Consider the following 122,568-nt stretch of genomic DNA (forward strand, 5'->3'; position numbering starts at 1 on the left):
GTGAGTTATGGTTTAGCATTTAGCCCTATTTCCGAATAAGTTTTCCCAAATCATTCAGATGAGTGTGCTTTCCTTTTTCTCAGAATACTGGCATAAAGTTTATTAAGTCTAATTAAGTAGCTTAACTTTTTTAGTAAAGTAGCAAACCTTTTCTAGTGAAGCTCTTACCAACAGTCATATTGTATTTTGAATGTCAAACTGTATTGCACATGCAAATTCATCGCCAATTGAGCTCTTTCTCAAATGTAGTACTAGAAAGCCTGATTTGTTCTACTGAATCATTTCATCCTAAACAATTTTCACTCATATGTAGCGCTGGAAGGTCTGGTTCACTGTAGTAAAATGGTTCGTCCAGAAGTATGATTCATTTTAGTGAAACAGTTAATCTTGAAGTGATTTATTCAGGCCAGAATCAATTGCAGCTTATTAAGAGAATCAAAAAAGATTCACTAATTCAAATTCTTTCATGTCGTTCCAAGCTTCTTTATTGCAGCTTATTAAGTTTCTTACTTATTTCTTATTAAGTCAAATTTTATGTTATCACCCTATTTATCCATTCATTCAAACTTTTATTGTTTTTGTGTGAGAAAAGTACAGCTCTAATTAAATTATAATCATTTAATTTTATATTGTATAGTTATATATATATATAAAAAAAGATGTCCTTCATTGTAGTAAGTAGTTTTGCTAACTACTATTACAAAAGATTAGCTTGAATGTAGTTTAATTACTACAGATTATTTTAGTAGTAGCTTAACACTTTTTGAAAAGCCAATAGAAAGCACAGTCATTTCTCTTAAGGGATTTGTAGCAGATTACTATGTTTACAGTCTTTCTAATGCTTAAGCCTCAGACGCCCATTTCTGTCTTTTCGCTTTCTGTATGAGTTTCTTTCATTACAGGATGACCTTCAACTAGTGTGTATCTGTATGCTGCATCTGTTTTAGATGATTTACAAATTTACAAATCGTGAATAGGCTCAATAAGTGTAGTCACAATAGATATTTGTAACTTAATATCAACAAGAAAAACCATATGTATTTCTTACAGGTCAAAGGACTCTGCACCACAAAAGTGATGTTCTTGAAACGGTTGTATTGGTGAACCCATCAGAAGATACCGTTATCTCTGAGGTAAGTAATTTATAAAAAAAACTCTGGACAAGATGCTGTATGTAAAGTATTCTAATAAAGATGAATAATAGGTTTGATGTTAGACTGAATAACCTTGTTGAAATATAACCTTGTTGTAAACAGACTGACTCTAATAGACTAATGTGTTTTAAGTGCCCTTTTTGTCTCTTATTACATCCTAGATCCATTATCTTGTATCTGACCCAGCTGTGCACAAGCTACTGGTCCTGAGTGGGCAGAGTTCTGACCAAGGTGACCTGGTTCTCCAGTCTGGAGTGTTCAGTCATCAAACCTTCTCACGTGTGTTTGCTGATCCTGGAGTAAGTTTAGATAATATAACTGTATTCAGATTGTGTATATACAAACCCGATTCCAGAAAAGTACAGAAAAGACACTGTACAATTTGTGAATAAAAACAGAATGCAATGATGTGGAAGTTTCAAATTTCAATATTTTATTCAGAATACAACATAGATGACATATCAAATGTTTAAACTGAGAAAATGTATCATTTTAAGGGAAAAATAATTTGATTTCAAATTTCATGGCATCAACACATCTCAAAAAAGTTGGGACAATGCCATGTTTACCACTGTGTGGCATCCCCTCTTCTTTTTATAACAGTCTGCAAACGTCTGGGGACTGAGGAGACAAGTTGCTCAAGTTTAGGAATAGGAATGTTGTCCCATTCTTGTCTAACACAGGCTTCTAGTTGCTCAACTGTCTTAGGTCTTCTTTTTCTCATCTTCCTCTTTATGATGCGTCAAATGTTTTCTACGGGTGAAAGATCTGGACTGCAGGCTGGCCATTTCAGTACCCAGATCCTTCTTCTACGCAGGCATGATGTTGTAATTGATGCAGTATGTGGTCTGGCATTGTCATGTTAGAAAATGCAAGGTCTTCCCTGAAAGAGACGACGTCTGGATGGGAGCATATGTTGTTCTAGAACTTGGATATACCTTTCAGCATTGATGGTGCCTTTCCAGATGTGTAAGCTGCCCATGCCACATGCACTCATGCAACCCCATACCATCAGAGATGCAGGCTTCTGAACTGAGCGCTGATAACAACTTGGGTTGTCCTTGTCCTCTTTAATCCAGGTGACATGGCGTCCCAGTTTTCCAAAAAGAACTTCAAATTCTGATTCGTCTGACCACAGAACAGTTTTCCACTTTGCCACAGTCCATTTTAAATGAGCCTTGGCCCAGAGAAAACGCCTGCGCTTCTGGATCATGTTTAGATATGGCTTCTTTTTTGACGTATAGAGTTTTAGCCGGCAAAGGTGAATGGCACGGTGGATTGTGTTCACCGACAATGTTTTCTGGAAGTATTCCTGAGCCCATGTTGTGATTTCCATTACAGTAGCATTCCTGTATGTGATGCAGTGATGTCTAAGGGCCCGAAGATTGACCTAATAAGTTCCAAATTGGTCGTCCAGCTGTTCCTTATATGTACATTTAACTTTTTCGGCCTCTTATTGCTACCTGTCCCAACTTTTTGGAATGTGTAGCTCTCATGAAATCCAAAATGAGCCAATATTTGGCATGACATTTCAAAATGTCTCACTTTCAACATTTGATATGTTATCTATATTCTATTGTGAATAAAATATTAGTTTATGAGATTTGTAAATTATTCCATTCCTTTTTTTACTCACAATTTGAACAGTGTCCCAACTTTTTTGGAATCGGGTTTGTATATATATATATATATATATATATACAAATATATATGTTTATATATATTATTGTGTGTTTGTATATATATATATATATATACAAATGTGATGTTTTTTGTGTGTATGTATATCTTGACTAATTTTGGACTTGTTTTCATCATGTAGGTCAGTAATTTGCTGGTTAAAGCCAGCTCTGGACAGTGGGCATCACTGACTGTGTCTTGCCGTGGTGAGGCAGGCTGGAGCTCTCTGGGGCAACAGCAACGCATTAGGGAGTTGCTGAATTATAGGCTGAATCCAGAGCCCGTACTCCCTAAGATGGAGGGGGTCACTGAGTTTACCGAATACATATCTGAGACTGTGGATGTACCATCCCCATTTGACCTTCTTGAGCCTCCAACCTCTGGAGGATTCCTAAAGCTGTCAAAGCCTTGCTGCTACATCTTTCCTGGTGGACGAGGAGATTCTGCGCTTTTTGCTGTCAATGGTTTTAACATTCTGATTGATGGTGGCTCTGAAAGAAGGTCATGCTTCTGGAAGCTTGTCAGACATTTAGATCGTATTGATTCTATCCTTCTTACCCATATTGGTGCTGATAATCTTCCTGGAATCAATGGACTCTTTCAAAGGAAGGTTGCAGAACAGGAGGAAGAACACTCTCAAGGCTCAACCACCTACAGTGATTGGATGAAGAACCTGATATCGCCCGAGCTCGGAGTTGTGTTCTTCAATGTACCTGAGAAGCTTCGTGCATCAGAATCGAATTTGAAAGTAAAGCGAAGCATTGAGGAAGCCTCTCTTACATTGCAATACCTCAGCAAGCTAGGAATTAAGCCTGAGCCTCTTTTTCGAGTGGTTAGTAATACCATCGAGCCCATCACTCTTTTTCATAAGATGGGTGTGGGCAGGTTAGACATGTTTGTCCTGAACCCTGTGAAGGACAGTAAGGAAATGCAGTTCCTCATGCAGAAGTGGGCAGGTAACAGCAAGGCCAAGACAGGGATAGTGCTTGCAAATGGAAAAGAGGGAGAAATATCTGTCCCATATTTGACATCTATTACTGCACTCGTTGTATGGCTCCCTGCCAACCATACAGAAAAAATCATCAGAGTTTTGTTCCCTGGAAATGCACCGCAGAACAAAATCCTTGAAGGGCTTGAAAAGTTGAAGCACCTTGATTTCTTGCGGTATCCGGTAGCCACCCAAAAAGACATTAATTCTGGCATTTCACCTTCAGCTGTAAAACAAACAAAGCTAAAGCAAAGAACTGACAGCAAAGAAAGCCTCAAATCATCTCCCAAGACTCAAGCACCAGCTAAGCCTTTAAAGAAAGAAACCGACGAGCATGAGGATGTATCCGTTGTCGAAATGAAGAGTGACTCTGTCAACGAGAACAAAATGAGAAAAAAGAAGCAAAGAAGCACACCAAGCCATTGAAACCAAAAACAGAAGTGACAGAAAAGAAAAAATTATTGAAGGAGAAATCACAAACACCCCAAGGAAAGGGTGTCCAAAATGGATGAAAAGAAAGACAAAGAAAAGAGGGAAGTTAAGAAAGAAAAACGTGAAATTAAAAAAGATGATGCTGTGAAAAAAGATGAGAAAAAGGTTAAAACCAAGGACACTTTAAAACCTGAACTGAGAAAAATAACTAAACCTGACCTGAAACCTTTTACACCAGAGGTGAGGAAGACCCTCCACAAGGCCAAAACCCAAGGGAAACCCAAAACAATAAAGAGCAAACCTACAACTGCCAAGTTAGAGAGTGCAGAGATTGTGGCAGAACCAGTGGCTGAGAAGATTGAACCTGAGGAACCAGAGAATGGGACAGGAAAATTAATATCTGCTCCATCTATTCCAGAAGATTTAACAAAAGACTTTGATGAAATGAGACCCACTGAAACGACAGATCATTCTGAAGCCCCTAAAAGTGCCCTTACTGTCTCTGGATTGCCAGCTGAAAGAGATGATGATGTAGCAGAGGAGCAAGAACAAGATCATGTTTCAGAAACCGATATCATGGAACAAAAAGCTACAGAGAAAGAAGCAGCGCCATCAGCAGAAATCCAAGAAGTGCCATCAGCAGAAGTGAAAGAACAACAGGATGAGCCCCAAACATCAGAACTAGAGAAATTTGAGGATGAGGGTGCTGCAATTGAAGATGAAGATGAGGAGGAGGTTGAGACACAGCCTGTTAGAAAGAAGACAGAGGAGGAAGAGGAGGAGGAAGACATGGGAATAGGAGATGAAGAAGACGAAGGGGCAATAAAGGAAACCAAAGACTTAGAGGAAGTGGACAGAAAACATGAAGTTGAGGAAATGGAGAAGCAAAAACAAGTGGAGGAAAGAAAGACTGAAGCTGAAGAGGAGCAGTTTGAAGAAGAGGATGTGATTGAAAAAGCTGAGCTAGAGGAGGCAGAGGATTTGGATGCCATTGCAGATGAAGAAATAAAAGATATCTCTGCTGAGAAAGTCAAGGAAGAAGAGAATGCATACTTGTCAAATGTTGGAGGTGTTACAGCTGGCATTACCTCTACAGCCCAAGGAGCTGCAGCAGCAGAAAACTTGTCATATATTCAGGATGAAACCATCCCAGGTTACTCTGAGACTGAACAGACCATCTCAGATGAGGAGATCCATGAAGAAGCAGAGGACAGGATACCACACCTTCAATATGAGGTTGGTAGCTATGATGTCTCGGTCCCAGACCAACCAGGCTCCTTTGATGCCATCCATGGAATGAGAGAAATGCAAGCCGCTGTAATGGGCAATGGAACAGGCAAAGTATTGATTGGGCAACAGGAGCCACCTATTTCCATCTACACCAGTATACTTGCAGCGCCATTAGCTGAAGAGGAACATGTTTCTTCAGCAACGTCTATAACGGAGTATGACAAACTGTCTTCTTTACCCACTTCCATTGCTGAAGATCAGTCAGTGGCATCCGTCACAGCACCTCAGACCGAAGACACTGGAAAAAGTTCCCTAGTCTTGGACACAGTTCAACCGGTTACCCAGACTGAGGCCACCCAAGGAAAAGACTACCTACATTCAGCTGGAACCGTCTCACCAACATCCTCCTTGGAGGAAGACAAGTGTTTCAAATCATCTCCATCTGAGGAATTACCACCACTTCCCTTAGAAGGCAAAACTGAGGGAATTGAGATGGCCGCCCAATACGGTGATGAAGAGGAGGATGAATATGAGGATAAAACACCAAATGTTGACATTCCACTTGGAAAGTTACAAGAAGCATATGCCTCACTTGATAAACTTGAACACAAGGAGAAAGAAATGGACAAACCCAAAAGTCCCGTGCCTTTAGTTCCTGATACTTCATCCTTTGAAAGATCCTCACCACCTGAGATGGAGAAGGTATCAGTATCACCTTCTAGGGAAGACTCATCTTTTGAAGCACAAACAATACTCTCCTCCCCATCGTACAGTGTTTCTAAGCTTCCTGTTACTGAAGCTAGTGTTTTTCCAGATGTGGAAGACCGATGCATAAGCCCTGATGACAGCACTGTAAAAATGGCTTCTCCTACACATTCTGGACCACCTAGTGCATCTCACTCTCCCCTCAGAATGTCACCTGTGGAAGGGAAGGATAAAATTCTCCTTAAAGAGACTCATCAAGAACCAGGAGTGCCACTTAGCCCCACTGAAATTAAATCTGAAAAGGAGAGTGCAAAACAAAAACTTGGTATTTTAGATGAGAAAGAAATACCTCAAGCAGAGGAAGAAGAAAAGAAGAGAATTCAGGAAGCAACCTCTGTACCATCTCCACTTGTTGATGACCTGTCAGCTAAAAAAGAAAGTCTACCAGTTCTACCATTAAAAGAAATAAGAGATACAAAGGTAATGCCTGATCCAGGTGTTGAGAAGAAGGGCAAAGTTGAAGAGAGCAGCAAGGCTGTAATTCTTGAGGATAAAGATAGCAAGTTATCTGATGATCATGATGTTAAAGAAACTTGTGATTTAAAATTGTCCACAGATGAAGAGAAGAAAGAGAAAGAAAAGGAGGGTGAAAGAGATAATGCTGAAGGGAAGCATAAGGAGAAAGACCAATTATTAAAGTATGCAGAGGTTACAGATAAAGGTGATATAATATCAGAACCAGAAAAAGCAGCATTGCCATCTAAAGAGGATTTTGATAAGAAAATTGCAAATGAAGAAGAGTTGCAAGATAAGAGTTTTCCAGCAGTTCTGGAACGTTCCGAGATAGAAAAACAGGAGAAACAAGAAGAAGAAATTCAGACAGAGAAAGCCAAGATATTGTCTAAATTAGACAAGGAATCCAAAGAGAAAGATCTGACTGATATATCTTGTCAGTCCATTGAAAGCCCAGACATCAAAGCAGAAACATCAACATCTCATGAATTAGCCAAAAAATATATGGAGACACAAGACACTGTAGAGACAGATGTGACAACTAAACCGGAAAAGATCTCTGAGCAGAAATCTGAATCAACTGATATTACACATGAACAGGTGGCTTTGGAGGAAACTGATTCATCCGTCTGTATAAGCCCATTTAAGGAAGACACAGATGGCCTCAAATCTCAAGTACAACAGTTAAGTAAAAAAACAGATGTAATCTTGAAAGATGAAGAAAAGTTAGAAAGTAAAAGTGAGGCTGGACTGACATATGAGAAAATGATTCCAGCTGCCAAAGAACATGAAGACTCTAGAGATATAAATGTAGAGAAAGTAAAATCTGTGATGCAAGAGCAAATTTCCCTCTCAAAACCAGATGTTCAGTCTACAGAGATGCACGTAGAAGTGTCCATTATGGAGAAGGATATGTCTGCTAAAGATGATCAAGAATCTAAAGGGATGTCAGCGCAAGAGATGAAATCTCATATATTAGAAGCAACTCCAGGTGAGACTGAAATTACTAGTAAACAAGATGAAGACTTGAAGGAGAAGCTATTGGAAGAAACTCAAACAAAACAACATTTAGAAAAAGCAGATGTATCATACAAAGAAGAGCCTCAAATAACACATTCCTTAATTTCACAATACACAGATGAAACTAGCCAAGATATGGAAACTGTAGAGGAGACTATATCCAAAACACAAATATCCATTTCAGACAAAATGGATTCCTCACCAATATTCGAGCAGGAACCTAAAGATGAACCACCAGAATTGAGCCAAGTTCAAGCTTTGCTGTCTGAATCTGAGAAATCAGATTTGTCTTCTAAAGATGATCAGGACCAGAAAAACAAAGAGTTAGCGAAGCTAACTATCAAACTAGATGAAGAGTCTATAGAATGTCAAACTTATGAAAAAACAGATAAGCTTACTATCTCTAAATCTGTGTTTGATTCTGAAGTGAAGAGCGAACCCCAGACACTAACACCAGAAAAAAAAGATATGCAAGCTAAAGAGGATGAAATAAACAAAGGCACATTTGTCAAATCTGAACAACCAGTTGAGTTTGAAGACATTTCCGCAAAACCATATGAATCTAAAGAGAAGTGTGTGGAGGATACTCAACTTCAGATATCTACAGATCAATCAGTATTTGAGAGTGCCGGTGCTAAAAGCGACCAACAGTATGAAGAAAAACACACTGAAGAGATTGTAACGAAAGTACCTCAGCCAAGTATGGCAACAGATGTGCCATCTGACACAAAACAAGAACCTAAAGCAGTATCTGTGGAAGAAAGGTCAGAACAGATTCCAACAGAATCAAAAACTGTGGATTCGAAATCAGAACACGATACTGTAGAAACACTGAAGAAAAGAGATCCCATCGCAGAAGAAAAAACAACTGATTCAAAAGTAATCAAAGAGCCTGAGGAGAAATCAATGATAGAAGATGCATCAAAATTGGTGTCAGTTGACACCAAAATGGACTTGGGAGGCAAATCTTTGGTAGAATCTTCAGAACAAATGTTTGAGACCTCAGATCTGAGCTGTAAAGAAAATGTGGTATTGAAAGATGAACCTAAAGGAGATATCAAACAAGACATATTACATGAAACAGATACTTGCCCATTGTCAGACATTGGTTTCAAATTAAATTTAGATTATAAAGAAAAATTTATTGAAGAAGCCTCCTCAACTGTGGACAAAACAAAAGACACCAAGTCGATCTTTGAAACTACATTTCCAACCAAATTTTCAGATGAAGATGAAAGCACTGAGGAGGATGAAGGAGATGCTGTTTGTATGGGAGGGGCTGGTTCAAGACCATTATCAGTGGAAACTTGGAAGTCTGAAGAATCAATGGCAAGCAGTTCTGCACAACCACCAGAGACAAGTATGAAAAAAGAGGAAATTGTGGCCCATTTAGAAGAAAAAGAGTTGACTAGAGATTCCAGTGGAATATCACCTGAACCAGAGAAGGAGTGTAAGGTGGATACCACATCACTTACAACCTCTACTACAGATACAAGTACTAAAGCTGTCTCAGAGACTCTAATTGAGAGTAAACCAACGAGTATCACACTGCCCAGCTCTGACAGTCAGGCAAGTAAGGATGACCAACATGAAACATTGCTCCCTTCAAAGGAAGCAGCAAAACCTGAGAAGGAGGCTGAGAGGGAAAGAGAGGGAGAACGAGAGGTTGCCTCTCCAGGGCTAGAGTTACATTCTGATTTTCAAAAGACTGGCAGTGCAGATGAGAAATGTCCTGAAAAGACTGATAGAGAGAGAATGAAATCTGGTGACAAGATGACTTATGAAGTGGAAAAAGAAATATATGAAGCCTCTAAATATGAGCCTTATGAAAAGCCCATTTCAAAAGACACTGAAAGAGAAAGAGAGGAAGAGGACCAGTATCCTAGTCTGGATAGAGATTTAGATGACAATAGAAAAACAAGTCAAGACAGTTTGCTTGGAGCTGCTTGTTCAGTAGAGGAACAAAGTGATGATGAGCTAGTGTCTTTCAGCAAGGTTGATTACCAGACTTCACCAAGTATTCCCAGCAGCCACAGTGCCTACTCAGAGCAAGACAATAAGGAACGATACCAAGAGGAAGAACTGGTTAGAGAAGAGAGACCAGATCTTTTTGTTGACTATAGTTCTACATATGACAGAAAAGCCACTTCGGCAACAGGTTCAAGCTTGTTTGCCTCTAGTGATTTGCAAGACAAATCAGAGAAATTGGAGAGAGAAGAGAAGGAGAAGGAGAAAGAGGACACACATTCTCCTCTTCAAGGCAAAGATGATGGAAGTCATGTTAAATTGTCAGATAAAGAGCCATGTACATCTGCTTCCAGCCTTTCAAAACCTGATACACAAGAGAAAGACCATAAAACAGAAGAAACATTGGCAATGCCTCATTCAGAGGACCTGGACATGACTAAAACCCATGTGACTGAAGCTTCCCCTCCACAAGGGATCCTTACATCATCACAGGATAAAAATCTTCAGAGTCTAACAACTCCATCAACATCTGCTTCCGATGAGAACAAAATGGAGAGTCCAATCTCAAGTGATAGTAACAAAGATAAAAACAAACTGGATTCAGCTGAGAGCCAAAGTGACCTGTTTTCTTCTGGTCGATACTCACCACCTGAAAAGGACATGCTTGCTGCCAGGTTATCACCTGATGATCCCAGTGCTGCCACTCCTGGTTCTTCTGGGCAGTCCATGAAAGTCGATGACAATGTTCTTGCACTTGAGTGCCCTGGCAAAACTGATTCTCTTTGCAGCAAGTCAATGATTGTGAGTGCAGAGACTGAGGAATGCTTGGTCAGAAGCCAAAAAATATTTGCAGAAGAAGAGGAGGACTATGAGGATGAGGAAGAGGAAGATGCAAGTGACTTGGATATTGAAAAGGGTGCCAGAGAGATGTCTGAGAAAGAGTCCAAGGTAGCATTTGATACCATAACTGCATCTACACCACTCGAAACAAAACAAGAAGATACTACTGGTCCCTTAGCATCTGGAGCAACTGCAGAAGATCTACAGACAGAAACAACTGGTGATTCATCCGCAAAAAAGTCCCCCACAACAGAGCCTTTAACAGTACCTGGAGAGCACAAGGATGTAATCAGCAAGGAAGATGAACAGTCCAAGAAACAAGATGCTAGTTCAGTCCAATATGACACATCCAAACCCAGCGATGACAAACATGAAACACAGAAAACATCTGATAAAAAGTCTGAAGGGACTGAATCCCTAGCTGTTGCTCAAGCAGCAATGTCTGATGCAACTTACTCATCATCTTCATCCTTTAGTTACTCTTCTTCAACGTCCGCCTCATATTCAACGGGTCAACACCTTGGAGAAAGCATAGAAACACTGATTAATATTCCTAGTGTCCAACTAAGATCAGATGGAGACAGTATATCATATGAGTACTCATCGTTAAAAGAGGAAGAGTCACCCATTACAGATTTACCATGTTTAAAAAAAGACGAATACATGGAAGTCTCAGAACGAATGACACCTGCTACAACAATAGCTGAATCAATATCTAGTCTTGCCAGGTTTTCTCCTCTCAGTCCCTTGGAAGAATCCAAATCGTTACTTCAAGATCAAACATCATCAGCAGAGGAAAAGTCAGAGGAGGATATGTCAAGCATTAAATCTGACAGGGATCATGTCTCTCATCCTGAACATGTAGCAGAGCCACATTCCTCAAAATCACCAGAATCAGCAACTTCTGAGCATGCAACTCATCCAATTGTGGTGGCATCTGTGACATCCCTCAAGTTTGACATTGCACCTTTGGAGAAGGCTGACTCTGCAGACAAACAGTCACAGGAAAAATCCTCTGATGATGAGCCTGAGGACAACAAAAGCATTTTTGAGGAGGGAACCTTACCATGCAGAATTGAATGTGAAAAATCTTCAGCTACTGAAAAATTAAGCACAGCATCTTTACCAGAGCAACATGCTGATGTAAAACCCTCAACAACAATATCAGATCCATCTCATCTGCAAACCATAGATGGACCAACAGAAATGACAAGTTCTCAGAAGGTGCCAGTCACAACATGCGGGACTCTTAGTACTAACACACAAAGTGAACAAAGTATGAAGCAAGAAGAGGCAGAGACGTCTAAGGAAATTAAAGACTTGCCTGAAAAAGTACAGGAGAGGGTTGAAATGAAAGAAGCAAAAGTGAGCAAGATGGAATATGAAGAGAAGCATGAGACAGATAAGAAAGAGGGAGTAAAACTTAAAACAAGTGAGGAAGAACAGATACAACCTGAAAAGATGGTCGAAGTGAGGTCAGAAAAGATGGGAGAGAGCCTAGATAATGGCAAGAAGTCAGAGCAGCAGAGCGACAGTGAAAGGAAAACCGAGCAGTCAGAAACAAAGAAAGACGTGGAACAAATTGAAACAATTGTAGAAAAGGAATCTAAAGAAAAAATGGTAGAGAAGAAAGAGCAAACAGAAGAAAAGATGATGGAAGAAGACAGCAAAAAAACAGATACAGTTGAGTCTAGCCAGCATAGTACCCTTGCATCCACTATGCAGCATGAGGATTTTGTATGTCTGGAGGCTCCACCTGGCTATGGGGAAGATGTTTATGAGGGTATAAAGCAAGAAAAGGGGGGTGAAAAGGAGGAAGAGAAGTATGATTCAATAGAACGTCCACCCAGTCCACTATCAGGAGCACAGGCTTGTTACCCTGAGGTCTCCAAGACGTCAGATGAGGGATTAACTCGACCCTCTGATCTCGGTATGGAGGCCATCTCCTCACAATCACCTTCGCTCTTCAAACACCGCAAAGGAGATATCTCTCCATCCTTTATAAATCCAAGCCCACAGGAACTATATGAGGACGGAGAGGAAGATTCCAGAAGCGATCATTCAAAGGATGATGATGGGGATGAGCGTGAGCAGCATTCTGTCAAAAGGAGATCTCACAAGCAGCAGCATCATCATCCCCACAGTCACCATGAAGTTGGTAAGGAGGGATCGCACAGCATTCCGAGTGGTACAGCGACTGGGCACGGCATTATGCTAGCAGGGGAGGAAACTCCTCCTACATCTTTGAGCGAGTCACTCCCATCTCAGTCTGACTCAGATGTTCCTCCGGGGACTGAGGAATGTCCTTCAATTACAGCAGAAGGGAACCTTGATTCTGATGAAGATGCAGAGCATCTACCGGTGGACAAAATGTCTGCAGCTGGCGGCAACGGAGGAAGTCATCATTCCTCCTCCCCGAGGAGTCACGATCCCCCTCCCAACCCAATGAAAGACCCCCTTCCTCACCCACCACAACCTGATGTGTGCATGGTGGACCCAGAGGCCCTTCTTAATGGCCAGACCCACACAGAACGACCAATGAAGAAGGACCTTAAAACAAATAGAGGCTTGAGGAAGACACTAGGGAAGTCTGCATCGCCGGCACGTAAGGGAGATGCAAAAAGCAGGAGATCTACTACCCCTGTGAAGCAGACATCCAAAGACTCCTCACCTCATGATCTTAAAAGAAAAGATTCAGAGAAGACTTTTCATTTGTCCAAAATGTCTGAGACACAGGGATCCAGGGGAGACATCTACAACCCAGGAAGAGGATTGGTCAATGGCGTCAAGAGTAATGCAGGTGCAAACATCAAGGATGCATGACACATTAGTACCATATTGGTTTCTGAGTGATATTACAGATTTTAATAATTTATTAGCCAATATTGGATATTTAATTGCGCATGCTAATTTACCTTTACTTACTTTTAAATTATCTTCACTGTAATGTAACACTCACTTCAATTAATTCTTCAAACACACAATTGAATACTGTTAAAAGTAATTTTTGCTGTTAAAAGTAAAATAAACATCCTTTTTCATACTGTACATTATAATGTTGTGATACCTAAATTCACTTTTAGCATTTAAAATAACAGATTTTTGTTTTTAGTGCTTTGTTTTTAATTTATTTAGACAAACTAGTACAGATTTTTAAATGTTGTCTGTTTACTGGCAATCAATCATTACATGGAAGAATTATCAGTGTAAGCCAGACAAATATCTCAACTGCACAGCAATGGTTCTTCATTAAACCACACATGCAAATAACCAATGGTATATACTTTTAGGCTCCAACTTGAAATCCAGCGCTGGGACTCCACCTGGACCACCCATCTATGTCGATCTAGCTTACATTCCCAACCACTGCAGTGCTAAAAATGTCGACCAAGAGTTCTTCAAGCGAGTGCGAGCAGCATACTATGTCATCAGTGGAAATGACCCAGGCAGTGGTGAACCCAGCCGTGCAGTTCTAGATGCACTTCTAGAAGGGAAAGCACAATGGGGCAATAATCTCCAGGTATGATTTGACTTTACAGTAAAATGAAATATATGGATGAGTCTGTATGTTTGTTGTTGTAATCCCCTAGAACAGGGGTTTTCAAACAGGGGTCTAGGGACACAAGGGGGGTACTAGGTAATATTAAAAAAAATTATATATATTGCACTCAATATATTAATTCAATCCATGTTTAATGTAATAATTGAAACCCCTGTCCTAAGGTCTTATTTGCAAGTAGAACACTGCATTTCATCTGACCATCTTCTTCTCATTTAGGTCACTTTAATCCCAACACATGACACAGAGGTAACCCGGGACTGGTATCAGCAGACCCATGAGAAACAGCAGGACCTGAATATAATGGTCTTGGCCAGCAGCAGCACAGTGGTCATGCAGGATGAATCTTTTCCAGCCTGCAAAATAGAATTTTGAATTGGTTTTCTATTTAGCGCTTTTCGTTCGTTCCTCATTCATTTCTAATTTTTTTGGTTTAGATGAGTTGCTCCACCCACAACCTTCCATCTGCTGCCATTTATAGTTTGTATTCTAATCCTCAAAAATGCAACAAAATCCTAGTGCTGTCAAAGGACTTTATTATAAGCTTTGGTCCTGAATCTATTGTACATTTTTGATTGCATCTGCAAGGCTTTGGCAGAAAACTGAATGTTCACTAGCTAGCTGTTATGAAATAATAATGTAATGTTCAAGTAGGCTAAAGTTGCATTGCAAATTGAGTTTTCTCATATTCTTTAACATAACTTAGAGACCAAGATTTTATCCTGCCTGTAATTTGAATTCAAAGCACAAAAAAGCCCTCTGTGAATTGGTTAATTCATTATCTGATTCATGTTCTGCATCCATAATCATCAATTTTAGCACATGTACCACATATAGACAAAGTTGTCCAGCAGAACATACTCTAAACATAAGGTCACAAGGCCTTGAAGAAACAACCTATGAGAACAAACATAAAAACATAAAAAGTTCAGAGTAGCTGCCTTGTGAGCTACGGTCAAAGTGAGGCTCATAGATAACATACTAGCAGATAGAGTGAAGAAAGAAAAAACTGTACTCTAAATTGCTAATCCAACGCAGATTTGTGCCAAATCTCAATTCTTTCAAATGCTGATTTACAAAATCAAACATAATCCAAGATTTGTGTCGCTTAGGTGACAAAAGATGGATAATTCTCTATTCAAACATCTAAGCAATCCTGCAGTTTTATCTCAATAATGTGATAGTAGGGAAGACTGTACATGTATATATACATGCTTTTAAGAATAAAGCAAAGTAGATGACATCTTGACAAACCACTAACCCACTGATATGACATATTTTGGTTGACTAAGCTCTAATTCGATCATGTGATCAAGGTTATAGAATGCAAAAGGTTATAGAAAGAATAACAGTTTAGTGTTTTCTCAGTATTGCAATTACTGTACTAAAGCATGATGCTCTCTAGCTTGGAGTAAACTTTGTAGGTATATTAATCTAGTGATCTGTTGTGGGGATCTGTTGGGGTCCAGATCTCTTTTGCAAAGCAGACTAATAACGAGCAGTTTAAATACAGTCTGCTCATAAATCGAGTAGACCACTGTTAGAGTCAAATGGAAATGGTATTTTTTTTGCCAATTACATGATGTTCTGTTGCTTTAGTGAAAATATAAATGTTGCCACTTTAAAACCAACAATGCCAATAATGCTTCAAATAATCTGTCATATATTTTGGAGTAGAGGATTCAGACTTGTGACATGCTGAATGTTTTGTTTGTGCGTTGCTGATATGCTTGACCTGATTTTTTCCCCCAACCTAAGATTCTCTGACCCACAAGCACTTTAGGTTTAACTTGTTTGAAAGGAAACTGGTGGTGGAAATTACACTATATATTAAAATGTAGCAGTAGAGACATTTGTTACAGAGCGACTAATCAATAGAATTGAATATTTGTTTCATGGTTGCTGTGAGAGCAGACAGTGAGGGTTACCCTCGTGCCTTTTGCGTGTTGTTTGACAAAGAAAATGTTAAGTCATCACACACACACACACACACACACACACACACACATACAAAAATATGTGTACTAACAGATTTATTTTGGATTAGCGAAAATTCAAAATTCTTTATAGCCTTACTTCTTTAGATTTACGCTAATAAAGTTTTAATTGACTAAGAAGTTTGAGTATTATATAAAAAAGCAGGCATTAATAATGATTACATTACATGTACAATTGCACTTTTCTAAAATGAAGTCAGTTTGGTAGGTACAGTAGGCATCATGTAAATAAGTAACATTTTAATTTATTTGAAAAAAAAAATCTATTAAAATGACTGATCAACATTTGTTTTTTGGTCTGATGAAGTGATCAAGAACATCTTTAACTAGTTATTATCTAAATCAAATTCTATGGAGGTCAGTTATTGAGAACAAATGCACTTAAAGTTCTAGAACAGGAACAGTTTAAGATTTGACTTTTGTTGCCAGAATCAGTATGCATTAATGGGCATTTTTATGGCTTATATCTTTACAAATAGTAAAAATATGAATTCAACCTAAACTGAAGTATCATTTACAAACAAGCTAACAATTAGTGTTTCTGTTTGCACTGGAGGCAAGAAAAACATTAGCAATCTGTCATTGGCTTTAGAATGCCTTTGGAACTAAAATAGTCTTGATTTGACAGTAGCTCTACATCTTCAGTTACATTGTGAACAGTATCTTCAATAGCAAAAAATCAAGGCCTCACTGGTAAATGCACAATTGTTTTGTCCTTAAAAGAACCTTTGTTTTCAAGGCAGCAGTGCCATCATTCACACTATTCCAAAATAAGCTCTGAAACACTGCATCCTTAACCCTAATCCAGTATATTCACAGTGAGTGGTTTGTTTTTAGTCTGTCTTGGTTTTATTTATTTTTTTATTTTGTTTTGTAAAAGTCAGTATTATGCATTGCAACATACTTAATTTTGTGTCATTTGAATATAGATTTAAGTTCTCTTAGAAAAGTTGTCTTTGAGATGGTCAGAGTGACAGGGTCTTTGTGTACTTTTACTAGCTGAGAACTCACAGTTTAGCAGTGGTGGTCAAAACCTAAGAACTAGGCCTAGGGCCTCAAAAAAAAAAAAAAAAAAAAAAACAAGGTGACGTTAAAGATTATACTAGTTTATTAGTTAGATACAGAATTATTCGCAAAGTCATGCCCAATTCCAATGATGTACGCAAACCCACACTGAGACCAAATTCTTTTATTTTTTTGCTAGAAGGATTGTTAAAATGGGCTGAATCTGTACTGTAGCCTACCTTATATGGTTTGGATATATTTTCATATTTTAAAACATGAGAGTTTTATTTCAAACACCTGGCCTTAGTAACAAGTACTATATGGTCTTATTGAATAGCTGTGATTTCTTTACACAAAATTAGTTTTGTGATAAAGATGAATGCACTAAATTTAGCTGATAATTTTGAATGTAAAAGTTGCTTCGCTGGATGCTGCTTGAACAAAACAAAGAACTAGCAAAATATGCACATGGAACAGTAAACCTCAGAAAATGGGTCACCGAAAGAACTGGCTAAGATCATGAGTGACTCATGACAAAAATATTACATGTTCAGCTGTTGCTGATTTTAGTACAGATACATAAATCTCTTGAAAATAAGATTTAGAAACTTTGGTTTGCAGATGGCTGTTTCACAACTACTACACTGAAAATGGAATACACTATAGCATTGAGGTTTCCTCCTTTACAATGAAAAAAAGCCAAAATAGAAATCAAAACATATGGCATAACCTGTACATAAATCAAAATAGCTGACGTGCTCATTTATGTGAAATGCTTTCTTTTAAGAAAGTTCTATGGTCATTGTAATTCTACTTTCCTAAAGATAAAAAGACTGCTTAAAGTACCTCTATGAATCTCTATTTCATTCTACATCAAATGCATCATGATGTGATGGATTCATTTAGCCATGTCATGTATACGTATCCATCTTTGCATGTGACCTTATTAGTTATACTCCTGAATGTAATTGTTTAATAATCAGAATTAAAACTATTTTAAGAAGATATATTTGAAGCTAATTGTCTTTATGGTACTGAAATATGCATATATTATTGGGCTTGGCTTCTGTTTGCCCTAAGATGTTGTCGAGAAGATGCTGTGATATTTCCTCGTTCTTTGGCGCTGTATGAATCTTAGTTCTCTTCTTTAGTGCAATATTCAACATTCTGTCTCTAAAAGCTCAATGCAAAAGTAGATTTCTGCTGATTTACTGTAAAGGGAACCATCCTGGTGATCATCAATAAAAAACATCAACATTTGGAAAACTCTTTCTGTGTGGACCTCTTCATTATTATTATTTTTTATTATTTCATACACCTGTCAGACAGACTGTCGACCAAAATACAATATTTAAACTAAATGGTCGATCTCAAAACAATAAATAAGCCTGATTAAAAAAATACTTGATTCTGATTGGTTAGCAACAAAAGTGGTTATAAGTCTTCCTTAAAATATTATAAGCCATGAATCAAACCAACCAGCTATGAGGTGAATCACAACATTACAAGCTTTTATTTGTAGCCAAAAAAGTAATTATATTTTAATATAAGTTGTTAATGAAAGTTGCTGCTTCATGGGAGAGGCTGAGCTCTTTTGGCACAATTTGCTGCCTGTGACTCTGATTGGTGGAAGTTTCTGCATGATTTTTCATCAAATTCCACTGTTAAACTTGATTATTTATAAAAAAAAAAAAAAAAAAAAAATGAAATAACGCGAACAGATGGCTTCAACAAAAGCATATACCATTGATTAACAACATGAGAGAGCTCACAACAGGTCTGTATTTATAGGTTTATAAGTTATAGTTAAAAATCAATTTCCCTGTAAAGAAAATAAATGGTAACGCTAAGGTGACCATATGTCCTGTTTTTTCCAGAAATGTATTCAGACCTAAAAAAAAAAAAATGCGTCCAGCCAGGATTTCTAAATCGCCCAAAATGTCCGGGATTTGGCTTTTGCTTTCTACAGTCGCCATTAGGGATGGGTGATACCATTTACGATACTGATACTTTTAAAGGCTAGGATCATCGATATCGATTCATATAATTATGAAATTTATTAAATTACTAAGAGTAAAATAGGTAATGATATCCACTAAACTTTATATTTACGCATTTTAACATTCAATATGCCTTAACTGCAACTTATTAGGTTTATATTTTTGTTTACACATGGTTAAAATATGTTTACTGTGGTGGTAACCATGGAAATCTACAAATGCTATAGTTGAACTGGTCACTTTAGTAAAACTATGGCTCATTTTCCTAAGGGACTTCCAGTGACAGGCTGTTGCATGCATACAATGCAATGTTTTTATTCTGACAGTGCTTGATTTATACTAAGATTACAGAAGAGAACATGATCAATATGAACTTTTAACATTCAATTTAAATAAATGTACAATGCACAAAAAACTATGTAGGCTACAATTTCAGTTTATTTATTGTGAAATAACCCAAACATGTTTTTTTTAATGTTCTCTGACACAACCACCCTAAAATGATAAAGATCCACCCAGTGTTTTTTTTAATCTACTAAAATCTACACCACATCCTCAAATCGAGCCGATCTCAGATGCCTGTCTTTGTGACGTCACACATACAGGCCCCTCCCACGATAGTTTGATTGACAGCAGCAATGTTTCAGCAAAGACTGGACTGGTGTCTTACCTTAGACCTCGCCCTGAGTGAGCTGTCATCAGTCCTTCGTGGTTTCCACGCTGGAGCAGATGTAGACAAGAATGACTCCTAAGCGATTGAGGTGCTCTGTTGTTGGATGTAATAATGAACATAGCAGTCATCATTTACTCCCGATATCTGAGCCACTGAAGACGCAGTGGATTACCTTTGTTTTTGAAGGGAATACGCCCTGATCTACCTAAATGTGTCTGTTTGCACAAATCATTCATGGTCCAGTTTCACCAACAGAAAAAATTTGCATACGTTTTTTTTAATGAATCTTTGGAAATCGCCTTTCCTAATAATATGCTAATTAGCAAGTTTCACAATGACTGCACTAAAGTAAACAGTCTCTCTGAGAGCGGCTCAGAAGAGAGGGGCGGGGTCAGCAGAGCTCATTAACATTTAAAGGAAAATGCTACAAAACGGCTTGCTCTGAAAAGAGCTGTTTTTGATGGGGTAAAATAAAAATTAGTTTTTTACACTACCACTGAGAAATTTTAACCTAACTATGTTACAGACTTTTCATTAAGACCTTAAAGAAGCATATCAACTTGTAGAAAATTGGCATCCGATGACCCCTTTAAACAAAATCACTGGTAAATAAAATACTTTAGTATCAATATTTTTTATTTAAGTATTGATACTTTCGATACTCGCATCAGTATGTTTTTTTTACAGCCTATAATCATTATCGATATATCAATACTTCAGGATCGATACGCCTACCCCAGTCACCATGCATTGTGCGTGTTTTTGTTTAAGAGCCCTTTTTTTCTGAGGAAATCTGTGGTGTTACTGTTGATAGATGTTTGAAACTAGAACAGTCATTTGAACAGTTTCTCCTACTTTCCTTTAACACTGACCTTAACTTACCTCATGCTAACTGAGCGTCCACAGCAACACACACATTTTCCGAAATCTTTTGACAGGAGCTGAAGTGGTTGTTAGCCTCTCTGAGCACCGGCCGATGACACACTTCTTAATTCGCCAGCTCACCGTCACGGATAACAGGCCTCTTGGTTGCTATGACGATTTTATATTACCAGCAGGCGAGATTTTAGGGCAGAGAGGTGGAAGCAATTTAAGATATTTCAATTTGATTAATGTTCTCGGTAACCTGTCAGAATTTATATGGCACATCAATTGTGAAATGAATGAATTACGCAGCTACTATGCAATTCAAACTAGGCTAAGAGAATATGCACAATATCATTCACTTCAAAACCTGTCCTTGTGGGAAAATAGCCGCTGGACATTTGGCATATTTGTCCTCACATGAATGAAAACAAGCTAACAGCACAGTATGACTTCATTTTTAGGACGCAGGCTGCCTGGGATGACTCGCTGTCTTCACACACCAGGCACTCATTCAGTTGAAGTCAATAAGGATGAAAATCCGTCACTATAGCAACACAGCAGCACAGCTGAGGGCAAAGCATGAGTCATCATTATTGTTTTGCATCACTCTTTTGAGACTCATTCACACCACAGATTGAATTTCAAAACCTCAATTAGGTCGGAGAGAATAACAAATGGCACCAGGTATAACTCACAGTGATTTGGTATACTTTGAAGCTGAAAGGTTTAGAAAAAAATATCACAAAGACACTTGTAAAGCAATTTTATTAAGTAATCTAAGTCTCTAATATTAAATATACTTTAAATTTTACAGAGTAAACACAACAGCAGATTGCAAACAGCTGAACATTCTTGAAAGGTCTACTGCAGCTCGTTTTAAGCGACAGGTCTCCCAAAAAATTAAAATACTGTCATTATTCACTCACCTTAAAGTTGCTCCAAACCTGTATGAGTTTCTTCCGTTGAGCACAAAAGAAGATATTTTGAAGAATGTTAACAACCAAATATTTGACATAGCCATTCACTTTAATAGTTTAGGGGAAAAAATACTATGTAAGTCAATGGCTACCGTCAACTGTTTGGTTATCCACATTCTTCAAAATATCTTCTTTTGTGTTCAAAAGAAGAAATAGATTCATACAGGTTTGGAACGACATGAGGGTGAATAAATGACGGAATTTTCATGTTTAGGTGAACTATCCCTTTAATCATTCTCAAACAATACCTTTTGCATTTCATACAATAAAAATACAGCAATTTTCATTTAAATTTCATTCAAAAACAAATCATGTGATCAAAAAAAGAATCTAAAAAAATATAAAATAATTCTAATATACACAAACTGAAAAAAAAGTGGTAAAATTAAAAATTACGCAATCTTGATCTGAATGATTAAACATTTTTTGTGGACTCATTGGTCTGTGTGCTCCTTTGAGAATTTATTTGAGTTGCATTACTCTGTAGGGTGACAAAAAAAGTTGCACAGACAATTACTATTGTCGGTAATGTCTCTGTCTCTCCACCGGAGCTCATAAGTACAGCAGAAGAGCTAATTACTGGTTTCAGAGCTGTATTAGCTGACAGATCAAACTATCAGCTGAATCTCAGCCAAAGAGGCTCGGTATTGTTTAGGCAGAAGTGCAGATAGTACAATATTAGCAGCTTTGTAGATAACTAGGACAGTATCAATCTTAACCTCGATCCTTTAAAGAGATACTGCAAAAGTGATGCAAGAGCAAAAACTGTTTCCAAGATCTACTTGCTGTTGAATCTGATGTTGGATGAGGGCTCTGCTACAGATGGAGACGAGGACCCGGCACTGGATACGGTACTGGGAGGGCTGCTGGTGTCTGCACACATAAACACACACAGTTAATGTCCTTGTCTTTTAGAATTTTTTTATTTCTACTTTTTGTCTTAACAAAAAATATCCTTTAAATGTAGCAATGTCATATTCATTGATTTAATCAAATTTACTATGAATAAAATGGCGTGTAATCTTAATTGAAAAAAATATTTTCATTAAAAAGAAACATTTTTTTTTTTAAATTAAGTCATTTTTACCAAATGCACTACTTTTCAAATGTTTGGGGTCGGTAAAATGTTATTGCTTTTATGGTCACCAAGGCTGCATTTATTTGGTCAAAAATACAGTAAAATACAGTACACTATATTTATAAATATAATTTGTTGTTGTAATTTCAAAGCTGAAAATTACTCCAGCCTTCTGTCACGTCACATGATCCTTCAGAAAAATTTTAATATGCTCACTTTGTGCTCAAGAAACATTTTTTATTATCAAAATTAATCTTTAAAACACATAATAAATACAGCCAAACCAGAACCTGTTCTTAGTATTTATTTCATATATCATCATTTTAGTGACCGCATTTATAAACAGATATCCTGCTGTTTTGTTCTACATAAAGAACCTCATAGAATAGAACAATTACACTATTAATCTGAAGATACGTTTGTCTTCCAGCATGTCCCTGGCCCCACTTTCACAAACAATATTATAGTAAATGGGTTACAAAGTGGCAGACAACGCAGTGACAAACGCAACCTAGATTTTAACTGAAAGCTTTTCCTAAAGCCACAGACTGAATATAAATCACTAAACTCCCGGGGGACACTGTGCGGCATTAAATGCCAACAGTAATCATCTAAATGGCAGAGCTAAAAACCAGAATAAACCTGACAACTTAACTACTTTTTGCACCAAATATGAGGTTCATGTGCCCTCAAAGTGCCTTATCCTACTGAAAAAGTACTGTGGAGGTATGCATATGTGATGGACATTGGTTATGATAATTTTTGAAGGCATCTTAAGTAATTTGCGCAAAACCCCTATTGTTACTGACCATGTCCATCCCTTTCTGACCATAGCTACTTCCAGCAGACGCGCTGTCACATAGCTCAAAATTGTGTCAAACTAATTTTTTTAACATGACAATGACTTCACTACACTCAAATGGCCTCTACAGTCACCAGATCCCAATCCTACAGAGCACCTCTAGGATGTGATGGAAGATTCGCATCAGGGATGCGCAGCCGACAAATCTAGAGCAACTGTGTGATGCTATCATGTCAATATGGACCAAAATCTTTCTGGAATGTTTCCAGCACCTTGTTGCCATGAAGAATTAAGGCAGTTCTCAAGGCAAAAGAAGGTCCACGCATGGTGTCCCTAATAAAGTGGCCAGTGAGTGTACATGATGATAAAGTGATGTATACTCACACCAGAGAGACTGTGCAGCTGGTTGGTTCTGGACCGGGGTTGACATTGGCGTCTCCTGATTATCAACATCTATGGATGGCTGGGAGTGGCTCTCAAACATGGCAGACAGGGCTAAAGAGAAAAGAAAAGAATATACACTCTTAAAAAGAAAGGTTCTTTTACAGAGATGCCACAGAAGAACCATTTTTGGAAAGGTTTTATGGATGTTAAAGGTTATTTATGGAACTGTTGATCTCAAAAAAAAAAAACCTAAATGCTAAGACCTATTTTAAATGTAAGTGGCAATTCAAGCAGTTTATAACTACTACACGCGTTTGGTGTCCGTTCAGTGTAAATAATTATAGCTTTGATGCAAATGTGATCAACGTCCTCATAAATTAGATTTCATGACAATCAAGTGTAATAATGAATGTGAAAGTATTCGTCCACTTACATTTGAGCCTCTTAAATTGTGTCTCGCTCCCGTTCTTACACAACGTCGTGAGGAACTCGTCCACCTGCTTGAGGGACAGTGAGTTGTGCAGTGTCTCCAGTGGATAGATGGAGGGCACCAAGGAGCAACCTTCAAACCCTGCACCAACACATGGTCCAAAACACAAACTCATCATTACAGATTCCCTATGAACACTTTCTGAGCTCTTGTACATGAAATACACAACAAAAGCATGAAGTCAACCTCATGTGACCTACAAGCACAGTATGGCCATACAAACATCACCCAACACCATTTAGACACTGGGAATCCAGAATTGTTTTAGCAGCCTAAAATCTCAAGAGATGCACCATGATGCAACTGGAATTGCATTGTATCATGTTGGCTTGTGACACATTAGTATCTTCACAATTAATTGGACGAAAATGAACAAGTTCTAGAACGTTGGTCCACTAACAAAGTGTTTTGCATCTCGTTTGCAAGGCATTATCAGTTTAATGCTGAGAGAATTAAGACGGACTGCTGCAGACTAATAAAACAATTAGGAGCTTTACACGTTTAAATAACCAATAAAAAGATTAGAGAAACTTTCATTTGAAAAACAAGTGCCATGCTTGAGAGACACATTTTAATGTCTCTAGTATATTGAAATGGATTTAATTATGTCTTCGTTTGCTAATGCGTTTAGGTTAGCAGTAATGGAACTAGATGATTATAGAGAAAATGTGTAAATGGAAGCAGTGCACTTTCTTAGTTTAATTATGAGGGAAAAAACATGGTTACTCAGAGGTAGTTTAATTCAGCACTTTATATAATAAGATTAGCATATTCTTAAAATAAAACCTTTTTTTTAATCTCTTAAACAAAGTGCACTGTAGTTCTTGTCTGTCCTTTACAATAGCTGGTAATAGATGGTAACTTGAGAACTTTTGCAAGCAGGTCATTCAGTTAGCGAGTTGAATCTGTGAACAAATTAGTCCTGATTTATGAACGAATCCTTATGTGTGAGAGCTATAACAGCATACAGCTTGGATGATGTTATTTGTTTAATTCTACTGAAATAACGTGTGCCAGGCTGCTTTGTCATGCAGTTTGTACACACCATATGGTAAGATCTACATGCAATAAAAACTGTTTTTAATTCCAGACCCACCAGAACACTATGATTCACTCATTAAAATACAAAACCTTAGAATGAATTATGCGCATAAGCAATGTCTGATGCACTTTCATGTTCCTTACACAGGTTACATAACTGTGTTATATGTATATTATATAATATTAAGCAGCATATATATATATATATATAATTTTTGGATACCATGATACATTTTTTTAAGTATTCCCTGAAGAATACAAAGTTCAAAAGAACAGCATTTATTTGAAACAGAAATCCTTTGTAACTGTATAAAAGCCATATAAATGTTTAATTGAACATCAGTAGCATAATCCAGGTTCTACCATTTCATAAAAAGCATATGCCACTGGAGGTCATGCATTACATTGATTTTACCATTGTTAAAGGGATACTCCACCCCAAAAGGAAAATTACCCCCATGTTGTTCCAAACCCGTAAAAGCCAAGTAAATAACAGTGTCAAGGTCCATAAAAGGTATGAAAGTCGTCGTCAGAATAGAGATGGAGTATTCTGAAGATGACTTTCATATCTTTTATGGACCTTGACACTGTTATTTACTTGGCAGTCTATGGGACAGTCACAGGCCTCATTAATAATAAATGTAACTACAGGCCTCATTGTCTACTCTAATAAGTTACTCTAATAAACATGTAAAAAGGTGTAAGATGGCTTCATTCAAGCATTATACTTACTCTATGCAGAAGTTAACATAAGCAAGTGGTCTTCACATTCACCAAGCCATATGTACAGGCATGCGGTAAGAAAAGAGGTTATGAGATGTTACACACCAGAAAGAAAGGCCACTGAGTGAAGAAAAGCAAGAAGTCAGATAAAAGAGCAGAGCAGATAATTCTAACACTTTGGCATACGCTGAAGCATCACAAACTTTGTTGCACGTGTACACCAAAAATAAGGTAAGTGACAAGGGGGCTGACCAGAGAGGCATTCTGGGGGTTTCTGGCCAGCACGGAGCAGGCGGAGGTGGTAGGAGCAGCGGTGTAGGTGGTGGAGAAGAGCCGGGTGAGCAGAGAGCCCAGCTAACAGCTTTACCACCTGATGCCCATCTAAGAGCTCTACGGGAGAGAAAGAATGAAAGGAGGACAAAAAGGACTGAATGGATGCAAGAGGAGAAGGTTAGCAACAGAGAAGCATAACAAATGTCTGAGGAAAGGAATTCTGGGAAGACAGAGGAAAAGTTCTATAAATCTCTCATTTGTAATTTTTTTAAGAATAAATAAAGTTACACTGTAATTTAAAAAAAAAAGTACAGGTACATGCACAGGAATTCTGGGAAAGTAGAGGGGAAGAAATAAGTAAGGAGTGGTGTTAGATTTTAAAATTACTAGTAATTTCTCATTTGTAATAAATACATACTTTTATATTACTACAATTAAAAAATAAACTGTTTTTGTTTGTTAATTGTTTAGTTAACTATTGAGAATAGGGAGTCAGATTCACAAGCAGAAAAAGTCAAATCCACTGAGTATCAGAAGGAAAATACTGAGTAACAGGAGGAAGAGGAGGCAGAGTAGGAGGACAGGAGGGAGAGGGATGAGGTAAGCAAAGATGTGGCAGAGATAGAGGAGGGATAGTGTGGGCCGTAGGGAAGCAAAGGATTCGGGAGGGAACTAAACATTGCAGGTTGAGGGGGAACAAAGGGATGACAGATGGAGGAGGAGGAGGAGGAGGAAGGAGGAAGGAGAGGCCACTGCAGCACACAGCAATGAGGATCCACTGCCTCAACCCCTGCTGAGATGTTTTTGCCACAGTGACTCAGCAACATACAATTAATGAGCTGAAATGAATGTAATTAGTTTTTGTCAGGACCTACAACTATTTTCAGAGGCAACCAAAGTGCAATTAGAGTCAATGTAATAAGCAAACTCTCCGAACAGAGCCTAAAGATTAAACAGAGCTATTTGCATTTCCAACAAACGTTTAATTTATGCTATTTGTATTTGAATGAAACATTTGGATAGATTAGGTTTCACAGTGCATGCAAACACTCCTGAAGTCTCATAACATAGTGAGTATATAGAGTCTAGTGAGAATCAGTGGCGTACGAGACACCCCTGCAGGGGACCCATCGCAGGACATTCTAAAAGGCATTCACAAAAACACAAGGGGAACAGGAATAAAAAAAACTTAAGGTCTCTTTTTTTAACTTTTAAACTTCTTTTGACTAGAGCGCCATGTTTCTGGAATGTCGTGTATTGTTCGAGACACTGCAAAATACGTGAGGCACGCGTACATTTTCATACATGACATCACTGCTGATGGGAGGGGCCCCATCTTGTTCTTTGCAGGGGGCCTCACAGATGTGCAGTACACCACTGATGAGAATATACTGTAGGCTAATTTATTTTAGACTGAAAAAGCAGCCCAAATAAATGTCAATAATAAAAATTATTTAAATAAATAATAATTTGTAATTAAAAATAATGCCTGTTTTTAGCTTGAAAAAGCAGCACAATTAAATGACAATAATAATAATAATTAAATAAATAGTAATTAAATAATATATTACAGCAAAAATTGAAAAAAGACATCAACAGCGCCACATTGATTAAATGACAATTAATAAAAATATAACAGTTAAATATAAATAAACTAATTAAATAAAAATGCTATTGATGTCAAATTACAAAAATTAATAATAATTCTATAAATAATAATGATAAATTACAAAATTAATAAATAAAATAACTGACATCAACAGTGCAAAACCTATTAAAGATTTTGTCAAATAAAAAAAGCAGGCTGCATCTGCTGTAATTACTAACTGAAAAATTTGATAACTTAACAGTATACTACATGACTTAAGATTTGTGGAGGGTTTTTTTCTCACTAGAGGAGTAGAAATTAATAGTAGGTCAAAAGTTCAACTGAATCATCCATTAGAGCAGCAGTTCTGATCACAATTAAAAACCTAACTCACTGGATTTTTTTTAATTCCTGCTGACAGCATATAAATAGAGAATCTTCCTCTGGCTTTACAATATGCTAGGTTGGTAAAAATGTGACAACATGTTAATAGGAAAAACTGTCAAATGAAATAAGCAGAGTTTTATAACATTAAAACTCCCCCCAAATGAAATAAGCAGAGTTTGATCATTTCAACTCTTCCTTAGGCTGTAGTGTGTAGAGAAAAACACTTCAACCTTCATCAAAACCCATCTGAACTCGAATCCCTACAGTGACGCCCACATTCACAAACGCCTTGTGCTAAACATTTGCATCATTTTATAAGGGTTTGGTCCTTCAACAACAGACTTGCTTCATGAGCAAACTTATGAATGTGAATATAATGATCATCTTAAACTACTCGCAAAAGTCTAAAAATGTAAGACAAACACTTGTAAGTCAAACACTTGGTATATACTAATTGAAGCTTTGAAACGTACATTTCAGCTTCTACTTAACAAGATGTGTATAAAAAGAAACAATCAGTAAGATCATGCAAACGTGATGCCATCCATACATAAACAAGTTTGGTAAAATAAAAATAAAAACATCATTCTCATAAATTACATTTCAACCAAGATCAATATAAAACAATAATTAAGCCTCATCCCATTAGCATCTATGACCACCATGCAAAGAGTGAGGTGTAACCATCATACCCACTGGCAAAAGTGGGCTTTAATAAATTACAAACACTGCAAAAAAAAAATTAAAAATACAAATAAATAACTCAGTATTTTTGGTGTTTTCCAGTTAAAATATAGAAATATCCTGAAAACAAAACACATTTACTGAATATAAAAATAATTTAATAATTTGATTAAGAATGATTTTTTTTGCAAGGAAGATGTCTACTTTGATGCGTTTAAAATAATGCATATGCCATGTGATCATTAAAGCTGTAATGGTGGTGGAAGGGTTAACCATTTCTGAATCAAGTGGATCAACATGAAAGATGTTCAGACATTTTTCCACACAAACAGCAATATATCAAGAGAGATATATTCAGTACACAACCCATGCATCTAGCCAATCAGAAGGAAGAAATGAATTAAGATGGGTGTGTCTTGTGAATCTAAATGAAAAGTGAAGAACCGATTTATGAAATTAATTAATTAAAAAAAAATCACAAATGGTGCTAGATTACAAAGACTACGATGAAGCAACAGCAGAAGGCATGCAGGAGAGTCTCAAAAAAAAAAAAAAAAAACACGGACTTGAAAGCTCCAAATGTACCATTAGTCGGATGCCTGGCATACGAGACAGAAAATCTCTTTACTGCCGGCATAGAGAGCAGCTCTGAGGAGATAAAAGAGGCATTCGGCATTACTCGTGTCACTGTGCCCCTCATGAGCTTTCACTTTTACTCAAAACTACCAGCATTTTTAATGCTCCCACCATCATGCAATCGTTTCTGTTCCTCATAAAGCCATCAATAACAAGCAGGTAAAAGTAACAGTGGGGCCAGATGTTGCCCTTGAATGTGGAGACTGAGAAACTCAAAAACAACAGATGGTCAAACTACCCAGCATTCTCTGTGCTACAGCGTCCTTTTGGATGCAGCATGACATGGCAGTATTTTGAGTGCTATTTCAAATGTCTTTCTCACACAAGGTAATCCTCTATATCGCAGAGACACAGCAACACCTTGTGGACAAAACTGTTAATGCCACTATGGAGTGAGAGGAGAAAGTTCTATTATAAACTATTATTATTATTAACAACAAATATTATTATAATCATAAATATCAAATATCAAATATAAATATAAAATAATAATAAATATTATAATACATAATTAATTTCAAAATGTAATTGAAATAGTGTATTTGATACTGAGAGAGAAATGCATGCGCTGCCATTGAATGCTGGAAATTAGAGTGCAATTTCCAATGAATGTTTTGAAAATAATCATAATATCAGAGTTATTCAATGAGTCTTTAGAGACTGCAGTAAAAGCAATAATTTGTGTTGCCATGGATATTATCCATCGCAAACCATCAAAACACATTTTTTAGAACTGTCGCAGGACACTAAAATGTTTCCCTTTTGCATAAAATAGCTTGCTCATTTGTGCAATTTAGCAAATTATGAAACAAATGTTTGTTTACTACATACACATGCAGCATGCAAATAAGCAGTCTGGAGGTAGCAAAGGTGACAAATGATTAGTTATAACATTATTCAGTAACCATGGCAACCTAATTTTCCTAAACGAGACCTTGATAAACAGCTAGGCACAAATGGTTTAGGAACAGCTCCTGTTGTGCGTAATGCCTTTATTTGTAATGACTAAAATTTCAAGAACATTTTAAATGAAGTATGCTGAAAAATACAGCCACTAGGATATAGTAGATAGTATACAAGAAGGGAATATTGAATATTGCTAGTGTGGTTGAGTGTCTATTAAGTAAAATGGGAATATCAGTAAGTTATTCAGAAGAATCGTTTGCTGGAATGTTGTAATGAAGTACGTCATAACCCTGTGTGTGTGTGTGTTTGGGACATACCGGTTTGAAAAGACAGATTCCTGAGTGAGGAGGGCTTTTTGCGGGGAACTCGAGCTAGGTCTTTCAGATTGGGGAAGGAGGCACTGAAGAGGCCTGCACACTGGGGGCCTGCGTGTGGGAGCGGAGGGAGACCGTGGGGTGCAGTGGTTGGGGGGGACGGTTAGTAGTGGTTAGTGAACATGCCGCTTCTCATTTGAAGAAGTTAAAAGGATAGTTCACCCCAAAATTAAATGATCTGTTCTAAAACATTTCTGAATTAAAATTGACATCTTATATTTCTTAGGGCATGAAGTCAAAAATACCAGGATAATACAACTGTCAAAAAAGATGACATGTTTTTAAAAAAAAAAATGTAGTTTAGCGTAATCTTTTATATATATTTTTTTCAGAATATTATTAAAATATTATAAATATTACTATAAATTATTTTTAATTTAATTTTATATTTTTTATAATATTTTTTTTATATTAATAAGTAAATATATTATTACATTAATTATATTATTATATTATAATAAATGTTAAAATATTATAATTATTCGAAAAAACAAATGAAGTCTGCATGCAAATGTAGATATTAACATAACAAGCTCATTTTAAATTAAAATACAACATTTTATTAATTAATAATTCATAATAGTTATAAAATATTTACCCTAAAAAATAACTACTAGGCTAACTTTGGAATGTGTTTGTTATTTCTCGATGGTTTATTTTTTTTCACAATTATTAAATTATTATTAAATAATTTTTTTTAAGTTTTTGTCTTCTTGGACACTATTACTTGTCACTGACCCATTTTTGACATTAATTTTTGGCTGAATTATCCCTATAAGCTCAATTCCAGGCATAGAGAGAAATTTTTTATATAGAAAACCCAGTTAAACTGCTGGGAACATAAATATATTTCCAGTGCAGGAGGGTGAAACACTGAGTGACACTAGAGGGCAGTACTGAAAAAACAGCACTTGTTTAAAAGCTCAAATTAAAGGCATGCCAGATGCAACATGCATGTTGTTAAAAAAAATCAGTGATCTACAAATCATGCTATAAAGCTTTAAGGGGTGGTCACACTGCACTTTTATTTTCATTGACTTCCATTCATACGCATGTGAATGCGCTAGACCGGAAACGCAAGCTCATGTGAAAAATGTAGGATCTTGCTGCGTTCCAAAGTTCAAATTTGGTGAACTCTGACCTGCGAATTCGCATCATGTGAAGATGTGTGACCAGGAGAAGATCGATACGTCACTGCGTGACCTCTCTGTACAGAAATTCAAAAATGTAGGAAGTGCTAATTTTAGCCATAGTGCAGCGTCCTATTTTATATAATACATCTTTAAAAGATTATAAAAATCAAATAAAAAAAACTGCATGGTTCGCAGTGTCAATGGAAACAGGAACAGATAGAGAGAGACAGAGTGGACACATTTTATCATTTATATTTATCTATTATATATATATATATATATATAGAGAGAGAGAGAGAGAGAGAGAGAGAGAGAGAGAGAGAAAAATATAATAAGATGCTTTCGACGCCGTTGCAAAGACACAGAACAAGGACATCGGAATCCATGTTGTGATAACTGAGGGGAAACCTTGGTGCCTGATGTTATATCCTGATCCCGCCCATATTTGCAGCAGTGTCCGAAAAAATTTTGCACGTTCAAATTGTAGTGTGACCACCCCTTTAGAAAACATTAGCCACAATCTCTAAAAATTATGCAACTCCGAGCCTACAAAACAGTGTTCATTGTTACCTCATAAATGTTCTTTGGAGATAGAAACAGTATAGACAAGAATAGCAGAGAAGGTCCTGCCAGCAGCCATATTTAGACCACTACTGGCAGCATGGACACATTTCCGATGCACTGGGTACAGCATGATTTAAATAAACTCGAGAAGGGTCCTTCACCTGTGTCATTGGCACTAAACAGAAACTAGCGCATTTAACGGTCAACAGGGACGGGTCATTTATGAGAGTTTGAGAGGTTTTTCCAATGAGACTGATGACAGGAGAGATCTGCTACATGAAAATAACAAAAATGAAATGTAATTCCCACCTAGCCCGCTGGGTTTGATCTCAGGTGACTGACAAGAAGACGACGGGAAGATCCGATACGCCAGTCCTCGAGAAGATGTGTTACTCTCTGAAAGAGCCTGCAAAGGCATACGGACAAATATATAAAAGGACAGACATATACACAAAACAGCAATGCTAATCGTTTTAGCGCAAACATTCTTTCTTTCTAAGTAAATTCAGCTTGTTATTCAGTTTTTAAATTAGACCAGCTTTTTTTTTATTTTTAGATGCCAAGAACCCCAAAGATGATGACCCCCTGTGATGGACTATAAGTGATATATTTTTATATACACACTACGATTCAAAGGTTCAAACATTCTAATATGTAAAAACAAAAAACTAAAAAGATAAAACTAAGTTATCTTTCACGTCTGATTGTGCCATTACTGTCAAAAACACACAATGTCCAGATATAATCACAGTTGGTTATGTCTAAAGTGAAAGTAAACAGAGAAACACGGATGTGTGCCTGTACACCAGATGCATGCAGGTCTTAAGGTGACAGCAGAATAATAGAACTAAACATGCTGCCGCTTGTCATTAAAGGGAAAGTTCACCCAAAAATTAAAATTTTGTCCTTATTTCCGCACTCCCATGTTGTCCCAAACCTATATTAATTACTTTCTTGTGCTGAACACAAAAGATTTTTTTGAAGAATGTGTGCAACCAAACAGTTGCTGGTCCCCATTGACAGGAGAAAAAATACTACAGAAGTCACTGGAGAACAGCAACTGTTTGGTTATATACATTCTTCAAAATAACTTTTATGTTCAATTGAAGAAAGAAACTCATTCACGTTTAAAACAAATGAGATGATGACAGAATTTTAATTTTTTTTATTGAACTATCCCTTTATTTGTTAATAAAACAACAAAGAACAAACACTCACTGCTCTTGACTGAAGAACTTTAATACAGTTGGTTTAACAAGAATCAATGTATAATTTATACTGTAAAGCAGTGGTTCCCAACCACGTTCCTGGAGGCCCCCCAACACTGCAGGTTTTCCATGTCTCCTTAATCAAACACACTTGATTCAGATCATCAGCTCATTAGTAGAGATTCCAACACCTGAATTGAGTGTGTAAGACAAAGGAGAGATGCAAAATGTTGGGGGGCCTCCAGGAACGAGGTTGGGAACCACTGCTGTAAAGTGTATAAAGAGTTTTTTTTATATATTTGTTCATTCAGTATCTTGAATGCTACTGCTAAATACATGTACTATACCTGAAAAACCAGCACTGTTTGTTTTATTTGTATCTTATGCGTAATTGTGTATCTTTGTTCTTATTTTTCAATTACAAAAGATAAAATAATGACAAAGAGATTTATCTTTGCCCACTTTGGCCTAAATGTCTGCCATGCTTTTTTATTTTATAATTTGTTACCTTGTAAGGCTTTGTTTTTAAAATAGGGAAACTTGCAGAATAGTAAAACCAACATGACTTTCCTGAAAAAAATCGTGATATATATTTTTGCCATATCACCCACCCCAATTACAATTGTCTTTACTGTCATTTTTTATCAATTTAAAGCATCCTTTGCTCGATGAACGTATAAATTTAAAAAAAAAAAAAAAATATATATATATATATATATATATATATATATATATATATATATATATATATATATATCTATATATATATATATATATATATATATATATATATATATATATCTATATATATTTCAGAACTCAAACATTTGAAACTGTTATACTATGTGAGAAAAATATTGTTTTATAATAAATGTTTTTGTAATTAAATATAATACTAATTGTTTCCAAAATTAAATAATTGCATTTTATACTGTCATTAAGGCAAATTGTTAAAATATCAAACATTTCACAGAATGCCACCAGAAACTCTTGGATCAGACTATATAGTCTTCACAAAACTCACTGTTATTTGCCTGCCGCAGTTAACATTGCACTATTACCACCACACTGTTGGCGGTAAAATGAATTTCATTTAAAGTAAATGTTTGAGTCCATTTTTTTTTGTTATGGCAGCGGTTAATGAAATAAAGAAAATTAAGGTCTACCAGAAGAGCCTATAGTACAGTACTGTACCTCCACAGATCCAGCCTTTCGGCTGCGTATGAGTGGCGACTTCCTCTGAATGTTGATAGGCTCAGTCAGTGCAGCTCTGTCAGGCTCGTCTTGGGAAAGGTCTTCAAGACTGCCTGGGTCTGTCTGCTTCTCGTGGTTCTGTTACATATGAAATGGGAATGTTGGGAGTGGTCCACCAATGCAATATTTCTTAGAAAGTTATATGTAAATTCCAAAGCTCAGCAGAGTAATGTGGTCTGAAATAAATATATATTTATAATTCTTGGGGCGAGTGAAACACAGACCTCTGAGGAGGCAGGCCGGAAGCCAAAACCCATTGGTGCATTATCCTCATCCTTGCACCCCTTCACCCCTGGACTAAAGTGCAACTCCACGTGGAAACGTTCCTCTGAGGAGGGGTCCTACAGACACACATATCAGCATATGAAAGAAGCATAGAAATTGAGTACAAAGAGCTGATGCCACATTTCATACCTTGTTATTGTCTTCATACAGCATAATAACAATCTGTGTCATATAGTTGAGTTCGGTTACAGCACTGAGGTAGTCCTTAGCCTGCTTCCACTGTTCATCTTTTTGCTCCTAAACAGACACAGATGAGATAAAAGAAGTAATAACCTGCATTAAACATGATCCAGGGCATAATGTGCATGTTTGATGATTGTTTACTCACATCTAACAGGCCTCCGTAGCGGAAGATGTTAAGAAGGGAGTGAACGTGGCTCTCACTGGTGAAATAGAGCCGGGTCCGAACGTGCCGACCCGGCGACATCACTCCCCGGGAGTACCTGAACCACCAGGAGGGATGAAATACACAACCTGATCACTCACAGGTTCTGAGTCTGCAGAGCTTCTACAACAATAGATGAAGCTGTATACCGCATGGTTGTGATGATAAAGTGGGAACTTTTAATTTTGTTAACAAAAACTGTTCACCATTTTTGTGCAAGTAAAATGGATAACAATTTAAAAAAAGGACAGAGTTAAGCGTAAGGGGTTGTGAGTAAAACAACCACAAAAAAGCATGTGGAATGTACTAATAGTAATTTAACACACTATATAGGATGTACAGTATAGTATGCAAAATGTGATTTAGCCTTAACTCTCTCAAAGAGTTTGGCGTTGCACCCCAGTATAGAGACTCACAGAGGATGCAGCTTGTTGACGGCCTCATCCTCATGTGTTCTCTGAAGATCCAGCTGAATCTTCTTGACCAGAGGCAGGCAGTAGGCACTGGCAATATCCAGCTTCTCCGCTTTAGTGATTCCATACTCCTGAAAGAGAGTGTGCATGCAGATAACAGCAAGATGAATAAGAATAAACAAGCACTATTAGCCGCATTTATCGATTCCACTACCTGTGGGATGATGATGTCCGCAAGTGCTCTGGACAGACGGAAAAGCTCCAGCGTGTCCTCCAGACCGAGAGAAGAATTGTGTTGGGTGTCATATTTGACACAGTCATAGATGTCCGGGATCTTACTGATGTCATAGCGCCCGTTTTTCATGCGGAAGTCACGCTCCAGTTTGGACCAGCGCTGCAGCATGAGCTCCAGAGTCTCGCTGTGGTATAGCTGCAGATCTGTGAAAATAAAAATTATATATATATATATATATAATACACACACACATATACACATTTTACACACACACTATATATATATAAAATGTTATATATTTACTTACTTTTTCATTTTTATTTTCACAGAAAATTTTTATATATTTATATATATATACTATATCTAAATAAAAATATTGCAATTATTTAAATATACAGTAAAATGAATAAACACATATATATCTTTAAACATTTTATAAAATGTATTTAACGTTTAAATATTTGGAGTTAAGCAATAACAATACTGCAAGCACTTAGGAAGCACTTCTAATATTCAGTATACTACTGCAAGTAAGAAGTCAAAGAACCTGCAGATTTGGGGTCTTCCAGCCTTTTACAGATCTGACAAGTAAGGCTTTTAATGAGTAAGAGGGTGTGAACTCCATCACAAGTCCTGACTGGATTGATAATTACCCCCATAGAGTTCACCAGAGATGAGCTGCCTGTTGGAGCCAATTAAAGAGACAGGACACATTTTAGGCTAGTTTAGATAGATTGAGATTATAAGACATTTTTTAAATAAGCAGTTGCAACTTGCTTCACCTTATTGTAATCCTCCTCACTAAATTCTTTGTTCTTCTGCATGATCTCATGTAATCGAGCTTTGACTCTCTGCTGGCAGTCAGTGAGAGAGTCGCTGTCACTGTCCAGCAGTCCGTTCATGTTGGCACTCTTCACCATCTGAACAAGGATTGGAGTCAACTCTCCTTCCAGTGCTAACAGACCCTGAATACAGCCACGGGAAATAAAAAAGAAAAAGAAATCAATACAAACAAATAAAAACAATAAAGAAAATCAACAAGAAAAATAGCACAATTTTGAACTCAGTAAATCTATTGCAGTTTACATCGATCTCATCTAAAAGCATTACGTAATATCAACATACCCCGCAGACAAAACCCAACAAACCTTTGCAAACGCCGCCGCAGTCATCTGCACACGACCCTCATCAGATGCATATTTTTTGAGGTCATGGCGGTAAGTGCTGTGTAAACGGAGAAGGCCACAACCAGGGAAGCCGGCATAGTCGCCTGCAAAAGCACAGAGAATCAGTCTTTGAAATAACAATTGCAAGAACAGAGCTCCTGATTTATGTGTATATCCTGAAGTTATAGGAACATGTATATTACACAACCACTGTTTACAAACCTACATACAATGTGCTGTATGACCATCTGGCTGAAGAATTTCTCCACAAAATTTGAAAAACCATGCGTTTCAATGCATCCACACTTGCATCTGGCAATATGGGTTTAGGTGCTTCTCACATGAGTGTTGCATTGCACTACAGTATATCAATTAGCAAAGAGGACTCTGATTTCAGATTCCAGAATGTCCATTTCAGAGAACAGATGAGTCCCCTAAAACAAACTACCGGTCCGTCCAGTTTTTAATATTTTTTTTCCATGTAAGCAAGTGTCAGATATTTAGCCATTAGGCTTTGAGCATTACTTTTTTAAGACAGTAACTTTGTAACAATTTTGAGATGTGCTTACAGTGTGCTTTATCTAGCTGGTTTTTGAATGCAAGAACATGTCCTGTTGTATATACAGTCTTACTGGAAAGTCCAGAAAAAGCCCAAAAGATAGGTAAATCATAATTTGGTAAACCATAATTAGATACTTCTAGATACATACAGTACATAAAAAAAAAAAAAAACATTAAAAAAGGTCACAATTATGACATTAAAAAGTCAACAGTTTATGCAAGAAAAATTATAACTTATGTAATAATTATGACAAAAAGTTGAAATTGATACAAAAAGTCATATTTATAAGATGAAAAAAAAAAATAAATCAGATTATTACATATTAAATCATATTTATGATTTAAAACTTTTACGTCTTTGTTATAATTTTCATTACCGCAGTAGTAGTAAAGTAACAGACATTGAAAATAATGACACAGTTTGTCAAAGAAAAATGTATGTGTAACACCAAATAAAAGTCACACAGTAAAAAATGTGTAGACTTTACCATTTTTCAAAATATCTATGCTGACAAAAATAAACCTGCTAAACATACTTGCTACTAGGGAATAAACTCATGAACTATGATATTTTATCTCAGTATTTCAAAGATGGACCAATGTCCATATCATGGAATCTTCCACACTATCCATGGCAAAAGCGAAGCATGTGGTGTCTTTCTGATTGGACTAGTTTAATGAGATGGATGTTTAAAGAATTAAAATGATGAATGGGGCAGACGATGCATTATCAACCCAATATCAAGACCACGCACAAATCCAAAATGTCTTCTTACCACAGTCAATAGGGGACTCACAGCCAATGGACCTGCAGCTGTCTAGTTAACAATTCAAGGTACAAGAACACCACATTAACCAGCTTTGCAAGATGCTGCTGATGCTGAAGCTAAGATGCTATGATGAGAGAAAATGGTTTGGTCTTAGTAAGTCTGTGAACTCTTGACATTTAATGAGTTACACTCAATTAGGTGCAAGTGTGCAAAATATGGACTCGAATTTGAGGTACAGGGGGAAGTGATGTAACTACAGAGGAGAGAATCCAAAGCATGACTAAAAAAAAATTTGTGCTGGCATACTGAAAGTTAAAGGTGCTACTTGAGGTCAAGTAAGTATTCATTCCTCCCCAGTCCCTGGACCCTACATGCTTTTGTATGCCAAGCCCACTGAACAAGCAGGTGGAAGGTTTCCTGCACAAAGCTATGAGCTTTGAAAAACTGCATCACTGCCCCACTAACTAAAAACAGACACAATATCTTGTCAAGGCATCCGATTTATGATGATCTCATGGCAAAGGGAGCAAAACAACTGTTCTTGTAAACAACTTAGGCTGGATCCACGAAAATCTTAAGACAAAAATTAAAGATAGAAAGAGCATGCTTTGTTGTGAGCAATAATAACAATAATATATAATTATTAAAATAACTTATTATTCATTATTATTGTAATATTTTATATTATTGTATAAGTTAAAGTACACACACACACATTTTTGGAATTAGATCTGAGGCTATTCTAACTGTAGGAGGATATTTTAATTATAAAATAACTTATTATTCATTATTATTCAGCTTTATTCTTATCAATATATAATTATTAAAATAACTTATTATTCATTATTATTCAGCTTTATTCTTATGGATGCTACATAAAACTGTCCCTGGAATTAATAAAGAAATCTAAGTGTCTGTATTATTTGCCCATTAATAAAACATACAGGAGCCCCAAAAAGTATACAGACACTTTAGCCACATTTAAAAAATGCCTGAATGTCATTGCATGAGATGCAGTTTATCAAAACAAGCTGTTTTCTTACTGTTAAGTGTGACTTCAGTTTCAAACTACTTTTTAGGGCCACTATTTTTATCCAGTTTATTAGGCCAGCTTTCTGGCTGGTGCAAGTGTTGAGTTATACCTTGTCCTCCAGGGTACATGCAGCGAAAGGCTCGTCCAAGCTCCTCAGCCTGAACTCTACCCGCTGGCGTCAGCTCACCACCCCACTTCAGCACGAGCAGCAGAGATGGACCCTCCTTCAGAACATCTGCCATAGACACAGGGAGGTCAAAAGTGACAACAGCAACAGCTAATTTGAGTCAACATACATACTGCACACATACCTTCCTCTTCACTGGATGCTTTGGGCTGCCCATTTGGCAGGTAGGTCAGCTGCACCTTCCTGTTGATCCCTGAGAAATGGCCATACCTGAAAGACAATACACGGGGCAGGGGACAAAAACATACCACCCCCTCTTAATGAGCATTCTCACACTGAACAACACAGATAGCACACATCAGACACAGCACTGGGCTCAAACCACTAGCAGGTGCTCTGTGGCCTCCATGTTTCTGGAAACATGTATCTGAGTGACCTTCCCAAGCTGGCAGGGGTTAACCTGTGCCATACCAGGACTGTCCCTACAGGAACGACAGGCTTTGGGAGGAATAAAGCATGGCATCCGCAACAGTGTCATGTTTATAGGTTACACAACACAGCAGAGACCAGGTCATTCTGGATCGCTGGATACTACAATTTAATGAAAAATGTATTAATGTATAATATCTTTAATATATGTTCAAAATGTGTTCAAAAGTCTAGAGCCGGTAAGACCTTTTTAAAGAAATTAATACTTTTATTTAGAAAGGATGCCTTAAATTGTGATTTAAAATGACAGTAGACATTTGAAAGACACATGAAAGCTATGACATCAGAATAAATAGCATTTTTTAAATACACTGCCCGTTCAAAAATAAAGTCACACACTCTAATATTTCGTTGGACTGCCTTTAGCTTTGATTATGACTCTGGACTCTGTGGTGGCCAATCCATAATGTGAAAATGATGTTGCATGCTCACTGAACCACTCTTTCACAATTTGAGCCAGATGAATCCTGGCATTGTCATCTTGGAATATGCCCGTGCCATCAGGGAAGAAAAAATTAATTGACGAAAAAACCTGGTCATTCAGTATATTCAGGTAGTCTGCTGACCTCATTATTTGGGCACATAACATAATCATCCATGCGGTAATTATCCAATGGGAGGATCTTAACTATTTACTTAGTTAAATCCAGGTGGTGACTTTTTTTTTTTTTTGTTTTTTTTTTTACAGGATGGGCAGTGTATATTAAAATAGAACACAGCTATTTTAAATTGTAACAAAATCTCACATATTACTGTTTTTACTTTATTTTTGATCAAATATATTCAACCTATATTCAACATAAGAGACTTCTTTCCAAAAAAATTTAATAATCTTACCAACCCCAAACTTTCGAAAGGATAGAGTAAATATTTAGGGAACAATAAATAACCAGAAACTGAAGCAAAAAATAATTTTGACATGATTTCTTTTCAGTCCAACCTTTTTTCAAGGTTTTCAGGTGTAGACAAAGGATGCACAATATATCAGTACCATATCGGTTGTCAGTCTAATTTATTGGTATATGTTAATATATAATATACATTATTGATTATTATTATTTTATATTATTATTGTTTAAACAATGTTAAATAATATAATAGTAATATTTATTTAAAAAAAAAAAAACAAATCAAATAAATTAAATAAATCAAAACAAAATATATATAAAAACAAAACACATCTCATTAATATCAGCCAGAATTGTAATATCAGTGTATCCATAGTTTAGAATATTTCTAGTTTGATACAACTTTGTTTAAACCTGGTCTAAAGGTTGTTCTTCATCTCATTGAACCACAGAACTCACAGAAACTGACTCTGGAGTGAACTTGCTCTGCTGCGTTATGTTTAATCATCCCAAAGCAAAGCACTTCCCCCCAGGCACCTGTTTCTTAGTAAATCTATGACCCCGAACAACCGATAATGTGTTGATTAGGTGCCTCATTTAATCAACTCGGTGAGAGGGGTCTGGAGGAAGTGAGGGATCGTGAGAGATTAGAAACAATATCAAAATGGCATGCAGATGCCACACAGAATTGCAAAAGGGTTTCATTTCCAAGGTATGGTCAATTTTGGAGCCCTCATTAATGTGTCAGTAATTTGGAGAAGATCTCGGGTTAAAAGAGACAGGGGATTAAAGGCTGCGCACTGATTATCATTCAGGCTGGATTCCCTTTGGAGAGAACAGCCAGGACACAAGAGGGACACAAAGAGAGGAGAAGAGAGAGAAAAAGGAATGAAGTTAAGAAACTGATCCATATGAGGACACCTAAGGAAGCAAATGAGTCAACGTCACACTCAAGTCAGTTCAGTTCCATACATTCAGCTGTTCATGAAATATCAGGTTTAGCATCCATGATTCTTAATATATAATATGCAGTGTAGGTTTTTGACACTAAATCTCACAACTAAATATCACACTCACAACTATTCCACAAACAATAAATCAAACAAAACCTCAAACATAAAATTAACAGACACAACTATTAATAAACAATTATCGGACCAGACAACTATTAGAATTTTTTTTTTATTTCATTTTGTCGGTAGCGGTCGATATTGGATATCTAATTGTATATGCTCATTTCCACTTTTTTTTTCATTTTGACTTATGGACAAATAAAGTTAATCTACGTATAAAAAACTAATAATTAAAAATAACACTGTTGAATGTAATCTTCAGCAAATCTCAAATTGAATATCCATTCATGTTGTACAGTACATTATAATGTGGTGATGCCTTCTATTTTTAATCTAATTATATTTCAAAACAGTACAGAATTTGAATCGGGTATTGACTGTAACATGAACAATTAATTATCTGCTTCTCTGTACTGAGCAAAATTTAAATAGATACATATCTAGTTACAAGATGTGAAAAGAGAAGTGAGAATTTTCAGAGGCGTAAACAGTAGACAGAAGGAATCCAACATGTTTTAGAAATGATCGAGATGAGATGATGGTGTGTGTACAGTAGCTTTTCATAAACTCACAGGGATGGAAACAGAGGGTTTGGTATCACACCTATTGAGAAACTTGTGACTTACTTACATACTCCAGAACCGTCTTCAGTTGTTCTAGTTTGGATTTCTTCTCCTCAATCTCACAATCATTATGTAGGACCAGTTCTGCCAACAGCTGACGAGCAATATCCAGCACTTCCTGTAAAACATCAAATAAAGTGTTCAGGTTTTCATAATGATGTGCAAATTACAACTGCACTGTCACAGATAAGTACATGCACAGATCAATGGGCCGAAGCCTAAATCAACCGTCAACATGGATCATTTTTACACGTGCATGACACGCCGATGAGTCTCATGGCTGCAGCATTCCAGACATAACACTACATCTGTCTTAAAAAAAAAAAAAAAAAAAAAAAAAAAAAAAAAAAAAACCAACAAAATGACAGCTCAATCCTATTTGACCTTTGACCCTGTGGTTCAAATTCCTGGCCTTATACGAAGTAAATCATATGGATGGAGGCAAACCTGTTATGAAACTGAAATATTATGTCAGTTCTTGCACCAACAAAACAAGCAGCACTTGTTATAAAAATAAATGAACCACACAGATCACTTGTACTTCAAAATAAACACACCTGGAGCTGTTTTGGTTTCTTCAGCTTGAGTTTTCCGGTCTTATAGCCACCATATTTCTCAAATAAATCAAAAAACCTGAGAGAAATGGAAATAACCAGAAGATAAAATACTTCAAACATATAAACAACTTTGACCCAGCCCCCATGCGACAACCACATTAAATACAGAAGTGAATCCTATAAAATGATCATTCAGTACAATTCTGTTTTAATTAATTAACTTTGACCACTTAAGTTTAACTTAAAGCAGCCTATTAGAACTTGTCACTTACAGGGCGTTCCTGACCTCCATCTTCATCTTCTGTTTGGGCGTACGGTCGCCATGGCGAATTACAGCAATAACACAACGGAGCTCCATTTCAGACAAGAAATTACATATTCAAAAGCAACAACACTCATAGTAAGCATTTAATTCTACCTCATAAACCCAGAATCCACAATAAAAACCTAAGAGACAGTGAAATGCATTCTTAGAACAATAATGATACACCCACATGGTTCCTGAGGTAGTTGGGACGATAGGGATGTCCTCTGCTTCCATGGGGATCGACCAGGGAATGTGAACTGAGGAGCCAGCTCTCGCATCACCATGTTCCTGAAGGAAAGACATCAAATGTGAGCTAAAATATCTAGAAATGACCTTTTAAGATAGGAATGAATACATCTGTGCTGATTAATGACACTATTGCTTTCTGTAGAGCTGCTTTAGTTGAACTGAGTTTGCTCGTTTACAAATAAACTTTGCAACATTTACCCAGTTTACTAATGAAATAAATTGAATCAACATTGGACTAAACTGAAGTGGATAATGACACGATTGTCTTTTTAGAGCAGCTTTAAAGCTGCAATTGTATTCGTTTCATTGTTAAAGAACTTTGCAACATTAATACAGTTATTTACTTGTTTGTTACTGCTAAGCTGATTTGAAACAACCTGTATTGTAGTAAGCACTATATAAAAAAAAATAAATAAAAAACTTGCTGTTTTGCTTGTCTTCTCTGGGTTAAGCTGGTCTTAGCTCCCAGCCTGCCAAGTATTTAGCTAGTTTAGCTTGGTGGTCAGCTAACAAATTAAGATGTTTTTTTCAGAAGAGATGTATTTTATTTTTCAATAAAACTGAATGTTAGTTTGATGAGCACGTGTTGAATTTTAAAGAAAAGGATTTGATATTACACTGGGAAAAAAATGGTCTATGATTAATTTGAAACAATTTCCACTCAGAAATTGCAAATAAATTTTACACATAACTACATCAAAAAAGAATCAAATTTAATTATTGTGAAATTTTGAAGTAAAAAGACTGAAATAATATTTTCTTTTCAAATGTACTCCAAAAATCTGTTTTATTTACAACTTTAAAAAAGGTGTTACACTGTATGTGGTTATGTAGTAAAAATTGCATGATGATGAGATTTTTGAGAGTTACCACAGACAACAAGACAGCAACACGGCCTCACCTACCCCAGGACTTTGGCACAATCATTCATAGTACTTCATGGAGTTCTTTACACAGCTGAAGCCATTAACGTCACAAAAAAAAGAGTGACCATTTGCTCGGAGGAGGTCAAAACCGCAGACTGTTTGCTGGGGTTGGAAAGATGTTATGAGACAAAAAACACCTTCATTATCACAACAAACAACAAAACAAAACACTTTGTGTTTTTCTTTTGTGAGGCTCACCTTAAATGCAAGACACACTTTTCTGGCCACAAGCTTCTCCATTGCGGTGAGCATCACAGGATAGCGGATCTCCTTCCCCTCACTGTCTCTCTCCACTTTCCCATCCAGAGCAGGAGACTTCCGGGCTTCGGCGTGGGCATAATCAGGTCCTACTGTATAAACCTACAACATCCATCAGGAATAAACAAACTATCCAGCCACTACATACAGCAGAGTCTTAACATGCATATGTACCTTAACATCTGTGCCATCTGTGGCCATGAACTCCTCGTAGATGTAAGATCCAGTCTTACGAACCGTACTTTCAGGAGAATACACACTGCTCCGACTGCCAATCTATAGGATGGACAGTATGAGCTCCAAACCAAACAATTCTGAAGTTATTACTAGTTATCAGTACTGTACCTTTCTAAAGAGACGCTGGCTGCCACCGCCGGCTGAGGTTGGGTAATAGATGTAGACATTGTGGTCCTCGGCGGAGACAGGCTTCTCCACAAAGGGTTTGTGAAACACTTCCCCGTTCACTTCCACATGGTCCTCGCTCTCCACCAGGTTACATTCTGATGTCACAAAATGTCACAATCTTTCACAATACAGAGGGTATTTATGTATACACTATGAGGAACTTCAAGGAACAATTCACCCAATCAAATAAAACAGCATCCAGGTTTGAAAGATTTTTTAATTGCGATTTCTCTTATAGAAATTGCAATTGTTTGTAGGGCTACACAGTATGGTTTAGTTGTTGTAGTGATTCCTATTATTATGAAATTAAAATATTAAACAAAATAAGAAATATTACAACTACAAAAGGAGTATTTATAATAATAATAAACAACAGTTGTATTTTAAAAGTACAGCTGTAAAATGACAACATTAATAGCTGCCTTGATTTTCTTTATTTTCAAATGTTAAAATCTGCAAGTTTTATTTTTACATGAAAAACCGCAAGGGAGCCATTAAAGCTTTTCTTTTGTTGAAAATGTCTGTTGCCAGGGTTATAAGTGCTCCTCATTACAACTTTGGGAATGTTTCCAAATGCCACCTAAACTAAACATGCAAAGACGGAGTTATCATCATTAACTAAAACTAAAACAATAAAAAAGGAATTAAAATAAGACATAAATACATTTATTTACAACTTATTTTATTTTAGCTACATTGCTCATTTTCATTTAGTTTAGGATGAAGTACTAAAATAAAAAACTAAAACTAAAGCTACTGTAAATAAAAATTATATTAGTATATCAATGACACTAAAAAAGCACAGAGCTTTTATGAGACACTGAAAACAACAGGATCATGAGCTGCTCGCTTGTAAATGAACAGTGGCCACGCTTCACTCTGAAGGATACAGAAAAATTATTCAAAGTTATGACGAAGGTAATAATCTTTACCCTCTGGTCTGTCGGGGTCCCCCCCCGGTTCAACACTGCATAGCGTGGAAGGTCAATGCCCTCTTCCTGTAGAATCCTGTACACTTCCCTCCTAAAGCCGTGAGCATAGAGTTATATGTCCCAGTCAACTCTCATAACAGGGTTTGCTTGTCAGAATATTTTAGAGAATGATATGCCACACCTGTCTTGAATGAAATACTGCATGTTGAGGTCGTTGATATGGAGGTGGTTTCTTAGTTTTGCATAATTTACTGCTTTGTCAAGGGGAAATCCTTCAAGACAAGAAAAAAATATTGTATCCATTTGCATCAATTAAATCAATCAATCATAATTTGGGGTTGTCAGATTTTGATTTGATTTTATTTTTTTGTTGTCTTTTGCTTACCAAGGTTGCATTTATTGATATCAAAGTACAGTAAAAAAACGGTAATATGGTTAAAAATTATTACAATTTAAAATAAACTTTTTTCTATTTTAATAGAATTTTAAATGTGTAATTCATTACTGGTTTGAAGGCAGCATTAAAGGGGTCATATGACATTCCTAAAAAGAACATTATTTTGTGTAATTTTGGTGTAATGCAATGTGTTTATGTGGTTTAAGGTTCAAAAAAACACATTATGTTCCACATACTGTACATTATTGTTTCTCCATTCATGGCTGAATGCCTCAAGCATGTGACAGAAATGTTAAGCCCCTTAACATACTGTGATGCCGTCTCCGGCACTACGAGACTAAACCAATAACACCCATTATAAACGAGGCATTTGTTGCGTCCAGTGGGGACATAATTACTGATTATAATGACTTATACTGTCTTACATATGCGTTTGCGTTGCATCACGCTGCGTAAACATAAAACGTGGTCTGCATTTGTGATCAGAGAAACGACAAACAACAAGCGCTACTCTACACTGCTCAAAACACGTGTTTGAATCATCAGTGACAAATCCTTTACACATGAAAACGTACTTACAGACTGTGAGTCAGAAGCGCCAGACTGTCCTTACAAAGATGGAACTGTCTCACTTTATAGAAACAGACACTGACGAACAGACAAAGTAGTTTCGCTTTCACAACGAAACACAGCATCTCCACAACATGGCGGCGGCGACAACAGCGAGAATAAAAGTTACGCCTTCTTTCTTTGCATGAACATTTGTGTGGCGTTATGTAAATCTTCCCACATCGTGATGTAGACATATGGGGCGTGTTAGAACGAGCCGTTTTTAAGACTTCGTGGTCGACTCTTAACTATTATAAAGAATATCTCTTTGGATTTGAGACTTTAGTCTTTGCAGCTTTCACAGATCTTCTTTATTCACCAAGAGCTTGTAACACTCCAAAGAGAAAGGAAAACTTGAAATCGCATCATATGACCCCTTTAATAATACTGAGACAATATGTCACATTGAGATTTCAAGCTGATTGTATGTGAAACTGTGTGTGATGTCAGATACCTTTGGAATGGAAGGAAATGAGGCAGTCACACAACGGCCACTTCTCCACCGGTTCATTGAGTATAACTTCCTCTGGAAAAACGTCCACGGTGATGTACTCAAACTTACAGAGTCTCTCCAGAATCTCAGTCATTGGTTTGGATGTCGATTTCTTCATCATGGAGCAGATCCCCACCACAATCTGACGCTTTGACTAATAGAAGAAGATAGCATATTGGCATCACTTATAAAATGTAAAAAAAAAAAAAAAAATTAAAAAAAATCAATTAATGAAACCTTTTCTGTACCTGATCCTCTTCCTCATCCTCCCCATAATGTCCTGAGATGCTTCTCATGTCTCCCTCATCCAGCTCTCTGCTCTCACCACCCTCCCTTCCAATCAGGAGCCGGGGAAGTCCACGGTTGCACATCCCCTGTCCACTTGACTTCGACATTTCTGTCGAGTCTCTGTCAAACAACCAAATTCCCAGCACACCATCTCGTGCTGATGCTCAGTGGTGGAAACATTACATAGATGAGGTGTGTAATCCAATCAGATGAGGGTCCAGAAGTGACTTCAATGACAGTGTGTTTAATCCTTACAAATTTGGTGTCATCCTTCCAAAACCAGGAACATGTTATGAGTTCACCTTGATTAATTTTTCTCACAATATTCCTTACTGTTCTTACCTGCAATAAAGAGCCAACACGCAATATATAAGAAATTAATACCTTTGTAAGTATGCATTAAATTGATCAAAAGTGACAGTACAGACACTTACAAGATTTCAAATGCTGTCCTTTCAAACTTTTAATTCATCAAAGAGTATTGTTTATACATAAATATTGTGTCTAGAGCAGCAAATCAGCATATTAGAATGATTTCTGAAGGATCATGTGACACTGAAGACTGGAGTGATGATGCTGAAAATTCAGCTTTACCATCACAGGAATAAATTACATTTTAAAATATTTTAAATAGAAAAGAGTTATTTAAAAAATTGTAGTAGTATTTCACAATATTAAAGTTTCGTACTGTATTTTTGATCAAATAAATGCAAGCCTTGGTGAGCATGACAGACGTTTTTTATTCTTCTTCTTTTAAAATAAATAAATAAATAAATCTTACCAACAACAAACATTTGAACAGTAGTGTAAATGTAAACAGTGTAAAACATTGTAAATGTATTCCGGAAGCATCATTAAACACCTTTGCAATTTGAACCTTATTTTATGCATATTTTACTTAATTCAGGAATCATGAACAAACAATAGAAACACAATTTAAAGCATTCATTGGTTTAGGATAACGATAATTCATAGACCATATATGTGCATTGTTCATTTTCGTTAATGTTAATCTTGATAAAACAAATTTTTATTTCCTAACATAACAAGTACTGTAGCTAAAACCTTACCTTAACCAAGATTAATAATTGCTGAAAAATTGCTGTTCAATATTATTAAATGTTAAGCTATTGCGTTAACTACATTATGTTTACATATATTACCTTATTCTAAAGTGTTACCACATTCTTTGTACCACATTCATTCATTTTGCAGATGTTTTAAAATAATGGTAATAATACTAATAAAAATCCTACAACATATAAACAAGTCTTACAGTTACACTAAGCCTATATTTTCCAAAGTCATGTCATCTCTTCCAATATGCTGACTGCTAGGGAAAGCACGCAGCACTAGATACAGTATATATATGCGGTTTCATATCACATTTCCATACCCATGCTGATACAGGTCATGCTAGCTATATTTCTCTAAGCAGCAAACACGGCACTGCTGCTTAATCCAAACTCTCCCAGGGCTACTTTTACACAATGTCTGAACTCCCATCAAGACGTTCAGATATGGAATTTGCTATGCGGTTTGTAAGAATACTACAAACTACAAATAGCAAAACAGTTTGCATGTGATCAAGGGCCCAATAATAGCCATGGGCCCTTGGCAGAGGTGAATCTGGGGGAGGGGTGAGAACTTGGATCAAATGCTGAGGTCTACGGTATCCAAAGATAACTCTTCACGCTGTGGATGTGTTGACAGGGAACATTAATTTAAGAGGAAGCCGTCTACAGTGACCCAGGGTCAGGAAAAACACACACACACACACACACACCACACAGAGATAAACAAAAACTCATAAATAAATGCTACTATCGCTTACAGCTAAAGCCACAAAGCAACCAGAGTTCAACATCCCTACAAGATAAGAACATATGTCTTTTTAGTGCTTTTTGAACATCTTAATCGCACATGGATCAGAAACTCATTGCCTTCTTCTGCAGGGCCTCTCCTGTGTTGTGCAATCTTGTGTTAAGCAAACATGCCAAAGTAAGTATGTCCAAATATGTAACATTCAACATGCACTATGTAAATGTCTATCATGTTTATTAATTTTTCAGCCTTAAATGGACAGATTTCTTTATGTTTATGTCTATACAGCTATACAGTCTATACATTTTTGGAATTGCAAAAAACATCTGAACACACCCTCCTTCTGCTATTGGTCAAAAAAAGATAGCTCCGCCCTAAAGTCATGCAATTGGTCAAGCCGACATTACTGGGCCGGAATTTTATTTTTTTATCGACTCTCTTGTTATTTCAAACTTGAATGCATTTCTTTATTCTGCGTAACACAAAAATATATTAGAATAATTTAGAAAAATGTCTGGGTTTTTTTGTTTGTTTGTTTGTTTTGCCCATATAATAAAAGTCAATGAGCTCCAAAGTGGTGTTTGTCCAGTTCATCAGCAACATGCCAACATGATCCTGTGATGATGAATCTAGCAGTCCAGCAGCTACTAACGAGAGAGCCAATGACCTTTCAGGATCATATATAATGTAAAGTGCTTTTATTATGATTGGGAGGATTGCCAGTATTTAAGTTTATTTCAGTCATAAATGATTACCATTAAGATAAAGAGGACAACAGCAGCACTGCAATAGAAATGCATACCAATGACTGAACGTGATCATATGATTTATTGTGCTACTATAAGAAAGTTATTTTCTAGAAAAAAAAACATTATTTAATTTATCTATTCATTTAAAGTTTGAATGTTTTGGTTTGCATTTTGTTTTTGTTCACAAAATGTCAAAGATTTTAGCAAATAAAAACAAATTCCGCAACATTTTGAAAAATAAATTTAGTTACTGAAAAATTATAAATGTTTCAGTTTTCTTTTTTTTAATCAATTATGATAAATACCAAAGACTTTAGTAAACCAAACCAAATTTTTCAATATTTTAAAAAATTTACTTCATGGGTTTATTTAAAGTTATGTATGTTTTGGTTTGCATTTTTGTTGACAATAAAAAAACAAATGTCAAAGTCCGAACCATATTTTTCAACATTTTGCAAAATCTAATTTATTTATTTATTTATTTAAATCAACAAATGTTTTGGTTTATTCTTTATGCAAATTAATTGCAAGAAAGTGAAAGTATTAAAGTGAATGATTGACAGAAAGTATTAACTAGCCACAAAATAATAATAATGTGCACAGCAATAATATTTAAACACAATCAAAAAAAGCTTGCAGTTGTAGAATATGAAGAGTTCTAAATTGCATAACTGGTCCAAAATGGTGTATAATTAACTAGAAAGTTAATCATTAGCAGTCCTATAGTAAAAATCATTGCTATTCTATTATACCTTAAAAAAATAAAACATGTTGAAGGTAGAATCAAACTAGGAACATCTTAAAAAAAAAAAAAAAAATAAAAAACAAAAACTCCTGTTCCTTGAAAAAACAAAGCTTTTCTATCATTTACTCACCCCACAGTCAAATCCAATAAGACTTACTTTCATCTGTGGAGAAGAGAGAATTATGTTCATTATCCCACAAAAGAAGAAAGTAAGTCACACGGGAAGCCACTCTGTCTCTCTGTTATTTTTATTTTTGTTTCATTTTTGGGTTAAACTATCCCTTTAAGTGATTTTTTTGGCCCTCAACTTTAATTAACAGAGTTAATTTAGGACACTTGCATTCAACTGGCGCATACAGGTACCAACCTCACAAATTAACCACAATGAACAAACATCTCATGCAAGTAGAGCATGATCCACAAAGGATATGTCCGATCTGCAGCTCAGACTGATGGCTGTATTTTAACACTGCCTTAAAGGTAGTCCCGAGAGGCCAGGACACACACACACACAGCCCAGATGCCATGCTGCTGGATGAGGAGCAACTGGAACAAGTCAAGCAGGAATGCAGTGCACTGCACCTCATAACTAGCTCCTATGCTTCATTTTCTATTCAACAAAACATTTGACGAGTAAAAGGACAAGATATAAGACGAATCTGAGCTACAGACAGAAAGTGGGTGATATGAATACAACATCCTCCTCTCATCGCATCATCAGACGATTCAGCTGCCAAGTCAAACCATCACTCAACCGAGTTCATTTAACTCACGCAGCGAATTAACTCTACAAAAACAAACTTTATAAAGCAATAAATGATATACAGAAATGACTGCGACATGGCACGGTCCACACTGCAGGATACTTACTTGCTGAAAGTGGAACTCGGCCACGGACAGAGCTTGACTTCCTCATCTGCTGTCAGAATGAAACTGGAGCTCCGTTTGAGCTTAGAAAACATTTGACAAGCGCTTTCTTTCGTGCTCGATGATACGGAATCTGCACACAGATGACTGCCTCCTACAGGACCGGCGAAACAACGCACTCCTTTAGTATCTAACCATGCAATGCCTGGCATTAGATTTTTTTTTTTTTTAACAGTTTACTGTACATTTAGATAAATCTAAAAGAAAATCTAAATCATGTGATTTATGTTTTGCATTATATTTAATACATCAGACTTTTAAGGCCTATATAGTGAGATTATGGAGCCCACACCGCATGATGTAAAAAAAACAAACATCTAAAAATATGCAGTTTTGCTTTAGTTGTTATTTATATTGCCAAAATTAAATTCTGAACATTCCTCAAAAAGCCTGATGCATCATATTTGATACAAACGTCTTAGCATGATGTTTGTAGAAAAAAAAGGATACTCAAGTACAAGTTTGTTTCAGTAAATGTTTCTCTTGAAATATTAACATAAAGTTCATTCTTATGTTTATTTTATAAAAATCAGTAAAGATTTCACACCAAAAAGACATGTGAACCAACCTGAGGGAGGACACTTTTAAATTTATATCTTTACTTATTAAAAAAATAACCAATGACATAAGGCATGAAAAGGATTCATGTATTAAATATGATACACTACTTCCATGCTCATATACCATGTTATCATATACAAAAACTTGCTAGAGCAAATATATAGTTGTTTAATTGTTTCTCAAGGGAAACCCATGGTGAACACATGGTCTTATACAAAAAGTATTAGGTTTCATTCTATGCCCATTTTGTGTAAACCAATTTTTATCTAACATGAATCTGTTATAAATAACACAATCCAAAGCAGTAGTTTTGAGTTCAGTTCAAAGACAGCAATGAGTTAATTCAATTTAATTTACATTTAAGGTGAACATGTTCAGATACTGCATATGCTGGGACATGTGAGTTTGTTCTATAATGGAATATAACATTACAGTGTTCAGATTAATAGAGAAAACCTCTACAGACCTGCTTGTGATTATTCAATGATGCCCAGACTGAGAGCCTGAAGTCTACCCAGAGTCCAGAGATGGTATGGTCTCTGATGTAAAAATATGGAATGAAATTTTGTCATTGAAATGTGGACTCATGTGATAGAAACAAGTCTTTTCACAATATATATATATATATATATTTAAACTTGTATTGTTTAAAATTTAAATGTACTGTAACACTATATGAATTTATACATCAATAATGATTATTTTAATAGTAATATAAAGTGCAGTAGCAAATTACTTTGGTGTGCTACTGTAAGTATAAATGTCCATCAGCCAAATACTATCTACATATTATTTATAATAATACTTTAAAATAAATAATTAAATAATGAATAAAACAACAAAAACAATAAATCAATTAATTAAAAATTGTGTAAATCCTAAGCAATTGGCTTTGGAAATAATTTTATTAAATAAGAAAAAGAATGTCTAGTCTTCATGGAACTTTTGCTGCATAAATGTCACAGCATTAATTTATATTAATACATAAGTTTAAAAAATAACCTCTCTGTAACCTGTCAGTTGGTCACTGAATGCTTATATACAGCAGTAGGGGTCCGTGGCTGTGACATCTCCATAATGCCTCCATTCATTTAAATGAAGCATAGTAAAAAAAAAGCCCTCAACAGACACCTAAAAGCTACGTATGTCAATACCCTGTTGAGCAGGCCAAATGGGAAGTGAGTCAAAGCAAGCTTGTTCCAATCCAGGCCCTCCATCATATTGGGCCAAGTGATGAGAATTTGGGTTTGAGACCTGCGTGGCCACAATTGATCGCATGTCACTCGGTTCACCACAAAATATAGAGAGAAAAAAAACAGTGTTGGAACACGTATGATTGTTTCCAATCAAAACACACATAATAATGAATCATTTTAAATATAATAATTTTTCTAGCTTGAGATCTCAAGAGATGTCAGAACACTATGACTATGAACCAACCATTACATGGTCTCTAAACATTTCACAGGCAGAAAGGCCTAATTAAGAATGAAGCAGATATCTGTTGAATGAGTAATTTTAAACAGTTAAATTAAAGGAAGGCTATGGACCAGATAACCACAGTGCATTTATTTTGAAAACAGCTGCAACCGAGCTTGCGCCCCTGTGGCAAACTATCTTTCAGTGTTCTATAGGCACGCATATTGCAGTTGCCCCCACACACACATGCACGCTGCAAAGTTTCGGGAATGACATCCGCATGTTTAGTGATTCATTCTCGAAATAGCAGTGATTGACACAGTGATAACCATAGCAATGGACGGGATTTAATTGTGTTTTTATTGTCAGTGATTTAATTCTGGAAATCAAATCAGCAGCAAGAGTCAATGCTATAGTCCACAGATTAGTAAATGTTTAAGTTATTCTTGACTGTGCTGTATTGACTGCTTTGATGTGTTGCAATACGGAAGGGCATTGTTTTAATGCCTACATCAGAAAATTAATTTTCTTTTGCCTTTTTGTAACAGTGTGGTTGTTAGAGTGTGCTGAATGTGAAATGATGTATGCGATGCAAGACAATTTTTGGATGAAATTCCAACAATAAAAGTGAAACTGAAGTGATATCAACTATATTTTGTGCACTATGTATCATGCTTCCATTCATTGTTTGTCAGAAGCTAAATGTGAAGACAGACCGGATCAAAACACTTGCACTGGTTGTCCAAAGAGGAAGAATTAATTATAAAGAAATCAGACAATTTTTAGGTTTGGCGTTTGGTCGAGGTCTAATATTATCATTTGTGACATGATTCAAGTGTATCCTTTCATTTTATGACCAATTTGGGGGCTATTAGTGCACTTCATCTCTTACACTGTGTCCTTCATGTCAGCTTTTTTCAACCTTTTATTGAGAGCTGGACTTTCATCATATGTCAAGCAATAACCAAGAAACATCTTGATCATCATAAAAAAGTATGATTCACAAATTGACACGAATCTTTAGCCATGTCATAAATTCTCTGGCAATTTCTCTTTTGTGACATATTTATGTGACATACGGACCTCGATTTTATGCATTTAATAAAATACATTACTATATGTAAATTAACTATATGTATTGTTACAAAATCAGAGCAGATGTATTGAGGTTTGGAACCATATTTCAGTAATTTGTGAACATTAGCCACTAAAAATGTTCCTATCGTGACGACCCTCGTCCCAGGCAGAAAAATGAAGCATCAGCAGTCCTTGATTGGCATGAAATTTGCCACCTCAAAGAAAATGCGACTTTTTTCCATGTTTTCCGCATGTTGCTCTGAAAAATAAGCAATCAGCATGTTCACTCTGATGAATGTGTTTTCTCATTTTCATTTTAGAGAGGAACTTGAGCAAACATTGTGATTTGCAGGGCTCCTGCTATGAACAATGAAATACTGTGTCATGACGGTCTGAGTGACATCTCTTTTAGCTTTAAAGGTCAGTTTATCTTCAAGTTATATTCTGAGACAAGCTTTATCACAGTCATAATCAATCCCTGGATCACATTTACATTATATCATTTATAATTGTATATTACAATTTTTATTAACATTATTATTTATTTTACATGATAATACCTTACACATATCTTAATGTTATCTATGTTAAAAATGGTTTTTGCTGCTCAATATTTTTGTTGAAATCAGGATACATTTTTTCAATTCTCTGATGAAGAATAGAAAATTTGCATTTATTTGAAATAGAAATCTTTCATAACATTACTGATGTATTTACTGTCGATTCTGAGCAATTTAATGTGCCCTTGCTGAATAAAATTATTTGTTAAACTTTTGAATGGGAGTGTATCACAGTTTCAACTACAATATTACAGTTTTTACTGTGTTTTTGATCAAATAAGGCTTGGTCAGTAAAGACTGCTTTATATTAAAAATCTTAATTATTTTAAACTTTGACTGGTATAGGCACTCAAGTTATTTTTCTTTTACATAGAAGTATTAAAGAATAATTACATTTAAGATCATTTAAACCTGCAGTACAACACATATACTATTGATATTGCCATTAAGATGATGTCATCACTTTTCCGGTTCATGAATGTTAACAAGTATCCAGGGATGTGTAAAATCCTGGCCCTAATGAAATCACCCCATCCTCCACCTCATTCAAAGTCATCACTGAACTACAGCTGTTATAAACTAAGCATGTTATAAGGGTCAGCTTTTCACCGTTAAGTGCAGACAATACCTGCAATTCACTGACTTCCCAGTATATTTTGAAATAAACCTGAATGGTCACTCATGAGACCTCAAAGGTTATTAGTTTGATTCATAATGTACGCAGAGCAACAATGTGATAGTATGAGAATCAACAAGGACAGCTTGTGAGACTAGACACAATGTTTTGGGTTTTCCTGGTAATTGAATTTCTGTTTTACACACAAGGTTTTATAGTTCACATATGTGAATATATTGCAGGTTTTGTTTCTGTTGCATGTGTAATGAGGTGTACCATCTCTTTGGAAGTCCCTACTCAAGACATTTTAGATATCGATGTAGAAATAACCTGTGGGAAATGTTTACTAGAACAATCTGAAGAAAAGAAATGGATAAGTCTGCAGAAAAGGAGGGGAAAAACATTCAAAGTGTAACCAAGCAATTTTATGTAACTTCTAATGAATCTCTGCTCGGTTAAATGTCTGAAATGCTGGCCGTTGCAGAATTTTCTCTTACCTAATAAGCCAGTCTTGTCACACTTCCTCTGACAAATTCCTTGGACAGAAGGGACTGGGCTCATGGGTTTAAAACAATATAATTTCACATTTCTTGACCATATATAACCTAAGTAACCATAGCAAGCAAGTTCAATTGCGTAGCCAATTGAAAGAAAAATGAACTGCCTATTGTGCAAAGCAAGTTTCTTCACATACTGTATAAGGATAGGAAAGTCTTAAAGGTATATCTCACACTTAAAAAATGTGTAGAAAAGCAGGTTCTGTTGGAGAGTCATCACTTTAACATTTGAACTGTGAAATTCCAGCACCATCAGACGTAAACTGATATTTGGTTGAGAGATTTTTGCAAGATCCACCAGTGTCTCTAAATATACCACACAAAAGGGCCACAATAGAGCTATAAAACCTGTACTAAACAGGAAACTGAAGCACAGACCGATGTTTCCACACAACTGATGAAGACTAATAAACAATGCACATTTTATGATATTCACTACTCTAACTGTAAACAAACATGAAGCAAGACAGCAATGACCCCTATGACCTCTTCTGGTTTCTTGTGGAGTTAAATTAAAAACCTAATTAAAAAGACCTAGGTAGGAAATATTAGGAATCTAAAATACTGGAATGAAAAATTTATTATGGGTAAGGGAAAACTGGGGTTGGTTGGTACAATTAAAATTTTTTGTTGATTATCTCAGATAAACCAACTAGCTGGAAATAAAAAATGAAATTAAATGAAAATTAATAACCAAGACAGATTCAATGCCAATACATTTTTCCTATTTTTTTTAATATACATATATTATATGCAAATATATATCAAAATATAACAGACTCCCATATCTATTAACTATAATTGATATAATCTCTGTAAATTCTTTTTAATAATATTTTTAGCTGAGAAGTTGTTTATACTCACTTTTTGAGCTTTTAATGTATTTATAGAATCAATGATTGCGGGTAAAGAGGAATTTTTTTTTAAACTTTTTTGTGACAGCACCTTATTATAGCCCAGAACCGAATCATGTGTCAATCAGCCCCTACAACTTATCAAGCCCAGTCTAACGTTGTGATTTGAACATTCAAAATGCCACTCAGTGGCACTCAATAGCTCTCTGCCTCCCCTTTTCTGTTTCTCTCTCCTGCTCACTTTGCTAAACTTGTGCCCAATTTGAATTAGATCCCTTTCTGCTCCTGACTCAAACAGGGAAGGCAAGCAGTCTAAAAACACCGGATTTTAGACATTTCCCAACCGACAGATTAATGCAAGACACAAGGACATTGCAAAAAACAACTAAAACAAGCAAGCATTACTAGTTTGGTAAGTTTTTTTTTTTTTTTTTTATAATAAAAATCATTTATTTATTGTTGTTATAATATAGCTTGAACGCTATTAAATGCATTATTAACTGTATCTATGCACATCATATTTTTATTTATTTGTCTGTTAAGTTTAGAAATATGTTATTCAATGTTATTGGTTTTGTTACATGACTATAATCTATAAGACTATAATAAAATCTATTATTTTTTTTTATATTAATATCAAGTATTTATAAAGCATGTTAATTAGAATCATGAAATAATTCAACAATCAAATTAAACTGGATGCACGGATGGAATGGATATGTTTTATTAATATATTATTATTTAACCAGTATTATACTGGCATGCTTGCCTTTTAATTTGAGTTGGCATCTACTCTTTTCTCATTTTGGGGAAAGTAATTACATTGAAGTTTGGGTAATTTGGGTGTATAAATAAGTGAATGGAAAGGCCTTTGCTTCTTTTTGTATACAATTTCAATGCAATATGAATGTTGCAGTTTATTAATTTGCATTTTAAATATCAGTTATTTTCAAACATTTCATCTTGGGTGTAAAATTCTCCTGATATGGCTGGGCAAGTTGTATCATAGGTACTTACTAAAATGATTGCAAGTGTGCAACTATGGTCGTGAACTATGACCAAATGCATGCCTCCAGATTACATGTAGTATGTCCATGTATTAACATATATACTTTCACCGTACTGTATCACAGTACTAGACTTACTTACCTGCCACTCTGTGTTAAATGTGGACAGTGTTTCTTGTCCTGTGGCTCTCTTGGGGTTTTGGTGATTTAGGGCCTCCTGTGGAATACAGCAGAGTGTTTACATTGGCTTTAACGCAGGTCTGCGTACATGAGCACAGACCACAGCAGAAACAAAGCTCTGCTTATTGGCCTGTGCCTGATGGGAAGAGAACATACCACACTGGTTGAATGGAGATACTGTGGAAGTCCTCTCTCCACCCCGGCTTGACAAGACCAGAATATAACTGTAGACATCAAGTTGCATTTTTTAAACAGCATTTGAAAGGCACATGTGACTGGTCATTTTAAAGAAGGCAGGACACAGTTCACTTATAAGACTAAAACTGAAGCTAGTGGCCAGATATACTTTATAAATATCGTTTATTTTGGTTGTAAAAAAATTGTCATCATTTATACACTGTCAGATATTTATTCTTCTGGACTAGAACGTAATTTTGACTAAATTTGACCTCACACTACCTATTTGCATGTGTGTTGGTGTGTGTGATGTGAAAACATATTTTCTGCAAAGAATCTATTGAAAATAGACAGTATTACATACTAAAAAAAAACTATTTACTTTTTTTATTTATTTAAATTTATTTTTGCAGTGAAAGCATGTTTAAGCTCTCATTTACTTGTATAGGAAGTGGTCTTTTGTTCTTACTTCTGATCCTACTGGCATATAAACCAGTAAAACAGAAGTAAGCAAGGCATTAGAGGTGGGAGATAAAAAGTTACTTCAGAGCCGTGCCAGGATGGAGGTCTCCTACAGTCACTCAGTGCATTTAAAACAGCTTGATTCAGAAAACCTGAGCAATAGCCAAAAGGGAAAAAATTAAGCAAAGTAGTGAATGATGCACTGTACTCATTATCAAACTGAACTTTAGCATTTATAAATCATAGAGGGAAATATAATTTTTTTTCCCCAGCAGATTTCTCAGTAACCACTAATTAAAATTCAACTTACCAAGCGAGAACATTTCCTGTGGCTCAAACTGTGAACTATTCTTCTTTAGAGACAGACAGAGAGAAAAAGAGTGAATTAATGACGTCATGTTTCCAATCTATTCCAAATTTCCACCAGGAGTACAGTAGCTCAGCCAGGCTGTGTAAAGCCTTGGAAACAGGAAGAAAATCCCTCTGGAATGGCTTGAGTGATTTGCTCAGTCCAGTGTGCCCTATATTCTACACCTTTAGGAGTACAACAGCTTGGTACTGGAGCAGTAGTCTTAAAGGGACATCTGTGTACCTTTTTTACCCCCCACTCTAAGTTTCTAATATGCACTTTTTAGGGGTATTAGAAACAAAGTTGTGCACTTTTATGTGTTTTGGGGGAAGTGTGGCTTTGCAGAGTGATTATGCCGGAAGGGTGGGATCTTGCTTTCAAAGCTAGCTTGCTATTGCTAGCCTTTCCAAAATCGCCCACCCTACCTTGTACTATCTCAGTGACAACCCCTAAAAGTACAATTGCATATTTTTTTCTGACAGACTATCTTGTTTAAGCAGCTTAGGCTTTAGTTCACTGCATCACTGTTGAATATTGGTCAAATTTGTGTGGTACTATATATATAATAATGTAAAGCATCCACTCTTATTCTATATTTCCTAAGGTGAAACATGTCTTTAATTTGGCTCCTGCTGTATGCATGCATCCATGCCATTTCTGGCATGATCTTTTTCGGGGATATGGCTGGTAGGTGAACTTTTTATATTGCCAAGTTTTACTGCTTTTAAGTGAAAAAGCATTTCAAAATAACATTATGTTTTACAGATCAGGACAGCACCCTTAGTGTGAGCATCCCTGTGGAACAGCCACTGCATCCCCTATTAGGGGAAAGCATGGTCATACCTTGCTACTTTCAGGACAACACTGTCCAGGACCCTGGCGCCCAAACCACTGCCCCACTGTCCCACCTTATTAAATGGACCTACATCTACAAGGGCAGTATATCTCTTATTCTCGTTGCAAGTGGGGGCCTGGTGCAGGTTGAGACAGACTACATGGACCGGGTTCATATGATAAACTACCCCATGGTGCCAACTGACGCAACCATTGAGATCTCAGAACTCCACTCCAGTGACTCTGGCACCTACCGCTGTGAGGTCTTGCAGGGGATTGAAGATAACTATGATTCTGTAGAAATGCAAGTTCAAGGTAACGCACACATCTGTTCAGACAAAAAAATCACAATCATTAAACATATAAATAACTGAAAGGGAGAATTAAATAAATGGGTCAAATCTTTACAGGCATTGTGTTTCACTACCGAGCAATATCTACCCGATATACTTTGACATTTGAGATGGCAAAGGCAGCCTGCATTCAGAACAGTGCTGTTATTGCAACTCCTGCACAGTTGCAAGCTGCCTATGATGATGGATACCATCAATGTGATGCTGGTTGGCTTTCAGACCAAACTGTGAGGTAATGTGAAAAGGTCAATGTCTAATGGAAACAATATTAATATATTTATAAACATTTAGTAATGTTTTATATATATATATATATATATATATATATATATATATATATATATATATATATATATATATATATATATGCAGTAATGTTGTTAATAAACATTTAGTAAATTACTAAAGTAAATTAATAATTCTATACAATTCTCCAAAGGTATCCCATTCATGAGCCAAGGGAGCCCTGCTTTGGAGACAAAGAAAATTTCCCAGGGGTACGAACATATGGAGTCAGAGACATCAATGAGACCTATGACGTGTACTGTTTTGCAGAGAAAATGTCAGGTACTTCAGGCATTGTTTCCAAATTGTAATGTAACCAAATGGTGCATTTTTGCTGTGTTTTTACTTTATGGATTCTCCTCATCACCCAGGCAGTGTGTTCTACTCTCTGTCTGTGGAGAAGTTCACCTTTGCAGAGGCTGAAGACCAGTGTGCAAAGTTGGGAGCCCAATTGGCCACCACAGGGCAACTCTATCTAGCATGGAAGGCTGGCATGGATGTGTGCAATGCTGGTTGGCTAGCAGACAGGAGTGTGCGGTACCCCATTAACATAGCTCGACCCCAGTGTGGTGGGGGGCTTTTGGGAGTGCGAACAGTTTACCTGTTTCCTAATCAGACTGGTTATCCATACCCAGATTCCCACTATGATGCAATATGTTATGTAGGTAAGCACAGAGAATGTAATTCATAATTTTTGTACTTTGTTTGCTAAATCACTTCACATTTACACACCTCAGAACAATCATATCATAATGTCACTTAAAAACAGAAACTCAAAATGGAAAAACTTATTTAATCACCATTTTGTTGTTCCAAACTTTGGCATTCAACAAAGTCTGTGTCCTCTTATGATTCAAAAGACTGTCAATTCTCACAAGCATTTTATTAATTATTTTTCAGAAAAAGAAGATAAGGTTTCGACAAAGACCTCACCATTTCCTGAATTAGACACTACAACGGATTCCATGTTCAGTGTGGCTACAGTCACCTCAAGCCCTTCAGACTATACTGAAGAGATGACCACAGAAGGGGAGGTCCATGGCCAGCTAGTGACAGATGAGCCTCTTAACACCACAAGCATAGAAAGACCTCTACCTCCCAACATAACTGAGGTTGAGGAGGACATCATCAATGTGGCCACAGCTCTGCCTTACCTGGGATATGAGATTCCCATGGACAATGTCACTGCTGGTAAGTAAACTAAACTGGATCCAGTGTATGACATAGCCACTTGAAATTAAAAGCCCACACACCACTGAAGGTAACTGAGCCAAAGTAATTGAACCAAAACAAGGATCTGCAAGAGTTACAGGGACAAAATTAAAGGTGTCTCAACTGATTGTTAAAGCAGATATTAATCCCACATGCAAACAGTAGAGTTTAAATATGGCCAAATCTTTCCTCACCCTAGAAACTAAGGGAGTGGTATTCCACTATCGTGCTCACTCCAGGCGCTATGCTTACACCTTTGAGGAAGCACAAGTGGCATGTCAGAAGCTGGGAGCAATCATAGCCACCCCTGAGCTTCTTCAGTCTGCTTATGAAACTGGCCTTCATCAATGCAGTGCAGGTTGGCTACATGACCAGACTGTAAGGTAAACTTATTTTCTTTTACAAAGTTTATGTTTCTAACAGCATTTGTTTTTATGTTGAATTAACTGGAATCCTGAATCAAATATTGTTGACACCTTATATAGCATTCAACACCATTTTCAGGTATCCAATTGTGCATCCACAAAAGAACTGCTCTGGAGATCAGGAGGCCCTTTCTGGCAATCGTTCTTACAATGTTAGGCCTGCACATGAGCGGTACGATGTGTACTGTTACATGGACCAGATAAAGGGTGAGTACAAAATAATTCATGACATAACGATAAACACTTATTTAATCATCTATGATCTCACTGTTTGGTCTCTGTCCCTTAGGGGAGATCTTCCATGTGAGTTCATTAGAAGGCTTCACCTATTATGAAGCTGTTGACCATTGCAGAAAAATGGGTTCTACACTTGCCTCAACTGGAGAACTCTATGCCGCATGGAATCAGGGTTTCCACAAGTGCAGTCCCGGCTGGCTCTCTGATCGCAGTGTCCGCTATCCTGTCCGCAATCCAGGCTTTGATTGTGGTGAAAACGAGACAGGAGTGCACACTATTTATGCACAACCAAATCAAACAGGCTTCCCGAACCCATACTCCAGATATGATGCATACTGCATCAAAGGTATAGAACCTTTTAAGAACCTTTGTATAGAACCTTTGTATTTATGAGTTTGCGATGAAAGGCAAGAATGGATGTTGATCTTAGAGATTATTGTTTATTTTTCAGCAAATCTGTCTATGCTGCTTGATGAAGATATGTTGAATGCTACAAGGACGGGGATGGGTCTTAACATGACAGACATAACAGAGCTGCTTAGACCTGGTATGAGATACGTTGGATATTGCCACTTGCTACTGCTAATCTTTACAGCATTACTGTCTTATTTTAAGCATGCCAACTTTCTGTGATGTGTGTTACAGTTCATCCAGTTGTTCCTCCCTTGTTTGTGGACCGATCTGGATCTGGATCTGGATCTGGATCAGGCTCAGGCTCAGTATCAGGTGATCATGATTCCAGTTCCGGGTACATGTCAGGGAGTGGCATACCCAGTGGGAGCATATCCAGTTCTGGCCAAAGTGGTGATGGATCAGGTCACCTTGTGAGGTACCAAGAAGGTGCAGATACAATCATGTGGCAGACTTCTGCCTCAGGCAGTGCTTTGGAGGTAAGAGAAGGTAGTGGCAGTGGCAGTGGTGTTATCATTACTTCAGGAATAGAATCAGGGGACCAAGAATCTGGAGAAGAGTCTGGACTCTTTCATGAACAAAGTGGAGCTAGTGGCCTTCCATCGGGACTTAGCAGTGGAATTAGTGGTTCAGGAACAAGTGGATTCTTCAGTGGTGTTGAATCAAGTGGATCACGCTTCTTTGGTGTGTCATTTATAAACACAGAAATTATTGATCTGACTGCAAGACCTTCTGGAGAACAGGAATTGTCTGGTGTTTCTCCATTTGACTTGACTGATGTTAGTGGTTTCGGCTCTGCTCCTGGATCTGGCTCTGCCTCTGGATTTGGATCTGGCACCATCAATGACTTTGGATCTGGCTCTGCCATTGGCTTTGGATCTGGCTCTATCTCTGGCTTTGGATATGGGTCTGCTTCTGGAGCTTCAGTTTATCCCAGTCATCCTTCAGGTGAGGTATCTGGCCTCATTCATAGTCAAGATGAAAAGATTATCATTCTAACGGACGATGAGGTCGACTTGACATTTAGGCCTACAATCGGAACAGAACAGGGTCGTGGATCACTAGAGATCAGTGGAGAGGGCAGTAGTCAAGAACATTATGCTGAGGACCTCTCCATATCTCTTTCTAATAGTACTTTATATAAAGATTATTGGAGTGCCAATGAAACCGTAGATCTCATACCAGAAAGATATGAGCAACTTAATGTCATCACAGATGAATTTGATGTGACTGATCAGTCACCACTGATCACAACACCACCCACAACCTCTATATTCACAACTTCTTCAGCTTCACTACAGACACCAAAAGCTATGGAGGAGCCATCTATTACTGATGGTAATAACTGAACAAAACTTTAATTTTGATGTTATTCAACTGGTGTACAACAACATACTTTTTAGATTTTTTAATTGAGATGAACATGTCTGTCTTGGGCAGCTTCTGCTAACCCCTGTGATCCAAACCCCTGTGGTCAAGGTTTATGCTCTCTACAAGATGGCATTACAGTATGTCAGTGTCATTCAGGATTCAGCGGGGAAAACTGCTCAACACGTAAGTGAAAAGTCATAGAATGAGCATTTTAAAAATAACTGAACACAAACATACCATCATGCTGTGTATTTATTGTGACTGAAGGACAGTTTTAACCACCATTGTCTTACTGCCTTGTTACTTCCTACCAGCAAGTAAGGGTATTATCAAACTGGACTTCACAGGGTTTTTGATTTTCTTATATGAAATTATAAACAGTAGGGCGCACATATGAATGATGATTTATTAGGTCATTTGAAAAGTACACAGATATACCCTGCTCAGTGTGTAGGGAGCAAACTGCATAGGGACCCTGTGAATTAGAATGCAGCCTGTAGGTCTTGTTAGTCTTCTGTAACTAGCCACCCCTTAAAGAACACATAATAAAAACTAGTAAAATTCATTGTCTCTTTTGTGTTATCAGCGGTACAGGGATGTTCTGAGGGGTGGATGGAGTTCATGGGTAGCTGTTATATCCATTTTGATGAGCGTGAGACCTGGACCAGTGCTGAGCAGCACTGTCAAGAGCTAAACTCTCACCTGGTTAGCATATCCTCCCAAGAAGAACAAGAATTTGTAAAAAGTGAGTTTAATCTGATTTCTAATAAAATACATATAGCTGCTTGTTTATCTAAATAAAAGTGCTTATACTTTTCAAAACCACCTAGCTCAAGTTCACGACTATCAGTGGATTGGACTAAGTGACAAGGATGTGCAAAATCAGTTTCGTTGGACAGATGGAAGCCCTTTGGTGAGACAACCTTCCTCTGCTTTCCAAATCAAATTAAGACATTACTTCTTACTGAAGCATCTGCAATATGTCATTATTTAAACCAGTGCTACTTTCTCTACAGGAATATGAAAACTGGAGACACAATCAGCCAGACAATTACTTCAGCACAGGAGAAGACTGTGTTGTTATAATGTGGCATGAGGATGGCCAGTGGAATGATGTACCCTGCAACTATCATCTTCCTTTTACTTGCAAGAGTGGACCTGGTAAGAAGAGGTGACAGACATTAACTTCAGCACCAAGTCAGTCCTACCCAATTAGCAAAGTGAGCTATTAGCCTAACACAATAGCTATTTAATTTATTGTGTTATTTTACTGTAATTATAGCGCAGCTGCATCAAGCAACTTTGGTCTAATTACCAATGGACAATGAATATTGTAAATTTAAAGGAACTACTATTTCCTTGTTTTAATGAAGAGAAGTGTTTTTTGCTATTTTGTTTGACTCTTTTTACTGTAGTCACATGTTCATCACCTCCTGAAGTGAAGAATGCCAGGATATTAGGCAACAGCAAAAATCGCTACCCTGTTAATTCCATCATTCGATACCATTGTGACAGTGGATTCACACAGCGCCACCTTTCAGTGGTGCGTTGCTTACCTGACGGTCAGTGGCAGGAGCCTAAAGTGGAATGTATAGGAGGTAAGCATATGCCACTCACACTAGAGGACAAAGACAAAGGACAAGTTACTATGTTATGCTACATAGAGTAAAGTAAAGTTTCAACTTCAAAGTCAACAAAAGTTTTGTGTCAATGTTATTACCTCCCTCAACAGGCAAAACAATCGACAGGCTCTGGAAAAGATCCCTCAAGAAACATCCTAAAGCAGTCAGTAGTCGGACGTGGACAAAGGTCCTCTAAACAAGACTAAAAACACACCTAAAAACATCCAGAGGACTGTTATTAATAAAGATCATCTGTACAGAAGCTTTGTTTACCCCCCAAAAAAATTTCAAAGACAAGGAAAGAACTTATGTAATGACAAATTTTACTTAGTCCATCTGGCTGATTGGTTTACGTGCTACTCAGAGCTCTGTTTTGGGGGAAAGAGAGATATCTGGGTTTATTTCAATTTATTTAAATAGGATTTTATTTCTCATGCTTTTTAGTATGTTACTTCTGGGCCACAAGAGATAATACAATCTAAAAAGAATAGACTAAATTGCACAGAACGCCCTTTGAGGTTTCACTTGAATTATTACATAAGCACCACTTAGTCCCTAAAATAAAAGCAAAGCACAGGAATTTACTTTACCATTAGTGAAAGTATTTAAATGTTTCCTCCAGGCCACAAAGTGATGCTAATGCTTACTTGTGTGAACATTTTCCCACTTTCCCACTAACAATTTGCACAATCCTAAACTATGATCTGTGGCTATGTTCGGAATGGAATACTAGCTTACTACTTACTGAATTAAAAAAATGAGTGTCGCCAATAAAATTAGCATATTCTGCACAGTATACTTACTACATACTGCAGCAATAGTATAGGTTGTGTAGAATTATACGAACATAGCCTCTAGAATCCCCCAAAGCCCCCCTCCCAATTTGCATAACCCTATTTCGTACTAAATGTACTTCAATGATGATTGGAAAATGCACATTTTTGAATACAATAACACTATCGGGACATTTTTTCATGTTTAGTATTGTCACATGCTGTTTGCATTTGAATGTGTTATTATAAAGCTCCATAATTACCTTAACTTTAAGGTTCATACATTTACATGTGGCTGCATTGGCCTTGCATTCCTTTTTATTTTTTTCTACAATTTAGGCAATATTAGCCCAACAATCACAGAAATATATATATATATATATATATATAAGGTGCCAGAAATAAAAAAATCCCTAACATACAAACATATATATATATATATATATATATAAGGTGCCAGAAATAGGGTATGCCTACCATCCTGGAACCTTTGGCATACCATTTTCAGCATATTATGTTTTGGGATGTAAAAAAATCCTTATCTGAGATACTATTTAGGGCAGACAGTATGCGAAGTGGGACAACGTCCAAAAACAACTGTGTATTAGATAGCACAAAGGTAATATTGTCTGTGTACCTCTGGATAACACTAAAGTTCAGCACAAGAAAAAAGGCTTTAATGACCACAGCTGGACACAATTACATTTAAGTACATGAGTCTTTCATATAATTTAATTAAGATGTATCTTTTTTTAATGTTTTGTTGTGGTGTAAATGTCTTGTTGTATCTCTGTGAAACTGTGAAAGATAAATTCCCCAGCTTTTTACTTCCGATTCTAGGTCAACTGGCATAGCATACAAATTGTTTACTCAGATTAGAATGATTTATTAATTTATTAATTCACTAGCTCATGATTTGGCTTGACCTCCATAACAGACCTTAAGATCTAATATAACCTACACTGTGTTCACTTTTCTGGGAAACAAACCTACCAATGACTTGCTTGTAGTTCTTTCTCCATAACACACACACAACCACACACACACTTGACATTTAAGTGCCCCCCCCCCAACACACACACACAACCACACACACACACACACACACACACACTTGACATTTAAGTGGTTGTATGGTGAGTTTATGTGAGAGAAAAAGAAAAAATGTTAAGGGAAACTTATGCTTGGAACTTCTATTTAGTCAATATACAGTACAAACAGTAATTTTACCCCAAATTATCATAGGGATTATGTTTAATGTTTACTCTATCCAGGGTTCCCACAATCTGACCAATCCATTTCCATAACTTGTCCATGAGATTTTCAATTATTTGTAAATTGTGATTAACGAACTAGACAGAGATTCTGTGGAGACTGAACAAACAATGGCAAAATCAACACAAATTTGTGGCATCTGCAACAAATGATGCAATACTTTTTGGGGCCACTGTATGTATTTACACTGTATACAGAGTCTTTAATGTACTACATACATAGGATCAAGCATATATTGTCCAGAGACAGGTCAAAACAGGACAGTTTCATGTGAACATGACCCAACATTACTCAACATCCAAGACCTCAATTACACGGGCAAACAAATCAGTGCCTACTTCATGACATTTTCTCAAGGGAAAAGAAAAACCTAAAAGCTCATGAATATACCTCTCTTACCCAACACTGTGCATCTTTATGTGCAGTTAGCAGAGTGAAAATGCCAGGCTGAGGAACACTGCTGTCTTTTTATGCGCTACTACTCCTCCCCCGCCTAAAATCCATGTTTAGGAAGCAGGTGTAAATATGGTACATCTTTGACGCCAAAGGATCATGAAATCCTGTGGAAAGGGTGGCTTAATCATATCCCCCTTCCCCCCATAACTGGCTTAATACTAAAGATAAACCGGCTTAAAGGATGCTGGATTGCTCTTGAACCCAGTGTTGTTGTTGCTTTACTTCTTTGACGCGGGACCCCGCTGACTCAGTTTGGCGCGCCCCCTGCTGGTCAGGATAAGAAACGCACCTGAAAGTCATAATTATCCTATATGGACGGGACAAGGCTGACTTGTTTCAAAAACACAAACAGGCATTGTCTAGGTGATTTAGTGGGCGGTCTGAACATTTGAAATTACTGAAGTAAACACATACAGAATTGTTGTAGGAAAAAACTATTTATTGAAATGAAATCTGGCTTTTTGAATGATGTCTCAGATAATATTAAGAAGTCATGCATACAAATAATATACCAGCAGATGCCACCGACTAATTGATTATTTGCATTAAAATGCTACATAATACAAGCAATCAGATCATAAAAGTCTTTTAAAAATGACCCACCACCAATTTCAGTCTTTAGCCCTAAACAAAAAAAAAACATTGTAGAACTGTAAATGCTGTATAAAATGTGATGACCACACAAAGTTAGTTTAAACCTTCATTTTTTTTAAGTTTTAAAGTGTAAATATCCAAATTAGCACTTGAAATTTAATTTTCCAACACATTAGAACATTTAAAGGCAACTTTAGACAGCTGAGTTAAGGCTGCTCTGTGCCTACTCAAAATTTTGTGTGAAGAAATAATGTTGCATAAAAGCCAGACTAAATTAAGCCAGCTCTAACCCACCACTGCCTCTAATATCAAAACACAGTTGTATTTGCTGTGTAAATGCATTCATGCAACCTCTGAACAGCATTAAACAGTTTGTGTAAAGACACCTAAATGCCACTTCAGAAGCACCTCTGTGCCGCCTTTGCAGTGTAAATTTGGTAGGAATTCAAGGACATTTCAAATCAAATCAAGACACAATAAAAGACACGTTATTACGAATTGAATATCAGTAGTGTAGTAGAAAGAAGTACTGTTCACTGCGGTTTTTACAGAAGTATTTATACATTTGAAATAAATTGTACATTTTACCAGTGGGCTTTGTAGCAATATACGCCATGTTTCAAATGTTTCGGAGGAAAGCCAAAGCTGCGCACCCCTGGTTCTGATGCCCCACAGTTCATCCTGGGTTGGATGATTGGGTAACGTACGCTACCGTCAGCCAACCAGCCCGCATCACACTGGTCCAATCCCACAAACCTCCAGGCTGCGTATAACTGGCCAACTTTAGCAATACGGCCTCCGTCATTCTGACAGGCCTCCGCTGCCTCTGTGAAATTTAGTTTGATGGGATGCTGCAAGAAGTAGACCTCTCCTGACATTGAAGAAAGACATAAGATAACTTGTCGCATCATATTACTTGAATTGAAAATAAATGTGACTTAATCTCAGAAATGAATTCCAATAATTGATCCAACAAAAAAAAATATAACTGCCACATCAAGGCAAACAGCTTTAAAACATATGCATGACTGATTAAAACAAGGAAGAAGGCCATTTTTAATCCTTGTTGGCAGGTTCATCCCACTTGTCATCCTCAACTTAGATTTTTAAAATAGGAACATTTTGCAGAATTTTCCAGCAATTGCAGCCACATGTACTGTATCCTGAGTCGAAATTACCATTAATTCAAAACAGTAAATAATTCTCTGACAAAATTTCACATAAACAAACCAGCGTAAGCCAGGACTGGATGAAGTTATATGAGGGTATATTTAAAACTCCACTTAAACAAACATTATTACCTTTAATGGATGAAGTGAAGCAGAAGGGCATCAACCGGTCCAGACTTTTGTTTCGAGCGCCGTAGCTCCGTACACCAGGTGCCAGGTCGGTGCCACCACAAGCCTCTCGTGGCACTACGATGGGATATTGTGCTGTCCCATCAATAAGCCACCCAGCGTTACACCAGTCTAACCCTTCCTCCCAAGAAGCGTAGAGCTGCTCAAAGGTAGCCAGCTGTGCATCCTGTTTCTCACATGCCTCCTTAGCCTCATGAAAGGTCATCAGATAGCGCCCCCTAGAGGAGTGATAGGGGAACACCACACCTGTGGAGAACAAGAGCACAAAACACCACTGAATAAACATAAGATCAACTAAATTTTAAGATAAAAAGATAATTACATATAATTAGAAAATTAAAGATAAGTAGGATTTGCCAGTATGTTTGGGGATCAATTACACAATAAATAAATACAGTACAAATATACTCCAGTATAATGGAGTTGTTAATAGCAGTTAGAAAATAAACTAATAATATATATTTTATAATACAATATTAATACAATAAGCACCTCGAAACTTAAGATGCACTGTCACGCTCTCGTCCTCGAGACCATCAATTATTTCACACCGGTAGCGCCCGGTATCGTCGGACTGTAGTGGGTTGATGACGAGGGACACATCGCCCGGGGCGCTTCGGCGGAGCCGCACGCGTCCTTTAAAGTCTCCGTAACTCCGGTGACGCGTGCCGATGGCCACCATGACGTCACGCTCCCGCCCGTACGGGTTGCCGAACCACTTGACCCGTGTCAAGCGGGGCTCGCTGAGCGCCGGCTCGTAGCGGTAATGACAGGGCAGTGTGACGTTACTCCCCTGAACAGCCGACACTAACGTTTCAGGAGACTCAACGTGAAGACGGATCTTGTGGAAGTATACTAAAAAAGACCATTAAGTAAGTAAATAAATGAATAAATAAAATATTCCAAAAGAGAAAGAAACTATCTATTATTTGATTTACTTTTTGTTTGATTTGTGGTGGACTGGGGGGGGTACTGCAAAAGGCAAAAAGGCTAGCTTTGAAATAGCACAGATTTTGGTGATGTCTTAAACATCCTTTAGTGTATATTTAAAAACTATATTATTATATATTATTACTAGGCTATAAAACATATACTATATAAGCCTAAACTATATAATTCCCACTGAGTTTATAACAAATCAAATATCCTTGTTCAGGAATTTTAAATAATTAAAATATAAATAAATTAAAATGCAAAACCCAATATTCAATGAAAAGTGATAAAAGTACATGTCATATAGCCCATCAGAAAGCTAGTATTTGGTTGCTGGTTTGTTATTTTGCACACATGAGTAACTCATAAATGAAACATACTCTCCCCATTGCCATTTCCATTAATTATATCCTGATAATAATAGCCATTGGAGAATCGCTGGTCACCGCTTCCGAGGACCAGGTGCATTAAAAGCACCAGCAGATGGCGTAAAATCCTCATATTCACGGTGACTCCCTGTATCCCACTGCTTTCCAACAGTGTCCTTGAATTTTAGACACCCAAGACGTGTAAAGATCAGCAAGCAGTTTTCAGCAAACAAATCGAAACGCAACATAGCACTCAATATAAACTCAGTGCTCAGCACTTTTGAAATCTGATTTATTTTAAAAAATTGTTTGATTTGCTCGCCATAAAGGAGATAATAATCAGATATTTACTTCAAGAACTGCAGGAAGTTGCTGGTTAAGCGACTGAAGAAGCAAAAGTCAACTAGCTATACAACTGAATTAGGCCACATAACAAGTAGTTTTACGACAATAGTAAAATGTAGCCTAAGTAATAAAAAATTATCAAATTGATAGCGTTTGTTGTTGTTGCATTATTTTGTAGCATCAAAAGAATCTGCTAACATGCACATTTCATTAAATAATAAAGCATTAAACGCAATACTTACCAATGTAAAATACTTTCTCAGGCTCCTTTTGCTACAACTACTCTGCTCATCGTCCGAGGTGAGGAATAAGCTAGCTAGCTCTCCGCTCCCTCTCCTCTCTGTGTGGTGTGTGTGTGTAATAATATGGTGGGGCATGTGAGGTGACGTCACTCAGCCATCTCTTTTGAAGTTTCTCCAGCTCGCGAACAATAATAATGTGGGGTCTACAAAGCAGTCGAGGGCTGCCGTCCATCAGCACGGTATAATTTTACAGCATAAGGTGTGTTGAAGTAATTTCCCAAAACTCAACTGAAGCTTTGTTCCCCGATGCCAGCGGAGAATATATTACACCCAGGTCTCTTGTTACGCGGGTTTGTCACAAAAAACAACAACAACAATTCTTTATGGCCTCAGAGGCTGCCTGGCCTAATAACACAGTTGGTAATAATAGATTGTCACCATACCGATTTTTCTTTAACATTCCGAATGCACAGTGTTATAAATTATGCCCTTTTAGGTGGAAAACAAGCTCTAAAATCTGTACAATAAAAATATTTTGTAATGTAATAATGTGTAATAGTATGCCCAAAAAATTATCACTGCATATGAAAATTACAACACCAGAAACATAACTGTTGACCTTTGACCGAAGTCTCAAAAAGATTACTATGGGAAAGTCAGTGGTTGAAAATTTCTCTTCTGAGCAAAAAAAAACCCCAAAGTGTGCTAATTTTTCCAAAGTCAGTAGCACCGAGGCAAAGTATCCATAGCCTTGCAGATGTGAAATTTTTCCTATATATAGTGTTCCATCTTTTATCTCTCCCCCAAAATTCTGACCTTTTCTCTCCTTGCTATTTAGTGATACAGCTGATGTTAGATCTAAAGCGCAATATTTAAGGAGGAAAAAGACTGTTAGTTGGCCTTTGAAGGGGCCAAAATGGTTGTACTGACAGCATCACTCAGTATTATGACCCCAAAATGTTGCCACACTGCACCACCCTTTCCACCACCCTTTCTCTTTCACAGTCACATTTTACTTTTGTGCAGCAAAAGTTTTCTCAGGCTAAATCCAGTCATTTCAATAGAAATCGACACACTTTGAAAGTAACTTCTATGTGAGCTGTATTTCATACATCACTACATTATGGACACTTTAAAAGATGAGGGTGAGCAGATGTACATCGCCTCTCTCACAGATGCTCACAACATTGGCGACGCATTTGAAGATTCCCGTCAATTTAGTCCCCACAGCCCCCAAGATGAAAGCCATCCGCCTTAGCAAGGAACGCCAAGGCCCTTTTGAATAGCTGTGGGCTTCACAGAAGCATGATTTTGGCAGCTATCATTTGGAAGAACATTGTACTCTAATTGTTAGCCCAAAATGAATGGGTTCCAAAATGGGCTGGATGTAAATGTTTTTAGATTCTCACTGACGCACTTGGCAGTAGTTACTACAGCCTGCCTGAGAAAATATGACAACAGATAAAGTGTTAAATGTTAATTAGCTGCACTGATGCATTCTCCAAAAAAAAAACTCTGAATATAATTCATCCTTGTTGAATGAAAATAGTAATTTTCTTTAAATAAAAATAAAAATAAATATACAAAAAAAGTACTTAGCCTACCCCCCCCCCCCCAACTTCTGAACAGTACTGAATCTATATCAAATGTTTTTTTTTTTTTTCACACATGTACAGCATCAGTATTATTTTTATTTTTTTAAAGGGGTGTTTCTTTTTTCAAGATTGTGTTCCCTATAATAACTGCACTGAAAGCCCTTGAACAATATATGTAAGTGCTTCCAAACATCTTCTGAATGACCATATGTGTGTGAATGAAGGAATTCAGCCACACAGTTTTGTGAGTTTTTTGATTGATTTATTTTGGCAGTTTCCATCAAAACAAGCTTCCAGTGAAACTCTAGTAATACTTTTTGGTTTGTACTGGAAGATTTTGACAGCGAGGGTGAATTTTACAAATGTTGACCCAGTTTACAACCCTTCATAAACTTGTCAAGCAATGAGGCGAATGAAGCGAGATTTCCTTTGTATAGATGTTATTAGAAAGCAAAGAAATGTTGCTTCTGACAAAAATATTTGCTATAATACATCATCCAAAATAGCCTTGTTTTTTCCAGAAAAGAATCCTTCCTGGCTTTGCCCATCAGGTGCTGCTGTTCCCATGCCATTCTTTCGACTATCACTTGATTCTCTCCTGCCTTCCTGCTCTTGAATCTCTATAACAACGAGCACCTGTATATTAGTGTGTTCCAGTCAATCAGAACTGAAAGGAGTTATATATAGGGACAAATAAATAAATACATACAGTACATTAATACATAAGAAATAAAATCCTCAAATATTTTTTTGCAATATACACACTTGAATAATAAAATATTTAAAAATGTATTATTAAAATAAATAATATTTAATATTCTTATTTTAAATATATTTTATTATTTTACATTAAGGTACGAAAAATACATAAACACACACAATAATATAATAAAAAATCATATTTTCATTTTACCCCAAACAATAAAATAAAATAAATTATTTTAATTATTATAAATGAAGTATTATCGACTTATTTTGTATATATTTTCATTACATTATGTGTAATAATAATAATAATTCTTATTCCTATATATAAATAAGATTATTCAATATAAAAATATTAATATTCATTATTTAGTCTTTTTTAGGAAAAGAATGCTTATGATTTCCAATTTGATTAGTTGGGGAAATTTCCTAAGATTTTAACTTTCCTTATCAATAACAGCATACTGTGGAGGATTCATAACAAGACAACATGGCTGATAGGCCATAAGTATCTATTAATATTCTTTATTTGTTTCTACAGTTGAAAACATGAGGAAAATATTTCAAGAGATACTAAGGAAATGCTTCTAGCATAAACAATCTGAACACAAGAAGAGTGCTACAGTATGAGGCATTTAAAAAATTACAAAAAAGAAGACAAAAGTTTAAGAGCACATTGAATAGAAATACCAAAGTCAATGTGTCTTTACAATTGTGAGAAAAACACAGTACAGAATCCAAAGCAAGAAAAATCAAAACGCATGCAGCCCCTAAATGCAGAAATCATGCTGGATTATCAGAATAGTCTTCAGTGTTTTGTTTACCTTGAATACCACTTTGCTTCTTCTCAGAAAATATCTCAGAGAAATACTGCCCATATATATTCTCCTAAAGCTCTATTAATATTAATTCATAATACTCATATCATATTGCACAAGCCCAAAATTGTAAATTTATTCGAGTGGATGGGTTGGGGTGAGGGGTCACAATGCATCATTTTGAAAACATTATGTAGATTGGACGGTCATATCAGAGGTTCAGTGCCACCGTAAAAAATTATTCTAAATTAGATTTGCACCCGTCCCCGCATCTCATTATGGGACCAAATATAGTGACAGGGGACATCAAAGCTTACAATGTAAGTAGTGGCCCCCATAAAAAAAAAAAAAAATTATATACATATCCTTTGCTAACATCACATTTGCTAACATCATAATAAGAAAAACATTAGATCACTTTGGCTTTTAAGTGTTTTTTGTATCCAAAAATATGGTTTATTTCAGAATTATGCTGGAATAAATGAAACAAATAAAATTCAGTAGCACACTGCAAATAACTGAACTGCACCTGAGAACAGTGGGCATTCAAATTAAACAAAAGTGATCAAACAATAATAGATTATTGACTGTCACATTTTATATTTACGTTTGATGAGGCTTTAAAAAAGACTGCATTAGCCTAGTTAAAAAAAATAAATTGATTTTAAACCAAATATTATTTTATAGAAGAAAGAAATGATCAAATGGCTACTTTTATTACATAATATACAAATTAGCACAACCATATTTCGTGACTTTTGTCACTTTCTAATTTAAACTACTTCGTAAGATAAGATATAAAACAGCTTGACTGCATTTAAAACCAAACTAAAACACTGATTCTTGTGAAAACAAATAAATTGTGACTTATTTGGTATGTACAGTTTCTTTTTTTCAAGAAAAACTGAGTTTGAGTTTTACTTGACCAAAAAAAGAAATAGAATTGTTACAACTCATTTTGTAACAATAAAGTTTCAAAACTTCAGCTATTTTCTTATATGGTCATCTAGGGTTAATAAACATTGACTTCATCTTCAAAGGGTCACTGCATCAGACTTGTGTTAGTACAAATATTTAATGGTAAAAGCGTCACGCTGTGGGTTTGAGCTTCTTTCCTGCCGGTCCCCAGCTGTGTAAGGTGGTGTGATGATGGTGCCCTCTGTTGCTAAGAGTGAGGCCGTGCAGGCGTGGTTTGAGGGAAGAAAAGAATGGTGGGAAGTATAAAAGAGAAGGAGAGAGAAAGAGAATGAGAGAGGGGAGAAGGAGAAAGAGAGTGCTACTCATCGCAGCCCAGCAGCTCCATTCGCAGGGTAATGCGTTCATGCCACGCCCACGGCAGGATGCGGACGAATCGTGCATAGAAGGGGGGCTCGAACAACGTTTCTTATTGTGCACGTTGTTGTCACTGTTGCCAGGGGAACATCTGCAGGTGAAGCAGAAGGAAATAAAGATGGGGTGAGGAGACAAGGGACGTGACAGACGGATAGAGGAAAAAAAGCAGAATATACACAAGATGAGCGGCCAACGCTGCGGCCAGTTGAAAAGATGTGGGGGAAGTTCGGAATCTGTTAAACGAACATTCTGTCATCGTCATGTCGTTCCAAACCTGAAAGACTAACTTTATTCTATGGAACTCGGTAGAATGATATTTTGTATAATGTTTCAACTTTTTTGTCCATTTATGAATGACAAAACAGCATTTTCGTTCCAACAGACTTCCAGATTATGGACAAAAAACCCTACATTTCTTCAAAATATCTTCTGTGTTGTTTCATAGAAGAAAGAAAGTCATACAGGTTTGGAAAGACATGAGGGTGAATAAACTGATAGAATTTTCATTTTTATGTGAACTATCCCTTTAAGGTTTTATAATTATTGTCATAGTGACCATATTTAATTGATTTCACATATCCATATCGAACATACTGAAATCAGCAATCCATGTTGGCATATTGAATTCACAGATCCCAAAAAACCAGAGCAATGCTGAGAACATAAACATCATAGTTATTTTATTAGTTATATGCTATTATAGTATTTATTAATAGTTTTTGGAAATAGATTTAATTTTAACATTTTCAGTTTTTAATAAGTAATTTTGTGCTGTTAGTCCTTTCTATTAGTTTTTCTATTTAGATGATAATTGATTTTCATTTAAAATTTTTACTTTTAGTAATTTTAGTCCTGCAACTTAAACATATTTTATTTCAGTTAAATTTTTAATCTTTTAAATGAAATATTTAATTTTATTTTCATTTAGCTTTATTTTAATTAACAAAAAATTATTTAAAATAGTATAACATTCTATAACAACCACTGATAACTGGCACTAAAACATAAAAGAAACAAATGTAATATGAAACCTAATATTTAATTACGTTATGTATTACCTAATTATTTATGTTTAATATTAACAGTTTTACTTTTGATATTTGTAGTCCCTTAACTTAAAACTTATTTTATTTCAGTTAGTTGTGAAGGCAACATTAAGTTTTTCCATCTTATTATTTTTTTTAATTTATTTTATTTTTAATTCATTTAAAAAAAATAAAAAATTTAATAACAACACTGATCACAAACCACTAAAACATAAAAAACACAAAAAAATGACAATTAAATCAACATGAAACAAGATTTGCGACCCATTTGTGCTCTGAGTGAAACATTTAATGTGTAGGTCAGGATAAGACTTGATCCAAAAGGAACTGAGTAATTAGGGGTTAAATTGAGGAATGAAATCGTGCTTGAAAACCAACCGTTATCTGTTTTTGTCTTGTCGTCTTTGAGTATGGTCCAGTATTTGCCGTCATCACTGTGAGACACTTTAAAGGCGGACACAAATTGCACATTACCAAAGTCTTTGGCCCCTTGCGTGATGATCCCGTGATGCGCTTTGGTCTGAGCAGGTCCACCTAAAAACATACATAAAACAAAAAAGCTAAGAACAACTCAGCAAGTGGTCTTGCATAAAAAAAACTGGCATTTATTTATAATGATCCATATTATGAGTCATTCACTACATAATTGTAAGAGGTTTGTTGTCTGTAAATGGTGGCCTCTCAGGACAGCACTTTCAGAGTGCAGATTGAAAATTATGGCAATCTGACTGCATTCAGCCAATGAAAGGTCATGCAATGTGTAAAATGTGCTAAGATCCCAACGCACCAGCGATCAAGAAGGAATTCAACTCCTATGCAAACACTACCAGACGTTAACAGAAGAGAAGACACTAAAACTCAACATGGACAGTATCCAGACAATACTCCCTCTTAATAAAAATGTCTTTCTTTAAAGTTGCAGTGATATATACACTATTGCTCAAAAGAGTGAGGTTAGTAAAAAACAAAAAGTTAAAGAAATGAATTTCATTTATCAAAGACATTAAACTGATCAAAAGTGACAGTAAAGACATTTATAATGTTACAAAAGATTTCTATTTGAAGTATATATGCCATTCTTTTGTATCATGTTTTTAAAATGCAGCACAATTTCCCAAAAATATTAAGCAGCACGACTATTTTTAACCCTGATATGAATAAATATAAATGTTTTTGAGCACCAATCAGCATGTTCGAATGCTTACTGAAGGATCATGTGACACTGAAAACTTAAGTAATGATGCTGAAAATTCAGCTTGCATCAAAGGAATAAATCACATTTTAAAATACAATCAAATAGAAAACAGTTATTTTAAATAGTAATAATATTTCGGCAATATTACTGTTTTTATTGTATTTGTAATCAAGTATTTTTCAGCCTTGGTGAGCATAAGAGACTTCCTTGAAAATTAATAATTCTAAATATATGATGGCAAAAAATATGGTGTCTCTGTGTGTGTGTGTGTGTGTACAAAACCATCATCATCATTTCAAGAACAATCATCATTTCAAGAACAACAATAAAAAAATATTGGTTTATACAACCAGCATTTTTGCCTACGCATTGCCTCTTTACAAAATATAAAACTACAAAAATCTTAAAATTGTGACTTCATTCAGTTTAAGACATGTCCAGATTTTACACATGTAAATATTTGAAGTGACTCTGTCACTTCACAGCATTACAAGTTTGTCATCTCACCTGCAGCCACTCGGAGTGGATGGCTGTTTAGTGGCTGCTGTCCCAGGCGTTGGTCTTGCCCTGCTTGTCCAGACGAGCATAATGTGGGGTGACCAGGTGAACGCCTCGATCCCCCAGGTGCGGAAAGAGCTGGAAGCTGTCATCTGCCCATCATCGATCAGCCGTGACTTGATACCTAGTGGCTCGGAGCAACCTGTCGTGTTCAAATACACTGTGAAGTGAGACAACAGAAAGAGAGAGGGGACGGAGACAGGACGTGGCAGAGAGATGGATGGGAAGCGTGTCAGCACAAGCAGCACAAACAACATCAGTGCTGAGCAAGTTTCATGCAGGTGAGCGGCAAGATGCTGTGTGTGATGGGGTGTGTGTGAAGCACATTCAGGCAAGATCCGGCAGTGTCATAAGCGTTCTGTGATGGACAGCCTGAGAGACACAGATGGAACAGTGAAGTGGCCAATACTGTGAATGAAACATTGACATCTGCACTGTTTTACTGATTAGAAATTAGACTTTCATGTAGGATGCATGATATAACGTACCCATATCGCCCAAGTATTAGAGTTTTTTTTTTAATGATCAGTATCATTGATATTCAACATTAGTACATTCAACATAGTACATTTAATATCAGCCATTAAAAATTGACCAATTATATAATTTATAAATTAATTGTATAATTTTTAATACAGTTTATTTTTTTTTAATTTTATCAAATTGCATACATTTGTATACATTTCATTTATATTAATATTAAATTGTATATAAAACCAATTTATTATGTTGATTTATCAATGTGAATGCCAAAACTTGAAAATAATTATTGGTTTATCGGCAAAATGATCTAATATATCAGTGCATCCCTACTTTTATAAAGTGACATGACATGTAGCCAAGGGTGTCCCATACTCAGAATTAGTGCTCTGCATTTAACTATCCAAGTGTCCTTAACTTCACCACAAACCAAAGACGAGCAGGAAATTGTGCAAATTGTGATGCTGCTTACTCACTTTTTTCTTCCATTAAACACAGCAGTATAACCATATTCTAGTGGAGATGTTTTTTTTTGTGGTCTTTTGGCTTCCATAAATTCTATTCATAAAGAATGTATAAACATGCAAAAATATAATTATGACTTTACCGTTGAGGGTTCACAGCCCACCAGCTCCATTCTCAGTGTACACGCTGTACGGCACACAACGGGACACTGATTCGTATGTACTGAGCTATGATTGGAGGGTCGAACAAATTGGTCTTTGTCCATCATTGTCCATATTACCAACAAAGAGCTGAAGAACAGAACATGTATACATTCATGAGTTATTTAAAAATGATAATATAATTACAGGGCTAGAAACGTATGAAAAATGCTAATTGAATGAATCATATTTGGGCGCCTTTATGTTTCCAGGGATTTGATTTTAATTAAAAGAATATATATATATGATCACATGAAAACTGAATGTCTTCATTTCGCAACTTTTCAAATTATTACTAGATTTATTATTATATTATATAATAAATATGCAATAAATAAATAAATATATATATATATATATACACACACAATAATCAATTATGTAATTAACATAGTAATATATTGTCCCAGACCCATAATTTTACATTTAAAAAAAAAAAAAAATACAAATTTACTATTACATTTAAAATTATGGTGATCCCAACAACAGTGAAATAATCAGAAACTCTTTCAATATTTCAGAGTGAGAATTATTTATATACATATTTTAGCAACTACAACTGGCCAAAAGTTTCCAACAGTTAAACACCCCAAAATTCCAAAACAGCCACTAAAAATAAAATAGAACAGAAAATTTGTGAATTATCACCATGTGGTTGCTCTGGCCCTCAGCTCTGTACATGGTGTAGGTTCGCCCTCCAAAACTCGACGCTACCTTGAAGGATTTGATTGAACTCGGCTGTGCCCATGGGCGACTGGCACCCTGGTAATGATGCCAGATGAAACGCATCTTCCTCTGCAGGTTGACCTGTTATAAAATGAATCATTAATGAGTCATTTTTGGGTGAATACAGATAAATATTTGAACTCCAAAATTGTATTTAACCAATGAACTGAACAGACTTGTGTTACCTCGATCCAGGGGTTCTTGTCGTGTGTCCGCAGAGGTCCAAGCATTAACAACAGTCCCTTGAATATTCAGTCGGGCCAATTCGGGCCCCCAGCGCTGCAGTCCCAGAATAAGCGTAGTACACCGAAGAGGCAGAAAAGAAATCTGAGACTCTGCGATGCCTCCTCCTTCCATTCCCAGCAGAGAGATGCATCCTGGGAAACCAAATGCAGACATTAGCAGATATTAGAGGCTCAGGAGACAAACCGGCTTACTGTCCGACAGACAGATGGATAAAACAGTGTGATGACCGCATTCACAGGGCAGAGAAAAATAGCCATTTGTAGTGAATGAAGTCACCAACTGAAAAGCCAAATATGAGGAAATGAAGTGAAAAACAGTTTGCGTACAGGAGCTGGACATGTGTGTACTGGCAGTGTCCTACTTACGCAGATGGCAGTGCTTTCCTACAAAGGGCGAGTGACATTTTACAGGTGAAATCGCCATCAAGATCTCGACAGGTGCCTCCGTTCTGACAGGGCTGGCCGGCACAGTCATTCACATCTGCAAGAATCATAAGGTTTCTGTAAAAGTCACCAAAACTGGTCTGGACAAGCCAAACATTTGTCAAAAATGAAAGCGATTTTCTTTGTGACCTCTAGGTGGCGCTCACTGGCAACATGCAACTTCTACAATGGTTTGCGTTACATAAAGGATAAAATATAACAATAAAATTCTTTGCTTCAAAAGATAAAATATCTAATATAAATTTTATTCTGCAAAATTGTTTCCAAATGCAGTTTGTAACATGAAAAATCCTTTAAAGTCGCCTATATTTATTAAACATATAAACACATTCTTATTGCTTGAACAGTTTTTTTGTTCTGATTCCCTCAACAATGTTATTTACGAAACAAAAATCTCTTTATTAAAGCACAAAAAAATGAAAAAAATGACAATATAGGCCTAGTGGTCCTGATAAAAATAAAAATGTACATCACTTAATTATATAACAAAATCAAACCAAGTGGCATTCAATTAAAAGAAACATGTTTAGATTTTGATAAATAATGAACTAATAAACAATATTAATAAACAACATTTTGTAATGCACAGATGTAATAACATAGATGTAATGCAGTCATAACAATTTTTGCTGAGGCCAAATACTTTCAAAGCTCTTATTGTCAATATCCAAGAAATGTGTGCTCATCCAGTTAGAAATGAATCACTCAGTTAACTACAATAATGTTGTACACGTGTCCAGGATGTGGGTATAAAATTAAGGCCAGAAACAGTTGTCATAAGGTTTTCAACTTATGATGGTTAGCTACCCAGAATTGAGGGCACATAAAGGAAACCCACATATGACACAGCATAATCTCAGCATGACTGGTTCTTACAGACGTTCATTAAGAGGATATAAGAGACTGAGGCAGACCTGCTGAAGTTCTAATCCACTTACGAGCAACATGGCCACATCAGATCACCAACATGCTTCAAACACAAGTGTGTCAGAATTATTAAAAGATCAACATGATGATGCAGAGCAAGGGTGTATAATGGTCCTCATGTACCTGAAGTGCGCTATATGTTGTGGGGAAAACTAGCATGGATTTCAGCTTTAAAATGGCACCAATCAGAAGAAAGACACTGTGAAATAAATCATTCCAGCAAAACTGGAAAGGAAATCAGTGGGATTATCTGGTGTGTGCATATGGAGCATGACTGGGTGTGACCGGTCACAGTGGTCCAGTGCCAACGCAGTGCTCAGGCATACTGAAACACCTCCAAACCTCCAGAGGTCAGCGAGTAGCACTTCCCTGTTCCCTGTCAGTGTTAAGAGCATTACTACGTGCTCGACTGACCTAAAACTTCACTTCAGGCTGCATTTTTTGCCTTATCTGTGTAACCTCTAAATAAATATGCTTGTCATACAAACTCACAAAAATTAGCAAAATGCATTTTTTGGTTTTACAACAGAACGTCAACTTCCCAACAGTATTGTCAACTACCCACATGTGGCAAACACTGTCAACTCTACAATGCGTTAAACCACTAACAAGCTAATTAGGTTTTTAGAGAACTTTCCAAAAGCATTTAATGTCAAAATGCTCCCAAACGCTAACTGTTAATGCTAATATTATCAACTCTACAATGCATATAGCATACAGTAACACAAACAAGCTAATTAGCAACTTTTTGAAGTCAACTTTCCAAAAACATTTGTCAGCTACCTAAATGCTTACTACATCATTATGAACACTTCAAGTGTTTAACTGCTAACAAGCTAATTAGCACCTTTTCTAAGCAGTTTTAAATAGCGGAGTGGCTTTTAATATTTAGCCTGTTGATAACTATAGGAGGCGATGGGGTTTAGCACTGAACCAAAAACTATCACTAAGATATGAGACCCCACATTTGTCATCTGTAATGATGAAGTTGCAATTCAGTACATTTAAAATATAAAAACTTTAAACGTAATATGCAATTACAAACTGCAGTTAATTTATAATCAGGTACTTCACACATGCACATCAAAAGATTATTAAAACAATGACTTAAAATGTACTTTAAGGTAAACTTTAAACATTACAAAGTCCACTTAGATCTTAAAAAGTGTGTTAAGAAACAGTCATGAAAGTATACTCTTTAAGTACATTTAAATGGCCTTTTATTTCATGAATATTATCTGCTAGTACAGTTTTTTTTAAATATTCTTTTAAGATTTGAAGTGCACTACAAATGCATATTCAATACAATTAAGCACACTTCTTTTTCACAAGCATCTTGCAGTTCGAGTTTCTATTTCAAGCCTGGCAACTCAGAATAAAACTATAAAATGTTAGCGTTTTTTTCCTAACGTTAATGTGAAGAAGCAAATCATTGCTACCCCCTGAGAAGCAATTCAACACAGTAGTGCATTGTATTACTCTGAGAACATCAATATCTAGCTACATAACGTTGAAATGCAATCTAATGTCAGCAACATTATCCAAAAAACAAAATGCAAGGTCAGCAGGTCTCCACTTCAAGTGAAATCCAAGAGAAAAGACTGAACCATGCTAAGAAGGAACAAATTACAGCTTTTTTCCCCATAATGTTGTCTTGAAACAGCCTCCCTTACAATACAGTAGCTACACAGTGAGTCTATGCTCAAGACACAAGACTGTGTCAAAAGAGACTATACACATTTTCCACTTTTTTGTGTTTTTGTACAACTGTTCATGAAGATTGCTGCACCATTTATGTATTTTTTCATACCGGCTATTTTGTTGTGGTATAATCTATAATCTATGCTCACTTGTCACCAAACAACAAGTAAAAACACAACTAGCTGTTATTGGTTGTTTTCTGTGTCCATCATATGACCAATTCCTGTCTAAGTGGGTGGTTCTTGACCAAAAAAGCTGCAATGTGGACATTTTGCTAAAATAACTAGTTTTCTAACTACAAAGTTGGTCTGAACAGTGACAAGTAAGTACTGTACAGTTAGGGTAGTGAGACAATATAAACAATGATATGATGATTTAGTCAATAAATCCAATGTTAGTGCTTTTTGTCAATTATATTTAATATATATAGGGCCAGTGTTTTTAATGTAAATTAAAACTATTACTATTACAAGATTTAATTAGTTGAAATAAAGTCAAAATAAAATAAATATAAATATTTAAACTTCATTATTTTGCCTTGGCTACTGAAATAATATGTTTAAATGTAAAAATTACAACAAAAAAAATTAAACTGAAATAAAAATAAAAGATAAATAAAAATGTGTAAAAAAGGAATAAAAATATAACAAAAATCTCCTTTATTAAATTTAAACACTAAATTTAAACATATTAAAAAATAAAGATAAAAGCTCATTTAAAATATTAATAAATACTATAAAAAGTATATAAATATTACACTGCTGTGGACCAGTTTGGTAAGAAATGCTTCATGCTAAAGCTCTAACCAGCCATTAAAATCCCTTGACCGCAATGTTAAGAAAGTTTAGTGAGAAAAAGGAAAATAAAGACACTAGTTGAGAAAAATACAGCAATTAGAGGTGAGAAATTCGAGTGAGAAAAACTAGCTTTTATTCAGTGGAAAACATGGAAATTACAAAGTAGTGGCATAAGGGCAGCATTAATTTAGCTAGCTAGCATTAGATTCAGGAACCAAGCGCTTTGTTAACTCTTAGACTTACTTGCAGACACACAAAAGAGGCACTGACTCTGCATTTAAACCCTACAGCAGTTTTCTGTTCAGGTAATGTGACCAGTGCTCCACTGCGTAAAAGCTATTGACACAGATTTCACAGCCTCTTGCAGGGCTTTCAGACCAATTTCATGCTGTCACTGAAACATTTCTGCCAGCTGAGAGCCAAGGATGAGCACGGACTTCATTTACTTTGCTTCCTCCACTTGCATTTTACCCAGCAACAGGGCTAGTGTGTGACAGCGTGGGTGTGCAGTCATATTTGAATTTATGCTGCCACTATGTTTGGCACTAAACTACGCAGTGTCCACAGTCTTTGCCATCAATCCAAGCATGATTTAGACCCCTACCTGAGGGATTAAGAAGTTTCTAAACAGTCAATTCAATGTCAGTGCCATTCTAATCTAGCCACATTCCCAGCCGCACTCTGAAGATGAGACCGCATGCTCAACTAAACCCAGTCAAAACATCATAACCGTGCTATCAAGCATGGGAAATCTGGCACCGAAGCCATAATGTCCACCGTATTCAGAGAGAACATGAAGGAGTCTCTGTGGTGAACTAAACAATACATGCTGTCTTAAATGTATAGCATGGAAAAGCAACATTCAATTTTGGGAGGATTTCTGGCTTTTTTTTTTTTTTGCTTCTTGTTGATTAATTTCTTATCCGCGAAAAATAAAACAAGTTTACTTTGTCAAATTTGTGAAATCAAAATGAACTCCTCAAAATAACTAATAAAATACTGTTGCAAATGAACATATGAGAATGACAATTGATCAAAAGTGACCCTATTTACGTTCTTAAAGGAAAGATCCATGCAAAAATGAAAGTTTCTGTCATTTACTCACAAAAAAAGATATTTTGAAGAATGATGGTAGCCAGACAGGTTGTTATTAATTTAAATAAAAATAATGAATTTTTAAATGCAAAATTTCAATTGTACTTCAGAAAAAAAAATGTCTAATCCATTTGCCAATCAAGTTATGATTTTTTATTTATTTGATTTAAAAAAATTTTTTTGCGTTTTTCAATCCTGCTGAAACTACTGTATTTTTTCTTTGCATACAGAATTGAATTTGGCATAAAAGAAGCTAAAATGGCCTAAAACAAATAAGCTTAAAACAAGTAAGACTATTTATTTACATGTGTTTTAAAATATTGGCTTTTAAAAGCAAAATAAAATTACTGGAGCGACTTATTCGCTGTTAAGGTGTGTTCACAGACAAACAGAGTAATTTCAATAGTAATCTGTGCGAGTTGCAGTCATTTCAATAGTAATCTGTGCGAGTTTCAGACATTTTAATAGTAATCTGTGCGAGTTCCGCATGAGGCAAAAAAAGTTCCCCACACACATTTTGAAACAGGTTGAAGTTGTTAATGCAAATTCACCATTTCACACAGAAAACTACTTAGTGTGAAAGTGACTCCTGTGTGAGCTGTGTATGTATTCATATGTCGCTACACTATTAACAATAGACAATGGACATTTTTGCCCATAAAATTTCACAAATGTAAACGCATTTTTAACAGCACTTCTATTCAGTACATCTTACTGAATCCAGATGATTTTATAGCTACAATCTGTCAATTAATTACCACTTGGATGCAGATGTGATCTCAATCCTAATGTAAATTTGATTTCACAGCAATTGAGTTTTTCATAATTCTCAGTGGTGTCTCCTGATAACCACTTACATGCTTGGCATGAAACAGATTCAATGGTTTGGATAAAAGCGACTCACTGTTCTGGCAGTGGATTCCATCGAAGCCTATTGGACACTTGCACACATATTCAGTGAAGACGTCTCCTCTTCGGGTGTTGATCTCACAGAAGCCATCGTTTTTACAAGGGTTAGGTTTGCAGGGCCCTGAGAACAAAGGTCATGTGAGAAATGATCAGCCTCAGCTGAACTGGATACAAGTAACCTTTGCACTAAATTAAACAGTTTTTTTGTCTCTCTTGCATAATATATAAATAACTGATAAGACTTTTACCAATATCTGTCTCGTTGCAGGTGGGTCCGGTGAATCCTTCAGCACAAATGCATTTAAAAGGATCTTTTGTTGCATCAGTGACACAGGTTCCTCCATTCAAGCACACATTAACTTCACAGATGTCAGCTGAGAAAAGACAAAGATAGTGGATTTGATATTATATCCATTTTTGACATACCTTTCGATAAAACTCAGTGGGGCTCATTCATTAAACATGATTTTTATATATATATATATATATATAGCCACATTCAAATCCATGGATTACAGAGAAATTATTCATCTTGTGTTTCATGAATAATGCTCTTTTGGGTTTAATACAGTGCCGTCAACAGTATTTTCTGATGGGACGCTTCTGATGGTGTAGATTTCTGTTTCTTATGAAAAGGGAAGTGAAAAAGACAATTGGTTCACTGTTTGGTCATGTTTTTATTTGGACATGACCCAAATTGCTAAAGTGGTTGCATCATTACAGAACAAATAGATAATAACAAATAGCCCTGTGATTTATACAAAAATTATTCATAACGGTCAGGAATGTTTACGTGGGACAACAATGCTCTGAGGAAAAAAGAAATGGAAATGCACATGGAAATTTAACAGAATAAAAATAATAATAATAAAAATTAAATGCAATGTTTAATAATTGAGTTAAGAACTTCCTAAAGGATCAATGGAAGTATAAAATTCATCAATGTAAGATAATAAAAAATAATTTAAAAAAGACGGGAAGAGGAAAAAAACAGTATATGGGTTTGGAACTACAAAGGGGAGCAAATAAAATGGCAGAATTTTAGTTTTTTATTGTACTAATCTAAAAATAACTGCACCTCTTACATTTTTATGTATATGCTGAAATGGAAACCAAAAACATCCACCTTCAATTTTTGGAGCTGTTACTATATTTAAATGTTAATTTTAGCCTGACAAATATAGGCCTTAAATTTGCGGAGTTACAACTTTCCACAGCCCCACAACTCTGTGTAAATAACACCTCCGTGAGAGACTTCCTGCGCATCATTGTGTCCTCCCCTGGCACCGGTCCAAAATACCACAACAGAGACACTCAGCAGAGTTTATTCGAGGTGAACAGCACTCAAAATGATAATTAGCCCACATTTCATGCAGCTCCACCACAGGTTTCAATCGTGTGAACTTGTTTCACGCAAAGACACCATTTGGCGAACAATCTCATCTAATTGTGACAAAAAGCAATGGCCTTCACACTCAGGGCAATAGATTCTGGAATAATGATAGATCCCCATCCTGCATAAACAGAATCCTTCTTATCCAAACGATTGCAATGCTTATCTTTGGAATGGAATGCATCCTCCTTTTCATGCAATACCAGAAGGCTGAAAGCACAATTCCTTTCAATCTACTCAAAGAAACTAATTTTATTCCTGGAAACCCAAAATAAATAAATAAATAAATAAATAAATAATCTAATTAATTCCCTTGGAATTGCCTTTGATATTATATGCCAGGAACAAACTGTTTAGCAGCTCAAATCAACCCATCCATCACAAAAAAGCACTGAAAACTCAATGGGGAACAGAAACTGTCTATGGCTAGCTTGAAGGATTTGTAGTCAACTACTTTTATCTTGGCAACCAGTTATGACAAAATTGACAGGGGAAGTTGAGAACTGAAAGTAATTCATTGCGACTTAATAACTTTAAACACAACTCATTGCTAGTCACAATTCTGCTTTTGTTTCCATAGAAATGTAACTCTGAATAGAAACCATTGTTGTCCATTTGCATGGAATGTTGCTTTTTAAGGTGCTGACATGGGCACATGTTTTGTTGGAAAACTCTTGTATCTAACAGGATAAATTAACAAAAAATGGAATCATGCCATCATTTACTCACCCTCATGTCATTCTAAACTCATGTGATTTTCTTTCTTCCGTGGAACGCAAAATAAGACATTTTGCACAATGTTCAGTCCGCTCTGTTCCATACAATGAAAGTAAAGTTAATCAAGTTTCGGCAAAAAAAAAAAAAAAAAAAAAAAAAAAAACTTGATTGGCAAATGCTTTTGAAATGCAATTAAAAATTGCATTTATAAATAATTTATTGTTTTAAATAATAATAATAATAATAATAATAATAATAATAATAATAATAATAATAATACATTGATTAGAACATTTTAAAGAAAAGCACTAACCAATTTACAAATTATTTTCAAATATTTATTAATTTACAAATTACAATTTACAAAAATTATTATTTTTATTCTATTTTAAATGTATTAATTATTGCTTAAACTACAATTTAAAAAAATGAATTAAATTGTTTTAAATTTGTGTCAAATAAAAAAAATATTAAATTAGTTCTCTTGTTATATTTAACTATTTTTTTTTGTTTTAAATGTCTTTTCATTTGTCAGTTTAAAAAGTAATTTATCTATTGATGTTTTAATGTTTAAATTATTCAATTTAGCATTTATTTATTATTTTATTTTTAAGTAGCACTCCTGGTTCTTTACCCACCATTCACTTTCATTGTAAGGAAAAGAGCAGCATGAGCATCATCATCTCCTTTTGTGAAGAAAAAAAAACACACAGGTTTGGAATGACATGAGGTTCTTGAGATTACATGCATGAAAACTAAAGTATAGATAATAATTCATATCAAGGAATCCACATCAAGCTGTATCATCTAACATTTACCAGCTATACTTAACCTAGTTTAACTGTCAGACAACTCGATGTTGGCATAGTATGTTCTGGAAGGCCATTAGACAGAAGTGAACACATCAGCTGAACGCAAATCTGTTTGATGAAGTAAAACATTTGATCAGCTTCTCATCAGCTGAGCTGGCCTTTTGATCAGCAAAAGCTCTGAAATAGGAGTGAAAGCTGATTATTCTGCCACAGGCTTTCAGATAGATGGCTTTAGGCACTATAGAATATCACATGGTCTTTCTCTGAGTTAAACATGTAAAGGCTGGCAACTGTGGGATTGTTCGCTGCTCTATCACAAATGAGGCACGCAAACAGGGACAAAGAAAGCAGAAATGGAGTTTGGCCAGGCAACTGTGACCCTGAAAAAACAAGCGAGCAGAGCTGAGCCAACTCAGAAAATGAGTAATAACCAACGTGCTATTGACCCAATTCCAGTATGGTTAAAACAACATATTGTGACTGCACTGATATTGAAAATGTGCAGGCTCAAAGGGATACACCTAAAAATAAGAATTTTGGAATGAGTTTGGAGCAACACTGAAACCAAATGCTGGCTTGTTACAATATTTTTGCTATTTAATTTGGTGATACTAGTGGCACAGAAATTACATTTTATACAAATTGAAGTAAACAGTTTAATAACAAACACATTTGATGTGCTACTATTAAGGTTATGGTTTGCCAGAAAAATACTACATTTTTTTTTACTAAAAGAACCAAAATGAATAGTTCAAAACTGAAAATAACTGAACAGTTCAAAACCATAAAACCACTCACTCCTTCATTTCATATATCTAGTACCTCACTTGAGTCATTTCATAAAGATGCATGACCTGATCTGCAATCTTATGAGTACAACAACTATTTAATAATTAATAACGGTTAAAAAATATAGGGAAGGGCTTTAGAAATGAGTCATCAGCATGAGGAGTCATTCAGCTACAATCTGCTGAGCGGATCATGCACACTTGCCAACAAAAGAACCCTTGACTGTCGTATTAGGAACAGGTGCAAAACAAAAACAACAGACTGGAGGACAACCTAAACACTGCACACGTGCATGTGAGAGCACGCAAACGCAACAACACACCTACACGCCAAATCCCAGTTTGATTCTAGGAGATACACTAATGACAGGAAATGCAACTGTACTATGCAGTGCACTCAATGTTTATAGGCTAAAGACTTTTATAGGTTTGATACTGCTGATTTAGTGACACTGTAAGTTAGAATAATCATATACTGAGACACAAAATTTCCTTGATTTTTTTAAGAAAAAAATACTGTAACTTTCACAACTCCAAGGACAATGTTAAATTTCTATATTTTGTCTAAATAAATAAAATATTTAAAATTTAAAAATATATTTTTTTTATATGCAAATGTATCACAAACATCAGAAAATCACAACATTACAAATTTACAGTATGAAAAAAAAGTTTATGAAATTAGTTTTGAGATTAAACAGTGTAATTAAATAAGTGGAAGCTGTTTTAAAAATGAATTTAAAAAAGTTAGATGATGGCATGGGTAATCTAGATATAAAAAAGTGAAAATTAATATGCAGATTATAGAATAATAATATAATAGTTAATCAAAGGCATGTACAAGACAGAGCAGCACAAAACAGCTCATTTTGACTCTATAGTTCTCCAAAATTATAAGTGGGCTTAAAATGAGCAATTTAAGAAAAAATTAAAAATAGAGAAAAATTATGCCGTGCACTTGACACTGATAAAATATGCATACAACATCCAAGTAATGTAACAGAACCTTTTAAGTTGTTAAAATAGGTGATCTGTGTCTAGGTGTTGATTTGTGTTGCAACCTTTGTGTATATTTAGAAGCCCAAAGTGTTACCTTTTAAGACTCCCTTGGAACTTACTGTACGGCTTATAGCTTCACACTTTACGCTAAAGATGTCCTGGATTCCTGCTGGTGTGAACATGCATGTGTGTAGGTGTGTGTTAATGTTAATGTTCAGTGTGTTTTCTCAGCTATGCGGTCATTCGCACATCATTTAAGATGCCTTCATACAGCCCTGGGGAACTCTGTGTTCCAAACCTCACGTTCCTAGTACATCACTGAATCCCACGTTAAAACTCCTAGAGCGGCTCAAAGCGCTGAGGCATGCAGCTTGCACCTCTTAATGACCAAGCAAATGACCCATAAAGATATAGACTGCACACAAGAAACATACTGTTCTTGGACCAATAAGCTGCTTTAATTGGTAAACTGTCAGTGAGCTTTCATCTTCAGGTAAGATTTCTGTAAACTAAAGGCATTTCTCCAGAACACCACAGCCATCTGTTCTTAAAAATAACCCACAAAGACTAAAAATACACTCTGACGTACAGAGAAAAGGCAACGCAAATAGGCTTATAATTAATCTTACTTGGAAATGCTGTAATGTAAAGCATAATATTTTGACGTGTTTTTCACTCAAGCCACGGATTTAAAATGGACATAAATCCAGCGTATTTGTTCAAAACATAGTAACAAAACTTTCCTGTCAAGTGTCGGAATATGCTCTTTTAAAAATTCAACACACCAGATTGGAAAATGGAGCATGAGACCAAGATGGAGCGAAATGAGAAATGCCGTGTTGCGCTGGCTATGAATGAAACATTGATTAGGGCTCATTGAAAATTAATCACAGGAGAAGCAGCCTTCATTGGACTGCTATTAGTAGTGGAGTCGTCAGGACAAATGAGCCCAACCCCGGAGGGGAAGACCCCACTGCCAGATGGCACGGGCCACGCGACAGCTTTTGAACGGCTCGCAAACACATTCTTGCAAAAGAGAGCGAGTGAAAAGCAGGAGGCTGTGTGGCCGCTATAATTAGCATACTCTCCGTCAGCTGACCTGAGAGGCTAGGGTTGTGTTGATAAAAGTCTTTATCTGCTGATTTTAAGCAGTTTTTTTGGAGACCCATGAAGATTTTGATGGATGAGCGCTGATCTTAGATCAGCCTGAAATGGAAGCTTCAATCCAAAGCTGTTTGCCTTCTTAATCCGATAAGACAAATAACTCTCAACTTTTAAAGGGATAATTCACTCAAAAATTAACATTTTGTCATCATTTAAACATCTTCATGTTGTTTCAACCCCATATGATTTATTTCTTTTGTCTAACACAAAAAGTGATGTTAGGCATATTGTTGACGCTGTTCTCTTGCACACACTGACACTGAATGGTGACAAGCAGCTGTCAAGCTCCAAAATGCACCTAAATGCATCATAAAATTAGTCCATACAACTATATTCCAAGTCTTTTGAGGCCACAATATAGATTTGTGTGAGGAACAGACTGCGTAGAGAAGCTTATCAGTCAATATTATAACAACAATATTTCTGTCTTTTTCTTGTTTTCTTACTAGATTTGGAATACAGTGCACATGTCATATAGACTACTTTTACAGTACTCTTTGTCCTGGTCACCATTCACTTTCACTGAAAAGAAAAGAGCAACTGGTAAACATCTGGCTTTAAGTTCCATGGAAGTCAGAAATACCACAGGCGTTGGATAGACAAGATGATAAGCAAATGATGAGCAAAATTCTCTTTTCTGAATGAATGTTTTGTTTAACTGCTTCCAAACATTATAGTGCGCCAATTTCATCACTTAAAGTGTGAATGAAGAAGATCAAGGAGGCGACAACTGAACCATTTGAAAACTTCACAGAAAATGCTTTGACATGGAAAACTCTCTGGAACACTACAACAAACCATTCAAGAAGCAGTCAGCATTACAGTAAAAAAAAACTCTGCAGGAAAGAGGGTGAATTTTCCAAAGGTTTGTGCAAACCTGTTCTGCTGCACTGGTCATTAGAGGCAAGAAGTGCCCTGGCCTTGTTGGGTTCCTCTGTATATTAAAGCGGCCACATTCACTGGAAGTGACTCAGTGATTTGGTCACTTGAGCCACACCTACAGACTGGAGCCAGATCATGGCTTGAGGCTCAACGGCAGTTGAGGAACATTATTCTTAAACAAGAAACTACATCCGTGGAGGCAAAAAATGAGTAATAGGGCCAATTAAATATTTCAAACAAAACCAACTGAAATCTAGACATTACAAAACAACACTTGGCAGTACAAAAAAGGTCATCTTCCTTTGTTTGTTCAGGGTTTATGAAGGAAATTAATTCAGACATGCTGTCAAAAAATCTTAACATACATGAGTGGCCAAGGCATGAAACTGGTGCTCAAATGGTCTTCCACATCTGACCATGAAGCTTAAAGTCTCTCCAAGCATCTAGGTCACTGGTAAATGATTGAAATCAGGACATGATGTTTTGTGTACACTAGTGTGACAACAAAAGGATAAAGCAGAGACCCCAAGGCGTTAAACGCAAATACAGACACGAATAATATACATTTTGGTCGAACAGAGACATCAACTAGATGACCACAGGGACTATTCATAAAGTGAAGCCTCCAAGACTTGTTTACAAGACCATAGTGTAAGAATGGACAGTAAACACCATTCATTCATTACTAAATGTATGAAAGTAAAAACTCCGGTGTAAACTATGCCTATATTACACACAAAAGAAAAAAAAAGACAAGAAAATAAGCCGTCTGGTGTCTTGACATTTAAAACGTTATATATAGATTTCACTGGCTTTGTTTATAAATGTAGTTTTCCATGCGTTTTTATTTATTTTTTTGTTTGTTTGTAGCGCTCAATGCACAGACGAAAACAAAAAACTTACCGCTCGCAGTGGAGACTGAAACAGCAAGAAGACAAGCCGCGAAAAGTGGCAAAACTAACAAACAAGCTTAAGAAAGTTCTCATGGTGCCGAATTGTAGTTCTTCGGTGAACTTCTCGTCAGTCTCTGGAGCCGTTCGGTATGAATCCGTTCGCCGTTATGACTACGGGCAAGATTAGAGGCGAGAGAGGGACAATATGTGCTCCCACGTGTATCTCTGCTCTTAGCCAATTACATCCTGTTTTTAAAATGTTGCCCCGCCCATGACCCCACCCCTTGGGTAGTCATTAGTGAGGATGGGATATAAATGGGCGCTGCTTGATTGACTTGATAGAGTAAACAAAACAGCTCGGTTTACATTTGTTGGTTTTAGGCATTTTGCCGTGTTTACAGGGATAGTTCAGCAAAACATTTAAAATATTAAAAATATTTTTACTCACCCTTATGTCGTTTCAAACCTGTAGGCCTATAACTTTCTTTCTTCTATCCAGCTGTTTTTCTCAGAATGTTCTGGGAGCATTGGCTTTTGGTAATAGAGATAAAACCTAAAATTAATAATTTAATGAACGTTTTTGGGAAGGTTAGCTTTTGTTTAAAAAAAAAAAAAAAAACAGAACGTTCCCAAAACCTTATTTTCCGGTGTTTCAATGTGGAACCAAATAAGAACGTTAGAGGAATGTTCTGTGTATGTGTTTGTTACCATTCACTCTTGTTATATGTTATCAGAATTTTATATATTAGCAGAATTTCTTTAAAGATCTTAAAAGAAGTTGATTTTTCTGAATGCATGATTAAAGGCTTCTTAGAAGTGTTTATTTAAAACAGGAGCTAGGACCAGTTTAATGCTGATAATGTGATAAAGTGGATTTTTGTGACAAACAAATGCTGTATTCATGCAAAAGCATGACTTGTTTGTAAGGTAAAGGTAGTGGGTGTATTGCTCTAAGATCCATTTATGCGGGTCAATGCAAAGTGTGGGTGATGGTCAATTGGTGATCTTAGCGCATCATGCTTTTCTTTTAGTATCTTGTGCCTCTTGTGTAAATAAATGCAAGTTGCTGGACAATGTGAACTCGAAGAATAAACTCGAATCCAGTAAATTAGAAATATAGAAAGAGAAAAGGTATGTTAGTTAACCCCAAATTTGAAAGGACTTCACAAAGTCAAAACGTTTAAGGAGAAAAACCAATTGTTCATGCACCACTAGATTTCATTTTATGCATAATGAAAAATAGCTTATTAATGTCTCTCCTTGGCTCTGTTGCTGGGGCCCTTAAGAGCTTGTGTCTAAATGCTCCTCTACAGACACTTTAGCCAGTCTCACTTGATTTGATTGAATATAAAGTGAGGTTGATTTTCCTCCAGCGGAGCCACTAATCTCTAATAACATAATGGATGTCGGCTGAGGGAAAATCGTGGCGCTGGATTTTAAACATCAGACATTTAGGATCCTGGTTGTCTCACAAAATATCTATCTTATTTAGCGTGACTAACTGAGTTTCATTTATGGCACTTACAGGAAATAATACAATAATTTTATGAGGGGGATCAAATCAGCTGTGCATTACAGACACAGAGTGCATTTGGCCCTACTTGGAATTTGCCGTGTAATTGCTATATTGAGTCTTCCAGATGTTTTTGGACTGTTGGTCCACTGCTGTTGTCACTTTTACATCTGCTTTCTCCAATTCTCAGAATTTCTGTGAGAACATACCACTCTGACGAAAGAACTTGTAATACATGGAAATTGTAAACAACTTGCTCCAGATATGACATGGTGTGTGTTTTCAGTTGTATCCTGCCATCTTGTGGAAATTATCAATCAGCACACTGTTCTTATGAAGCCGGCTATTAAATCAACCACAAATCATCTATCTATCTATCTATCTATCTATCTATCTATCTATCTATCTATCTATCTATCTATCTATCTATCTATCTATCTATCTATCTATCTATCTATCTATCTGTCTGTCTGTCTGTCTGTCTCATTATTTATTTGCTATTTATTTAGATTTACAATGTGGGATTTTCCCCTCTATTTTAAGCATTTTAATTCTGGGTGGTTAAAATGCATTTAAATGCAACTTGCAGTAAAAGTCGTACAGTATGAAGGAATAACATTAGCAGGTCGTTATTTAGATAGGCTAAGTTAAAATTAAATTATAGGTAAACAAACATGTCCAGTAAGATGCTAAAAAGAATAACATTATTTATTTATCTATCAATTAGTTAGGTGAATATTTTTATTCTATTCTGTGGAACATGCAAAACAAAGGAGATTGATCACGTTAAAAGTTCGAAAGTAAAAAAGCTTACTTTTACTTTAAACGTTTAAGTAAGCGAACTTATAATGCTTTAAGTGACTTTAGGCATGTGGAAAGGTTCTATAAAATAAAACTTCTTCTTAAGTACAATTACATATTGAAAGCTTTTTTTTTGTTTTGTTTTTAACTTTCACTTAAGTATGTTTTTGGCCCAATATTTTGACTTCTCATTCAGTAAAAATGTAGCACAGTATCCATACTTAAATTTAAGTGTTATTTCTTTGTACTTTTTACTCACTTCAGGTAACAGCTATTGAATGACAGTGAAGTTGACGCTATTGTAATTCTAGCTCACAGTGCTGGTGCTGGAACCAGCTGAATAGCAATGGCACTGAAGGCGCGCCGACTCTGACGTCATTGCGACTCTACTCCAATCAGAGGACACGAATGAAGACGCGCTCCGTTTGCTGGGTGTAAAGTGAATGACGAGGCACGCTGCGTGTGTTGTTTGAAGTCGTCTGATTTCTTTGAGTAGCTACAGTGAAGATGTCAACAGCAGCGGCACAGAGGAACCACGACTGTGAAGCCAAGGTATGCATTGGTTTCTTTTTGCGTATTGTGCATGCTAAGAATTCGATTTTATAGTTCTATTATATCATAGCGTACAAGAAATGCATAAATTGCTCAACGTGTCCTGTATTGTCTTATAGCCAGTGCAAAATGCACGTAAAACAGCAACTTTATATTGAAAAAGTTGTATTAAAAATATTCTAAGTTTGTCAGAACTCTATGGTAGGGTCACTGTAAACTGATTAACCGCCTGTAACTCTTGCATGATGTAGTTTACTTTGACTGGATGATGACATCTGGGTCAGTGAAGAGCCTCTGTTTTTCTGCTGGACTAAACACTGACATTCGGAAGCTGCTTTGTAACCCAGCACATAATTTTTAAAGGTCAAGGTGTGGTATGAAATTATCAGCATTCTATGTGCAATATTTATCTATTTTGTATTTGTCATTTATCTTATCTTTATATGTGTTTTTTGGTCATATTTTTATTTAAGTTAGAATGTGTGCAAAATTTACTTTATTTCCTATTTTACTAGATATGCATGCATGCACAGGGTGTGTGTATATATAGAGGAACAACAATTAATGTCTGATTATTATAAAAAAGAAAGAATATTATCTAGTTTAAGACACGTGTCAAGATCTTTGTATCCTTGTTTGGAAAATATTTCTACTTATTTTTTTCCTACAAAAAACAACAACAAGCTGACATTATTCATTAATTTTGCAAATTTTTACACAGTTTTATGAATATTGAGATGCTTATTTACATAAGGCTTATTCCATTTTATCTGAACGTAATGTGATATTCTATTGTCTGCTTTATTTATATATTCCATGTTTGCACTTTAAAAGTTATTATAAGTTAAAATATTAATACATTTTCTTTTTCCTTATTATTATTATTATTGTTTATTATTTCCTCAAATCAGTCATTAGTAGACTAATCCACCATGAGTGCCCAAGTGGAGGCAGACGTCCACACCATATCCCCTGAGATGCCTGCCATGTTTGATGGCATGAAGCTGGCTGCTGTAGCCACGGTGCTGTATGTCATAGTGCGGATCCTGAACCTGAAGTGTCCCACAGTGGCTCCTGACATCACCTGTCAAGATACCCCTCTCAATTGCTACCTGCTCAAGAGTCTTGCCCCATTCCTAACCAAAGAGTGAGTGCTGCTGCCTAGAAAGCTTTCTTGTTATCCTTTTGCAGTCCCTCTCCCACATGGCATCTTTTTTAGATGGCAAAATACAGTAATGACTAGAAGAATCCAGGAATAAATGTTTTGTTAATATAATATTTGGATACTACTTTTGAGCCACACTTTATAAATATTATGCCACATGCCAATGTATCCAGGTACATCCCTCCCTTGTTGTGGGGGAAGAGTGGACATCTCCAGGACTGCTCTCTTTATGGGAAGATGGAAGGGTAAAGTCCCCTAAACCTCGTGGGCTGCGTAAGTTCCCTGCCCATGTCAGATGGAGCCACTGCCACCTTTGACCTGTTTGAGCCACAAGGCGTCCACAGTACTGAAGGTGAGCTTGGGTTTTGCAATAAAGGGATATTTGACCCCAAAAAGGAAATCTTGATCCAAAAATATACACAGAGCTATCATATGGTTCAAAAAGACTGAAATATTAAACACAAATAATCTTTTTTATGATGCATTCTTGCATTTTAGACCTTGACAGCCTGACATTTTCATCCACTTAAGGTGTTGATGATTAAGACGATTCCTCTGGAGAGGCAAAGGTGTTGCTCGTACTTTCACTAGAGTTTATCTGTCTGTGTCTCATCACAGATGACATCACCATGGTGATCTGTCCTGGGATCGGTAACCATAGTGAGAAGCATTATATACGGACCTTTGTGGATTATTCACAGAAACAATGGCTAAAGGTTACAGTGCGCCGTTCTCAATCATCTTGGAGCACTACCAAACATCGAGCTGACTTCTCCGAGGATGTTTCACGTACGTAAGCCACGTGTGACAAGCATGCTTGTTTTTGTTATGAAACAAGCATACTTGTGACTAACAACCAGAAAGCTGGTTACAGTTTTCTTTTATAATAAGATGAGTTTTTTGTTAAACATAATATATATACATACATATATATACATTTTGGTCCCCATAATGTAAGGGAATACTAGGTGCATACACACAGACACACATACACACACTTAGATTCTTTAGAATTGTAACACAGAATTATAATTATAAATGATAAATAATTTTTTATACTTGTTTTAATATAGTATTTATATACTACTATTTATATATGTGTATGTGGTGTGTGTACATATATATTTCTTTAGAATTGCACCAATTATTTAATTTAATTATTTTAATGTAATTTAAAAAACTTGTTATATTAATAAGAAAAATGTACAGGAATCACTGAATTCTAATTTCTGATTATGATTGTTTGATGGTTTATGTAACACTGTGTGCAAAGGTTGTACCTGGGAGTTTTTCCAGCCATGGTGGGCTACATTAAAACACACATTCCCACAAAACTCAGCTCATTGTGGTGGGCTTCAGTCTGGGAGGGAACATTGCCTGCACAAGTACCTGGGTGAGAATCCAGCCAATCAAGGAGCGAGTGTTGTGCTTGCGTCAGCGTCTGCCAGGGATATAGTGCTCTGAGGTGAGAAGGTATTTTTTTAACTTACCTGCACTTAATGTAAAATTAATTACAACTAATTTATGTGATTTTTGACTACTTGGTTTTCTGTTTAATTGGTCTTGTCTTTAGGGCTCAGGAGACGTTTCTACAGTGGTATCAGTGTAGGAGGCTGTACAACTTCCTCATGGGCGGACAACATGAAAAAAATCATTCTAATCTCACCAGTAAGTATCTTTATTTTTGGGACATTTCTGATTGTATTGTTGGTCAGTCAGGGCATCCACTAAACTGTATGTTTGACAACCAGTGGCAACCAATTTTTTTATATCCCTATTAGGATGCAACAATACAGTTATACCTCATTTTTTTAAAAAAATAAACCCCGGTTTTTTCGGTTTTAGGTTCTGATGGCCTTGGCCACATCAGGCTGGTGTTTTTTTTTTTTTTTTTTTTTTTTTTTTTTTTTTTTTTTTTTTTTTTTTTTTGCGATTTGCGTTTCAAATGCGATTTTTAAAACAAATTAACAAAAAAAAATTCCCAACACACTAGAGAAAAAAACATGGACCCTATCATATGTCTACTTCAAAATTTCTTTTGAGTGAAGTAATATTATTTTTTCCTTTTTTTTTTCCTGTTTTTTACTACTCAGAATTGGCCATTATTGAGCGTTAATAGACACATGTATAATGTCTGTTAAATTCATACTGGAAAGCCCACAAGTATATTTAAATATTTTATATTATTTATTTATTTATTAAGTATTCTACTATCATTCTGTCATTTTGTGAACGCCACATCAGATCACAAAAGGAAGTTCTTTTAAACACTCCACTGATGTTGTGGAGTAAAAAACCATGGTCATTTCATCGCGCAGACTCACTGGCACACCAAACAGAGCTGATTCAGAGAGAAATAAAATGCACGAAAAATTATTTTAAAGCAAAACTGGCAATTCACAATCGTGTATTGAACCGTGTGTGTCATACAGAATGGTTCAGTATTATATTTAGAATTGTGACATCCCTAATCCCTATATTCCTATATTTAACTGACCATGGTGAAACTGAGTCAATTAAATCTATCCTGTAGGGCAAGTTTATTTGGTATGAGCTCTAGCAAAATGGAGCCCGCCGACCTCAGCCGGCTGTTTATGGCCCACTTCACTCATGCAGATTGATGACAACATTATGAGGTACTTTAAAAGCTTTTATGAGACAATTCTGACTGCATCTAAAGTTCCCATAATGATTCTTTTCGAAATGTATGTCTCTATTAGGAAGTTTCATGGACACAGCTCCATAAAGGAGTACTATGAGAAGGAAAGCTGTGTGCATTATATTCACAATGTAAGTAATATTGTTGTGAAAGCCAGTTAAGTCATATTGTTTTGACAGTTTTTTTTTTTGATAACCATAATCTTATATGTTCTCTAATATCAGATCAGTGTTCCTCTCCTCCTGATGAACACTTCAGATGATCCATTAGTCCACCAGTCACTGCTGACGATACCTCGCACACTAGCAGGTATTTATATATTCGATTTTTACTATTCTATCTAATACTTTCCATTTTTATCCATCTTTACTGGAACGAGTTAATGGATGTGTCAAGTAGCTTTTTAACAGGCAAAAAAAAAGCCATTAAACATACAAGACAGACCAAAGGAGTGTAAAAAAAGGGCGCTCGTCGTCGACATGTATGGCCTAATAGTGCTTTTAGGCGCCCATTAAGACTCTCAGCATTGCTGTGTGGTCCTAAGATCCTGCATTGGACCCCTGTGCTGAATTTTTCAGGGCCATCTGATCCGTCCCCTCTGTGATTATTTATCAGATTACTGCCGTCAGCTTCTTCCTTCAGCCCTCAGGTGAAAGATCCAACAGCGAACCTCTATTAACTGCTTTTGAACTGAGGAAATATGGGTCACCTGATCTTCAGCTCCTTCCCTTGAGCTTCAGCAGAACTTTAAAGTTGATGCATTTTTAAAGAGGCCACAACAGAAGTCTTTGTAGCCTCGTATATCAACTTGGATGGATTATTGAGCATTCTGAGTATATGTGTAATTGATATTTAATGCTGTTGATTTATAATAATAATAAGGTGCATTTATAATAGGATTGAAAACTGATTCTCATTCTGTTTCAGTTCAAAATAAAACAGGGTGATGTGAACTGAATACTATTTTAAAACACTCTTGACAAAATTTCCTGCACTACAGTAGCACCACAATCTTATCTACAGTGTAAAAGAGCAGCACAAGATGTGAAGTCCGATTCTCAAATGAATGTCTCTCATGAACCGCTTCTTTTTAGTGAATCAAAAGAATATTACTCAACCAGTGTAGTTTGATTCCTTTACAAATTGCCTCTCATGAATCAGTTCTTTTTTGAGTTGAATCAAAACAATCTTGCACAACCAAGTCTGATGTAGTCTGATTTCTGAACGAATGCCTCTCATGAGTCACTTAATTTTTAGTGAATCAAAGGCATAATGCACAAACAGTACAGTCCAATCCCCAAACAAATGACTCTTCTTCACTTCACTCGTGGCACTTCTTTACTAAATCAGAAGCATATTGTGTAATGACTGTTCTCAGATTCATGATCATATGCATATTGCCAGTTTCTGAAAGAATGACCTTTCATGAGTTCAGTTCTTTTTATTGAATCAAAAACATATATCGACCAGTGTAGTTGGACTCCTGAATGAATGACTGAGTCAGTTCTTTGTAGTGAAAACATACAGTGCAGCAAGTCCAATTCCTATCATAATGAGTCTTATGAGTTGGTTCTTTTAAGTAAATATGAATGGCTAAAAAAAATCTGTATTGTTTCTCCACAGAAAAGAAACAAAATGTCATCTTTGCACTGACACTACATGGGTGTCATCTCGGCTTCTTTGAAGGCGCTGTTCTCTTTCCTCAACCTCTTTCCTGGATGGACAAAGTCATCGTCAGTTTATGCCAACGCTTATCTGCCAGTGGGAGAAACACAGGGCCACAATGCCAGTAGGAAAAATAATGCTTGTGCAACCACTAAGCATAACACTTTATGGTGTGCTTGTTTGCTCTGAGTTGGAGGTTGGATGATGGTTTCTGAAAGTCTGACTCACTAGAGTTTTGCTCTGACAGTCAAGCAGGAATTCGAGAGAAAAGCACATACGGTAATAAATTATGCTTACCGTAAGTTGGTCGTCAAGATGTCAATGGTGTATCGCTTCAAAGCCTGACAAAAACTGTGCAGAGGGATTCATAAAAATGTTTTTGAAAAAGTTATTTGTGGAAAAACATATCTGGCAAAAGGAGATGGTAAAGAGGTTAAGACAAATAACTGTTGTAACTAACCCAGAGTTCACCGGCTGTCATTTGAATAGATTTTTCTACCAACTTGTGATGGTCAGCGTATCTCAATAATAACTCAATCATCCAAATCACCTATGTGAGATGTTAAAATTTTGAGTTAGTTTGGAAATTGTTAATATTCTAGTGATGAAAGTTCGATATACTTTCCAAGTTTTGCCCGTTGCATTGAAAATGGTCCTCATTTTCTTTGGGAACAGTCTGTTAGGTTGCCTTATGTTTTTATTGACACTTGACTCTAACATGGTACTTTTTTAATTGCATCATTTTATCACTGCTTTCAGTGGCGCACGTTATTTTCAGTAAATGTATTTAATAAACAGTTTCCTGTAGTTGGGAGCACAAACAGTTATAGCAATATTCTTTTGTCTGTCGTGTCTCTGATTTATTGGCGTCTTTTAAAACTCTCTTTCTCTCTGTGGCTCCTGCTATCATTCTTCTGTTGTTATATTAGACCACTATAAATAAACATGTCAAAGTAATTCCTTTAAATGTAATGACATTAAACCAAAGAACAATGACATAGTATTTTATTGCACTCTGGAAGTAGTTTAGCTTTTTCACATCATTTCTTGAATTGTCATTTAATAATAACCAGTTAAAATCTCTTATTGACAGTATCTAACAACTGGAATCAGATAATATCTAATCCTAACATGTTTATGTTTTATTTTAGTATTCTGACTACTTTTATTATTTCAGTTTATATGAATTATTATTTTAAAAATATCTCTTTTTTTGTTGCCTATTTTAATACTACTTTGCTTTGTTTTTTGCAAACACCATATAAAATAACAGAAAAGAAATCATCACTTATTATTTAGTTTGACCTCCTGAGGCTGATGAAGTCAATTTTGTCTAAAAGTTTTTTTTATTTTTTTTTGGTAAATATATTTTTTATACACAATTTGTGGAAATTGCCATTATTTGTGCAGATTAATTTCTAGAAATAAATAGTTGTAGCACGGTTTTGATTGTTTGACATTCCACAAAGCTTTTTATTTGTGTGTTGTTTTAAAGGAAATACATGACAATGTAGTAAAGTTTGTAATTTTTTAGTGTGCAGTTTAGTAAAACAGTTATTGTTATAATGAAAATGTAGGTACTCACTTTAACTTTCTATAGAAAGTTATCCATTCAATACATCATATATTTTTAGTAATTATGTTTTAAAACAGTGCCTGGGTTGAGTATTTTTCCATTCTCACTTAACAAGAGAAACAACAGAAATGTCTGGACTCTATCATCTGTTCCAAAAGAATATCTATAATTTGGGGGTAAATCTGAAAAATGGGGACCTGCCCATGATTAGTGAGGAATGTCAAGCACTCCAGTAGTCACAGATAAGGTAAATTCACTGATTGGTATCTGTTTCATTCCTTTTCAATGACATCTTGAGACTTTTCCAGTGAGGCTGGCGGTTTGGTATGGGAAAGCCTCTATGCTGCTGGTTTCACTCTCAGAAAAACAAAAACACATTCGATCATTCTGTAATACAATACAACTAAAATAACACACAGTCGCGTGCCTTTACGGCGACAAATAAAAAGTGCTTAGTCAAAGAGTTGTGTTGCTGTGGCCTTTCCGTCATATTTGGGGCCTTTCCCATTGAACTCTGAAGGCAGGATTTCCTCATCAAACTCCTTGAAGTAGTTCTCCAGCTCATCACCGTGGACAAACACCTTCAAAGACAGAAAGTCAAAATCACTTTCTCATCCATCAGGAATATTCTTTGCAATAAACACAATTTAAACACCCGCTTTCCAACAGTTTGCTCTTCATCAGGGGTTTGACCACATTGTAGGTGGTGGTGAAGTACCAGGGCTGGTGGATAAAGTGCACTGCTTTGAAACGCGCAGGGAAAGAATCCTGCCATACACAAGAAGCAGCAACAATTAAGATGTGGGAAAGATGGACATTTATGTGTTGTTAATCACATTTATAGACTATGAAGATTGATACGCCAACTAACTAATGGTCAGATTATGGTCTCAGATGCAAAAAGTGTGTACGTTTTTCACTCGGTCATGTTTTTACTGTCATTTTGGACTTAAACTGACATTTAGTGGCGTGGTTGCAGCATTACATAAAAGCAAATAGTTTTCAGTTACTGCTTTCACAGTAGAAATGCACTATTTACAGAAGCCCATTTCCCGCCGCGAGTTATAAATTCAAATTGCGACCTTTTATCTCACAATTCAGACTTTTTTTCTCAGAATTTCGAGTTCATATCTTGCAATTCTGACTAAAAGTAAAAATTGCGAGTTATAAAGTCAGAATTATGAGATATGAACTTGCTAAGAATTGTGAGATAAAAAGTCGCAATTACCTTGTTTTATTTTTTATTTGTGGCGGAACCTGGCTTCCCATAACTATTAGCAGGTTAGTCATGATTAATTCATTTCATATTCATTTCTTTGTGATAAAACTTTCTTTGTAGGTAAGTATTACTGAATGCACCTTTAAGAACTAATACAGAGAGCTATTTTTCTAAAAGATAAAAGTCTATACGTCACCTGCAACATGTCCACCATTTTCTTCAGCTCCGTGGGCTTGATGCCAGAGGCCTGCTGCATGGTGAAACCCTTAAAGTTTTCAATGATGCAAAACCCGTTGATTTGAGTCTCTTCATTCTTTTCCAGAAGCTTCTCTAGGATCACACAATAGGCTCTGAGGATCTGGAACAAACCAATATTCAATACATGTAACAGACTTTTATATTTTTTTTTAATGCATCTTTGAATTGCTGAATACAAGTATTTTCTACTAAAAATCTTAACTGACCTCCAAATTTTTGAACGGTATTGTATATACATATTTAAAACAATGCCAATGCCGTGCCACTTCACTCACTCACTACGCATCATTGAAAAAAAAAATAAATAATCACCTCATCAAAAGTGATTTCCTCATAATCCCAGTTCTCAATGTTGAAGAGCAGCACCACACGGCCGTATTTATCTCTGCTGGACAGGATCCCGGGTAACCGCCTCAATGGTGCTGCGGACAGCTTCTGGGTCAGGTTTTCAAAGAGTTCAGGGTAATCCCGTCTGAAGCGCACATAACCTTCAAGCGCAATAAAATCATAGTAACATCTCAGGCGAGAAGCATTCCAGTGGCATCAAATGTACAAATAAAAAAAACTCTTTGGCAAAACTATTTACCCTTCATGAGTTCATAGCCCTGTTTACTTCAATAGGTTTCCTAGCACGGATGAACCTCACCAGCACACTGTCGGGGTTGTCCCCAAAAAAAGTGTCCCTGTACACCTTTAGCAAGGCTGTCTCCAGAATCCGCCTTCCTCTTTGATAATGACCTCTGAGCTCCTTTACAGCTGACACTCGCTTCTCATCCGTCTCATTTAGTCTCATTTAGCCATCTTTAGCCTACAATGACATCACAAGTTAAAATATTCATAAAAAATAGAACAATTTTGTTCGTAAAGCAAAAGTTTTTTGTGAGTCAGAATGTGTAGTGAATCATGCTAACTTGAAAGCAGATGCTATTGTCTAACGTTAACTGGTATTTTTAAAATTTTCTCAACAAAATCTTGTGCCAAACTTGCCACTGTGATGCTATATAGTTGCTAGGTTGTTACTAGGGTGTTTGGTTAGTTATTAGGGTGTTTTGTGTAGAAATTTAGCAAACAGCACTATAGTGAGTTTAGCTTTAGAACATTTATATTTATCTATGTGCTGTGTTCAGTCTAATTGTGTATATTTTGTACTTTCTAAACACCTCACAACCTTCTGCACCGTGTGGTCAGGTATTTGGGCGCAAGGTCCGAACACCGGCCCGTGATCTTTGACCGTGAGGTGCTCCAGCTTAGCCCTGAGGGCCTGCTCCTCCTCGGACACCATCCGGAATGTTCCACTCTATTAAAAGTTATGAAGAAAGACTTATGAAAACATCCTAATCCTGAGTTTAAGCAAACAATTTAGTTTAGTAACCCTAATCAATGGACGCTAGTGTGGGCCAGTGCTAAGCTCACTCACATGCATTGCGTAAAGCCTAGTAAACCTGGCCTGAGACTGGGGATAAGCTGCTAATGTTTGTAGCTCTATCCCTAAACACTAAGAACAGCCTTGTTCTTAAAACATTTGTTCACGAAATGAGTGATGGTTTGGAGGAACCTGAGCGAAATCACATGTTGTGTGACATAACAGGGTCTTAAGACTTCACATAAGTGGCAACACTGTGGGTTTTGCTAATTTTGCAACTTGTAAAATTTCTCTTTCATTCTGATAATATATTTTGGTCAGTAAGCAAATGCAACACTGAATGTGGTTTTACGCTTATAAAGACAAAAAATTACTTACAACAACAGCCATTGTTTCAGATGCTCAGTGCAACTTTCTGTGGAGAGAGAGATATTGATCACAAGGAAAATGCTTCCTCGCCAACAAAAAGTATTTTTATGACATTAAGACATAATGGTTTTTACCCATGAGAAATTAAACAAGCTGAGTGACTTGGTAAAACTTGTTATCATTACATATTACAATTGGGACATTTCTGGCTATATCACAAGCATTTTCAGCAGGGTTGTATAGGTGGATAGTCTCCGTGTGATCTGAAGTTCTGAGGTGAAACTGCATCAATTGTAAAGTGTGAAAGGAAAAAAAAACAATGTCCCAGACGACACCAAGTCACACTACCTCAATAGTCAATACAACCACTAACACTGTAGTAATAATAGAGAAGAATACTCATCCTCATCAATATTTGGTAAAAGATTCCCAACAACAGTGAGCAACTTGCATTCTAAATAATAAACTCAAATCCCATGCCTATCCTAAGAAACAACACTTACCTGACCAATTGCAGTGTTGCTCAAGCCAACTGGAACTGAGTGAGGTGCGGAACAGCAGGCTCCAATAATTTTGTAGTGTGACCTGGTGATGGATTACAACGTCCATATGGATTATACAGAGCGATTTGATGTTTGAATCAGTGAAAACCTTGAAAAAGGAGCAAAGAGAACATTGACCAATAGCCTGCAGCCCATAGCATCATGACCATCTCAGATTTTAATCAAGAGGAACCTTCCCTGACCCCAACACATTGTGTGATTAAAAATAATAAATTAATAAAATACGGAGTGGATGGGAAAGAGTGTGTCAGACAAATTAGCAGTTATTAGAGGTTAAATCTGAGGGGGGTTAGCAATCCACTGACCAGTATGATTTGACTGGATTCTAACACCAGTGAAAACTATGTGCCAGCAACGTGAACTATGTCTGGAAATAGACCTTGAACACAAAGCCGTATACACATACCTAAATATAAATGTAGGCATTTTTATTAGAATCAGAAAATAATTAAATGACATTAAATACTGCATCAATGTAAAACATCAAACCTTTAAGAAAATGTACATATAAATAGCTAATCAGAAATATAATTTTATTTTGAAGGGAATGCGCCCCCATTCTACCTAAATACGTCTATCTTCGTGCGAATCATTCGTGGTCCATTTATATAATAAAACAGTTAATATTCACAGATGTTGACATTTAGAAATAAAAACATATTGCATATGGCTTTGAGAAAAAAATTCCAGTCCCTTCATCTCTCCTTTCTTGGCCATAAACATTTGCTTTGAAAGAATAGTTTGTTGAAAGCTTTTGTCGCATATTTCGAGATTGCATTCTCTGTAAAACTGCATTTTAGAATATTCTATTGTTAAAAAACACCTATACAAAATCTTTTATACACTGATTTTGAAATTGAACTAGAAAATATTTCCCTCAATACCGTTTATTACCATTTAACCATACTCTAAATGAGTTGTCTAGATAAAAAGACATCTGCTAGTCTAAAAAAATATGAAAATGCAAGCTAACTACGCAGTTCCCATATAATACTTTCAATAACTTTTATTTTCAATTGATTCCCATTCAAACCGCAAATTTTGCAAATGTGTACTTCCATCTTGTCTTTTAATTCATGTAAGGTATAACTTTATATTTTGGGATAGGAGTCCCAAGCCAGGTTACTAATCATATTTGAGTGTTTTTCTTTCTTGGCATCAATAGGTTTTGGAGACCCCTCGCTGAGAGGATGGATACATGGAGTTTATTTGGGCCATATACCATATAGTCACAAAGACCGACTCAAATCACTGTCATGTCACTTTTTTACCGTAACCTAAGAGCCCTCTCACTCCTCCTGGCTATTTGCTACGGGTTCATCTTCCTTACTTTCCTGTTTCCCACTCCTGGAACAGTTACATCTCTTGATGTTAACACGTGTGATACTGTGATACGTGTTTTGCCATATGTTCAACTCCGTGAAGGATATCCCCATTGATCTTAGATTCCACTCGTCTTTCCCTGTTCTGTCTGGTTATTTCTTCTTGCCTACCCACGTGTCTCCAGGCCAGTTGCTACCACCTCTTCTGTTCCATTGCGCTATCTGATGTGCTCCACGAGCATCAATTCTCACGCTCAGAGACTGCCAGAAAGAGTATGGTTGCAAATCACAAAATCCTACTGACCGTAATTTCTTTATATCGAATTTTCCTTTCTCGACATTAATGCCTCCATTGCTAAAAGGACCATACTATCACAACAAAAGTACCAATTCACCTAATTCTCCGTATCCCTCCTTTGTCCTACCTCCTACCCTCCTTCATCAAGCTCAAACAGCGACATTCGGCTCTATCCCCCCCCCTTTAATAAAATTACAAACCCTCAGTGCACCAATGTTGCAACACACAAACTGTCAAACACATATCTCCCCAGCAATAATACAACATTGTTTTATCCTTCGCTCCACTCTTCTGTGGCCAGACATCAGAAAGTCTCGTACAACTCCAATCCTTTTCCAATTATCCTATCCCTACTTGTAACGTTAATACCTATTCCATACTCAACTCCTTAAAGCCATATTTCCTGACGTTGTACCTGCACTCAATCACACATCGTGGACACATCCCATTCTACTGGTTGTTTTCGACTCGGTAACATTGTAAAACAGGCTTGTATAACCACTAATTCTTAACAAACCAACTCTTACCCCAACTCTTTTAGAGAGACTACAGCACGAGTTTTTCCCTCAACCTTTTCATTGCCCAAAAACACCTTGAATGAGTTGTGTTGCAACCAAGTCTCTGTCTTTCTCACACAGAACATACCTCCTGGACAGCAGACAGTCTGGCTTCGAAAGTGACATTCGACCGGGAACATGCCTTGCTTTCAGTTGTTAAAGCCTAAGCCCCTAAGACTGCTTTCCAAATCTTCTATACTTATTTTGCTAGATCTGTCTGCTTGCTTTTGAAACTTGTGAACCACCAGATTCTCCGGTCAACCCTATTGGAAAATGGCATCTCAGAGGAACTGCACGGTCAGTGGTTTGAGTCTTACCTCTCAGATAGGTCCTTCAAGACATCTTGGAGAGGTGAAGGTGGTCTAAGTGCGCAACATCTAGCTACTGGGGTGCCTCAGGGTGTTATTTTTGGACCACTTCTCTTCTCTATCTTACATGGCTCACTAGGTGTTCTGTTATTCAGAAACATGGCTTTTCCATATCATGCCTATGCTTGAGGACACTCAACTCTACCTCTCAGTTCCATCTGATGATCTGACATAGCTACTCGCATCTCCCCATGTCGCTAACAGAACATTTCTGTTGGATGACGGACCATCACCTTCAGCTCAAACCTGGCTAAACAGAACTGCTTGTGGTTTGGCAACAAACCCATCACTTTATCAAAATTTCACCATCCATTTAGGCTCTTAAACATAACTCCTTCAAAAACAGCTAGAAACCTTGGTACGTTGTGATTGACGATAAGCTGAATTTCTCAGACCACATTGCCTAAAACTAGCTCGGTCCTCCTGCAGATTTGCCTTTATACAAACATTGGGAAGATCGGGCCCTTTCTTTCAGAACATGCAACGCAACTCCTTGTTCAAGCTCTTGTTCTGTCCAGCTGGACTATTGCAATGCTCTCCTTGGCAGGTCTTCCAGCCACTTCTATCAAACCTCTACAATTTATCCAAATGCCACTGCAAGATTAATCTTTAATGAGCTGAAAAGAACTCATGTCACACCTCTGTTCATCAATTTGCACTGGCTACCAGTAGCTGCTCGCATTAAATTCAAGGCATTAATGTTTGCCTACAAAACCACCACTGGCTCTGCACATCCTTACCATTACCCTAAATTCATTTACTTCAGAGTTATGTAAGCCCTCTAAAATCTTCCATTCTGTACGTGAATGCGTATTATTGTGCCATCTCCAGAGGCACAAAATCAACTTTCACTGACTTTTTCATTACTGTTTTCCCTCCTGGTGACTGAATGACCTGCACAACTCAATCCGAGCAGCTGAGTTCTTAGCTTGTCTTCAAGAAACCGACGACCAAAATCCATGTTTCCATCGCGTTATTTGACAGGACTAGCTCTAAGGGTCGGAGCACTTTCGTCTTAACCTTTTTAAATTAATTCTACCTTAATTCTACTCTCCATTTATTCTATTTATCTTTTTATTTAAAAAAATAAACAAATCAAAAACAAAACAAAAAACACAGCTAGCTATTTTTTCTATTCTACTTGTTTATTTACATATTTTATATACCGATTATACTATATACATATAGATATATATATATTCCTACGATAGATACACATATATTATATATATTTTATATATACACAGACTATTCTATCCAGCATCATATATATAATATACACACTATATTACACATATATTATAATCCATATACATCATATATATACTATATGCATAATACTATTCATACATATCTACTATTATATCTATACATATACAACAGATACATATATACCTAATATATATTATATATATATATACTATATATATACCTATATATATATATATATACTATAAATATACCATACATAATATAATACATACATATATATCTAATATCTATATATATCATATATATAGATATATATATACCTTGCTACATGTACTGTGTCAGGCTAACCGAGACTTGTCATTGCTCTTTTTTTTTAGTTTTGACGGATTGTATTGTCCTAATTTGTAAGTCGCTTTGGATAAAAGTGTCTGCTAAATGACTAAATTTAAATCAATACTCAAATTCAATTTTAGTTGTAAGCAGTCAGTGGTTTGCAGCCAGAATTATCATCATCCACCCTCAAACGTAACTGCAAAGTTTCTCACTGATACTTTGATCGGTGGGTGTGGCTATAATCCTGTAAAGCAGGATTTAGCATTGTGAATGTGCAGGTCTGTATTACTAAAGCAATGATTGCAGCACAATGGTTGTCTCTGTGCTACCAGAGCTGCTCAAGCGCTTATTTTTTACATCTATTGGGTAAAAGCATAGTTGACAGACAATACATTTGATGATTCGTTATTATGCAGGTATATTGTTTCAACATTTATAGGACAATTTATAAGGCAACCCATTATATCACAATTTCAATCCAGCCCGTCATGTGCTGCCAAGTTAGAGCTCACATCACACCATAGTCTTTACAGACTTATTAAAAACCAAAAATACTATATTCAAAGTTTTGAAATGTACACCTTGACAATACAACTATTGTACGAGAAAAAAAAAAGAAAAAGTCTATGCGGTTTCAAAAAGGCCATCGGAGTCAAGAGAGGCTTAACATGGGTTGGACCAAAATGTATTTACTGATCATTTATGTGAAGTTGTAGTTTTAGCTATTCTTCCTTCTGTTGCGCAAAACAGAAGATATTTTTGAAGAATGTTGTTAACCAAACAGTTGACAGTAGCCACTGACTTCAATAGCATTTTTTTTCCATATTATGCAAAAATAAATAAATAAATTTTAAAAAATATCATACAGGTTTTGAACAACATGAATGTTAGTAAATTATGACAATTTTCATTTGATGTGAACTATCCCTTTAAGGTGCAGTCACATTTACTCTTGTTCAGTGAATTTTCTTGGTTAAGTCCAGTCATTACAACAGTATCAGGAATTTTTCATGAGGGCAAAAAAAGTTTTCACTTAGATTTTGCTCGTGTTCAAATTGGTCACTCAAATTTACTGCTTGGTTTGAAAACGACTTCCTTTTGTAGAAATTTTGCTATTGTGAACATACATTGAGAGAAATTCCATGAATTAATTGAGAACTGTTTTCCCCATAATCTTTATTTTAAAATTTTCCATTTGGAACTTTTCATGTGACAGTACTTTTTGGATGAACAGCACTGTCAGTATGACAATATATGTGCTAACTAGCAGCATAATGCATCACATTAGACCTTAATAACATTGATCATACAAATGAAAACTCACAATGTGGAGTTATTCCCTAAAATACAGTCTGTGTTATTTCAGAAACCTGTTATTAGCTTTAATATTTAAAATCCCTTAATAAACATTATCAGCTTTCAGAGAGTCAAAGTTCAAGTTATTTAAATAAATTTTTCAAGTCCAACAAAGTGCTAGTATGTATTTCCTTCTTGACTGTTAACATGTTTAAAAAAGTTTGAGGTTTACATAACATTAATGGTTCCCAGCACTGAGGTTGGCATCATTATCCTAACTCTTGGTCTTATGGGCTGCAGTCCATTATGCTTTCTGGCCAGTACTGGTCCTGCATGTAGTGCTCGAGAGAGTTGCTGGAGTTTGAAGCATGGTCCCGGGACAGGATGTCCTTTTCCCACTGGTCCTCTACCAGCTTGTACAGTCCATAGCAGCACGAGCATCCTCTACAGAGCATGACCCATTCTACCAGACTAAAAGAAATATCCAGTATGTAAACATCAAGGAGCAGGTAAAAAGAAACCGTATATACACTAAGCTGGATGTTCCAACTTTATCTCATGAAATGACCTGTTCTGCTGCACAGTCTTACCTGTATGGTCTTATTGAGAAGTTTCCCAGACAGTTTCTTCAAAGAGATGTTGCATCTAATGGAGGCATTGTACAACTCCTGCAGCACCCTGCAGGAACAGGTATCTCTAATCATATGTGGTGGGACGGAGATGTCAAGAACCAAGAAGTCATTAAATAAGGCATGGCCAACAATAATCTTCCCTGTGAGGATGTCAACAATCTAAAAAAAAAAAAAAGACAAAAAGCACATATTTCAGCAATATTCTATTCTATGTAATACAGTAGCCATTTATAAGCAGAGCTCAACAATGGGGATATCAACGTTTACAAAAATTGAATTACTTATTTCCACACACAAACAGATTTTTTTATTATTTCATTTATATAAATCAATATTAATAAAACTCCAGCTTAAAAAAAAATACATACATATATTTTTATGAAAAAAATAAAATAAAAACATCTGTACTAATGGCTTTATTGTGCGAGAAGGAAAAAAAATCCTTATTGTTCAAAACTGCTACACAATATGAAATTAAAGCAGAGCAGATAAATCCACACGTATAGTGCCGCCTCACCTCGTTCTGAGCATCCTCAAAAGCCACTGCCTGTTGTAAATGATGTTTTCATAATGCCACTCCATCTTGTGCGGTAGTCTGTGACTGGATGCCGAGGTAAATATATTTATCATCATACACAACACTACCATTATAATTTACGATACTACAGCGTGCCACTTCACTACACTTGCCGCCAGGTCCAGTCCCGACCATTTCACAGTCCATAGCTACAAGCCTAGAGTGGTCTATTCCCACACATGGAGAACCCCTGCCACTAGTGGGAGGGCTGGATTCAGAAAAGCCACTGTCCACCTCCCAGCTGTCACAGAGATACACCAGACTCAACTTCCCCAGCCAGTGTATGAGAGGTTATTCTTGGCCTTTTAAATTGCACATGATTTGACTGTTCAGACACAGAATCCAAAACATCCCCATGTTTAGCACACTCCGTCGTCTTGTTTTTTCTAGAAGCTCAACTGACTTTCTTTTCTTTGCTCTTTTTTGTTCAAATGACACTTCATGGAATTCAGTTGTGGATTTTTTCAGTTTATTCTTTTTCCTTCGTCTTTTAGCTTGATGAGAAATGGTGTTTGTTTCTTCGTTGGTGGCTGAGAAGATATTTTTGTCCACACCATTGCTGGGGGAGTATCTCCAAGGTGAAGCAGACATTGTGTCACCACATAGTTTTACATCTGTCAAAAAAGATGATACTTCTGTCAATCAAACATCAAGTTACAGTATCCGTGTCCTTATAGTGACGAATAATACCCAAGATGCAATATGAAACAATTAGCTTGCTACTAAGTTAATATACATAAACAACATTAACTCTATATTTGACTACATACTCTATCTAAGGAAAGGAGATGGTCTGAAACTGGCCATTATTTATTGCTCTAGGTTTAAGTTGTTATCGTGATCAATTCAGTATAGCTAGTACTACCAAGCATTTAGCAATGAAACAATAACGTAATCTGTCGCGTTTCACGTTTAATAACAATAGAACCCCTAAATAATGTTACACTGTAAAACATTAAAACAAAAACACTTATTAGCGTTGTTATACTTTGATAATTTTACACAATAGCACTTACACGTACACGTGGATCCGGTGAGAAGCAGGACCATGAAAAAAAATACACCCATTTTTGGCGGGGCTCCCGGGTAAAATTAGCATCTCAGGGGCTCAACCCGTTAAAAATCGTGTTCCGGGAGGAAAATACACGTTTTTTTGGCGGGGCTCCCGGGTAAAATTAGCATCTCAGGGGCTCAATATCGCCTTATTGGTGTTGCTTACCCGCTGACATGAAAAACAACCCGCGGCAACAGTGTTTAAGTAGCCCAATTCCGCGGGAAAAACGCGGACTTGGCAACACTGATGAGAACATGCCGCGATTTGATTGCCGGCCCGTTTCTACAGTATTGCACTCTCATTGGTCAAACAAATGCCAATGCAGAGCTCTTTTCCCAGCCTCTGTTGAAAATATTGATGTATTGTTGGTTTTGCCGCTGTAAAGCGATGTGTGGACTGAGGAGATTACGAAGAGAGACCATTTTATGATGGAATTAGTACGCTAAATAAACTGCTTAGAGATAAATGACAACAATTACCAAATAGGCAGTACAATCTGAAGGAATCTGACCAGCGGCAAGATCCTAATTTCAGACACAAAAACAATAGGCGTTATATTTGACTAACTACAGAATTCATTAAAAAAAATTAAGTTTTTTTTTTTCTCTACAGTGAACTTTGAGCATATTCCTGGAGAGCTTTTTGGATACCATTGGCTGAGAACCTAACACTTTTAAGTGCTATATAAGTGTTTCATTTATGCCTTTTTTCTCAAGTTGGGGTGATGGTGATGATCAAGGTGATGTGTCCTGAATCATGTGTAACACTGTGCTTTTTTTGTCTCTTTATTCCCCAGATGCACATCAGAGCTTTTCTTGATCAACAGCAATCAAGGCTATTTTTTTTCCCCCCTTTAGATCCCTGATGACGACAATAAATCTGGTTAAATTGGAAAGATCACCCAAAAATGCATTACTTATTACCTGTATTACTTTCTTTCTTCATGGGATGCAAAAGGAAAAATTATAAATAAATACTGGTTGCTCATCTTATGTTGCCATTCAGACATCCCCCTTTGTCAACACAGGAAGAACTCCACACAGAGACAGTGTTTCTCAGAGTTAAAATGAATTGACGGTAGACATTTATTCACAGTGGTTCTCACTTGATGTCCATACAATTCAAGGAAATATTACCTATAAAATTCTTGATTTACAGAGTTGGTTTCGCTTAAAGCACATTTTTTTTTTTTTTTTTTTTTTTTTTTTTTAGAAATGCGAACGCAAAAGGTCACACCAGCCTTATGGACAACTTAGTTTCCTGAGCAGAAGTCACATGACAGATAGTTAACGGTTATACAGTTCACCTTGGTGGACATCTGAGGAACTTTTGATTTCCTTTCAGATACACTCAACATGATCTGGAGTTTTTTAGTTTTTTAAAAACATAAAACATGATCATGAAACTTCTTCGAAAGATGCAGAAAGAAGTCACACCAGGATGGATGGATAGTCATGGAGGGTGACTGCCCGTGTCCCGCCCGACTAGATGGCCTGGTCCTTCTACAAACCACAGCTGTTCACTACACTGATTGGATGGACATGGGCCAACCTCCCGAAATCACTATTAATCCTCTTAGTGACAACAAAACTCTTACTCGGCCAATCCGCTGCGTCTCTCCAGTGTGCCCCACAACCTTTTCTCCTCTTTTCCATCTCCCCTCCCCACGCTTATGAACCCACTGTGTGGAGAGATTGTAATCCAAGTGGATTAACACTGTAAATTGGGTGATGGAGGATTGGATGCTCTGGAAGAGAATCTCAACTTGCGGCAGTGTGCTTGCTTTACAGATTTAGAGACAATGATTTGCTTGATTTATATATTATACCTTGTATTATTTCTGTGTGAAGAACCACTGAAACTTTGGAGAACATCTTTCAGGTGTGAGGTTTTGCAGATGATGTGATGGAGGGCATATTAAAATACTGATATTATATTCCTTTACCAGAGTTTCGCACAAAGAAAGAAGGACCTAATGACAACATTAAGTGGATTACTTGGATGTATCGGTATCATGCTGAATATGAGAAGCGTTGATTACTCATGCAAGCTCAGTGAGAGTTTGAGAAGTTTTCTGGAAGATCTGAGCATGGTTAGGAGTTCACTGACGTGGATCACCAAGCCCTCCAAGAACTTTTGGATGTGGCAAGTTCAGTTGATGAGGAGCTCCAGAAGGGTCATAATAGACGTTTGAAACCATTTAGGCCAAAATGTACGGAAGTGAGTGGAATGGACGTTGGGTTTTATATTCGTCCTACTGGCCAGTAGTGGATTCTCAGGACCTCCTTCTCATGAGACTTCACCATACGCAGATGTGGCCCCTGAGCACAGACAGTCAACTCAATCATGTGTCACATAAGAGGTTCTTCTTAGGGTCAAATTCTTCATGGTGTCTACACAGGACCTGGCTGTGTGTATACTTTACCACACTGCTCAAATGAAAGATTCCACCTGAACGTAAGAGTCACCTTCATTTCAGTTGTTTAGCACCTTCTTTTCAGGTATCACTGGTTTTCGATATTCTGTTCAACACCATAGACATCAATTCAAAAGCTGCCTTTGTTTGATGTGCTTTCGGGAGAGAGTAATCTGTTGATGTTTTTCCCTATGTGTTACTGTTCTTTGTTTTAATTCAGCCAGCAGTTCCGTGCTAGATCCTTGTAATTCCAGACAGACTATCTTAAGGTCGTAAGATTTGCTCTGTGGCGTCTTCAGGTTCTGTGCACCATTTAGAATTTCAAATAAGAAGAAAGCTGAGAAATTGCTCTGCGAGTTTGTTGTGAACATTTTAGTAATTCCCCTGAATCCCTGAGTTTTGTTGAGGTGTAAATTCAGTTCTGCACGGAGGCTTGGAAGTCATTCAGTGCAATCTAGCAGATGGCAGACACTTCTCGGCAGCAGTGAAATATTTTCAGGTGGAAATGGAAACGATAAATTTGGTGGATAATTCTCTCATAAATTGACTAGATACAGAAAAATAAATAAATATTATTTATATAATTATGTAACCATAAATATGTACAAAATACTGAATGATGATGATTTTTGCTTATTTTCAAATCACAGTCTAATGCTTTTTTTAAGAAAAAACTCTAAGTTCACCCAAAATGTTGGGTGGTAGTGTTTCAACATACGGACTGTTCTGTCTTTGTGGAACGACACAAGAAGATATTGTGAAGAATATTTGGTAACCAAAACATTGCAATGTTCTAGTTTCCATTGAATGGACAAAAACTCCAAAGACATTTCTCAATATATCTTTCTTATATGTCTCCACAGAAGACCGATAGGCACAGGGGGTAGTTTGGACAACATGAATACGTAAAGCTGCTGACAGAATTTTCATTTTTTGGGCCTCATTCCTTTAATGTTGTCACAATCCTGGGGAGGTCCCGTGCAATTCCTACAAAAAACAAAACCAACTAAAGACCCGGAGTGTCTCAGATTTGTGCTTCAAAACCGGCTACTTGGTTATTTATTTTTCCAGACATTGTCAACTAGTAGGTTAATGTTCTATCTTGAAGTAGTGCTGTTCGAGCAGATACCTGATACCATTAAGTAATAGTGCCTTCTGGATACCAGCCAGAGACACAAGCTAGTTCCAAGATGGTCATGAATCAGCGGGCCAGGTCTCGTCCAGCTGCTGCACAACCCGCAGGACTACATCACAGACTTTGAGCCTTGCCCAAGCAGTGCAACTAACATTATTTCTCATGCAAACTTAGTCATCTTGACTTTTTATTATTGGGTACTAGACTGTGCTCAGCATGTAAGACCAAGCATATTTCATAGCTATGCGAGCGCATCTGTGTTTTTGTGGATTTATTGCTAAAAACCAGTTTTATTTCTGGCCTTAATCCTAGATTTATTTTTAGATTTTTAGATTTATATAACTACAACAATTCAAGGAACAGATTTTTCTCTTGCAGCATCAGTCCATTTGAAAAAATCACAAAGCTGCATTTGATTAGAAACACAATAAAAACAGTAATATTGTGAAATATTATTACAATGTTTTCTATTTCAATATATTTCAGCAGTCTTCAGTATCACATGAGACTTCAAAAATGCGGATTTTCTGCTCAAGAAACATTTCTTATTTAATTTATTTGAAGGAAATTTGATCTATTTTTCATGGTTCTTTGATAAAATAGAAAATAAAAAAACAACTGCATTTAAAAATAGAAATCTCGTTTAAAACATTATACATGTTGTTACTGTATTTCTGATCAATTTAATGTTTCCTTGCTAAATTTCTTTTTTTAAAATCATACTGCTCCCAAATCTTTTGAACGGTAGTGTATGTATAATATACAGCACTGTACTACATTATATATTTAGGCTATTCTGAAAATTTACTGCACAGGGGAAAATACACCCGTCGTTTCTTGTCTCTTGACTTGTTCTATGACTTCCCAAGGCATTTCCCTTGGTGTAATAGTATCATCATCCTCAACACTGCCTAAACTTTTTAACATATTCCTCAGACGTCCCTGATGATCCCAGACTCCTTCTCTGTCAACCACAGAATGCTGCAACATAAGACTATGACACGACACTCAGTTCACGTTGTTAAAACCGACTGACCAAGAGCTACACCTCTTATTAAG

At 36.3% G+C, this 122,568-nt stretch overlaps 3 protein-coding genes and 5 pseudogenes across 3 annotated transcripts in view; 3 read left to right on the forward strand and 5 right to left on the reverse strand.

Moving 5' to 3' along the window:
- Positions 1-16,220, forward strand: part of LOC122135652 (microtubule-associated protein 1A-like) — a 31,522-nt gene extending 15,302 nt beyond the window's left edge. Inside the window, 7 exon segments of the mRNA XM_042715861.1 lie at positions 1,051-1,133; positions 1,316-1,453; positions 2,977-4,207; positions 4,210-4,297; positions 4,299-13,330; positions 13,821-14,050; positions 14,309-16,220. Coding sequence (XP_042571795.1) covers positions 3,130-4,207; positions 4,210-4,297; positions 4,299-13,330; positions 13,821-14,050; positions 14,309-14,464 — 10,584 coding nt within the window. The 5' untranslated portion in view covers positions 1,051-1,133; positions 1,316-1,453; positions 2,977-3,129 and the 3' untranslated portion in view covers positions 14,465-16,220.
- Positions 16,221-21,378: 5,158 nt separating this feature from the next.
- LOC109065224 lies at positions 21,379-52,893 on the reverse strand (annotated as a pseudogene).
- Positions 52,894-58,561: 5,668 nt separating this feature from the next.
- acanb (aggrecan b) lies at positions 58,562-67,579 on the forward strand. Its single transcript, XM_042715862.1, has 18 exons — positions 58,562-58,863; positions 61,231-61,313; positions 61,392-61,775; positions 61,871-62,045; positions 62,253-62,380; positions 62,470-62,763; positions 62,999-63,289; positions 63,510-63,693; positions 63,815-63,942; positions 64,025-64,318; positions 64,424-64,519; positions 64,618-65,721; positions 65,824-65,937; positions 66,341-66,499; positions 66,585-66,667; positions 66,771-66,915; positions 67,170-67,352; positions 67,487-67,579. The coding sequence occupies exons 2-18, from the start codon at positions 61,238-61,240 to the stop codon at positions 67,570-67,572; spliced, it is 3,924 nt and encodes a 1,307-aa protein (XP_042571796.1). The 5' UTR covers positions 58,562-58,863; positions 61,231-61,237; the 3' UTR covers positions 67,573-67,579.
- A 2,706-nt stretch (positions 67,580-70,285) lies between these two features.
- On the reverse strand, positions 70,286-73,789 carry LOC109050632 (hyaluronan and proteoglycan link protein 3-like). Its single transcript, XM_042715863.1, has 5 exons — positions 73,721-73,789; positions 73,146-73,309; positions 72,325-72,687; positions 71,776-72,078; positions 70,286-71,345 (listed from the first exon to the last, which is right to left on the reverse strand). The coding sequence occupies exons 2-5, from the start codon at positions 73,264-73,266 to the stop codon at positions 71,059-71,061; spliced, it is 1,074 nt and encodes a 357-aa protein (XP_042571797.1). The 5' UTR covers positions 73,267-73,309; positions 73,721-73,789; the 3' UTR covers positions 70,286-71,058.
- Positions 73,790-78,036: 4,247 nt separating this feature from the next.
- Positions 78,037-96,822, reverse strand: LOC109065227 (annotated as a pseudogene).
- A 2,560-nt stretch (positions 96,823-99,382) lies between these two features.
- Positions 99,383-105,089, forward strand: LOC122135705 (annotated as a pseudogene).
- Positions 105,090-106,806: 1,717 nt separating this feature from the next.
- Positions 106,807-109,767, reverse strand: LOC122135733 (annotated as a pseudogene).
- A 5,819-nt stretch (positions 109,768-115,586) lies between these two features.
- LOC122135653 lies at positions 115,587-117,955 on the reverse strand (annotated as a pseudogene).
- Positions 117,956-122,568: the final 4,613 nt, after the last annotated feature.

Source organism: Cyprinus carpio, chromosome A25 (assembly GCF_018340385.1).
Source record: "Cyprinus carpio isolate SPL01 chromosome A25, ASM1834038v1, whole genome shotgun sequence".
Lineage (NCBI taxonomy): Eukaryota > Metazoa > Chordata > Actinopteri > Cypriniformes > Cyprinidae > Cyprinus > Cyprinus carpio.

Coding starts and splice junctions, on each gene's coding strand:
- acanb (XM_042715862.1), top strand. CDS start 61,238: ATGTCTTTAATTTGGCTCCTGCTGTATGCATGCATCCATGCCATTTCT. Junction 61,776..61,870: donor TGTAGAAATGCAAGTTCAAG/GTAACGCACACA, acceptor AAATCTTTACAG/GCATTGTGTTTCACTACCGA. Junction 67,353..67,486: donor TAAAGTGGAATGTATAGGAG/GTAAGCATATGC, acceptor CTCCCTCAACAG/GCAAAACAATCGACAGGCTC.
- LOC109050632 (XM_042715863.1), bottom strand. CDS start 73,266: ATGAGGATTTTACGCCATCTGCTGGTGCTTTTAATGCACCTGGTCCTC. Junction 72,688..73,145: donor TGGAAATGGCAATGGGGAGA/GTATGTTTCATT, acceptor GGTCTTTTTTAG/TATACTTCCACAAGATCCGT. Junction 71,346..71,775: donor CTTCACTTCATCCATTAAAG/GTAATAATGTTT, acceptor CTTCAATGTCAG/GAGAGGTCTACTTCTTGCAG.